Here is a 113,438-nt window from a genome sequence, read left to right on the forward strand (position 1 = left end):
GAGCAAGCTTGGTGCCTGGCTGTGAGTGGGGCTGCCCCCTCGTGCCCTTAGGCTCCAACATTAATACTCTTACAGGAGAGGGAGAAGGAGCAGAGACCTTCTAAGACCTAGGCTGCTCATCGGGGAACTTTAAATTATCACTGACCTCACTGAAGCCAGAATAAAAAGGAAAATGGAATCCGGGGACAACAGGGTGTGTGTGTGTGTGTGTGTGTGTGTGTGTGTGTGTGTGTGCGCAGAGTGGGCACCACTGGAGGAGCCTCACACTTTGGGGCCAGGAAGGAAAACCTGTCTACCTCGGAGAAGCTTACCACACTTGCCTGAGGGGCTCCTAGGCCCCTGTGACCTGTGTCTGGGCCGTGTGTGTGTGTGTGTGTGTGTGTGTGTGTGTGTGTGTGTGTGTGTGTGTGTGTGTGTGTGTGTGTGTGTGTGTGTGTGTTACACCTTCCTGGCTCCTCAGCGTACATGACAGGAACCACATTCCTCCCGTGGGCATAAAGGCCAGAGGAAGCCACACTGGATCCCTCTTAGCTTTGACAGCAGAGTTCCGGCAGCTCTACGGATACTCTTGTTCAGGGTTAGGAAGAGGCAGTGTGAACTGCTGCAGATGTTCATGGAAAAAAGATGTTCTTTGCTCAAGTAAAAAAATATCAAATATAATAAATCTATGAAAGCCTGTTCACAACATGTACAGTGTGTTTTCCATGTCACCTTAGAGGCTGGGACAGAGTTGCTGTTCAGAGCCTGGCCAGGATGGGACAGGCCTCCAGGGACAGGCCTCTACCAATAGGGTTTCCTCTGGCTGCTTCTGGCTTCAACGCAGAGACACAGAACTCTGCCTCGTGGTTTCTCCAAATCAGGCTCATCAGTCACCTCCAAAGCCCAAAGCCAGGAAGGCCTCAGCTGACATTGGTTTTAACAGGGTGTGTCCCGGCCAGCGGTAGCCAGGCTCACACTATCGATTCTCGGTCCCTATCTGGAGAGGGAGGGAAGTCTGCAAGGTCTTCACTGCGGCTATAGTCAGATGCTCGCACTGGGAGGTTATCACTGGTGGCTCTCGTGACACTGTCGTAGGAGGGGGGGAAGGACGTGGAGGAGATAGAGGAGCTGGAGGGTGGACCACTGCGCCGGGAGAAGTTCTCGTTCAGCGTGTAGGCAATGAGGCCCTCTCGCTCAGGGGCCTCCTCATCAGAGAGGCCACTGCCCGCCTGCTGGCGGAAGAGGAAGGACGCATGCTTCACCGACCGCTGCAGCAGGTGTCTCCGGAAGGCCCGCTGGATGACCGTGGCTGACACCTCCTCGTGCTTCCGGCGGAGGGTGGTGGTGATGGGCTCGTAGGAGATCTTGGAAGGGTTGGCCGCCATGAACTTCTCCTCCATCTGGATCTTGAGAGCATCCATCTCCCCAGACTCCCCGAGCACCCTCTTGGTGAAGGCGAAGAGGATGTCCATACAGTGGATACGGTCCCCGCTCACCATGGGCAAGTCCATGTTGATGAGGCTTATCTGGTTGGGCTTGGCGATGCGGAGCGGTTCAGACAAGGCATCTGCAAAGTCGGACAGGGCCAAATACTCAATGAACTGGGTGGCCTCTGGGTCGAACTTCTCCCAGATCTCATAGAACATGTCAAAGTCGTCCTCGCTCAGGGGCTCCGTGCTCTCCTCCGTGGCCACGCTGAAGTTCTCCAGGATGATGGCGATGTACATGTTGACCACGATGAGGAAGGAGATGATGATGTAGGTGGTGAAGAAGAGAATGCCCACCGCGGGGCTCCCACAGTTGCCGCGGGAACCGTTGCTGTTGGGCAGGTTGGGGTCACAGTACGGGGGCCCCGTGTTGAGGATGGGGCTGAGGAGGCCGTCCCAGCCGGCTGATGTGGTGATCTGGAAAAGGCACAGCATGCTGTTGGCGAAGGTCTGGAAGTTGAACATGTCATCAATGCCGGCCTCCCACTTGACATAAGCAAAGTTGGCCATCCCAAAGATGGAGTAGATGAACATGACCAGGAAGAGCAGGAGGCCGATGTTGAAGAGGGCCGGCAGGGACATCATGAGGGCGAAGAGCAGTGTGCGGATCCCCTTGGCTCCTCGGATCAGCCTGAGGATGCGGCCGATTCTGGCCAGACGGATGACCCGGAAGAGCGTCGGGGAGAAGAAGTACTTCTGGATGATGTCAGAGAGGACAGTGCCTGTGGGAAACAAGCAAGACTGTGGCCACCATGGCATCTCCACGCTCCCTCCAGGCCAGGTTGATTAAGGGCAAGAGTGTCTGTGTAGGAGAAGGCCCTTCCAGGAAGACCCGGTCAATGGGACATTCTAGGACTTGGCTTCCTCTCGCTCCCATGACCTAGGAGATGAAGACCTATATTTTGCTAAATGTCTCCTCAGTGCCGTTTTTCTGTTTGTAAGGATGCACCGGTACAATGGAGGCATGCCAGGACGCTGTTACATGGGTTCCAAGACCAGAGGGTACTCACTCAGAACTCCAGCAGTCCTGCAGGAACCAGAGCTCACAGTCTCCAGCTCCTCACTATTCAAAGTATGGTCTGAGGCCCAGCAACCCAGGGCTGTCCTGGAGCCTCACTGGAGACATAAAATCTCAGCTCTACCCCTAGCTCACTTCCTCTTAACAAGTGCAGACATCGCAGGTGCATACAAAGGGCCAGTGCCACTCACAGAGCAAGCTCAGTGTCCCTGTGATGGTTCCTATCACCCTTCAGCGCCAGGACTTTCCCACCCTTTGGATCTCTACTTTAAGGGCACAGGTACATTACAGGAGACAGGGTGAAGTAAGGTTGCCTCTCGGGAGTGGAAGGGAGCCCTCTTGGCTCCACATCGTAATGCTGGTAGCTGGTATGTGTCAGGCACCCTGGGTCATGCACCTTACAGCCGCCCTTTTGTTACACTCTCCAGCACTCTGGGGAAGTGAACCACCAGCACCATCTTCACCCCGGAAGACGGAACCAGAAGAAGGTAACCGAGATGAGCCCCAGTCACCTTGGCTCCACCTTGGCAGCTTCTTAGCCACACCCTGGGTCAGTCCAGCACCAGGACTGGAAGGTGATTAAGGAGCACATGCTGGGCCTTTAGAGCCCCCAAGGGTTCGGGGTCCACTCCACCCGACAGCCCGAGTCCCCTCTACTACCCTCTGAGCCCACGGGGCACACTGCCATCCTGGCCTCCACCTGGGGCCTTGGGGCATTTCTGAGCTCACTTCATGCTCTAAATGCTTGCCCATCACTGCCATGGCAGGAGCTCCTACCTGTCCTAACTCTGTTTAGATTCACCAGAAGTGGGTGACGTTTACGGCAGAGAGGCAAAAGCAGACGTGCACTCATGGGAATGGGAGAGGGGTCAAGTTTTGGGGCTCCGAGCACAGCAACAAAGGGAAATACATAGGGTCAAAAGTAGACTTCATTGAAATTAAAACAAAACACTTGTGCTTCAGTAGACATCACAAAGACAGGAAAACAGAAAGAGAAAGGGGGGGGGGAGTTCTTGATTTGTGTGTTTGATAAAGGACTAGCATCCTGAATAGATAAAGTGCTCTTGCAACTCAACAATAAAAAAGATGAAATACTCTAATTTTTAACACGAACAGAAGTTCTGAACAGCTATTCTCTATGGAAGATGAACAAATGGCTAGTAAGCATGGAAATGACATCCAGTTTCATTAGCCACCAGGGCATGGAAACCCAAACACCAACGAGGTAGCACTCTCACCAGGACGGCTGTAACCATCATAAAAATCCAGCCATGCGAGTTGGTGAGGAGGTGGATTAACGGGAGCCCTGATCACCAATGGTGAGTATGTAAAATGGTGTAACCACTTCGGAAAACCGGTTTGACAATTCTTGAATATTTTAGATTAGCAGTTGCCAGGGGCTGAGGGAAAGGGGACATGGAGAGGGGCTACCAGTGGGTAGAGTCTCTCTGGAGGTTTTCTGGCATCACACAGCAGCAATATTGCCCAGTTTGGTGAAAATCAGTCATGTTCCACAGAACAATCGTCAAGGCAGTGGCAGACCACAGTGTGACAATGGCCCTACAGGGTCACACTGCCCAGTGACCTTGTAGCTGCTTTTGTGTTAAGACAAATTCTGTGACATTCACACAATGATGAAATTGCCTAATGACACATTTTTCATATCACATCCCTGGTGCGAAGCAATGCCTAATGGTAGCGAAATCCAAAGAATGTTCGCTGTCAAGTGAATTTCAAGTTAACCTTCTGTGAGTTTTATAGTACCTGAGTCACATTTCAATAAAGCTGTCGTACAAATTTGGGTTCTGGGGCTCAACAGATATATGGAGGACCTTGTCTGTTATGCTCTTGTCCTGTGTTGTCCCTCAGGTGAATGGCAGGAGGCAGTGACTCCGAAAGGACCTAGTGCACAAGTTGGACTGTAGGATTTTCCCTTCCTAGGGATGCTTTATGTCTTCTACACTATGAGGCAATCTGCCTCTCATTCTTAGGGACTCGACTTGCCTCTTCTTCCTTCAACCTAGGCTATAAGCTTCTGTCTGGAGGGTAGGAGAGTCTCTACAGCGGCCATTCCTTTTCCTAGCCTCAACCTGGAAGTTTTCTGAATAGCCACAGAGCTGTGTTGCAGGGAGGGTAGGGTCAGGAGGGGGTATTGGGCTCTCTTCAGGTTGGCCATTTTGGCTTGAATGGGCCCTTCCAGGCAATTTCCTTTTAGAGTAATGTGTAGGATTGTGTGTGTGTGTGAGAGAGAGAGAGCGGGGGTGGGGCAGGAAGGGGAGGAGAGGGGGGTGAGGAATACAGAGAAGGAGGCTGGGAGAGCCAACAAATTAAGTGGAGAACAGCGGGCTGGGTCAGAAACACGGCCTGGGCAGGCCGTCTCTGTGCAGCCAACTTGCATACCCACCCACGATGGAGAGGATGACAACCACGAAGTCAAAGATATTCCAGCTGTTGGTGAAGTAATAGTGTCGCAGGGCAGCCATCTTGACAATACACTCGCCTGTGAAGATGGCCACGAAGAGCAGGTTGACCTTGGCTAAGATGTTGACCTTCTCAGGGCTCTGGTCATCTGTCTCCACCATCATGGTCACCATGTTTAAACAGATGAGGAACATGATGGTGACGTCGAAGGCCTGCTTGGTCACGATGTCGAAGATGAAGCCCTGGTACTTGTTCTGGAAGAAGAGGCGAGGGGCTCAGTGCAGCGGGGACCCAGGGGACCCTGCGGCCAGTCAGCCCAGACAACTTGCATCCTGCCACCCTCTGGGAGACAGCAGCGCCCCACCCCCAACTATGGCACATACAGACTAGGAAAACATGGAGGTAGGCCAGCTGGCCCTCCTGCCTGGCGCTCCATCTCCTCCAGGCACTGAGGCCCAATCCTGATGGCCGCCACCGGGCCATCCTGAGGGACCTACAGGTCGATCTTTATTTTGGGTTTAAGCACACCAATCACTGTGCTGCTCTTTAGTCTTACAACCTGAATTTAAACTTGTATATGCCTTCAGATTCATCTATTTCCTCCATGCTTTTTATGAAATGGATGCTATTTATTCTAATGAATACAATCATTTTGTATGTTTAAAATTTTTATTTTTAAAATGTGTGTATTTGTGTGCCTGCATGTGGGGATAGGGGTGCAGTTGGGTCTCTGGGGAATACAGAGAGCGTTGCTGGACCCTGGAGCTGGGTTACAGGCAGCGCTGAGCTGCCTGATGTGGGAGCTGGGAACTGAACTCAGGTCCTCTGCAAGAGCAGTACATGGTCTGAAACTGAAACAGTGAGCATCTCTCCAGCTACTCTGTTTCTTCCATTGTTAATGAGCCTAGATTATTTGAAGGAAGAGATGAGATTAAAAATACGTCATCTTCCTCCCTCCCTTCCTTCCCCCCTCTCTCTCTCTCTCACACACACACTCACTCACACACACACTCACATACACACCTAATCTAGGAGAAGACAGGTCAGTAGGGAGAAATCAGAAGAAAGATTGAGAATACTGGCCTGTCCAATTGGCTGGTGGTTTAGGTTCATCTCATCTAATGACCCTGAATATTGTTTGTTTTTAGGACAGGGTCTCAATATGTAGTCCTGGCTGGTATTGATCTCACAGTTCAATACCTGCCTCTGCCTCCCAAGTGCTGGAATTATAACATGACTCAATTCCTCGTCCTGCTCTTGAGAAGAATGGCTTGATGGAGTCAGGAAATCAGGCTAGCAGAGAGTCCAGCACCCACCCTGGCTCTGCTCACAAGGGTGAGGGTTCTCTGATTACCTCCGTTCCAAAGGTGGACGGTAGGGCTAGGAGTGGGGGTAGGGATGTAAAAGCTCACTACCCTCTCTGGGAAGACCTGTACCCCTGAAAGGAAGGAGGGGCTCACTGGACACAGTTGAGTTCCTGTGAGTGTGCAGGGTGCCTGCCTGGGTGTCGCTGCCTCCTCGTGCCCTCCCTGCCATCTGTGTGAGGCTCAGACCTCTGTGTAGGTGAGAACCTGAGGGTGCCCCTCAGCTGGGTTGGAGACCCAAGAGCTCTTGATGGTTGGCTTCAAGGCAGGATCCCAGGACTCCCAAGAAGACCCTCCCTGACTCTGCCAGGGAGCCTAGCTCACCAGGGGCCGTGGGATAGGCTTCTGGGGCTTCTTGGAGCCCAGCTTCTTCATGGCATTGTAGTACTTCTTCTGTTCCTCGGTCATGAAGATGTCCTGGCCCCCTAGGTATAGAAAGACAGCACCAGCATAATTTTGGGGTCCTCAGGATCCTGTCTCCTGAGTGAAGGTGTCAGGCTCAACCATTTCCTTGTCCCATAGGTGTATGGGGAGAGATTTCCCCCCAAATCCGCCTTTCCAGCATCCCTCCCTGTTCCCCGGGAAATCCTTATGGTTTTGTGGCCTGCAGATCCAGTGTCTACTTGACCCTCTCAGCCAGACCTAGGCATCTCTGAGCATCTCGCTTGGTTTGGCTACAGCTTAATCATGGCCTCTCTGCTGTGTCTCCTTGGGCCTCTCCACAGCCCCACCCACGACTCTTGATCACAGATGGGGTTCATAGTCCCAATTCTCACCCCGAATCCCTTAGCTAGATGAGGGAGGGCACAGACCCTCCCAAGTCCCTTCTGTTCCTCATGGCCATGTCCACGCCCTCTCTGCCTTATTTCATCAGAACAGAGAAGAGGCTCATTCCTAAGGCAGCAGGGACGAGGGGGGCCTCTGGCACCCGGTCCTCCCCTGACCCCCCTCACCCAGGCAGAGCCAATACTCTACGTATCTTTTTCTTCTGTTGGTTGAAGTTATCAATGATGACACCAATGAACAGGTTCAGGGTGAAGAAGGAGCCGAAGATGATGAAGACGACGAAGTAGATGTACATGTACAGGTTGTGTTCCCACTGCGGCTGCTCCTCGTACTGCGGGGGAGGGGAAATCAGACAGGGTAGTGTGTGTGTGTGCGTGTGCGCGTGCGTGTGTGTGTGTGTGTGTGTGTGTGTGTGTGTGTGTGTGTTCCCACTGCGGCTGCTCCTCGTACTGCAGTGGGGGTGGGGGGAGATCAGACAGGGGAGTGTGTGCATGTGTGTGTGCGTGTGTGTGTTCCCACTGCGGCTGCTCCTCATACTGCGGGGGGGGGGGGAGAGATCAGACAGGGGAGTGTGTGCGTGCGTGCGTGCGTGTGTGTGTGAGCAAGCGCGGGTGCCCACAGGATTGTCCCCATTCCAGGTGTGATCAGAGTGGAGGTGGCGGAGAGGTGTGGAGATGATGGTGGCAGGCAGGACATCGGGCATGCCACGCTAAGAGATGACCCCATATCAGTGTGTGTCTAGTCGCTGGGCCAGTGGGAGACTGGGTTACACTGGGCGCTCTCTCAGTCATCCCTCAATCATCAGTGTGACTGGGTGAGGCACAAGGACAAGAAGAAACTCATCTACATCTCTGCTGTCCCCCACCCTGCCCTCCTGAGCGAGGACACATAAACCACAGTGGGTTGGATTTGAAACACGTTGGAGAATTTGGGGACTCCATGAAAGATCACATGGCCTTGCTGCAGGGCCAGGCCTCAGCATCCCTGGGAAAGCTGACCTTGAGGCTGACCCAAGCACACCCTGCTCCTCCCTCCACGAGAGCAGAAGCCCCATGTGCTGGTTTTGCTGAGAGAAGCCAGTGACAACCTACCCCTCTGGAGTCCACGGCTGCATACATGATGTCCATCCAGCCTTTGAATGTCGCCTGTGAGGAATAGAGCGTGAAAGTCATCAGAACAGGCACTCTGCTTCAGCTACAGAGAACGCTCATCTCCATGAAGGCTAGAAACAGGCTCCTACAGGAAGCAAGAAGGGCCCTGCCCACCCATTCAGCTGAGGTTCTCAGTTGAGGCCTCGGGAATGGTAAGGCCAGGAGACGGTCCAGTCCTCAAAACCACACACGTCAGGTTCTAACACAGTGCAGGGTCCAGACAGAGGCCGAGCTCTAAGGTTGACCCCAGGCTGACCTGGCCAGCTCTGTCCTGCCGGTCGGAGGACCATGTCCTGCCTGTAACGACGGCATCCTTCCTGCCCCTGCTCTGGCGAGTAGCTAGCAACTTGTTTTCAGGAAGGAAAGAAAAATCCCTAGCATATTTGCCGAACTCTCTGATGTGACTATTCTCACCACGACCTATTCCCACTACCATGGTGTGACCTCTGGGAGGACATTCAAGAGCCACAGTGGCACAGGATGTACACTCTGCAGGCAGGACAGAGGGCAGTGACCTGGACGGTCCTCTCCCTTCTCTACTTCCCCTCTGCTGTGTTTACAGGCACTGGTCACCTCGCCTGGCTTTTGATGTGGGAGCCTGGATCTGGACTCATGTCCTCAAGCTTATGTGGCAAGCACTTTATTGCCCCAGCCATCTCCCCAGCCCTGGGGCTGGTTTTATGGCAGGTGTCATAATCTCTACAGCATCCTGCTCATAAAGTAAACGGACAACCGAGAGAACCTGCACATCCCAGATGGGGGTGGAAAGGGGAATCAGGAATCCAGGGCCTGGCACACACTGGGCAAGCGCTCAGTGAGTTAAGTCCCCATCTCAAATGTATTCTTTTAAACAGCCCAAGACATTTGATAATAGAGGGTGGCCAGTCAAAATTTTACTAACAGTTCAGTCCCTGGGGCATCCATAGTCTTTTCTATCTAGGCTGTACAGCCGAAAGAGGTCCATTTGATTGACAGCTGGGGAGTGGATCCTGTCTAGCGCTGGCTTGACCCTCAATGCCATACACTTTGGACAGCGTAGACTCAATCTAGAACTGAGACTCTGGGGACTTCCCGAGGAGCCACGTCCCTGGGAAATTCTAGCCTCTATAGGCCCTGCCACCCTACTTCAGGGACCCAGTATGACCCCACTGCCCTGCTCCTGCCCACACCAGGGTGAGGGACATGTTTCTGAAGCACCCAGTGGAGAAAGGGGACCCTTACTCTCCCATACTCACCACCTGCAGAAGGGCCAGGTACCCAGCCCCCACGTTGTCAAAGTTGACTTTCACCTTGGTCCAGTACAATTCTCCAGTCACGTTGAAGGACTCACACTCGCTCTTGTTGTTCACGATGGTGTAGTTCAGAGGCAGGTCCCCCTCAGTCTGGTTGATGCACCGACCAAACTTGCCGGCGAAGAGGTTCACGCCCATGATGCTGAAGATGAGCCAGAAGATGAGGCAGACCAGGAGGACGTTCATGATGGAGGGGATGGCGCCCACCAGCGCGTTGACCACCACCTCGTGGACAGAGAGAGGACGCAGTTCTTGAGGTTGCCTACAGCATATACTCTTTTCAAGACTGTCCCCCTCCCCACTGACTAAACCTGCCGGCCACAGGTGGCTGTGGGGGTTGGGAGTGGGGGGTCTTCCACTCATGGAAGAGGCCAACTCCATGGCTAGAGCTCTGGTGGCAAGTGAGGGGAGACAGAGAGAATCCAGAGGCCTTTTAATCTACGGCCTCAACTCGGAGGCAATTCCAGAACACACCAGCCGTTTCCCTTCCAGCCCTCTTTTGCTTTCAGCTATGATCTGCAAAACTCAACTTTCACAACAGTGAGGTCTCTGCTGGTTGGTGCTGCCAGGAGTCCAGTGGGTGGGACAGGCTTAGACACAGCTGAAGGCTTCAGGCCCTGTGTTAACCCTGGTGGTCCCTTATGTTCTCTGTGCTCAACTTACGCTGCTCCTGGGAGAGGATGGTTCCCCCGAATTATTTCCAGGGGACCCCCTGCTATGTCTGTAGAGTGCTGTCTGACTCCATGCCCTCTTCCTGAACCCACAGAAGGTAGCTTCCTGATAGATACATTTGGGAAACTCTGGCCCACTCATGGTACCAGCTGCCCATGAGCCAGGAAACTATGGATCGAACAGATGGGGGTGGAGACAGGGTGGATTCTGAGGTGGCACAGAGGGTCCAAAGTCAAGAGAGGGGATGACGTTCTGAAGCAAACAGCACATCCCTGGAGCAGGTGGGAAACCCAGTTCCCTAGGGCATCAAGCTTTCTGTAGAAACCCCAGGAGCTTGCCCTTGGCTGGCACTGCAGCCAGCAGCCACATCAGAGGCATTCCTGGCACCTAGCATCACTCTGTGTCCCTATGGAATCAAGTGTCCTTGGCTCCCAAAGAGACATTTAACTTTGGTCCGATTACTCCCTTGTGGATGGGTTCCTGCCAGGACTAAGCAGTGTAATGAATTGGTGGTACGGGCAAGGTTCAAAGCCATCAACCAAATGATGAGCTGTGTGACGCTACCTGCTGGGGCAGGGGGATAATAGATTTGTTCTCTGAAGCCACGAAGAACTGTGCATGTTAAAACACACAGACACGGACACACAGAGACACAGACACACACACAGAGACACGGACACAGAGAGACACAGACACAGAGAGACACAGACATACACACACACACACACACACACACACACACACACACACACACACACACACACACACACACACACCTTCCTTCTTGCCGTGCATCATAGCTATTCCTTTTCAGTGCTGGGGGCAGGGAATCAAACCTTGGGCTTTACACATTGAGGCAGATGCTCTGCTAAAGACCCATTTTCCCCGCCCTCATAGTTGTTTTTCTTGGGGGCTTTAAAATTCTTTGTCTCATAAAAATGGATGGAACTAGAAAATATGAAGTGAGGTAACCCAGGCTCAGACAGACAAATACCGTTTGTTCTCTCTCCTATGTGGATCCAGCTTCTAAGTTTTATATATGTGTATCTATGTGGGAGTGAGTGTGGGCAGAGACCTGGAAAGGGCCCATGAGAGGCAGGGGAAAAGCTTTAAAGGAGGGGTGTGGGGAGGGCAACAGGCACACGTGACATGAAGATGGGCAGGGAGCTGGGAGGGGTGGGGGCAGGGAGACGGGAGGTGCCGGGGGAACCAACAGAAACTAAGTATATATAAAAATGTCATGAAGAAATGTGCTACTTTGCATGCTAATTAAAATTATTATTTTAAAAAAGAAATAGGCACACTCCTTTGATCCCAGCACTTGGGAGGCAGAGGCAGGTGGAGCTCTGTGAGTTCGAGGCCAGCCTGGTCTACAGGACAGTGAGTTCCAGTCAGCCAAGGATGTTACACAGAGAAACCCTGTCTCAAAAAACAAAACAAAATAAAAAAAAATAGGGCTGCAGAGATGGTCTAGTCAATAAAGGTGCAAGACTGTTAACCTAAGTTTGATCCCCTGAACCCAGGGTGGAAGGACACAGCCAAGTCCTGAAAGTTGTTCCTCTCATCTCCACATCCATGCCATGCACACAGGCCCCATGCTCGTGAGTGTAACACACACACACACACACACACACACACACACTTTAAAAACATACTAAAATTTGTCTTATATGCTCATATTCTTTGGTAACATGTGCACTCCCCCAAATGTCTGTAGGACCACACTAGGCCAACCCTCATCTAAGATAAGAACATAGCCTACTTCACAGCACCTTCCTTGGCCCTGCTACACTGCCCTTCACCATCACAGAAGGACATGGGAAAGGCAGCCTGTGCCTGCCAGCAAGTGAGGGGCTTCAGGCCAGCCTGGCATACAGGGAGGTGAGCCCCAATGGGCCTGGGTGTGGATGAGACTGTGCTCTGGTGAGTCCTCTTGAAGGGGAGAGCTGGAAGAGCCTTTCACAGAGATGCTCAACCACACTCCTCAAAGTCAGTGGGTGCACCATCCTGGCTTCAGGCCAGGCCTCTTGTCAGGATGCTGGGGGTGTGTCCCCACCCTCTTCCACCTGCTAGGATGGTAGAAGCTCCACTTACCCTCATGCCCTCAAATCGTGACAAGGCCCTCAGAGGTCGCAGTGCACGAAGTGTCCTCAGGGACTTGATGGGACCCATCTCAGCAAAGCCTAAGGTGTTGGCCACAAGGCTGACCAGCGAGACCTATGGAGAAGGGAGTGGGTGGGGAGGCAGGTACAGCCCCAGGGCCAGGTGGCAGGCTCTCGGTTGGCATCAGGCAGGCTGGCTGGTCTTTCTTTACCAGCCTTCGAACTACAAGACCAGTCTCCCTGGAGCCTCGAAGGCCTGGGGCAAGTCAAGACTGTCCTGTCTATAGGCTCTTCAGAGAGCTGGCTGCATGTGTGTCAGAACCACTGACCCCATGACCTGGGACATGTCAATCCCTATGCTGCTGTTTGTGTGGCTGAGTAGAGTTGCAGCTTGCATCTTACAGCCTACTGTCTGTACTTGTAACAGCTGGCCCTCCCTGGCTTCCTCTCTCCATGCCAATTTACCCTCAAACAATACCAAATTGGTGTCTGTCTGTCTGTCTGTCTGTCTGTCTGTCTTTCTCCTTTTTGAGACAAGGTTTTGTTATTTAGCCCTGGCTGGCCTGGAACTCACAGCAGTCCTACTGCCTCGGTCTCCTGAGTGCTGGGATTATAGGCCATGCTCTCACGCCCAGCTAATGTGCTCATTATTCAGAGACACCATCTACATCCACTTATCGTGTGTGTGTGTGTGTGTGTGTGTGTGTGTGTGTGTGTGTGTGTGTGTGTGTGCGCGCGCGAGCGAGTATGTGTATGGCAGAGTACATGGTTAGAGATCAGAGGACAGCTTGTAGGAGTTGGTTCTTCCATCATATAGATTCGGGATGGAACTCAGGACATCACACTTGGCAGCAAGTGCCTTGACCCGCTGAGCCATCTCGACAGCCCCAACAGGCTTCTTTCCATTTACTTTATTGTCTGTTGTCACTTTGCCTCTAGATGTGCTGGGACTTCCAGATTTAGGATAGTCCTTGAACATGGGCCTAGGACCACCTGAGGCTGAGGCCACCTGGAGACCTGGGATCACCTGAGGCCAGGCTACACCTAGCCCATCACCATATATTCAGCATTCTCCAAAAAAAGAAAAAAAAAGAAAGAAAGAAAGAAAAAGAAAAAAGAAAGAAAAAAAAAAGAATAAAAGAAGCCAGGCAGGTGGCACACGCCTTGAATCCCAGCACTCGGGGGGTTGAGGCAGGCAGATCTCTGAAAGAATACATTCAGCATTCTCTTGGCCCCTTGGGGTAATAGAAAAAGGTTAGGCTGGAAACCAAGTACCCGGGTCTCTCTATATTTATTCTCCATCCCAGGGACACACACACCGGGGCTCCTGAATTCTATTCACTCACTGAAAGTAGACTCATGGCTGCTCCTCACCCTGAGCATTGTCCCCAGCTCTGCCTGCCCCGCACCCCCACATCTTGCCCCATCTGGCCTAAACTTATCCTGCAATGCCCTGGAGTTCAGGAAGCTCGGAAGGGGTTGCCCACTCCATCTGCCAACTAAGACCTCAGAGAACATGCTCATTCCTTATGCTCATTCCCCAGGACACGCTCGGGGCAGACGAGGTCTCCCAGTGGTCCGATGGCCCATGCAGCCACAGTTCACACTTCCTCCTGTTCACAGGAGGTGCCCATCTCAGTCTCCCAGTGGTTTCTGTACCTAGCCCGGCCTGACGTCCTCCCACTATCGGAGTGAGCCTGGAGGCTCTCTGCCAGTCTTCAGTCTAGGGAGTCTGAGTCTCTGTGGCCCACCCTTGGGAGGATTTCAACACAGAGGTGCCTGTTCACCCTGACAGCATGTCCTGCTGTTGCTCCTGGCCCAGGACCCTGCCCGAACAGATCTCTGCTCTGGATTGTCTCCCTCAGGTCTTGCTCTCCTTGACCAAGGTCTAGGCTCAGACTCCTGGCTTCCTTCTGTTCGCCTGCCACACAAAACAGGTGAGCACCCCCACTTCCGCACGGTGATTCTGCCTGGCCCTGTCGCTCCATCCCCTGCACGGCCATGAGCCCCTGCCTCTTGTGCCCACACTCACATCCACAATGAGGAAGTCCAGCCAGCACCAGGCGTTGGTGAAGTACTTCTTGAAGCCATAGGCCACCCACTTGAGCAGCATCTCCAACACAAAGACATAGGTGAACATCTTGTCAGCATACTCCAGCAGAACCTTGATGGTCTGCCGCTCCTCCAGGTAGATGTCCTCGAAGGCCTGTGGGCAAGACCGGAGGGAGGGCACAGAGTCCAGATCACTGCCAAGCAGTTCACTCTGCAGGGGACATCATTGCTCGCAACAGCGGCTTGCTAAGGAGCAGGGAAACTGAGGGCAGACACATGTGAAGTGAGGGGTGTCTCCCTTGAGAGCTGTTATTTCCTCCCCACCAACCGTGAGTGGGCTAGGAGACCTCCCAACTCCAGGTGGGCAGCTGAGCAGTGTACTTCCTCCGCACTAAAGAGCAGTTCTGGGCTAGGGTCACATGCCTGGCTGGGCTGGCTTGGGTACCTCAGGTCTGTTATCCCAGCTACTTGGGAGGTTGAGGCAGGAAGACCATAAAACCTGTCTTAGCTGGAGAGAGACAGAGGGGGAGGGGGCAGGGGGCAGGGGAGAAGAGATACCAAGGCTAGCTGGGGAACTTTGTGAGATCCTGCCTCGAAATAAAAAGTAATAAACTGTAAGTAAATAACTAGGCTGGGTTGTGCCTCTCTGGTCAGCCTTGCCTTGGTGTGTGAAGCTCCAGGCTCGATTCCCATCATGGGGGAAAAAGAAATAGTAAGAGTCTGAATTAAATAAATAGACAAGATATAGAAAACAACTAAATTGAGCTTTCCAAAACTTGCCCATTTTAAGCCAGAGAGGGGGATAGGCACGCAGCTCCCAGCTTTCTGCTGGGCACAGTGTGCAAGACTGCCCTGCTTTTCCTTCCATTTTGTATTTATTCCACTTATCTTGTATATTTATCATTTTCCATGGAAATTTACAATTGACTGCATTCTAGCAACGACTGAGATCCCCCCTTATAATGAGTACACTTAAACAAAAACCCAGAAGCACTTGGCCCAAAGCAGAATTTTCTGTCTTTTTAAAATTCAGACATTCCCCAAAGCCACACAGCACTTATTATTTTTAATTGACTAATAGATTGATTGATTTCTTATTTTCAGACAGGTTCTCACTGGTATAACCCTTTCCAGCCTAGAATTTGCTTTATATACCAGGCTGTCCTTGAGCTCACAGAGATCCACCTGCCTCTGCCTCCCAAGTGCTCAGATTAAATGCGTGCACCACCACACCCAGCCAAAGCAGAACTTTCAGTAAACGACTACAAACCCTGTGGACTTTAACATCCAGGACAATTAGTCTCTCCTCAGAATCTAGGAGTCAAATGTGTAGCCTCAGCCCGGAGTTCTTGCCTGTCCCTAGCACACTAAAGATGACAAAAAGATTTCCCCCTCTTTTCCTCATTCCTGCCTCCACCCAGCATCCCTTCTGAGCCACGGGGACCGTGTCACACTGCCGGGGCTTCCGGCTGCCCTTCCTCCTCTGGCCTTCTGGCTGTTCCTTCTCTAGCTACCTCTGCAGCCAGTGTGCTCTGAGGCTCCCTGTCTAGGCAACAAGTCACCAGGGATGCTGGGGAGCTGCGTCCTTCAGTCACCCCTGGGTCCCTGTCTGACTTCAGGGCCTCTGCTGTGGTCCAGGGATGAGTGCGGTTAGCAGTGCCTGGGGACACACAGCTGAGGCCTCTGTGTGGCTAATTGGGCCTGTGTGGGCAGCACAGCGGCACAATGCAGGCCCTCAGATGGACGTGCAGGCTTCAAAATAAAAGTGGAGAGCTATTCATCTAGTCGTGTCTATGTTTTTATTCTTTCCGAAATAAAATAAATTGTGCTTCTTACGAATCAGACAAGGCCTGGGAATGTAGCTCAGTGAGAAGCATGAATAAGACTCTGGGTTCAAGCACAGAGCCCCAAATAAATACACAAATAAAATAAATCCCCAAAATTCTCAAAATCAGCATTTCCAATTTCATGGGCATACAGGAATGGACACTAACATTCAGATATCATTTGTGTGAATCTGCGAATGTGCACGTGTGTCCACACATGTGCACAAAGTGATTCTGTAGGCTATGTTAAACCTTTGCTTTGGGACTACTTTTTAAAAATTTATGTGTGGGTATGTGCACGTCAGTGAAGTGCCCATTGAGGCCAGAAGATGGCATCAAGATTCCTTGGAGATGGAGTTAGAGTTGGTTGTGACCTGCCAGACATGAGAACTGAACTCAGGTCCTCTGTAAGAGCAGTACAAAGCTGGGTGTGGTGGGTGTCACTGTAGCACTTGGGCTGGCTGAGGCAGGAGGCTCACCATTTCCAAACTAAGTTGGGGCTATGTGGTGAGACCCTGCCTCAAAACCCAGCCAAATGGCCTTCCAAAGATGGCCCAGATGATATGGGTGTTTGACATCCTTGGGACCTGCATGGGAGGAGAGAACCAACTCCTGTAAGTTATCCTCTGTCACTCTCTCTCTCTCTCTCTCTCTCTCTCTCTCTCTCTCTCTCCCTCCCTCCCTTCCTCCCTCCCTCCCTCCATGGAATGCGTGCACACAATCTGGTCTGAATTTTTACTCTTTTAGAGCGAACACATTAGCACCTATCAATCTTTTCAAAGGCTGCACTTTGCAGATGTTCCCCACTTTCATCTACCCGGGGCAACACTGAAGCCAACCATGTATCCATTTGCTGAGGATAAATTTCTAGACTCCTGATGTCAGGACGAAGGTGTGGCTTGGGGACAGTGTGAGCAAGCCCCAGAAGAGATCAATTCACACCCCATCCACAGAGCTCTTGCCTCTAGTTTGCTGTGTGCTCTAAATCTTACCACACTCATCATCACAGCATTTAATACAGTTATATCATTGGTTATAATGTTCACTGGGTACAATCTTTGATATTAAGAAAACCATCAGCAGGGGGCTGGAGAGATGGCTCAATGGTTAAGAGCACTGGCTGTATTTCGAGAGGACCTGGGTTCCAGTCCTAGCACCCACATGGTGGCTCACAAACACCTGTAACTCCAGTTGCAGGGGATCCAACATCTTCTTCCAGCCTCTGTGGCAACACACACACACACACACACACACACACACACACACACACACACACACACACACACACACACAGTACATGCATACATGCAAACAACCAGACATGAAAAGGAGAAATCTTTTTAAAAAGTTCTCACCTATTCTGAAACTAGAAAAGAATCCTCCTCCCCGCTTTTTTAAGTTTTGTGGTTTTTTTTTATATTATAATTTCAAAAATCTAATTTGGTCAAGAGAAAATATACATTTTAATAAATTTTTCTCAGTGGTTTGTCAACCACCCCAACATTTTATTAAAAAATCTGCATAAAATCCACTAATCAGAAGTCAGTCTTCCTATGTGTGACATTTCTCTGTTTGCTTAGATCTACCCCAGACCTTCCTGCTGTTAGTTTGTTTTGTCCCTCTCAGTTCTGGGATGGAACCGAGAGCCTGACCTGTTTCTAGACAAGTGTTCTGTCACTGAGCCATATCCTATGTCCTCCCACTGGGACCTTTTTGTGTGAAATTCTGAAGATAAATTTTACTGATATTTTATCAAATCCATTCAGATCTATTGTTGGAATGTAGTACTGTCTTACTCTTTAATAAAAGTACTGTTTTTAAGCCAGGTGGTGGTGGCGCACACCTTTAATCCCAGCACTCGGGAGGCAGAGGCAGGCGGATCTCTGTGAGTTCCAGACCAGCCTGGTCTACAAGAGCTAGTTCCAGGATAGGCTGCAAAGCCACAGAGAAACCCTGTCTCGAAAAACAAAAAAAAAAAAAAAAAAAAAAAAAGAAAAGTACTGTTTTTACTTATTTGTGGGGTGGGGATATTGCATGCCATAGCATGCATGTGGAGGTCAGAGGACACTGTAGGGAGACAGTTGTCTCCTTCTGCCATGTCTGCCTCGGGAGTGAGGGGGACCCTCAGGCTCCCTTACTGAGCTCTCACCAGCCCTGCAGTAACTGGGAACTAGAGCCTTCTTGCCTGAGACCACAGTACTGCAGCTGTTTCCTTTTTCATGCCTTGCAAGATTCCATACTTATTCATCAACCTCTCTTACATTTCTGCTACTTTTGTTACCAGTTATTTTATATTTTTCAACAACAGGGAAAGAAAAAATAGCAGAGAAGTGTTACAGTTACAGTTTCCATCCATAAGAAACAGTATCAACAGCAAAGGCTCTTTGTATCCGGTTTTTACAGTTGGCCATGTTTTTAACGTACAATTTCAAACTCCTTTCTTCCTCTAATTAAAATACTTGTTTGTGTGATTTGTGTGCATGGGTATGTGTGTGATACATGTCTGTGGAGGTCAGGGGCCGTGTCTGTGGAATGGTTTTTCTCTCTGCCTGTGCTTGGGCTCCAGGAACTGAGTTCAAGTCCTCAGGCTTGCTTGCAAGTGATTCATCAGCGGAACCATCTTTTTTTTTTTTTTTTTTTCTTGCCACATTGAGCAGTGAACTCAGGGCCTCCCACAAGAGCTCAATTACTGAGCTGCAGCCTCGACCCCACCTTCTATTATTATGATTACTTTTTATTTTATGTGTAGGACTGTTGTAGTCTTGTTTCGCCAGTGGAGTTGCGATGGTGGCTGCATCCTAGGGGTGTGGCTTCAGGTGTGTGGATGTGACCCCTTATAAGGAAGAGGGGGGCTGGCTCACTCTCTTGGGTTGTGATCAGAGCACCCTGAAGGGCAGAGGCTGCATCTCCAGGGGCAGGGCGACCACGGCGGTTGTTGGCCGTCATTGTGTGAGTGCTCCCTAATAACTATCTGTGAACCATTTGTCTGGGCTTTGTGGACTCCTTTAAACACTGCTTGCTTGCATGCCTGTCTGCGCATTACATGTATGTCTAGTACCCTCAGAGGGGATGTAGGATCTCCTGGAACTGCGGTTATAGATGGTGGGGAAGCCACCACATAGGAGCCGAGAATAAAGAAAAAGGCCTCCAGAAGGACCAGCAAGTACTCTTAGCCATTGAGCCATCTGTCCAGCTCTATCATGACTATTTTTGTATCTTTAGTGTTTGCGTGCTCGAGATGTGTATGTGTATTAGGGTGTGTGCATGTTTGTGTGTGTGAGTGCAGCATACAGAGGGCAGACAGATAACCCTTCGTAGGGAGACACCATAACCACACCTCCTAAAGGCTGGCTACAGGTATGCACGACCACGCCTGTCAGGGTGTGGTCAAGGTGATGTCAGGGTGACGTGGGAAAGGTTTAAAGGGGTAGGGAACACACATGGTAGCTATAGAATTTTATGCCAATTTGCTATTTATTTTCTAATTCATTAATTTATATTTTTGTTTCATCCATCAGATCCTTTGGTTTGCTCAGGATTGTCTTGCTCTTATGTTTTTATTTTTAAACAATTTTATCGATTGATAACTGTATGGGAGAAGGGGTTGGTGAGTGTGCATGCCCTGGTGTGTATGTGGGTCAGAGGACAACCCTAAAGAGTTGGTTCTCTCCTTCCACCTTTGGGTGGTTTTGGGAGAGGAATTCAGGCTGCCAGGCTTGTGTGGCCAGGACCTTTCCCTCCCTTAATCAACTGGTCACTCAAAAAATCTTGAAAAGAAAACCTTGCTGTTGTGGAATATTAGATTGGGTTAACGATGTGTTGCCTTCTTTTATGTTGCATTTGTGTAACTCTGTAAATCTACGTTAATTTTCCTGTCTAAAACACCTGATTGGTCCAATAAAGAGCAGAATGGCCAATAGCTAGGCAGAGAGACTAAATTGAAGGAGAAAAATAGGAGTGAAAAAAGGAGAAGGTGAGAAGGACACTGGGGGCCAGTCACCCAGGCAGCTATGGAGTAAGAATGAAAGTAAGAGATACAGAAGTAAGAAAAGGAAAAAGCCCAGAGGCAAAAGGTAGACAGGAAAATTTAAGAAACGCTGTCTAGAAACAAGACAAGCTAAAACCAGACATAAGAATAAATAAGAATAAATCTCCATGTATTTATTTTTGGGAGCTCAGTTGTGGGCCCCCAAAAGTCAGGGAGCAAAGAGTTAAAAAAAAAAAGCCAACTACACCTTGCCATTAGAATTCAGTAACAGATTTAAAATACTCAATATATCATAGATATATTCTAAAATATCAGAATGGCATCACGTTAGGAAATCTATTTATGTACACAAAACATAGATTTATTTATTGTTTTTTTTTTTGAGACAGGGTTTCTCTGTGTAGTTTGTAGACCAGGCTGGAACTCACGGAGATTCTCCTGCCTCTGCTTCCTGAGTGCTGGGATTAAAGGAGTGTGCCACCACCACCTGGCACCAAAATGAAGATTTTTTAAAAACACATAATTATCACAATGATTGTGAAAAAACTGATAAAAATAGAAAAGATTCTTAATATATTCTTTTCATTTACTGATAATTGCCCTCTGATTACAGCATTGGCTGCATCCCACATATATTCTCCTCATGTTCTATCCAGGTCTTCCCCCAGTCAGTTGTTTCTCTATGTATGTATATATCCATCTGCCTGCCTGCCTGCCTGCGTATGTATGTATGTATGTATGTATGTATGTATGTATGTATGTATGATCCATCTGGCTGCCTGCTTATCTATGTGTCTATCTACATAGTGTGTGTGTGTGTGTGTGTGTGTGTGTGTGTGTGTGTGTGTGTACGTATGTACGTATGTATCTCTCCATCTCTATCTCTGTGCTGGGGACCACAGCAGAGCTTGCATACTCTAGGTAAATGCATCTGCAGCCTCTAGTTTTGGTATTTACAGCAGCTTCTTCATCTGTAGAATTGTTTTAACAGTGGTGTTCATTTCACAGGGATCCTGTGATAATTAACTGAAATTAGTATTTATAAAATATTTAAAACAGTGCCTGGTACATAGTTCTACTTAAGTGTTAACTTGTTTTTTTTTTTTAACTTTTTAAAGAAGGTCTTTCCCTGTCTTATTCTTCCTACTTGATTTTTTGCAAACTCATCACAGGGAGAATTTAGTACCATTACACTTGGTTGCTTTTTCCCATTTTCCCTCAGTGGCTTTTGGCTTTAGTTTTAAGTGCTATGCAATCCCAAGCAGTAATCATAACAGTTGTGTTTTTAACTTTTAAAAGACTATTGTATTTATTTTTCTGTGTGTTAAGTGTTTCACCTGCATGTATGTCCGTGTGCCACTAACATGCTTGATGCCCACATCTCCTGGGGCTAGAGTTCCCGGCGGTTGTGAGCTGCCACATGGGTGTGGGGAATCAAACCCAGGTCCTCTGGAAGAGCAGCCAGTGCTTTTAACTGCTTAGCCGTCTCTCTAGCTCCAAGAATTGAGTTTTTAAATGCATTTATTCACATACCACATGCATTTTTACAACTAAGACAGTTGATGGTGTATTTTATTTTTAACTACATATGTGTGCGTGTCAGTGTGGGGAGAGTTGTGCATGCGAGGGCAGGTGTGCTCAGAGGCTAGAGGTGTTGGGTCCTCTGGAGCTGTTGTTACAGGCAGTGTACGTGCTCTTAACCTCTGAGCCATCTTTCCAGCCCCAGTAGTTGTACTTTAATTGTAGGTTGGGCCTTTATTGTCTTATTTCAAGCTTTTTACCTTGAATTCAACATTGTTTAATATTAACACATCAACAAAATGGCCATGATTTCTGTTGTCATGTCTGTTAGTGAGAGAGAAAATAATTTGTTCTGAGGGAAGAAGATAATTCCATTGCTATTCAAAATATTTTAATGCAGGTGCTGGAGAGACGGCTCACCATTTGCAAGCATGCACTGCTCTTGTAGAGGACCAGAGTTCGGTTCCCAGCACCACACCGGGCAACTCCCAACCACATGTAACTGCAGGAAGATCTGACACCCCCTTCTGCCTCCATGGACAGCTGCACACATACACAGGCACACAGACATGTACAGAGACACACACAGACATGTGCACCACACCCACCCACACACATTCACACACAATCTTCATTGTCAAGTTGGCTGGATCTAAAGTTACCATAGAAACAGCTCTGGCCACATCTGTTGTGCCTATGTTTCCATATAGGGTTAACTGAGCAGTAATTGTCTCCCTCTGAGGTGAGTGGCATTATTCCCACAGATTGGGGGAAAAGAGAGAAGAAAGAAAAGCCAGATGAGGGCCAAAAGTCACCTCTCTCTGCTTCTTATCAGCCCAGGTGTGGGTAAGCTGCCTTGTGCTCCGGCTGCCATTGCCTTCCCAGCCACAATGAACTGGGCTCTCTTACCCTGTGACTCTAAACCAGACTTTCCTTCTTTAGGGTGCTCTTGGTCAGGTAGTTTGTTATAGCAAAGAGAAAAGCAACTAGTATACATCCCTAATGCAAAAAATAAAATAAAATAAAATCTGGAAGTTTATAAGGGTCTATGTGATATCAAATTCCAAATTTCGTGCATTTCTGGAATCTGTGTTATGCAGACAGTCTCAAATGCCCACACCTCCAGCATTTTGGATACAGGATACTCAACTAGCTTAAGTTTTTGTTTCATGTTAAGTATTTCTGAGTCACTTCATTGTACAAGGATGATATTTTTCAAGATCAGAGTCCCTTTCCTTTTAAAATGTGAATTTTATCCAGTTACATTTATTATTAAAACATGCTTGGCTGTACTACTCTCTGTTTTCTACACTTCCTTGTTGCTTTTTTTTCTTGAAAGATCTGTTTTCTTAATTTCTCACTCTCAGCACTCTGGAAGGGATATAGTTTGCTTTCTGTTAAACAAGTTTATAACTTTAAATAACACTTGCAGACTTCTTTTTTCCCAATATATCATTGACACGGTTTTTTAGCAACAGTGCTTGGCTGTCTACCCTGATTAGATTCACCAGATGCTTGCCAAAACTCCTCCTCACTTATGCCAGCCTGAGATTTTCCTGCACAGCCCAGACTAAATGGCTCTGGCTGCCCTTGTTTGTGGCTGTTTAAAAACAAAACTTGTTAACATATTGTCAAATCATACTTCTCTGAGACCTACGGAGACTTGGCTCAGGTTGCCAATGGTAAAACAGCAGGCGGGATGCAAGTCATGGCTCCAGGCCCATGCTAAAGCAGGGAGGGGCGTGCAGAGTGCTCCCTATTCGGGCTCTCATGCTGCCAACAACACAAGTGCTCTTTCCCCACTCCCTCTGGATCACATACATCCCTGATCACCGGCACCTTCCAGAACCGTCTCCAGGGCTAGCCTGTCTTTTTGTAGAAGGCCCACAGGCCCAGAGCAGTGTGCTTGCAAGCCAGATGGAGAACTTTTGGGGTGTCTCACTGCTCCTCCTTGGCCTTCCTCCACTGTGAGCCTCTGAGCTTACTCCAGGGAGTCCTCCCTAACTGCCCCAGCACCACTTGACCCCTCATCACTCAGAGTCCTCCACCCCATTCTTACTCGGTTCTATCTTGTGTTGATCTTGGGTATCTCAAACCTGCTGAGGTATCTGGCAACAGTGTAAGACCCCGAGGTCAGAAACACAGATTACTTAGAAAAAAAGCACCGAATAAATGGAAGGTCAAGACAGCTGGCCGGGGAACCCAGCTGTCTGGGTTCACACACCAGATCGAAGGTTCTGAACCTTGGAGCTTCTGGTGTTTCCATAGACGCTGACCTACCCACACAATGTGACAAGATGTGAACTACATGGCTCAGCCGGTGGCCCGTGGAAGGCATGGATGGTGAGGAGCCAGTACTGCCTCACCAGTCCTGGCTGTAGTCTAATGGCCTCACGGCATGCCTGAGGCAGAGGGCAGGTGGATGAGTTCCAATGTGGGAGGCTGGGGAGCCAGAGAAAATCATTTCCCTTTCGTGGAACAAGGCAGTGGGCTGGACCCAGGGCCGGTGCCAGCCCTTCTGCTCTGGTCTTCTTATGTGCTGTGGGTGTGTTAGGCTTATGAGCTTGTCTGCTCCAGGGGGTGGGGAGCACGTCTCCAACAGAGGCACCACCCCATTTGACCGGATGTTTTAGTGGGAGACCCCCCCTTCCTCCTCTAGTTCTCCCTGCCCAGCCCTACGTCCCCAGGAGGTACCAGGGCTCCGCTGCTGAGCAGGATCATGAAGATGATGAAAGTCTCAAACCAGCTGTGCTCCACAATGCGGTAACAGGTCTTGCGCAGTCTCCACCAGACCTTCCCTGGGGCTTGCGTTGTATCCACTGTGCAGCAGGGACAGCGTCGGACACAGCCTTTGGGGGAGGGGCGACAGGGCCTGTGAACACTTGGGTCGATGGCAGAAGGCTGGCTGAGGGAGTGACTGAGAGAAAGGTTGTAATGGTGGGGTGCATGGCGTGAGGGACCACAGTGAGGGAGGACTACGGGTGCTCCCTACAGAGCCACACACTCAGCAAACGCTCTGTGAAGAGGCTGGCTGGCCTGGGCTGTTGTAGGGCTGGGGATGGAGTGGGTGCCAGCCTGCTCCCCTCAGGAGATGGATTCTGGAAACACTTATCTCCCATGATCCACCTCACCTTTGCAGCGTCTGAGCCCTGGGAGTGGTGGGGCCCTAACGCTAACAGTAGCACGTGACAGGAAACCCACAGCTGCTCCAGATGCTCCCGTTCACAAGCTCAGATGCCAGTCACCAACTTGGCCATCTACCACACCCACATGGGTAGACGGGGAAAGACTCCTAGGTGCCGGGCGAGGTGGACCTGGGTTAGACCGGCACACCGAAAACATGGTGCTACCTGTCGTCCCTTAGTTTTGCTGCTCAGGCCTACACCACGGGCAGGCCCACCATGACCCCACACTGCAGACGAATGGTAAAGGAAGGCAGATGCCAGCTCAGGGTGAGTCATGGCGCGCACATGCAAGTCCCCTCTGGGTGTGGCTGAGGCTAAGGGCCCCAAGGTACCTTCAGTGAAGCAGTCTTCTGGGTCCTTGACGTCCTCACCCAGGTCTGGGATTTGCTCCAGGAGGTCGGCGGTGTTGGTCACATCAGCAGTGCTCCCCTCTGAGTAACTGTCCTCAGGGGCCTGTGGGGGAGGGGGAAAGGGAGGGGGAGGGGGTGGGGTGACCGCTGGCCAGCATGAGCCTCAGTTCCAGCCTAGCATCTGGGGGGGGGGCCTAGGGTGAGTCCAGATGGCCCCCTCTTTGCACACCCTGGGAATCTGAGGTGGCAGTGGGCGGACGCCTGCCACAGAGCCACTCAGTGAGGGCAGAGTGAGGACCTGGCTTCAGGACACATGGGACTCCTGAGTTTAGGGCTGGGTTGTGGGCCGGTGAGGAGCTTCAGGAGAATCAAGGAGGAGAAACGCCATCTAGCTTGGACAAGGCAAACACAGTAGGGGAGACAACGGGACGACCACTGGTGCACAGACACACATCCTGAACAGAATCAAAACCAAGACACGGGCACACGGCAGCAGGTCAGACATGCAGAGAACAGGTCAACAACAGCCCATATTCCCCGCCCAGCTCGGAGGGGTGTTGGGGTGGGGGCAGAGCACCAGGTGAGGCTGAGAAAATGCTGGAATCTTCCCTTCTTGGCCCTAGACCTTGATAAGTGGCTTGGTTCCTAGGGGGGCTCTAGGTGGGTAGTTCTCTACCTGTGGGTCGTGACCCCTTTGGAGTTGAACCTCCCTTTCACGGGGGTCACCTGAGGCCATCAGAAAACATGGATATTTACATGTGGTTCATGACAGCAGCAAGACTACAGTTACGAAGTAGCAACAAACGTAATAATAATTTTAAAATAATGAACACAATGATGGTCGGAGGCCACCACAGCATGAGGAACAGGGTGGCAGTGTGAGGAAGGTTGAGAGCCACTGTTATCCGACAGCCTGTGATGTCTGTGCCACTGTGGCTGTAGCTGATGCCGGGATCTGCGGGTAGGTAGATGACCCTGTCTGACCACTGTGAGTCCCGTGGCATAGCTGGCCCCCACAAAACCGTCTAGCTGGTGACTAGCCAGCCCGGGTGGTTACCACAGGCCTTACGGAGGGACAGCATAGGGGTCAGACTCAATGCTCTCAGTTTCCCACTGACCCCTGCTGAACTGTTCCAGAGAGCCTACCTTGGCCTTGGTCTAGCTTCTCCCTTCTCCTCTCCTGGCCTTTCCGGGGAGCACTGTCCCCATGAGTCATTTACACAGAGTACTCGTCCCTCCCTGTTTCTGGGGAACAGAACTTTAAGACGGAAGACTCAGAAGGCCTTCCGTGGAGAAAGGAATGCCCCATCTGCTTCTGTCCAGTCTCACTCCTACCTCAGCTGGCTGCCTAAGGCCCGCCTAGGCTCGGGCTCCTGACTGGATGCTGGAATCTGGCTGTGTGGCTACCGCTGGACGAGTCACTGTGCCCATATCTGTTTTTTTTTTTTTTTTCTTCTTCTTCTGAGGTTTGTGGCAGAAAAGGTCTAAGTCTCAGGGGAGGGGAGAGTGTGCTGGTTGGAGTAGTCAGAGGGTTGGGGCTCTGTCTTGTGTCCCCATGCTCTTGAGGTTACACTAGGCAGGGCCTTACGGACACACAGCTGTCAGTCAAGAGAGCGAGTTCTCAGGAGGGAACTCCTCCCTCTTCTCTTTCTGAGAAGGGTCTCATGCAGCTCAGGGGGCCTCTCATGCACAGCTGTTGTTGACTGCGACCTTCTTATCCTCCTGCCTCCAGTTGTGGTCACCACACCCTGTTTGTGCAGTGCTGAGGGTCAAACCCAGGGCTTTGCAAGTGTTAGGTGAGCATTCTCCCAATCCAGCTACATCCCAGTCTGGAAAAAGTCCTTCCCCTGGGGACACCCTGGCATTTCTCTCTTCCTCTTCTAGGACCCTACATGTCAGAAGGGAAGAAGTCACAAAGCTCCGTGTCCTCTCACACTCCCTCCTGAGGCTTTACGCTCTGAATCGTCCCACTCCACCTGATGTCAAGTGTTAGATCATCCAGGGAGGGGACTGTGACCTGCAGTCAGGACACAGTCAGTGTCCTAGGGCTTTTCTTACAGGACCAAAGTTACAATCACTGGGCTTCAGAGTGAGGTCAGATGCAGGAAAATAAATGGCACCCACTACTCTCTGAACACATGAATTCCCTTCTACATGCTTGAAGCAAGTGACGCTGAGTAGTGTGGCTGGCCATGATACAGGCCCCTGGGCGTGGGGGGCTTAAAACCCAGATGTGCAGAGGGTCCAGGCAGGTCACACATTCAATCAGGAGGGTGGTATTACAGCAAACCCGAGGCTGGGAAATGGCTACCACCTGTCTACAGCATGGTAACACCACTCTCAAGTTTTCAAGTTAAACAAGATATGTAAATTTTATTTATTTTTTAAACAGAAAAGCTCCCAAATGTGTTGTGGAATATCAGCTTAAAATGTATAACATTCACTTAGGCTGTGGGACGTTTGTTTAATGATGCAAAGATGTGCTGCGTTCTTTTATGTTGCCTTTGTTTAATTCTGTAAAGCTGTGTTACTTTGCCTGTCTAAAACACATAATTGGTCTAATAAAGAGCTGAGTGGCCAATAGCCAGGCAGGAGAGGGACAGGTGGGGCTGCCAGGCAGAGAGGATACATAGGCGGAGAAATCTAGGGAAGGGAGCAAGGAGGGAGAAGAGGAGAGGAGGACGCCAGGGGCCAGCCACCCAGCCACCCAGCCACCCAGCCCCAATCACACAGCCAGCCACGGAGTAAGAAGAAAAGAAAGATACAGAGCATAAAGAAAGTTAAAAAGCCCAGAGGCAAAATGTAGTTAAAGAGAAACAGGATGATATTTTTTTAAGTTAGAAAAGCTGGCTAGAAACAAGCCAAGCTAAGGTCAGGCACTCATAAGTAATAATCAGTCTCTGTGTATTTATTTGGAAGCTGGGTGGCGGGCCCCCAAGAGTGAAAAAATCCCCGCAACAACACAAATGGGTGGTAGTTAATTCAGAGAAGCATTTTTTTGTGTGTGACAAGAGTAAATCCTGATGACAGCCTCCCCCAACCCCTTAACTTTTGCAGGAAAGAGGCAGCAGGTGACCAATATAGCCAGGACTGTTCAGAGAGATCGACTAAGTCTTCTTTGGATTGGGGAGTCACAGGACAAACGCTTGCCAAATGGTACAAGGACACAAGAACAGAGCGTGAGGGGACGGCAAACACACGGAATGAAGGGCTTAGTCCTGCCTCAGAGTCCTGAGCTGGTTGGGCTCACAGTTTACTTGTGGCCTTGGGGTGGGTACCATCTCTCTCTGTCAGGACACTGGTTTCCCTCCCTCCTCTGCAGTGGGTCTCCATGTTGTCCGTGGCACTGGTTGTGGTTCCCCTTAGCAAATGCTGGGCTTGTGCTGTGGCCTCTCACAGCCCAGCTCTGGCCCCAGCAGCAGACAACACCCACTGTTACCTCACTGCACCCCGGGGCCCGGGGATCCGCTTTCCGCTCTTGCTGCCAGTCTGCCTGAGACGTACTGGCCTCAGCTTCAGAGGATGCCGTCTCTGACACCTGGCTCCAGGCCCTGGGCTCCCCAGAGGGCTTTTGGCCACCAGACACAACCTGGGATTCCTGCTGAAAAGACCCCATGAGCAGAGTCTAAACACCCAGGTAGAGGTCTCCAGGGCCCTGGCTTTGTGGGTTTCAGCCTCTGCCCACTGCTTCCTGGCATCTTCATGGGCCTCCATCTACTAAAGACCCCTTCATCAGCTGACTTGGGTCAGTGAGTGAGAGGCTCCTGGTAAGTGTGGGGCAAGGACTGGTAGTCAAAGCTCAGCATACACCTCTCCTCTTCAGACTCCCTGAATGGGTATAGTTGGCCCACGATGCCCTGTGAGTGCAATCACCTCTACTTAGAGGGGCGTGCTGACTTCCCCATTGCCTAAATTCCCATTTTTTGCTTTTGACTAGCATTTCAGCCTTCTTGGGTCCCCAACTTTGTCCCAAAGTCAGCAGGAAGTAGCATGGGAAAGAATACGTCACCCATTTTCCCTGGTTGAAATGCTTAGTCAGAAGGAACTCCCTTGCATGGGGATGCCAATATCTCTCACTCCCTGATGGGGACGCTGGAGAGACAGCAATTCCATGATTGGAATTTCCAAAAAAAAAAAAAATGAGGGAATGAAGGGACCAGTTCCCCATTTCCCCAAGCACCTGTTACGCGTGCTTGCCACGACCTTGCCTTGGTCACTAGGAGGTTAGGTGCCTGCCTTGTGGCAAGGAATCAATCAGAAGTTAGCTGGTGACGCTATGCTTTACGGCTCTTGGTGTGCTTTACGGACAAGTGCACAGCAATGACGTGCAGAGCATAGCAACCATCCTGGGAGGGCCTATGGGCCATAACAACCAGTTGACCAATCAACACAGGGCAAGCCCTCCAAGCCTGGAGGCACACCAATCCTGAGCCTGTGCGTACCCCTAGACACTCCCCTTACGCTGCCCTACAAGATTTCTATGCAGACTCTTCGAGCTGTCTTTTCTAGCCATCCGCCATGGCAGGTGGATGAAAGACCTGAGCTAACATGGGGTTAGCTCGTTAAACAAATTATAATAAAGCCTTGTGCTGTTTGCATAAAAAAAAAGGGCGTGCTAATTCTCAAGTCCCCTAAGACAACACTTCGGGTTGCTTGCCCTGATTTCCACAAGTCACATATAGACATGTGTGCAAGCACTCACACGTACACACACACACACACACACACACACACACACACACACACACTCACACACACACTTGTGCTGGTCCCAGAGCAAAGGGAAAGGAAGGAGCTGCTAGAATTCTGCTCTTGTCTCCTGTGCAGGAGACACTGGAAGCTGTGGTCCCAGGATCTCCCATCCTCCCGCACTATGGTTGCAGCCCTACAATTTGGCTAAAATGGTCAAGGACGGACTCTGAGGCCATCTGAGGCAGGAGGAGGTAGAACCACACCTTGTTTTCTTGGGCCAGGCCCACCTAGTGCCTGCTGAGGAGTTAGCCACCAACATGGAAGGGTACCTCTGGGTATGCTTGACCTAGGGACCTAAGGCGCAGCCAGAGAGCCCAGCTCAGGTCAAGGGAAACCTGAGGGGCAGACGCTCTGTTTTAGCCAGACTCTGGTCCCAAGTGTTAAAAATAACAGGTTAGGAGATAAGATAGTGCCGTGCCTGACACCCTCCATTTCAGGGATACTTATTTTTAAATCTCAGAATTAGCCTCAGGCATGGGAGGAAGGGAAGGGACAGTTGTGAGGTCACCCAGCCATAACCCTCTCTCACCCAGACATTTGTCCCTGATGCTCCTGGTGCCACACAACAGTTAGAGTTGGGGGTGGGGGAGACAGAGGCAGCCACGAAGAACGCCTGTCCATGCTTCGCTTTCCCTGCCTGTACCATTAACCAGGGGTGAGTGCTAACAGGATGGATGGACAACAGCTGGACTTGGCGCCTTTCTGAGAGACCAGATGTTGCGGGGTTGGCCTGTCTTCTCTCCACCGTGCCACTGCTGATGTAGTCTGGTTGAGGCTAGATAGAGGCTGTGCTCTGGACCCTGTCCAAGCAAGTGGCTTCCCTGTCAGGACAATGGCGTACCTGTTTGCTGGATTCTTCCTCGGTGCCAAGGCTGTCCTCTCCATCCTCCTCCTCCTGGTCGTCAGTGTCTGACTCAGCCACGGCGATGGGCACACACACGGGCTCCGTATCCCCGGGGGTGCCCTGGCCGGGCCGCTCGTCCTCCTCAAATCGTGTTTCCTTGCGGGCTGGGGGCACTTTCTCCACCTCTGGGGGTGGTGGGGACCTGGGGGTGGTGATACAGCTGGGCAGCTGGCTGTGGGTGGCGAGAGCCACAGGCTTTTTAGGTTGCCTCCGCAGGAGCCCACAGCAGAAGTCCCAGGTGGTCCTCTTGACGAAGCGCAGGCCCCGCTGGATGCGGGCCAGGGCCAGCTGGAGGTTGTTCATCTCTCCATCCTCATCAGGGGCCGTGAGGTTGTCTGCACTGAAGGAGCTGAGCAGCAAGGCCAGGAAGAGGTTCAGGACCTGTCGAGCAAGGCAACTGGTCAAGTTCACCCAGGCACTGCTAGACCACGGAGGGGAACCTGAAGCCTGAGACGCTAAGACCCCGAATACTCCTGATGAGAAACCAGCACAGATCCTGGGCTCCCCCTACCCCTCTTCTCCTCTTGCATATGGAAGCTTCATCTACAAAACAGAAATGAATTCAAAATCTTTCCGCAAAAGGCTCAGACAACCAGAGTTGTCAGATCCAGGTCCCTTGTATTTAGCCAAGGGTCAAGGAGAGAGCCACAGATGGGGACAGTGAGGGGCTTGCAGGGGGTCATGCAAAGAGACCAGAAAGAGCCCTAACCAGGCACTAGTAGCCTCGACAAGGGCCTCCCTCTCCCTCCCTCTTCCCCTCTGGCCTTTGCATTAATGGATGGAGCACAGTGGGCAGTGGGGGCCCAGGGATCCCTCCTGGAAGTTGGGGAGTCAGAGACAAGGCAGAGGGCCCCCAAAGAAACTACTCCCATCCCTGAGGGCTTTGGAAGGGCTGCTGAGTCTGAGGGTAAAAGGGAAGCCATTAGCTTTGTCTCCCCACAGAGTGGGCTACCTGCTCGGCATGTGTGGCTGGTGACAGAGCATTCTGCCTGTGACTTAGCACCTTTCCATGTGTGGGTAGCAGAGAGGGGATGACAGCAGGGAAGGAGACAAAGAAGGCAGGAGCACTCAGATGTCTCAGACCGACTGTGTGGTGTGTGACACGCCCCCCGATGGGTGTCGTGGGATGAGGTGTACTGCCTAGCCCCACAGAGGGAAAATGAGGATGGCAGAGGGCCTGGAACATTCCCTGGCCCTTCCTTTCTGTCCCCAGGAAGGAGTTCAGCTGAAGTGGCCCTTGTAGCAGGGTGGCCAGAGGCATCTCTGAGCCTTGCTCCTACTTCTCTCAAACTCCCCAGGGATACACCTGGCCACAGGGACTCTGCATCTGCCAGAAAACTGGGGTGAGCATTCAGACAAAGGTGGTGGTGAAGGTGAGGTCTGGGCCTCTGTGAGAAGCCACTGCTTAAAAAAGCAGCATATAATTCCCATGGCCAGCAACAGCTAGAGGTGCTCCTGTGCCAACTCTATAGAGAAGTGACCACTTCTGACACCTGGCTGCCTTTTCCATGCCCTCACTAGGGATGAGGGATTCAGTATTAATCAAAACTGCTGTCAAGGCTGACCTCAAGCCTGGCCCCTGGGTCCTCCCTGTGGCCTGCATCCCTTACCCATGCCTGGTCCCACAAACCCTGACTCCCTAAGAGTCCTGGGTTCAAGCTCCAGGCAAGGCAGGAGGCTTGTCCACCCACTCAGGACCTGAGGGCCTCCCGTCTCCAGCTTCCGAAATTTGTTCTTCCAGGGCTTCCCCGTCAATCATGGGTGGCCCCAGCCTTGCCTGATCACTCCCCATTTCAGCAGCAAGCTTGCTTCCACCCACGCGGCTGGCCCCAGCAGCGGCCCAGTTCCTGAGGCGGCAGTGGCAGCGTGGGCTGGCAGTAGCTTCCCTCCTCCAGAGCCTCTAATCTTCCTGTCCCCAGGCAGATCCGCTCAGAAATGGCAGGGCTCTGGTGAGGGGAGGCTCAGCCAGGCATCAAGGCCGAGGGCTGACATCAGCTGAGTGCTGGGTACATTTGTTTCCCTTTTGGAGCAGAGTCTGGCGGTCTCTGGAGCCAGGTAGGGACTAGGTGAGGCTCCACCCCAAGGGGAGGCTGCTTCGAGGGGACCGAGAGGGGGGCTGCTGACACTGTGCAGGATGCTCTGACCCCCGTTGGGGCTCCAAGCTTCAGTCTGGGGACTGAGGAGTGGACAATCTGTTGGGTTCTAGCCTGGCTTGGCCATGAATAGTGAAACAGGCAGGTTTGGGGAGTGGCTCTGCAATCCATAGTTTTCATCCCACGGCAGGCTGGGAAGTGGATCTAAACCTATGTGCTGGCTTGACACTCTGAGCCCATGAGGGGCAAGGTATTATTCACAGCGGGGCCTGACCATGCAAGTGTTGGCCCTGTGTTGGTCACCTATGTCTAACAAGGCAGTTCCTGTCCTGAGCCACTTTAACTGTGTCCCTTCTGGGCGGGAAACCTTCCTTAATTTCCCTATTTGGGGGGGGGATGTCACTCATGGCCTCTCACTGATCAGTTATTTCTGTCGGGGGGTTATTTCTCCACATCTCTCAAGTCCATGAGCGCCACCATGTATCTGGGCTAGGCCATGCTTCCTCTGCATACCCACCAACAACCGGCATAATGTTTGGTATGTAAGAAATGCTTAGCGAGTCTCTGTTACTCTGAGCACAAAACCAGGTAGTAATTCACTGGTAACGGGGGACAGGTCAATAAAGGAATGAATTGAAAACTAAGCAAGTCATGAACACACATGAGGATGAGTGCAGACGGATGAATGAATGAGCCAAATGCAGAGAAGCGGGGGGTGGGGAGGGGGACGATGGCTCCTCAAAAGGCTTGTTGGACGGACACATTAGATGGATATGGGAATGGAGAATGTGGGGTGCGGGGGTAGGTTGATGGGTGGAAGAATGAGCGGAGGGTAAAGAGGAGAGCAGAGAGATGAGTGAGGGGTGAATGGGTGGGCAGGCACAGGAACAGGCACGAGTGTGAGTGTGTGTGTGTGTGAGTGAGTGTGTGTGAGAGTGTGTGAGAGTGTGTGAGTGTGTGTGAGAGTGTGTGTGAGTGTGGTGTGTATGAGTGTGTATGAGTGTGTGTGTGTGAGTGTGTGAGAGTGTGAGTGTGTGACTGTGTGTGTGAGAGTGTGAATGTGTGTGAGTGTGTGTGTGAGTGTATGTATGTGAGTGTATGTGTGTGAGTGTGTGACTGTGTGTGTGAGAGTGTGAATGTGTGTGTGTGTGTGAGTGTGAGTGTATGTATGTGAGTGTATGTGTGTGTGTGTGAGTGTGAATGTGTGTGAGTGTGAATGTGTGTGTGAGTGTGTGAGAGTGAGTGTGAGTGAGTGTGTGAGTGTGAATGTGTGTGAGTGTGTGAGTGTGTGAGAGTGTGAGTGTATGTGTGTGAGTGTGAGTGTGTGAGTGTGTGTGGTGTGAATGGGAAGGTAGTAGACAGATGAGTGAATGGATGTAGGGATGAGCGGATGAGAAGATGAGACTAACGAATGAGTGAGTGAACAAACGGAGGGGAGGGCTGGTAACTAAGTGGACAGACTGGTGAACAGGTGGGTGGCGAGTGGACGGCCAGCATATTGATGAGTAGATAGAGGAGAGAGCCAACGGGTGAATGAATAGGAGTGCTTACGATAACCGCAGGGGTGGATGGGTATGCGTGTGCACAGGCCCATGCGTAGGTAGGAGAGTCCAAAGGGAAAGACGGGAAAACGAGCACACGAGCGAGTGAATTCATGGGAAGGAAGATGGTTTGACAGACAGCTCGGTGGCTGGCTAGAGAGAGGCAAACGGAGGTGTCTGGGTGCACGGGTGGGCGGGTCAGGGTGCATTACGAGGCCCCGGCTGACTCACCACGAGGTTGCCAATGACCATGACGAGCAGGAAGACCAGCAAACACAGGGACTGCCCAGACACCTCCATGCAGTCCCACATGGTCTCGATCCACTCTCCACAGAGGATGCGGAAGATGATGAGGAAGGCATGGAAGAAATCCATCATATGCCAGCGAGGCAGCCGGCCGCAGTCGCTGACGCGGTGCCTCAGCTCCGAGTAGTTCCTGCCAAAGAGCTGCATGCCCACCACCGCGAAGATGAAGACGATGATGGCCAGGACCAGTGTCAGGTTGCCCAGGGCCCCCACTGAGTTCCCAATGATCTTGATGAGCGTGTTCAGGGTGGGCCAGGACTTGGCCAGCTTGAAGACTCGCAGCTAAGGAAGTGGGAGAGGAGGCGCCTTTGTGACCAGTCTGGGTCAAGGGCTCTGTTATGTCCCCAGCTCCTGCCTGAAAGCCCTGGGGACTTCTTCCTACAGCACACACCGACTAGTTTCTCTTAGAGAGTCACTGCTGATATGTGCCACAGTCTTTGGAAAGCCTCTTGGGCCCCAGTCTGTCTCTTGGCCTGAGCCCTTGTCTGCCGCCACGGTAATGCCCTACTTTCCCCACACCTCGTTTCTAGGGGCTGCCTAGTGGATTGTCCCAGCCTGGGGTGCCCTTCCTCTATTGGACCCAGATAGCCCAGGCCATCTCAAGCCATCCGACTTGCCCAATCTCTGCCATCTTTCTTTCCTTTCAGTTACCACGGAGAAAGATGGGGGGCACTCCTATTTATTGGGCACCCACTGTGTCCCAGGTCTGTGCTTAGGAGGGATTGACTTATCTGAATTTCTGATAATCACACAAGGTTGGCATGGTTACCATGGTTCTTAAAGGTGAAGTGACTTCTGTAAGTTCCTTGGCTTACAGGAATGGAGTCGGAATCAGAACCTAATAGACGGGACTTTCTTGCTGCTCCTGTATCTCCCACCGGAGCTGCACGTTCCTCCTCCAGAAAGCCTTCCCTGGCCACTTCACCAGCCCCAGAAGGACGTCAGTTACCCTAAACTCCCAATGTGGTCCACACACAGAAGATTCAGGGACATCTGAAACCCCCCGGGTCTGCCTCTGCAGTTTAGCAAGATCCAAAGTAATTTAAGCACTTCTCAGTTTTGTTGTTGTTGTTGTTGTTTCTTTTTTAATGCCATTTTGGTAGTCAAGGCCCTGAGTGAGCCACCCACAGACCTGGCCATGCCTATTAACTTGCCATATGACCCTACTCGTGGGTCCTGTTAGGGCTCAAAGAGATTCATGGAAAGCTGCATGACTGTCAGTTGTTCCCCTGAGGAATGGCTCCTATGTTCCCTAACTCTGCCTGACACCCCTGCCCTGGGCCAGACACCCAGCAGGCACCTGACAAATGTCTTGCCATTGCAGTCAGAGCAGGACAGAGAGTGTTCGGACAGCGGCTGTGGAGAGGGTATTCCCAGCCCCCCTCCACCCCTCCTCCCTTCCACACAGCAGTGGGTCCAGGCAAGTACCAGGCGGAAGGAACGCAGCACAGACAGGTTGCCCATGCGGGACAGGCCCAACTCCATGAGGCTGAGGATGACGATAATGCTGTCGAAGATGTTCCAGCCCTGCTGGAAGTAGTAGTAGGGGTCAAGGGCGATGATTTTGAAGGTCATCTCTGCAGTGAAAATCCCTGTGAAGACCTGAAGAGAGCGGGAGTCAGTGTCCTTAGTGTGGGCCAGCAAGCACCCCGCTTCCTGACTCTTGTCCTGCCAGAGTCTTCTCCCCAGGCCTCTGGGCTACCCGCCAGGCTCATCAGCTCAGAAACAGCCCGCATTCATCATGGGCTCTGTAGACATGACATCTAACGGCCACCTGCAGGGGAAGCTGGGCCAGCTACAGCATCCTCACGAGGCTCCAGGAGCTCAGGCCCTTTGCATCTGCCTTTCGTCATATTTCCTGTGCTCTTTCTCCTCACCTGCAAGCCAACTGCCTCCCTGTAGTAGCAAGCAGCTGCTGCTGCTGCTTTAGAACACTTGTAGGATTTTGTTTTTAGTGTATGTGTGTGTGTGTGTGTGTGTGTGTTATACACACATGTGGAGGCCAGAGAAGGACATCAGGTACCCTAATCTATCACCCTCACTCCCTTGAGACAGGGTCTCTCACTGAACCTAGAGCTAGGTTGGCTCTTAACAAGTCTCAGCCACCCCGGTCTCTGCCACCCACATCAATGGGTGTGTATGGTCACACCTGGCTTAAAAAAATTATTTTTCAGACAAGATCCTCACTATGTAGCCGTGGTGGCCCAGAACTCTATGTGGGCTGGCCTTGTGCTCGTAGAGATATGCCTGCCTCTGCCTCTGGAGTGCTAGGATTAAAGACGTGCACTGCTTTGCCAGGCTATGCCTGGATTTCCATCCTAGGGATTTGAACTCAAATCCTTATGAATGCATAGCAAGCGCTCTTACCCACAGTGCCATCTCCCCAACCCATGCATACTAAAAAAAAAACTCATCCAAAAACATGACCAACGGCCTGAAGCCCATATGTGGCTGAGGTCCAACACTAAAGTAAACTTCAAACTTTTGAGCTTGCTGGGCATTGGTGGCACGCACCTTTAGTCCCCACACTCGGGAGGCAGAGGATCTCTGTGAGTTCGAGGCCAGTCTGGTCTACAGAGCAAATGCCAGGACAGGCTCCAAAGTAATACAGAGACACCCTGTCTCGAAAAACAAACAAACAAACAAAAAACCAAAAAAAAACCAAAAACCAAAACAAACAGAAAACAAAAAAAATTCTTTTGAGCTTAATTTTTTTTTTTTAATTTCTTAGTTCTTGACTGTGAACTCTCTAGACAACAGTATCACGGTGCAATGCCCAAGGCTGGACACGTCCTCCCAGAGGCATTCCTGAGGGACCCAGGATGGCTTCCCTGGGCTTGTTGACTTCATATCCAAACTGCCTGACATTGGTTTATGCTATATGGGAGCCTGTGGTGTTGGTGGGCAGCCATAACACAACCCAAGACCCTGAAGGATGCCAGACTGGCGGGGTATGGTCCCCAGAGAAAGGTGTGTCTGCTGAGGTTATAGCTGCAAAGTCAGGGGTCCATAGGAGCTAGCCTGGCCATGGTGAGGAGATAGTGTCTGGCCTGAGGAGACACTCAGGAGGGTGGTAGTCAGAGTGTCCTGGGAACTGTACCAGGCCCGCAGCAGGCATGAAGCCATGGGAGCTGAAGGCACACCACTGGGGTCAGCTATCAGCAGGGAGGTTGTCTGGTCTGGGTACCCTCGGGGGACTCTGCCAAAAGCAGATACTGGCATGGCTTCCCTCTCTGTTCAGATGGAGTTCTGAGAAGGTGGCTGGGGGGACCTCACCACACACCAGCCCCATCCTCACTGCCCAGAAAGAACCATTTCCCAGAGGGGACCTCAAAATCCTCCAGGTTCCACCCAAATATACAGGCTGTCCTCTGCTCCTCCCGCAGCACGCAAGCCTGTTCCAACGGTTTCTCCATGTCACAGGCCCCAACTCCACGCGGCTGCCCTATCTCTCTACTCCACCCACAAGATTCTCTCCCTTCAGGCCTGTTCAAAAGTCACTGAGTCCATGGTTACCTGTGTAATAGGCCCCTTCAAGCACATTCCTTGCCTGTCCCCATCACAGCCTAAGAACCATCTGGGCATATGTAGCGAGTCTTCTCTCTTTTGAATAAGCAGCAGTTAGATTTTTGACCTGCAGGCCACATGTCCTCCATCTGGTACCACTATGCTCATTTCTGGGCCTTGTGGGAGCTTTATATGCCCAGACTTAGTCCTTGTACAGCTGTGCTCAGGCCCCCCCACACCCCAAAGCACTCAGCTGCCCTGAGAGCCCCTAAGAGGGGTCACTGGCTTCCCCTTCCTTCAGCACACAGGCTTGGACTCCCTAGAACCTGCCTGGGCACAGGAGAGTCGGTTTGTAACTAAGGCCTGTCCGATGCGCCCCTGAGTGTTCTTCCTCAGTTCAGGGAGCAGGCCCAGCAAAGGCTCCTGCTCTCCACTTTAACCAGGTTCCCAGCTGTTTGTCTAGCAAGATAACTGATAAGAAAAAGACCAAAGAGATGCTTGAGACAAAACCCACACGGTCCTTTGGGATCAGCAACATCTGTTGAACCTTGTTAAATACTGAGTCTGGGGAACCATAGATCTACTGAACCTTCATTCTGACTAGATGCTGTTCTGGAGCACAGGGTGGCTGTCCTTCGTATATCCTGGGAACACCTAGAAAGCCTTGAAATAGGAGAGCCCCGACCCTGCCCTAGAGACCTGGGTAGCTCAGATACAGGGACTTTAATTATGTGTCTATAGGTGGGTATGTGCACATGAGTGCAGGTGCATATGGAGGCCAGAAGAGGGCACCAGCTCCTCCAGAGCTGTAGTTACAGGCTATTGTGAGTTACAGGATATTGTGCTGTAGCCCCATACAGGGGCTTTTTAATACTTGACTCTGGCTAAACTCGAGAAGTGGCTGAAATCTGGCTCCAGACCTTCTCCTCTTTGGCTAGGATCACACCACGCATGCTAAAGTCACAAAGAGTACAGCTGACGGTGATGATGCGTAAGGAATGGCAACCAGACGTGTGGGACAAAGAAAGCTCTGGTGCCTCGTGGTCTTAGCCCAGCTTCTCCACCTGAATGGGCACATATACGAGACGGGAAACCCAGGAGTTAGGGTTAGGGAGTGTGAAGTGGACTCTCCATGTGGAGCGCGGGGAGAGTGCCGTCAGCACATGTACTGTAACTCCCGAGTGGAGCTGAGAGCGCCAGGCCGAAGGAAGGGCCGCTTCAGATTTGAAAAGCACAGGTGTTTGGTGGGCTCTCAGCATGGCTTCCTACTTTCCAACTCCTCAGCAGGAGGAGATGGTGGAGACTTCCCAGTAAGTGGGAGACTTCCAGGGAACCTCAAGTGTGGGGTTTGGGGCTTGAGAGATGATTCTACTGTTAAAAGCACAGACTGCTCTTCTAGAGTATCAAGTTCAATTCCCAGTGCCCAAATGGCAGCTCATAACTGGATGTGATACCAGGTCAGGGGAATCTGACGCCCTCTTGTGGCCTCATTGGGAACTGCACACATGAGGTGCACATACAGGCAAAACACTCAAACACAAACAATTAAAAAAAAAAAACACTTTTTTTTTTTTAAAAAAGGGGGTTCTTTTGAGTTAGGGTTTCACATAGGCCAGGCCAGTCTTGAACTTGAACTCTTTCCTGAGACTACACAATTCACACTGTAAACCTGAGCTTACCATGCGACACTCTGGCTCCTTTCCATGCTAATTAAACACAATTTACAGAGTCCCTCTGTTTTCTATTGTTGTTGTAGCATCTGTGGCACATTCTACGGCAGAGATACACCGTTATAGTTTAACCAATTCTCCAAGATAGACAGTTTTCTCTGTTAGAAAGACTGTCACAATAAATACCATTTTGCAGACATACTGTTCAATTCTTTTCATTGGATAGAATTTTAAAAATGGAATGGTGTCAATGACCATCATTAGGGATTCTGATGTGGCTAACTGATCCTTAGAGACAGGTTTTAACCAACTACATGAGCAGCGTGTGATAAGTATCTCCCTCTAACTGCTAATCCGGTGTTTCTGTTCCCAGCACACAGCTGTTTTATCAGCCATTCCTTTATTTTTGTATTTCTTTCTTTGCCAAACTGCTGCTCATTGCCTTTGATAATTGTCCTATTACATTGTTTGCTTATGTTTTAGATTAGAGATGTTACCTTCCAGTCTGCTATATGTATTGCTGTAATTTTCCTGGCTTGTCATTCACTTTCATTTTTATTTTTTTTTAAGTTAAGAAATAATTTAAGAGCTGGGCATGATGGTGCATGCCTATAAACCTAGAACTGAGGGGTGGGGCTGAAGGATCAGGAGTTCAAGGTCATTCTCAGCTAATATTGTGAGTTCAAGGCCCACCCCAGGATACATTACCTATGCTCACTGGAGACATGCCTGGAGAGTCTGTCCCAATCAAGATTACCATCCTACTTTATTTTAGTGGTTTTGTCTCTTTACAATAATATTTAAGCCACTTGGACTCTATTAAATTCAAGAAAACCAAAGCCTTTCATAGTAGCAATAAAGCTATCCAAACAGCACAATGCACAACTGTTACCAATAACCGAGTGACAGGTTTAGCACAACTGTCATTCACTCACAAGCTGACGGTTCAGCACAGCCACCAAGATTCTTCATCACACACAACTGCTGCCAAGTCCTACCCAGGAAGTCTGCGATCCGATTAAATCCCACAATGACCACCCGATGACCTCTTAACACCTGCAGGTGCGCCGTGGGATCCAAATGCTGAGGTGTACCAAGGACCACTCAACACCCACGGCTGCACCACGAGATCCCCATGCTGAGGTGTACCTCTCCCTAAACTTGCAAGAAGGAAAGTACAAGAACAGCCAAATGGGCTCAAATGATTGGGAAAACGTTGAAAAAAAATCTGCAAATTACCACTTAAAGTTGTGGGTTTGTGAATCAAGTGTGGAAGCAAATAGCCACAGGTTGCAATGTGTGTGAGGTCTACCTGCCGGTGTGAAGCACCTGGGCAGCTGGGCCACGTCTGCTGTGAGACAGACCTGAGACCCAGCTAGGGGCCTCTCCACCGGCTGGACTCTGGCCAGTCCTTCTGAGGACCTCTGGAGAGGAGCTGGCTATCTCCCTGTGCCAGGACATAGAAGATGCATGCCTGGTTTTACTCCACATACCCCCTCCTGCCTCATTGTGTCCATCTGTGCAGTGAAGAGGCTGAATTTGCAGAGCTTGATGTAGTCTCAGGAAAATCACCTGAAGGAAGCCAGGTATCTTGACTTCTGGGGTCAGTGTCTTCAATAATAACAACAGCCACCACCACAACCGTCACCCATGCTGAGGGCTTGTTGTTCAGCAAGGGAGGACAGCATGTTATAGTCAGCCTCATTAGCTGCCGATGAGGTCCATATTGTCTGATTCTTGCATTTACTAAATTCAGCAAATACTTATTGTGCCAATTACCAGGACTAAGTACTTTGCTTGAGGTCTCTAGTTAGTAAGGGCTGAGTCAGAAATCAAATCTGGTTCTGTGCATTCTCAATTAGACTCACTACATTCAGTCATCCATCTGTCCATCTACCCACTGACCCAGACATCATCCATCTGTCCACCCACTGACCCAGACATCATCTATCTACCCACCCACCCACTGACCCAGACATCATCTATCTATCTACCCATCCACTGACCCAGACATCATCTATCTACCCATCCACTGACCCAGACATCATCTATCTCCCTACCCACTGACCCAGACATCATCCATCTACCATCCACTAAACCAGCCATCATCCATCTACCCATTCACTAACCCAGACATCATCCATCTACCCACCCACTGACCCAGACATCATCTATCTACCCACCCACTGACCCAGACATCATCCATCTACCCACCCACTGACCCAGACATCATCTATCTACCCACCCACTGACCCAGACATCATCCATCTACCCACCCACTGACCCAGACATCATCTATCTACCCACCCACTGACCCAGACATCATCTATCTATCTACCCATCCACTGACCCAGACATCATCTATCTATCTACCCATCCACTGACCCAGACATCATCTATCTCCCTACCCACTGACCCAGACATCATCCATCTACCCACCCACTAACCCAGACATCATCTATCTACCCATCCACTAAACCAGACATCATCTATCTACCCACCCACTAAACCAGACATCATCTATCTACCCACCCACTGACCCAGACATCATCCATCTACCCACCCACTGACTCAGACATCATCCATCTACCCACCCACCCACTGACCCAGACATCATCCATCTACCCACCCACTAACCCAGACATCATCTATCTACCCATCCACTAAACCAGACATCATCTATCTACCCACCCACTAAACCAGACATCATCTATCTACCCACCCACTGACCCAGACATCATCCATCTACCCACCCACCCACTGACCCAGACATCATCCATCTCCCCATCCACTGACCCAGACATCATCTACCCACCCACTGACCCAGACATCATCTATCTACCCACCCACTGACCCAGACATCATCCATCTACCCACCCACTGACCCAGACATCATCCATCTACCCACCCACTGACCCAGACATCATCTATCTACCCACCCACTGACCCAGACATCATCCATCTACCCACCCACTGACCCAGACATCATCCATCTACCTACCCACTGACCCAGACATCATCCATCTACCCACCCACCCACTGACCCAGACATCATCTATCTACCCACCCACTGACCCAGACATCATCTATCTACCCACCCACGCTTTCCCTCCTTTTCTTTAAATACCATCCACCCACCTGTCTCCTGCTCTCTGATCATCCACTATATACCCAACTATCTTTCTCTACCTTTTCCTACTTAACATCCATTCCCGTCCTCTCGTTCCCCCATCTCTAGTCATCTGTCCACCCCTTTGTCTCCCTTTCCTCTCTCCCTATTTAATTATCCCATCTGGTCTTCCTTTCAGCCTTACTTCTCTCTACTCTTCCCTCCCCCTCCCCAGTCACTCGCCCTTGCTTCCCCATTCAATAATGTCCACCTGTCCAGTCCCCTGCTGCACAAGGACAACCCCATCCTTCCTGCCCTTCCTCCTCTGTTCAGTCACCATTAATCTCACGTCTCCACACGTTTCCGATGCCCGCACTCACTGCTGCTTTGCAGCATTGGAGCACACCCATAAGCTCAAGCCCTGGTCTCCCACTGCAAATTTACACACCTTTGCTCCCCCAAACCTGACTTTGTCATTTCCTCCTCCAAGATGTCTTCTATGACTCACACCTTCACAAAGCCCCTGTGATGTTCAGAGTCCCCTCCCCCGTGAAAGCCTCGCTCTTCAGGGATGCCCAGTTAAGAGTCGACGGCGCGTGGTCCTTACCAGGTTTCCGACCTGCAGCATCTCCTCAAACTCGGCTGTCATGTTGTAGTGCTCCAGAGCCATGAAGAGCGTGTTCAGCACAATGCACATGGTGATAGTGAGGTCAGCAAACGGGTCCATGACCAAGAACTTCACTTTCTGCTTGATGGACATCCAGAGTGGGCAGCACTCCCAGATTAGGTAGCGCTGGGCAAAGCGGTTCCAGCATGGTGGACACTTACGGTGGGACTCCTCCAACTCTGAGGACAGCCAGGGAGTTAGTTAACCGGGCTTGCTGAGCAAGTTGGCTGCACCTGGTGGCATTCTAGAAAGGTCTTGGGACTTGCATGGGGGAGATGGCAGGGTGGCAAAGTGACACTGGGGGATGGCTGGGGAAAGGGTGGCCTGCGTCTCAGCTCTTTCCTCTGGAACTGTGGGAGGAAACAGCTGCATGGATAGGGAACTAAGATGGATATGGGGAAAGTAAGATAGGACAGATTAGAATTAATGCAGGTTCATGTCAGATTGCTGTCTCCCATAGACACGAGACGGCTCAGAGCAGGACAGGCTGCAAATGAGGGCGGGAAGTGGAGCAGCCAAGTTCTGATATGAGGGTACACAGGACAGCCTGGGGTGGGGTTCTGGGATAGCGGTAAAACACAAGCATCTGTACCTGGGACACGGTGGCACCAAGAAGGTGCCCAGTTTGGCTCAGAAGTTGTGTGGAGTTGCGTAGGGCGGGACCAGCTGAGACGGATGCAGAATGGGGAGGACACAGGAAGGACATGCAGGAGACAGGGTAGCTCTAGACGGACTGGGGGATGTTCGGGAGAGGGCTGGGTGAGATGGAGAGGGGCCTGGGATGGTCCAGGACAGAGGTGGGAAACCTAGGAAAGAGGTCCAGAACCACAGAGCCCAAAGAACAGGAGAGAACATTCACAGACGGAAGAGAGGAAGAGACGTCTGGGGACGGTACGGAGGCCCGAGGGCAGCGGCAGGCAGAAGACACGGAGGAGGCTGGAATGGAGGTGGGGGGGGCGGGGAATGTGGGGGAGGTTTAGAGGACACTGGGGCACTGACCTTCCAGGGCGCTAGTGAGGACACTGACAGCACTGAGAGCCCGCTGCCGTGCTCCAGGCTCCTCAAAGCCATCTGCACATGGAGCCTGTGGGGTCAGCATCTGGGGCCCACCTGGGTCCTCTGATGGCGTGGTCTGCATGCAACCAGGAGACATACATTAGCCTGGGAGGGGGCCCAGGCTGGGGAGGACTGAGAAGGCAGAGTTGTCTTCCTTTTGTGCTGTGTTCTTTCAATTTTAAAACTGCATTTATTGACTGTTGACGGTTTACATGTGTGTTTGCACATGCGGAGGTCAGAGCACAGACAAGTAGCGGGAGTCAGGTCTCTGCTTTGGCCAGTGGGTCTCGGGGACTGAACTCAGGCTGCAGAGGTCGGCAGCTACTGCCTTTACTCAGTCAGCCATCTCTCTGCCCATTTGTCTCCTTTTGGGGACAGGGTCTCATGTAGCCCAGGCTGGCCTTGAACTTTTGACACGTAGCTGAGGATATCCATGACTCCCAATCCTTCTGCCCTTACCTCCCAAGTGCTGCTGGCGGTATAGGTGTACACCACCATGTCTAGTTCGTGCTGTGCCGGGGAGCAAACCCAGGACTACAAGCTAAGCACGCTCTCTAGCCACTGTCATTGGAGTCCCAAGGAGGGTGGTCTTGATGGGATACTGGATGCTGGACCTGGAGAACCAGCCCCACGCCCGCTGCCAATTCCCCATCTGTGTTCCTCCTGCCCGCCGTCATCTCCTTCCTTCTGTGTCAGTGTGCATATGCCATCTGGGCCCTTCCAGGGCCAGAGGCTGCCACACGCATCAGTACACGCAAACACGATCATGTGATCAGTACACGCTAACACGATCATGTGATCAGTACATGCTAACATGATCGTATGCATCACTACATACAAACATGATCATGTGATCAGTACACGCTAACATGGTCATGTGCATGCAAACACGATCTTAACTAAAGCTCTTTCTAGTTAAAGGCAGAAAGAGGCTGAACAAAACCTAGCATACCCTAGGACAGTGTTCACAGAAACAGAAAGAACACAGAGCTTAGTTGAGGCTGGTGGCAGGCCATGTCACTCAGAGGAAGTGTGGCTTCCTTCTCCCTTCTCAGAGGAAGCTACTCAGAAAATTTCAATTTTTAATGATTGTTTTATTTTTCACGTAAGTGTTTTGCCTGAATGTATATGCCTGTGCACTATCTGTGTTTCTGGTGCCCACGGACACTAGAAAAGGACAGTGGATGCCCTGGAACTGGAGTTACAGAGAATTATGAGTCTCCACACGGTTGCTGGGAATCGAACGCTGGTCCTCTGGAAGAGCAGCTCAGGCTCATAACCACGGAGCCTCTTAAGCCGCTACCTAGAAATCTGTAAATGGTCCCGAGAAGCCTTGTCTTGTAATCTATCTTCATGATTTCTTTCACACACACACCAAACCTGCAGAGAGATGGTGTTGGCTGCAGCGCCATCCCTGATACCGAAGCAAAACGACCAGCCAATAGGAAGGTTACTACCATCGATCATGGCGACAGCCCAGCCCTGAACTCTGATACAGACAACAATGAGAAGCTGACCTGGGCACACTCCCATGGGAACACCTCCAGGACAAAAAAGCAAGACAAGGATCTGAAGGATAAATGCTCAACTGTTAAAGTGCTGACACTGCTCAGAGTGGAAAGGGACAGGCAGGTCCCTGTTCACGTCATGAACTTTTGAATCACGGGGCGGGGGGGGGGGCGCTTCCAACAATCACTTGCAAGCAGAGAGACCCTGGCAGCAGAGTTGCGGGCTGTCTGACGGCAGCAGCTGGTGGGCAGGCACTCTGTGGGCTCTCTCAGAGCCAACCTGAACCAGACAGGGCTCCTCCTGCCTCCCCATGCCGACTGGAGCACTGTGTACCCAACACAGGGCTCTGTTTGCAGACTAGAAATGGGTTCGCCCGGGACCAGCCAGGAGTGGGGAAGGCATTCCCAGGGGCTTCTGCCTGCTAATCTCTTTGACTTTTCAAATGTCTCCATCTTGGTCGCTAATTCCTTTAACCTTACAGACGACTCCATCTTGGCCCGCTAATCCCTTTAAAGTTACAAATGGGCCCCGCAGAAGTGAGAATGGGTGAAGTCAGAGTTCCCGGTAATGAAGTGTGTGAACTCGGATTCCTCCCGACATGTGCAGCACAATGAGATGATTTTCTCCCTAATGGGATTAGGAAATTCTATTAGCGCTCCTGGCTGCTGAGCTCTGCCTGCCAGAGGCTGGGGCTCCAGAGCGGGGCCTGTGAGCTCAGGGCTCCTGGAAGCCACATACCCCACCCTCCAGGTAAAGGGTCCCGAGGGACACAGATGACTCTGCAACCCCTCTGGGTCTTTAGGTTTCCAGCCTTAACTTCCTGTATAGGACCCGGACATTGCCAGTGCATCCCAGAAGCCTTTGCTCACTCTCGCCAACAACACATAGTAACGGTAACATGCCCTGGACCTGTTTCAACACTCTTGGTCCAACCACCTGCTGACGTACACGTTAAATCTGATTTCCACTTTGCAGGAAATGGAGGCCTCAGATGATTAACGGCATAAAGTCCTACAGCTAGTGGCCACGCGCCCCTCCCACCTCCCCACCCCTCCTCTTCACACCCCTCCCCTTCACACCCAATCCACCTCCCCACCCCTCCCCTTCACACCCCTCCCCCTCAACCCCCTCCCTCCCTTCACACCCTCCCCCTCACACCCCCCTCCCCTTCACACCCCTCCCCCTCACACCCCCTCCCTCCCCTTCCACCCCCTCCACCCTCCCACCCCTCCCCCTTCACACCCCTCCCCCTCAACCCTCCCCCTCACACCCCCTCCCTCCCTTCACACCCCCTCCACCTCCCCACCCCCTCCCCTTCACACCCCTCACACCCCTCCCCCTTCCTGATCAAGATTCTATCATCAGTGGTTTCCTCAGATAGTCCCTCTCCTCTGTCCTGCACATGTGTGAGCACACTTCACTTTCCTGAACAGTCTGTCCAGGCACTGTCTGTGGAGTCGCAGGGGCCAGCACAACACCTGTGGCCAACTGGGTAGTCACCAGCGTGCCACTGACAGGCCTCTCATGACTAGCACCTTGCTGACAATGGCTCTAACACTGGCTTCCTCTGTCTCAGCCACACTGACCGCATGGTGCCACAAGGAAGACAGGCTCTCCTCTAGGCTGTCTGCGCTTTTGCTGTCTGTGACACACTTGGTACTGATAGCATAGGACTATGACATTTTAACAGTGCCAGCCACGTCCTGTATGCCTTTAGTCCTGTCCACATCAACCACTTTCATGTCCCCAGTGGTCCCAGGATGGGTATTGTTTGCCCACTATACAGACTCGAGGTGCAGAGGGTTAAAAAAAACTTGCCAACAGCCATCCAGCCGGTAAGCTGCAATCTGGAATCCAAACCTAGGTTAATGTCAAGAGTTTAGGTATCAACTACTCAGCACACCAGCCCCTCCCCCCTGTAGAAGGCAACCTGGCTCCTCTTCTTGTGGTCACTGCTTAAATGCCTCCTAGCAAGTGTGTTGGGGGTTCCTCTCTCCTTTCCGCAGTCCCTACTCCCAACACTTACTACCTTGGCTGGCATCGAGTTACAAGTTAGTGACTATTTCTTACTCACTGAGTAACTGTTGTCTAGAATCCCGAGTGTCCCTTTGCCACCTAGCCTGGATTGCTTGTTCCAGACCCACTGATCCAGAAGACACCAATACAGCAATGCCCTCTGGGACACTGGGCATCTTGGCACTGATACTTCATCAAGTGTGAAATACCGGATTCCCTTATTCCTACATTGCCCTACGTGTTCACACATACATTTTCTTCCCTCCCTCTCCCCTCCCCGACTGTCTGCCCAGTTGACAGCAGGGGAGGGGGAGATGTTCTGGGGGTGGGGCACACAGTAGGTGTTTGATCAACAGAAACTATGGCGGGGAGAGATATTCTGGGAGTAGTGCACACAGTAGGTGTTTGATCAACATTTGGTGAGTAGTTTTGAACCTAATACTCAGCATTAGTTTGGGAGACAGATCTGGGCTGATGCCTATAGGCCAGGGGCAGGCTCACCGTGTCTGGGGGTCGTTCCAGCACCATAGGGCGGAGAAGGTGGCTCCCTGGGGAGGTGGCCTCTGCATCGCCTGCCCCCAACAAGGAAACTACCCCATTGCAGTCCACAGTGCTGTTTCTTTTGCCATTGAGGACATGACCAGGAGCAGAGGTTCCAGGGCTGTGCTGTCCTTGGGCACTGGGATGGCGCAGGGGCCAGGGCACCAGCAGCGACGTGCGGTGGCTCTCACTCTCCCCTGCAGTGCTGTTCTCGTCATCTGCAAAATCCGCCTCAGAGCCCTGGTCCCGTCTTCGAAAGGTGAAAATGCTCCCTCGGCTGGAGCGGGGCTTCATCGATGTCCGGCTAAGTCCATGGGTAAGGCTGAGTCGATTCTGAGGGCATAGGGATGGTGTTGTAATCCACAAGCCCATGCTTCTGCCTAATAACTCTCACGGTGTCAGCCTCCTAACTCACATTGTCAGCCACCTAACTCACAGTGCCAGCCTCCTAACTGTCATGGTGTCAGCCTCCTAACTCACGGTGTCAGCCTCCTAACTCACGGTGTCAGCCTCCTAACTCACGGTGTCAGTCACCTAACTGTCATGGTGTCAGCCATACTCAGTTTCTTAGCGCACTGAGGCTTTTGCTGGCCGCAGGGGAGCTGGGTGGGCTGAGGTAGGTGCTTGGGAGAGGTGGGGTATCTGCTGTTTCAACACTTCATGTCTGTATCTCTGAGCCTGAAGGTGGGACCAGGCTCGGCAGCAAGAGGTAGGACCAACACTAGGGCCCTCTGACCCCACAGCACAGCCCGGCCCCCAGTCCTGGCCTCCATACTTGAGGACTAGCTCCAGGTATGAGCCGTCTCCTCCACTTTTAAGAATGGATATGGGACACTGGAAGGGCTGCGAGGGGTTCAAGGATGCCTTTCTTAGAGACCAAGCTTGGGGCTGTGGCCATGCCAGGGGCCCACCATGATTGGCTGATGGGGAATGTACTGTGTTGGCGGAAAGATTTATCGTAACAACTGGCTCTGCAAGCCAAAGCCACACGGGGATTACCAGTGCTCTGGGACCATCTTCCGAGTCGGACTTGGGGAGCCTGTCATCCCCACCATCCTCTGTCCCTGAAGACAGTCGCTTCCTCCTCTTGCTCCTTCTGTCATGGTTGGTGACTGGGGCCAATGGGGACATCTCTAAGGAGCTACGGGACACAGTGTCCACACCCCTGATGGTGAGAGCCTGAGAAAAGATGGAAGAAGAGTGATTTGGTTCTGCAGAGGCCTAGCGTAGTCACAGGCTTAGACAAGCCATGTGTCTCTCAGTGCTTTGGTGGTCCTGTCACTGAGCAGGCTCCCACACTTGACTCAGACCCCAGGCAGACCCACAATGCCTTGAGAAAGATCAGAACCTGGAACAGGGAGCAAGCAGCTAAGCAGGGATGTGGAACAGTTGAGCTGATGGTGTTGGTGAACAGAGGAAACAGCAGAATAAAATGACAGGTGATCTTCTTGAAGGTGCACCTGGCCAGGAGGACCCTGGGGGGAGCACCATGGAGAACCTGGCCAGGAGGACCCTGGGGGGAGCACCATGGAGGACCTGGCCAGGAGGGCCCTGGAGGGAGCACCATGGAGGACCTGGTCAGGAGGGCCCTGGGGGTAGCACCATGGAGAACCTGGTCAGGAGGACCCTGGGGGGAGCACCATGGAGGACCTGGCCAGGAGGGCCCTGGGGGGAGCACCATGGAGGACCTGGCCAGGAGGACCCTGGAGGGAGCACCATGGAGGACCTGGTCAGGAGGGCCCTGGGGGTAGCACCATGGAGAACCTGGTCAGGAGGACCCTGGGGGGAGCACCATGGAGGACCTGGCCAGGAGGGCCCTGGGGGGAGCACCATGGAGGACCTGGCCAGGAGGGCCCTGGGGGGAGTACCATGGAGGACCTGGCAAGGAGGACCCTGGAGGGAGAACCATGGAGGACCTGGCCAGGAGGACCCTGGAGGGAGCACCATGGAGGACCTGGCCAGGAGGACCCTGGAGGGAGCACCAGGAGGCAGTAAACACACACAGATTCCTCCAAACTGGTTCCGTTTTCTAATTCCTTTCCGTGTGTGTACAGATCAGAAGTTAGCCTCAGGTGCTCTTCCTCGCGGACATCCACCTCTGTTTTTGAGACCTTTCTTGTTGGGACCTGGCACTGACTGATTTAGTGTAGGCTGGCTGCCAGCGAGCCCCGGGGTCTGTTTGTGTCCACCTCCCCAGCAGGATCTGGCACACTGCTTTTGGATGAGGTTTCAGGTTCTGAATTCAGATCCCCACGCTTGTGTGGCAAGCACCTGCACAACTGACTTTTCCCCATCCCCTTCATCTTGGTTTCCAACAGCTTCTGAGAGCTACCCCAGGGGAGCTGCCAAGGATTCACGCTTAAGTCTCCAACCTTGGACTTCATTCACTAACCCACCAGGAAGAATCCCTTGGCTAGAGTAAGCTATCCATAGGCATGGACCTGGTACCAGGCATGTGCAGTGTCCACAGAGGCCTTATTTACTGAGAAGCCGTCATGTGCACCCAGTTTGTACTACCTAGAAAACAAGGTGGTCATAGGGAACAATTTTACCGGACTACCACCTTGCCCAGTAAAAGTACGCCTTCTACCCAGCATGCACCATTGACTGGCCTTACCCAGCATGCACCATTGACTGGCCTTACCCAGCATGCACCACAGCCCCAGGCACTGCTCACCCACCTCGTGCTCCTTCTTGAGCATCTCCATGGCCTCCTGGAAGCGCTTCTCCTTCTCCTCCGTCTCAGCGATGGTGGCTTGGTTTTGCTCCTCATAGGCCATGGCCACCACAGCCAGGATCAAGTTCACCAGGTAGAAGGATCCCAGGAAGATGACAAGCATGAAGAAGACCATGTAGATCTTCCCGGCGGACCTCAGGGTCTGGAGGAGAAATCGGCCAGAAGTTACCCTTGCGGGAATTTCTAAGTCACCGTCTGGCTATGCCAGGGACTCAGTGTCCTAAAGCCTGGAGGTGGATGGAGAGAAGCATGTTCCACCTGTAACAGGTCATGTGCTAGGGTACAGGAGAAAGCCCCACTCAAGGGAGGCAGATATCTCGCCCAGTGGGGAGAAGGGTGTATCTAAGAGAACGTCAGTCACATAGGGTGGAGGAATACCTCACCCACAGAGCAGGGTATCCTCCACAAAGGGACTTAACTTCGCCACCTTTCCCCTGCCTCCTCTGTAACTCTCACCAGTGTAAAGCTACTGGGGACATTTCTGGCTAGCCCTTTGTGCAGCCTGACCTGGAGCCCATGCCTAGCACCCCTCTGGCGGCCCAGGGCACCCATGCACCTGCTGGTATAGACGTTCCCAGCAGTCCTGTGTCATCAGGCGGAAGAGCGCAAGGAAAGCCCAGGCGAAGGAGTCGAAGCTGGTGTAGCCATGGTCTGGGTTCTCACCTGCCTTCAGGCACCGGTAGCCCTCAGGACATGTCCTGTAGCCAGACATACACACTCTGTCACATGCTGTGAGGGGCCCTGGCTTGTTTCTCTGGGCAGTCCAGCCTGGGCCCAACTGCTTTGAGGCTGTGTCACCAACACAGTGCCAGGCTTCTGGGTCCTGTCCTCATGATCTTTCTCTTGCCACATTCATCATGGGCCATGCCTCTCTCCTAGACCTACCTGGACTCTCTAAGGCCCACATCCAGTTTCCTTCCGCCCACATAGCACGCCCTTCCGGGCAGTTGCTGTTTCTGCTATTGCCTCCTCCCAGGGAGGAAGCACAGGCCCACTCCTGGAGGACTGAACATAGTGGGAGACCCAGAGGGAGAGGAGGACCCACAAGGCTTGGTCAAGTGTAGGCAGAGGCAGAGTCACTGGGTGAAGGGCTGGACTGGGCTGCATTTGGAAAAATGCCTGTTTAACACACACGCGCACACACACACACACACACACACACACACACACACACACACACACACACACTCACACACACTCACGCACACTCACGCACGCACACGAGCACAGGAACAGAACTGTGGTGGGAGAAATTTGGCAAGTGCCAGGATACTCCTAGGAGCAGCTGTGCCTCACACCAAGACGCCCCAAACATCTCTCCAACAGTGGAAGGAGACAGCAAACATGAGCCCAGAGCCTCACTTCAGAAGCAGTCCCTCACGTGGTGAGTCTGTGAACCTTTAGCCTATCCCAGACTACTGTGCACACAGAGCCCTGGAAACTACCCAGACACAGGAAATGTCAAGACACCATAATCAGGCTGCAGGTTCGTGTTCTGCTTGGCCTTGAACACAGTCCAGCTGCCAGAATGAGGCCACACTCACCCATGAAGGGCAGGGCAGCGGAGTTGGAGGCAAGGTCTAGAAATCTGCAAGGTACCCTGGGTGGTCTCCTTATCCCAGCCCATCTTTAGGGCTCTCCTGCTCCTCGTTTCAGCTCTGTCCCTGGCTTTTCTTAACCAGTTGTCTCCTGTGACTGGGGATGGGTATGGAAGCTTCCAGGGCTCTGGCCAGTAAAGAAGACTAGGGAAGGTGTCACTGTCTTAGGATGGGGGTGTCAACAGTAGAGGCATCTGGGAAAGTGCCAAAAGCCGCTGGGAGGAGCATCCCACCTACCCGGCGTCAGAGCTGTTCCCACACAGTAACACATCGGTGGTGCCATTCTTGAGCAGGTAATTGTCTGCAAGGAAAAACCTGGATGTGAGGGGCATGGGTAACGCAGCCTCTGGGTGCCCACCTCACACTGGGTTTGGAAAGATGTCATGGCCAGTCACTTTCCTTCCTCTTTTGCTCCTGCTCTGATCCTTTGCCTGATGCCCGGCCAGGACTCAGTGGCCCTGCTGCTTCTCTGGACCCATCCAGCTCTCTCTGCCAGTGTGTCACACTCTTGAAAACACAGGAAGCCCTGGGCAGGGCTCAGCTGTCCCTATAGGCAGCTTCCACACCCTGCTCCAAACCACTCAGGGGGTAGCCAGGGCTGAGAGAGGCCCTGAACCAGGAGGCAAGGGTCTGGGCAGAGCTCCAACTTGGCTGCCTTGTCACGGTGTGGCCCACTGCCACAACACAAACTGTTAGAAGAGATGCCTGCCCATCACCATGGCAACACTGCATTCAGATGGGGCTGGGTCCAGACCAGGTGAGACATGGGCCACCTGTCCTGCCATCTCCCCATCAGTCACCACCACCCACCTTTGTCTTGGGAAGCGTTTCTCTAAGTGCGGGCCTGACCAGTAACATTAGTGTCTGAGAATTGGCTGAACTGTAGCTTCCTGAACGCCAGCTACACTTGACTCAGAAGCAGGGCAGGGCCTCTAGTCTGCGCTTTCTGGAACCTTCCAGGTGGCTCCTCTGGCGTATGGTGAGGCTTGGAGCCATCCATTTCTGTGAGGCCACAGTAGAATCATAGCCACATTCACTCACTGGCTCTTTTGTCTGCTTGTTTTGCAGTAGGGCCCTCGCGCTCGTATGTAAGAGGCCCTAACTGCAGGAGAGCCCTGTGCATACTCGTGGCCCAGCACCTCTGGTCTAGATGAACGGTGCGCTTACTGAAGGAGTTGGTGCCCTGCAGCCTGGAGAGGCCATGAGAGGAAGGGCGTGTACAACCACACAAGGCAGTTTGTCGAGACCTTCTTGAAGGACCCTAGGGTGTGTGTACACTGGAGCAGCAGCATGGAACTCAGCAAGGGCACTGCGTCAAAAGATCTTAACCAAGCATGGTGACACTCACAAGGGACCAGGGAGCTGGTCTCCTCACCATTGCCAGCACTCTGGACTGGGCCTGTCCCCAAACCATATAGGGTGTGTGTGTGTGGTGTATAGTGTGTGTTGTGTGTGTGTGTAGTGTGTGTGTGTGTGTGTGTAGTGTGTGTGTGTGTGTGTGTGTGTGTGTGTGTGTGTGTGTGTAGTGTAGTGTGTGTGTGTCTTGTATAGTGTGTGTGCGTGTATGTACTTGCTCTCTCAAGTGTCAGGTGTCTTCCTTAACTGTTTTCCGTTTTTCTCATTTTGGGATGTGGCTTTTCTGTGAACCTGGAGCTTGCTGATTTGGATGGTCTGGCTGGCCATTGAGTCTCAGTTACTCTCCCATCCCCACCTCCCAGCGCTGGGATTACAGGTGAATGTTAACACATGCGGCTTTTTAATTCAGATGGTGAGAGTCAAACTCAGGTCTTCATACGGTGGTGAGCACTTCACTGGCTGAAACCATGTCTCTACCCTCAACCCTATCCTTCAAACACCATTTCTCCAGCTAGCCTGAGAGCCCAGGAGGATACACTCCAGGCCTGCTTCTGGCCTCCAGCTGGCTTTTGAGTCTTGGGTGGCTCTGATGGTCTCCCTGCCCACTGGTGAGGCCTGGGCAGAAGATGCCCACTTTGGATGGTCTCCCGCCACCCTCTCCAGTCCATACCTGGGTCATTGAGGTAGAGGTCCAGAGAGTCCCAGACCAGGCCATCGGACTCCACAGAACCATTGGTGCCGTTGAGCTCAGTAAAGTTACGCACACACTTGTGCCTCAGGTTGCCCATGAAGAGCTGAAGGCCAATGAGGGCAAAGACGCTGAGGCAGAAGACGGTGAGGACCATCACGTCGGCCAGCTTCTTCACAGACTGGATCAGGGCTCCCACTATTGTCTTCAGGCCTGGGACAGTGAGACAAGGTTACCCACAGACACTCTGCTCGACAATCCTCTAGATGGAGGCTGGGCCTGTACAAGGGGACCAAGCTGCCTGCATCCTGCACTGAACCGGGCCGGAGCAGGGACAGCATCACAGCCAGCGACACAGTGAAGGAGGCTTTCTGGGCCTTGAAGACCACTGATTACTTTTTTTAAATCTGGGTTCCTCCTGGCTGCCCAGGGCAAGCATCCCAGTCAGCTTTGTATTTTCAGACGGGCTTGAAACTATTCTCCACCAGCCCAGGATATGAAATAGTGTGGCAGGTGTCTTCAGGACCCAGTATAGCTGGGCCTGAGGTGTACCAGGTCTGGCCCTTTTAACATGGCCCACACCAAAGGAGTCCAGGCCCATTTTGAGCCAATGCAGTGGCCTCAGTGTGATCTGGAAAGGGTAGACACAGCTGCTCCTGGTGGGGGGTCTTCCTGCTCTACTGCTGGGGCCAGCTGTCTTGGAGACACAGGGAATTTCTATGATTTGAAGGGAACTAGGAAAGGCAGGGTCTTGGGCTAGGGCTGATTAGGGCTCTGGCGGAAGGTTTGGCAGGGTGGGGTGGTGTCCTAAGTGGGTGGGGTGGTGGAGTAATGCTCTGGGTTAGGAACCATCTTTGGGGAAGGTCACAGGCAGGGGCTAGGGTGAGCTGTACCCCCTCTTCCTCGTTTGTCCTGACCCTCAGGGTCCTCCCATCGCTCCCATCCCCCCTACGTGGAGTGGCTGTGATCTGTTAGTTGCTCAGTCCAACTCCCTGCAGAAGCCAGTGCCATACAGCAGAATGACAAAAAAGCATGTGTACACACATCCCCTCTGACCCTCAGCTACTGTCCTTGTGCGAGCAGAGAACCAGGGGCAAGGGGCTCCCCTGCCAGCAGCAGGGCCCCGCCCCACCCCCACCCTCAAAGCAGCCAGATCTCAGGTTAAGCTCCATCCATTGTCCAGCCTGTTAAAGTGTTAAGAGCATTGGTGACTATTGTGTCCACGGCCCAGAGACAGAGAAGCAGTGATGGGCAGACAAGAGAGGGAAGGCGACAGCCTCCCCACAGTGACACCATCCCTGCTGCCTGCCCAGGGCTCTGGCACTTGGCACTCTATGGAAATCATCCTGGCACATGCTGGCAACTGCCCAGTGGGTGGGGGAGGGATCCACGTGACCTCTACGGTTCAGAATTGAGTACCTACTGGGAGACACATGTGTGGGTCTGGTCTGACAGCTTAGAGACTGCTTCATTTTAGGGGTACATGACAGGGATGGTGGTTGTAGCTTCAGTGCCCACCTTGGACTGTACCTCAACAGTCAGGCTAAAGGATCTTGGGAACGAAATAATCTATTCAAGGCTGGCAAAGCAATCCTGTTCTGGCCTGTGGAGACACCAGCAAAGGTCACCTACACCTTAAAACCTTCCCTCATAACAAAGACACAGTTCATTTATGTCAAGAAAGGTTTCAAACACATTGCAGGAGCTTGGAGTCTGCCCACTCTGACTTGACTCCTGTGTTAGGAGAGAAGACAAAGGTCCAGAGACCTCTGAGGTCTTTAGGATGCAGCCCTGGGGATTCCTCCTGCAGGTAGCGTTCCATCAGGCTGTGGCACCGCCTTCTACAGCCACTTTGGGGACTGATTTGTGCTGCCTCACTTTGGGACTGGTGGCTTCAAAAGGCTTGTTAAAACCTCTCTCTACTGTGTGTCTTTCTGTAGTGCTAGGGAATTGAACTCGGGTCTTTGATACCCTAAGCAAGCATTCTATAACCATCTGCATCCCTAGTTCTTTTATTTATTTTAAAACTTGAGACAAGTTCCTGGTCTGGCCTTGAACTCATTCTGTAGCTAAGGCAGTCTTTGTCTCCCATCTCAGTCTCCTGGGCAGCTGAAATTGCAGACTTTAATTCAGCTGGTGACACTTGCTTTCATGGGAGCTCCTGAGGGGTTGCCTAGCCACGGCAGGAACCTGGGATACTAGTGCAGACACTGGGAAGACATGGTTTTCCCTGCGTACGTACTAAGTGGCTTCAGAGGCCAGGAGAGACATTTGGAGATTCAGCCTAAACACAAAATGGTCAGGAGTTCCGCTTATAAAATCACTAACCCATGACCAGGGGTCTCTGGTTTTCTGATGTGAGCTCAGAGCTGGCCTCCTTATGCCTTGAGGGTAGCAACAGGCCTGGAAGTCACCAACATTGTCCTCTGGGAGTAGAGCCAATCATTAGTCCAGGAAGTTCTTCAACTCTGAGGCAGTCCGGTGTCCTCTAACTCCACACCTTATTGTGTCAGGGTCTCTTATGGAGCCTAAAGTTTACCATTTCTGCTAGACCTGCTGGCTAGTGAGTCCCCAAGATCTACCTACCTTGCCCCCCTGGCCTGAGATCACAGGCACATGGTACAACTACCAGCTTTTTAATGTGGCTTCTGGGGATCGAAACTCAGGTCCTCAAGGTTGTGCAATATGCTTCTCACCCCCCTGAGCCAATTCCCCAACTACCTTCTTAAAAAGTTCTTGCCCAGTTTTGAGGACAGTGTACTCTCAGGGCCTCCTAGGTTCTGGTCACTGCTCCTCTAGAACAAGTCCATACAAGCAGTTTGAGCTCATGCCAACCTGGGAAGAGTGAACTAGAAGGTGAGTAAGAGGTTTCAGGGGTCAGGGTGAGTGGTGGCACCTTTAGCACCAACTCTGTACACACATGGGCCTCTGAGTACTTTCCTGTGTGGATAAGCGGAATGGTGACTGCCGACGCTGTCTGGACCTACATATATATCCTGGGGATAGTTGCCAACATCTGTCAAGGAGGATTTCTTCCCGAGGCTACCATGCACGGTTTGCTAACCCTCTACTGCGCCATGCAGCGAGGGCTGGTAGACGCCAAGGCCCTATCATGCCTGTCCACAGAGTACGCTTCATGTCATAAGATGGTGGGGGGGGGGGGGAGAGGCTTTCACGTGTCACCATAGGGGACAGCAGGCTGGGATCTGGCACTCAGGCCCAAAAGACTGCTAGGGGTGAGCCAAGTTCCCTCACACACCATTCTTTTTGGCTGCGCATGACGTGCGTCCAGCTTATCACTAGGAAAGCAGCAGAATTCAGTTTGGAGAAACAATTGGGTATTTTGGGAAGAACTGGGGATCAGCCCCGTCTTGTCCTGGGCTGTTCTGTGCTCCTGGTGTCTGAGAGTGGGCTTGGCTGGGGTGGACAGCCCAGAGCCCACTCTGAGGTTCCAGGGCCATTCTTCCACCGCCCCGGCCTCTGGGAAAGGTATTCTGGTGACAGGCACATCTGAAGCGCCTTCTGGGGGGCAGCCGTGGCTCCCAGGTGGCTGGAAAGGCCCAGGCGTGTCCCTCAGCCTTGGCGTTTAACCTGCTTTTTCACCTGAAATGACTGATATAGTTTTCAGGGCCCGGAGGACTCGGAAGGTGCGTAAGGCAGAGACATTGCCCAGGTCCACAAATTCAGTTGTGTATCTGTAACAAGGGAGATTCACACACGACACAGTGACAGCAGACCAACAGGAGACAGCCAGAGGAGGAGGGGCGGGAAACAAAGAGAGAGTCACTTGTGGCTGAGGTTGGTAGGCAACCCTGCTCTTACCTGGGATGACCGAAATAGTTTTCAGGGCTCTCAGGACTCTGAAAGTTCGAAGAGCCGACAAATTGCCTAGCTTTATATTTTCTGATACATACCTGTGGGACCAAACCACAGTTACCGCAAGTTACGAAGCGGAGAGCAGCGTGCCCACCCCTCTCCCTCTCCCCCCTTTTCCTGCAGTGTGCCCACCCCTCCCCACTCCTGGTCCTACTGTGGGGTGAGGTGGCAGACTTGGGTCCTCCCCTGGCCTTTCCTCTTGACCCATGATCTCAGACTAGGAGCCTTAAGGACGCTCACAGAAAGCTCCCAGACAGCCTTCTCCATGGTGGTCCTGAGATCAGCTGGTGCTGGGAGGCAACTACTCTGGGGATCAAGGGTGGGGATGCATTGGTGTGTGGTGGGGAAAGCCCCAGGAGGCAATGCTGGAAGTATGTGGGCTTCTGGGCTTACTGGTGTTTCTTTGCACTGTCCAAACTCTCATCATTCATCACTTGACTGACTCTGAAGCCCCGGCTGAGGCCACTTGCTCTTCCTAGCCACAGATCTGTGCAGGGAATGATTAGGAACTGTGATGTCACAAGACATGGCATGGGAATTCATGGAGGAAACCATTCCTGTGATGGGAGGTGCTGTCTCCGTAGGCTCTGTCTTGCATGGGTCTGAGGGATGTTTGACAGGGCTGAGTGGCTATGAGACTCTCATCTTGAATGTGGACAGTAGACCATTTGTGGCCTCCAGTTGCACAGAAGGCACCTGCCCAAGCAGAACATGTGACCATGCGTGCACTGGGCAGGCCACGTGATCACAAAGATATTGGAGAGGTGACTGTACGGTATGTGACCAAGGCCCTAGGGCCAGTGGCAAATGACCTGTGATATTTAACCAAAGGCCTCACATTCAGGGTATGTGACATTTAACTGAAGGTGTCTGGTGTTTAACAAAGGATGTCAAACTCGGGGTGTCTGATGTTGAACCAAGTGTGTCTGGCCCAGGTGTCTGGGTGGTGTCAGGTCAGGTCACCAGCCCTGCAGTACTTGAAGAGTGTCCAGGCCTGCAGAATTCACACTTCCGAATCCTTCCCGGAGCTGTTGGTGTCTACACCAACTGGTAAGGCTGTCCAGCTTGGCCTAGCTCTGTTCACTCTTGGGATCCATCCGTCTACACAGGCTCCCTTCTTAGGCATGCATTATTCCTGACGCCTTCCTTCTTCTGGCCACCCAAGGTGTTTCCTGTGACATCATTTCCATTCCATTCTCCAGCCTTGTTTCAGTTTACAGACTCCATCACAGCAGTCAGAAACACCCCACCATCCACTGGGGAGCAGAAATCACCTCCCTTGTTCTGGCCGCTCCCTATACAATGGTTAACTTGATACACACTCTCCTCTTGTATCTTTAGACTTCCTCCCTTCTCCTGGATGGCTCAGGTCCCCCAGACCTCTGTCCTTAGTTCCCTCTCCCAGTCTCTGTCCAGACTGCCACAGGGCTTTGAAGTTGAGTCTGAAATGTTGGTGACATTGCCATTCCACGGAAGACATGGCTCATGTTCAAGAAACCAATCCCCATTGTTGGTCTCCTGGGGGTGGTCTGTGCTGCTAGCTCCTCTCCTGCACCTTGGTGTTTTCAAGGCTACCTCTCCTGGTTACAGGGAGTGAGGAGAGCAAGTGTACAAGAAAAGGAGGGGACAGGCCATCTTGCTTCCCCCCTCCTGTCCCTGAAAGGCCTGGTTTGTCTGCTGATGTCTCAGAGAAGGTCCTGCTTAACCCTGCCTCCAAGGATCCAGGAAGCCAGTGCTGCCTGTTCAGGAGTGAGTACTGAGTGCAAAGGAGCCGGGACCCCTGGGTGATATGGACAGGCTGCTGGCAGCTATTCCCTGGTGGGCTTGCCACCATCATATGGCTGGAAATGAGACATAACTGCTGGTGATATTTGTCTGGAAGGCCAGCCTGGGGTTAGAGGAAGTCCCGCAGGAGCAACCAGAGCTGAGGGAGGAGGGCAGGTGTGTCTGGGACCACCATGTGACCGGGTGGCTACTGGCTGTTTTCACTCTACCTAAACAGAACTTGGCCACCTCCCACCAAAGGAATACTGGGTTTCCACTGAGGCCTCTCTTGGAGCTTCCAACTGTGGCAGAACAAGGGAGACCTTTTCATAGCAGACAGCCTGTTTTATAAGTGATGTCAACAGAATGTGTGAGGGGTGAGCAACACTCTCCCCCAAGCCAGTCTACCTCTTGGCTGGCTGAGTGGCTGGCCAGTGGTAGGCAACTGGGTAAGATGATGGGCCTGATACGGAAAGAGGGTAATGGGTGAGAGTTCTGCACAGTCACACCACCGCCAGCACACTGCGGGCTTTCTGGGGGCTGAGAATCTCCAAGGAACAGCACATGCTGGACTTCCCCTGCTCCACCCTCACCCTGAGACAGTGCAGCCCACGCTGTTAGCTCCTGTGGCGACTGGCCCCCTCCTCTGTGCCCTCCCTCCTTTCCCTCCAGGTTTGGTTTCCATAACAACCCCAGAAGGTGGGAGGCTATTAACTGGCAGGTAATGCCCAGCTTGGGGGGGGGCAGGAAAATCTCTGGATGCTGGACAGGGATCTGAGCCTGACAAGGTTCCCAGCACCCCCTGCACCAGCTTCTAAACTGGATGGGGTGTCAGAGGGAAACCTGGCAAGGAGAGTGCGCTGGGATGGGTGGCTCTCTCATCCATCCCCGGCAAGGAGCTGGGACACCCAGGGTAGCTGCTGACTCTATCATTATGGGCAGGAAGATTGCCTCTGAGCCTCAGTTTCCCCAAAGGGAGGGCTGGATGTTGTTTCACTTCATTCAATTCTGCCCCACCCAAGACTCCTCTGAAGGTCCTGTGCGCTCATTTCATTATAGCAGTATATATCTCAGAGGTGGGGACTGCCGGCTTTCATGAGGCACAGTGGGCATGCGCCAAAGCTTTGGTGCAGGGTCGACTAGTGACAGAGAGCTGGCATTCCAGCAGTCCGTGCAGTCCTGGCACAAGTGGGTAGGCTATTTCTCTAGATGCCCAGAAATGTGCCTATGCAAGAATCAAGTCCAGATCCCCTGTCCTGCCTGTTCTCAGCACAGGTATGACTGGATTCATTGGGAAACACATCACATTTTCTTCATGGTTCCCAGAAGAAGGAGTGGTTGGCCATGGAATTCCACGGGGGAAGGGGTCAGGGACTCTCTCGAGACAGGGTCCTGTAGGACTTGCCAGTGATGTGAAGCCACACAGAGACAGCACCTCTAGACGCCAGGGCTGATCTCCGGGCGAGCTGGCCTGGGTGACGGCTTTCCCTGGAGTACATATAGCTGCCTCTCCACGGTAATTCCGCAGGCTCCAGGATGGGGAAGTAGGAGGCAGATGTTGAACACTTTCTTGCCTGACATTCTCTATGCTCTGTGGATTCCTGGTCACCCCCACATCCTTCAGAGACCCCAGAACCAGAGCCCAGCCTGCCACCACTCCAAACACCAGGACAGTGAAGCCTTGGGTCTGACAAGTTCCCCTCTCAAACCCCAGACTCGCCCCCCGCAACTCCCTTCGCACTGATCATCACTTCACAGAGAAAATAGAGGCAATCAGAGGAGAGATGCCTTCTCCTCTCCTCATCAGCCCTGCCAATCTGCCTCCACCTCCAGCCAGAATTCTGCCTCCCGGCTGAAGGTCAATGCCCCTCCTCAGCACCCGAGTCCCTCTGGCTCAGGGCGCCCTCACCCCCGGCCTTCACCAGAGGTCCCCTCTCTCTGGGATCACTTCCATTAGTTGCTCCTCTTTCCCAGTCCTTCCCGTTTCCCTCTGGACACCATGCCATTTTCTGTCTTGTTTCACAGACACTCCATGAGTTAGAGACCCTCATTTCACGCTTCCTTCCCCACCCCAGACCCTGTCTACCCAGGTGCAGAGCCTCCCACCCCACTCACAGGCCCACAGGCCCTCTGCGGTTGCATCTGCCCATCTGTCACGACCGTCGGCGGCATCTTCCTGGTATGCTCTCATTGAATGTCCTTCCTTCTTGGCTTTTGGGTACCACTCTCCTGGGTGTCCTCCCCACAGCTGGCCAGTTCTCTCTGGGTCCCACTTTGTGCACCATCCCCTCCTTTACATTATATATGTGAGTGTGTGGCTTACATTACATTACATTATATATGTGAGTGTATGTCTGTATGCCACGTGCATGCCTCATACTCCCACACAGGCCAGAAGAGGGCATCGGATCCTCTGGAACTGGAGTTACAGAGAGCCACTATGAGTGCTGGGAATTGAACCCAGGCCTTCTGGAAGAACAACCAGTGTTCTTAATCATTAAGCTCTCTCACCAATTCCTCTGCTCTCCCCCTTTAAAAAAAGTATTTGCTTATTTGTGTGTGTGTGTGTGTGTGTGTGTGTGTGTGTGTGTGTGTGTGTGTGTGTATGTGTGTATGTGTGTGTGTGTGCACGCGCACAAGCATGTGCCTGGGTGTGTGAATGTGCACCCTGTGTGTGCAGTGCCTGTGGACAACAGGACAGGGCATCGGGTCCCCTGGAACTGGAGCTGCAGGTGGTTGTGAGCCACTCAAAATGTGTGAACTGAACCTGTTCCTCCTTTTGAAGAGCAGAAAGCCCTCTTGATGACTGAACAATTTCTCTGGCACTCCCCACCCCAGTTTCTTGACCTACAGATGTTGGTGCTTTTCACAGAACCAGCTACAGCCATGCTCCGACCTAGGTTATCTTGTCTGGCTTTCAATGTCTTCAGTCCCCAGTGGCTCCCAATTGATTCCTCCCCTTGGATCACTCTCCCAAACTCCAGGCTGGAAGATCCTATTGTATCTTCCACAACTAAGATATCCCCAACTGTACTCCTGACTCCCTCCTTCCTTCAGCTGGCTCCTCCCTCAGAGTCTCCATTTCCACAAGTAGCATTGCCAGCCAACCATCTGTTACAAGCAAAACCCACCAGTCACACCTTCAAAAGGCCCACCACTGACCAGGCTCCTCCATGCTGCTCAGACGATGGTCTCAGCCACTCCTCTCACTCCTGGCTATGACAGGAGACTACTAGCTGTTGTCTGTTTCTGCCCATTTCCAGCTCATCTGTGGTCCACACAGTAGCTCTGTCATCTCACAGCCCTGCAGCTCTCTTCCCCTAGTGGTTCTCATCCTGCCTGGCTCTTACCTGACCCTGGAGGACAGACAGTATGCTCTACCCCCAACACACCACTCTCCAACTTCATGTCCTACTATTTTTCCCTTTGCTCATTCAGCTCCATCCAGGCGTGAAGCAACACTTTGGGGAGGTGGTATATTGTCTCTGAGCCTGCTTCCCTATCTGTAAAATGGGAGACCTGGAGTCAGTTTACATATACCTAGAAATAGCCTCAGATAAAATGTCTACCCACCAGGCTCTCCATCTAGCCCGAGAGTGTCCCAAAACACCCCAAGAGCCCAGCTCCTCTTTTAGCTCACTGTCCCCTACAGCATAGCTCAGGTGCATTCAAGAGTCCAAGACAGTGGGAACTAAAGTGAGCTCTGATCCCACCAACCTCTTCCGTTCCAGGGGAATCCAGGACTTGCACTGGCATGGGGTACAACTCCCTGTGCATGCTCTTTGCTGAGGTACAGAGCTCAGTCTGTCACACACCAGGCCCTCAGCTCCCATGAAGGGTCTGCCGGCTCAGTTCTTGACCAGGACTTCAACATAGCAGCCCTGTCCTGACCAGCTGCCTCACTAGAGCCAGGTATGTGGACCGGGAGGACGCCTCAACCCTGATCTCTCTGCAAGTGTCCCCGAGGGAAGGAAATGAGGCTGTAGCTGGGGTTACAGTAGGTCTGGGGTCACGATCACCTTTGTGGTGGGCTCCCTGTGTGTCCTGTTCCAGGCACTAGTTTTCTTGCTGGTAAAACGTGACTAAGAGAGACATCACACCTGCATCCAGAGGCTGCACAGAGCCATGGGGCTGGATGATGAATGGGGCTCAACAGAAAACTGTAAACTTGTTTAAAATATCAATTTGGTGTGGTTTGGAGTGTGTACTTTAGAGATGATTATATCATCTTGCAATGTCAAAAGACTGAACGTGGCTGGCTCCCTCTAGCATGCCTCCGTGGCTGTTGTGAGGAGGACTCTTGGAGCTGGGTCAGTGGCTTTGAGAAAGGCCAAACAGGCAATCTCCTGGCACAGGTTCTAGGGGAAGCTGGCTGCTTCCCCAGGCTTCTCTACTGCAATTTCACTATTAATTACCTTGGACTCCAGGTCACTGGTCACAGTGGGATCTGGGGCTGGATTTCTTGTTGGACAGCATAAAGGATGCTAGAGCAGAATCAACTCCCCCACCCCATCTTCTGAGGTAAAGTCTTGCTAAAACAAGCTCACCTCAAACTCACTATGCAGCCTGTGCTGGTCTCAAACTCATGGCAGTCTTTCAGCTTTAGTCTCCTGAATGTCTAGAGCAGACTCTTCACTTGACCTTAGTCCAAACACCAAGACATGGAATATTAACATCAGTGATGTCTCTTTAACACAGGGCTGTTGTGGTTCCCAGATGAGCCCAGTACTCAAGCACTTTGAGTCCCTGATGGACCTGCCTTGCCCCACTAGAACAAGCAGCTAAGTCTCCATCTTGTCTTCAAATTGCTGTAGAGCAAGGCAGGGGCTCGGCTATGGCATATATAACTCATGTGAACCTCAGCAGAGAAGCCCAGAAAGCCCAGGACACAGCGCACAAAACCCTACTCCCAGCCCACATAGCTGGTGTGACGCACCCTGGTACACTGAGTGGATACTTACGCCATGACTATCACGCTGAAGTCTAGCCAGTTCCATGGGTCCCGGAGGAAGGTGAAGGCATGCAGGCAGAAGCCTCGAGCTAGAATCTTGACCAGGGACTCAAAGGTGTAGATGGCAGTGAAGGTATACCTGGGGAGGAGAGGCCAGCAAGGGCTCTCAGGGGGACTGGAGCCCAGGGGCTGGGGTCTTAAGCTTCCCACATGGTGTAAGCCCCGGGGAAGCTCCTCATACCAGAGTCATCACAACAGGCTGTGCCCGAGATAGAGCTCTAGTAAGGGCTGCAGTCTAGCCAACAAGTCCCCCGACCATTTGCTTCACAGAGACTCTCATGTGTCTAGGGAACTCTGCACTTTGTCGCTTGCTGCAAGTGCTCCTCACTCCACCTTGGGGAGGGGGTCACGTTCACAGGCATATGGTGACTGCCAGGTCGACATCATGGATAGGAAAGTCACTGAACCTTCCCCATGTCTGTGGAGTCTCTACAACTAGTGATGGGAACCAGGGGTACCCTCAAGTACCTTCAGGGCCAGGGCTCTAGCTGCCTACTCTGGGCTGAAGGGAACACAGGTCTTCTAGTGTACAATGCAGCTGGGTGCTTTCTGCCTTCTGCAGCCCGAGCTATCCAAAATGCCTGTGGGCTGGGAGAGGGTGGCATCTTAGGCTTCAGAGCAGCTAGACACAGCCACAACAGCCCTGAATGATCCTTTGTGTAAGCCACTCTTGTAAGAGAGGCTGTTGCACCTTCTAGAGAGTTCCAGAAACCGGGAGCTAAGTGTGGTAAGGGCCTGCCAAGTCTGCTTAGACCTGGAGGAGTTGGACATTTCTTCAGGAAGGGAAGACTCCAAAGCAGTCTTCTAATGCTGCAAAAGACTGCAGGAGGCAGGACCCGGACACGGGCCAAGGCGACAGTACCAGAGCGGGAACAGCCCTCGCCTTCCTGCCACCATGTCCCCAGATGTATGTCAGGTCAGCTGGACTCCAATTCTCAGTGTGCCCATCTTCCAAATGGGACAGGGGCTGTGCTGACCCCCTTGTCAGGGGGTTAATGGAGAGGATGCTTACGGATCTTGTGACAGTGCCTGGCATGTCCCTCTTTAGGGGTGACAAAACTCCCCACATTGCCAGTTTGCCGAGTTCCTGCCTCTGAGGCCCCAAACTTAGAACAAGCATGCGATGAGGCTGAGAGTGCAAGAGCGCAGAGGCTGGGCAAAGGCCACCCTCCATAGCTCGGCAACCCCAGGGCCCATGGCATGAGACAGAAAAGGGAGGAATGGGGCAGGAGGAGGGCCCTCGGAGATACTCACTCAACATATTTGGTCCAAGGTGGAGGGTCATGCTGGGCCATGAACACACAGTTGGTCAGGATGGTACACATGATGAACATGCTGAAGAGCGTGGCACGGAGTTAAGGAGGGCACAGAGGGCCTACCCACAAATCCTCACTAGGGACCCACAGAGAAACCTTCACCTACAAACAGCCACGGACGGTACCACAAGAACCCATGGGGAAAACTCTACCCATAAAGCTACAGAAAGCCATGGAGGGGCTGCAGGAAGCCACAGAAGTTCCATTCACAAATCCAGAGTGGGCCCAAAGAAAGCCTCAGAAGAGGCCTCACAGAAAGCCATGAGAAGGGACAGCCAAGCTGCCATAGCCATAACTGCTGACAGGCTGGCCTGGTGTTGTCACTGGCAGGCAGGTGCTGGGTTCTTTTGCACCACACCCTCCCTTCAGAGAAGTCTGATCTCAGTCCCCTCCAGCGCGCTTGCTGTCAGAGCCTGCCCTTTTCCATAGCTCTTAGTAAGCATCAGACAAGCTGGACACTGCATCTTTCACAGAGCTCTCTGTGGGACCCAGTGTGGAGTGAAGAGGCACCCCAGACCTGAGGGTTGACTCCTGCCCTGAGTCACATGGGGGGGAGACAAGCTTTATAAACTGATCTTCAGTTTAAGGAATGCCAGGAGGACAGGCAGGGTCCCAGGTTTCCCTCTCCTCAGGGTTTAGCTTCGAAGCACATATCTGGAGGTGACCTGCTAGGTGTGTGTGTGTGTGGGGGGGTGAGTATTTCCTGTGTGCTTCTGGTCACTGCCCCTGCCTCTCACTCTGGTCATAGCTATGCCCTGCACTTCTTGCTCTTTAAAAGTTCCCTTAGCAGAAAGCTCGCAGCCCTCACAGACCACCCCAACACCCAGAGGCCGGACATCCCCATTTTAGCCTGTGGCTCCTTCCCAAGAAGGGGGCTCTGCAAACACTATCATTGTGTCCTGGTGATCTTTGTGGGACCCCAGGTATTCTCTACTCCCCACCCCCTGCTCCAACTCTGGCTGTGTGTCCTAGCTGTTGCTTTAGGCTGGACAAAACTCTGCCTGACTTCCTTCACTCTATCCCTTGCCTCTGCAAGACAGAGGAGCAAGGATCAGACCCTGGGCCTCAGAGGGGCAGGTACCCCAGGAGCCTGGCTGCACCGACCACTCCTATGGCCACCTCCAGGCTTGGCACACCACAGCCCAGCCCTCAGCCCTGAGCACACAGCTGCCAAACAGAGACTCCAGGGCAGCCCCAGCCTGGTCCCAGGCTAGCACTTAGTGATGCCTGCGCTAACTGCAGTGTGTATGCGTGGGGATCCCGCCAGGTGAATACCCCTTCTGCCTCTAGGATTTCAGAAAACCTAGTTAATGAGAAAAGCAGCCTCCCATCTACAATTAATTCTCCAGTTTCTCATAAAAATGAGAGGTAATCGGGCCCCCTTATGAACTCAGGGCTTGCCTACAGGTCTGTTTATCCAGGGAGAGCAACTCTCCAGGCCCCGGGTTCCTACCTCAGTGCAATACTCAGCTGTGGTAAGGCCATTGCCATGGGTAGCTTTAACTGCCAACTTGGCGCAGCCAAGCCATAAGAGAAAAGCCTCAATTGAGGAACTGCTGAGATCAGACTGACCTATGGGCATGTCTGTGGAGGGCTGTCTTGATGGATCAGAGATGCAAGAGGGACCAGTCCATCCCATGGGCATCCTATGGGCAGACGGTGGTCCTGGGTTATATAAGGAAGCTAGCTAAGCCGAAGTCTACCTGCAAGGCAGCAGGCAGCGGCCTCCATGGTTTCTGCCTTTAAGTTCCTGCCCTGGCTTCCCTCGGCAGTGGACTGTAATGCATAAGCTGAGACAAACCTTGCCCTCTCCTATGTTGCTTTAGGCCAGTGTTTTATCACTGCAACAGAAATCACATCAGAACAGTCACCACGGCCAGGCCTGTCCTCCTGTCTGTCTCTCAGGGTTCAGACACTCATCTTAACATCCCATCTCTGTCTCTGACAAGCCTCCACACCAGGCTCTGTGACGTGATTTAACTTCTCTCACTGGGCGAACCACTTACAAACCCTCAACCAGCCTCCTCAGTTTCCAAGGGTTCACTGCTGAAGTGCAGAGAATCTCAGAATGTTTCTGCAGTACCTATGGGATGGTGGCCATGGCAGATATTCCCTGAGCCCCTCCTAGGAGCCAGGCTCGCCCATGAACCAATCTGACCCCTAATAACCCTAGGAGGCGTGAACTTTGCCCCCATCTGAAGAGACAAGAAAACTGATACATGGACCGCTCAGGTTGAAGGTCGCTGCAGCAGGCAGGACCTGCCCCAGAGATGTCCGCTCCTGATCCTGGTACCATCACTCTGTTTAGATGCAATAAGGCAGATGTGATTCAGGTAAGAACTTGAGGTGGGAAGCACAGTTTTCCAGGTTTACCCAGTTAGGGTCAATGCCAACACAGGGAGGGTCTTTATGACAAAGAGGGGCAGGCAGGAGAGTCTGAGGCCCCTGACTGGCCAGTGCCATGAGCTCGGGAATGTGAAACAGTCCTGAAACTAGAAAACTACTTCTCCCTTAGAGCCCCCAAAAGGGAATGAAGCCCGGTTGATACCTTGATTTTCACCCGGAGAGAAGCCCCCAGAGCTGTAAAATGATAGATGTGTGCTCTGTGATGCTAGTGTTTATGACAACGAATCTCTGTCCCCAGGACCTACCACAGGGACACTGATGGAGGATGGCCCCATCAAACCATGCCCTAGGTTCAGGAGTCACCTCCAACACTGACTTTCTGCAGGAATTTGGCTGCCCTCTGGTCCACTCTCCTGTCTCCAGAACGGAGGACTTTGTGTTAGTTACAGCACCTCGACCCTCACCTGACAACAAGTCCCTTACCTGTTATTCATGGAGCTGCATGAAAATCAAACCAGGTGACAGGCTCTGTTAGGTGGCAGGAGAGTGCCACACAGGAGGGACAGGGAAATGATGTCATTTTGTGTGTGGTGTATACATGTACACGGGCATTAATGCAGGTGTGGACTCGGGGACAATCTTGCGTGCCATTCCTCAGGTACTATTTGCCTTTTCTTGTTGAGAATGAATCTCCCACTAGCCTGGAGCTTGCCAAATAGACCAGGCAGGATGACCAGAGTGCCAGTGAATCTCCTGAGTCTGCCTCCCGAGTGCTGGGATTACAAGTGTGTGCCCAGCCTTTTTACACAGATCCCGAAGATTCAGCTCAGGTTCCCATGCTTGAGAGGCAACTACTTTACTGACTCTGCCATCTCTGCAGCCTCTATGTGTCATTTAAAGAGCAGATTCACCTGGCCATGAGTAAGTGGCAGCAGAGCCATGTCCTGAAATACTACAAAATAGGATATATGCCTCCAATGGGGCTGAGCAGGTGGGCTTCCAGGAGGACCTTTCTCTGTAGAGTCAGGATTTTTCCACTCTTGGTGGACCACTCACAACTCCCCAGAATGGGAAGAAGGCATCTCTACATAGAGTGGCTGTGTGGACAGGCTGATGTGGACATCCTCAAGGAAGTAGCTAAGCAGATGAGCACAAACTTGGACATTAAGATGAGGGGACACTGTCTAGGTTTTCCAGAACTGGTGATGACCTGGGTGGGGTGAAGCAGGCCCCTGTCCTTCCATTTGACATCTGGAAAGTGTCACCTGGCTTCTTTGGCTTTGGGGATGGCTCTGACGCTGCTCTAAGTTTGTTGTGTGTGACAACAGGCATCTCTTCCTACCTATAAGATCCTAGTCTTCAGGCCTCCTCCCTAAGCACCCAGGGTCCCAAGGAGCCCAGCATGGGCCAGTGCCAGACTCACAAGTCACCCAAATCCCCAGACAGGACACATCGACTTTCCAGCTTCAGGCCAGTATCAAGCTGGCCCTTTGTGTGGGCAGCGGCAAAGGCCAGCTCCATAGGCCTGTGCACAGCAGAGCATCTTCAGTCCTGTGTGTCATTGTCCCAAACACCCACTCCCAGCCTCACAATTAAAATGCCAGCAAGGGCTGCCTGTTCAACAACACAGAACGCCTGACACTTGGGCCACTTAAGTCTTCATCTCCAGGAGTCAAATCTCCCAAAGAGGAGCGAATTAATCATGGGTGGATACTGTCATGGGTTTGTGCTATTCAATGAACATGCACACATGTACGTGTACACACACACACACACACACACACACACACACACACACCTCTCTCTCTCTCTCTCTCTCTCTCTCTCTCTCTCCCTCTCCCTCTCTCTCTCTCAATTTGATTGCCCATTTGAATCTGGTAGAGAAACGTGGGAGGGTTTTGTGAGCAGATCCCGGGCACCGAGAAAGACAAAATGCTCCTTGGCATGAACATGAGGTCCCTCTGAATGTGACCGTGGTGGCATTCATAGTTCCATTAGCTTCTTTTATTTCATTATGGCAGGGACACATTCTGCAGGATTATAACAAAAACACATAGAACAAACCAATTCTACATGCCCATGTTTACTTTTCCAGCAATTTCCCAGGGATGCACCATGAGCTCAGAACAAAGACCAGAGCCAAACAGAACGATGGCACTGGCCTGCCACACCCCAAGCCTTCACCGTCACGGGAGACCAGGATGTATCTGCGCCTCTCTGTAAGTCGGTCTTTGCCCAGCCCATGCAGAGTATCCCATACAGTTTAGTTCACGTATAGACGTGGTGGGCAGTTGAATGGTGTGAAAATTTAAGCACAGTGCAGTCTCACAGCTGGGAGCATGAACTCAGACTGTTCACTGTGAGGCAGGCACAGTGGCCCATGACTTCCTGGCACTCCAGATGTGGAGGTTGGAGGGTTCTGAGTTCTAGGTCAACCTGGAACAGATAGTGAAACCCTCTGCAAAAAGCTAAAAACCCCAACGGAACTGCTTTGTGTTCTGGGGCATGGTGGCGCACACCTTTAATCCCAGCACTCGAGAGGCAGAGGCAGGTGGATCTCAATGAGTTTGAGGCCAGCCTGGTCTACAGAGTGAGCCTCAAAAAGATCTGCACTGTGATTGCTAATGCGAACAGGCTCAGCCCAATGGGGGGGTGGTGGTGACAGAATCTTCTAGAAGTAGATAATGGTGACGATTGTGCAGCCTTATAAATACATCAAAAAAAATCACTGGATCACACACTTTAAGTATTATGGGCTGGTGAGACAGCTCAGCGGTTAAAAGTGCGTACTGTTCTTGCAAAGGACCTGAGTTTGATTCTCACCACTCACATTGGGCAGCTCACAACCTTCTGTAACTCCAGGTCCTGGGGATCTGATGTCCATAAGCACACACACACAGACACACACACTTACACACACACACACCACACACTCATACACACATACACACACACACACACAGACACACACTCTCACACACACACTCACACACACACTCATACACACACTCTCTCTCTCTCTCTCTCTCTCTCTCACACACACACACACAAACGAGAGACCCAGAGACAGAATTAAAATTAATAACAATAAATCTAAACTGTTTTATGATATGTAAAGTAAACCCCGACTTTTCAGAAGGTGTCAGTGAAGAGCTTGTGGGTCCCTGGGTCTTTAGCTGATGATTCTGATCTAGAAAGGTCCCAAAAATCTGCCTTTTAAACAAACTTCCTGGGTGTCACGAAGTGGAATAATTAAATGCAAGTTCAGAGGTGGTACCCAGGGCTCTGCAGCTTCACCAAAATCCTAGTGATTGGGGGGGGAGGGGCTGGTGGACACACCATCACTCTGAGGGGACTGAGGTGGGCTTCCAAACACCACAGATCTCAGCCCCTCCTTCCATTAGGTGGCGCTGTCAGAGATTATTGTCCCAGCCCCGGGGTAATGGATTAATGGAACACTACAGCAGCCACAGAGCCCCCCCCCCTTCTCTCTCTCTCTCACACACACACACACACACACACACACACACACACACACACACACACACTGTTTCCCTGGGGTGGCTGTCGTGGGGAAGGCAGGCAGGCAGGTAGCTCAGGGCTCTTAAAGGCTGGTCTTGCCAGACAGAACCAGCAACTCACAGCCTCAGAGCCACCACTCAGCGTACCCTCTGGCTGGGCTGAGGACACCAATGTCCCTACTGTCTTCCTCATCCATCTGCTTTCAGGCCTCCCATCTGCCCTAGCAAGTCCCAGCCCAGTGCCTGGAGAGAGCCATGGGACTTAGGCTGCATCCTTGGAGATTCTTGTGGCTGCCAAACACTGTTGGGTTGGTTAGCTACCTGGAGAAGCAGCCCCGAGTGAGCTTGGAGGATGCTTTGGGGTGGCCACACCCCTAGGGCAGGCTGGAGACCAGCTCCGAGCACTAAGGAAACTGTTTTTTCCTCCTCCTTCAGCTCTGTTCTTCCTACAAAGCTGCGACCACACTCTGGAGGGAACGACAACTTGGTAGCTGTCTTACCACTCTTAGGGAACTCTCTGAAAGGCAAATGCTCAGGGTTGAGGTAGAGGTGGCTGGGAGGATTTGAGGACCTCTGCCCAGCCGGTTCACTATACCCACACCTGACATCATTGGGAGCTCAGCAGTATAACTGAGATTCCCAACGGCACTTGAGGGCTTGGAGTTGGTTCAGTGGTAAGAGCGCTTGCAAGTCTCACAGCCTGGGTTCCATCTCCCACCTCCACACAGTGGAAAGACCCCGACCACATACACACCACGATGTCTCCCCCAACACCACAAGCAAATAAATACACGCAATAATTAACAACAACAGAAAGCCCAAACCAGCCAAACAAACAACAGCACTGACTACAGGCATGCCCTCGCCAGGTCACAGTGGCCACGGAAAGGGCTTCCCAAGTCCTCACAGTAAAATGTGGAGGTCTCTGCCTTGGTGGACAGCACCATCCCTCTCTGAGACTCCTCAAGTCCCTTCTCTGAAATCTAGAGACGAGACGAGTGGACCAGTGAGTCAGTTCAGTGGCAAAGGCACTTGCTGTTTAAGCTTGACCACCCATGTTTGATCCCGGGAACCCACATGGTGAAAGGGGACAACTGTCCCGTGCAGTTTGTCCTCTGACCTCCACATTCCCCCCACCCCCCCACAAGAACACAGTAAGTAAATAAGCATGTCTTAACAATGAAATGCGGAGAAGGACTGGTCCCCCTTCGGACGCTGCCTGAACTGGGCCCCCGGAGCTGGTTTGGCACTCTTTGCCCCACTGCTTCACTCCAATAGCTCTGTCAGCAGGCAGGAAGCATTTTTAGGCTGCGGTTTATGTAATTGGACGCTAACCAGAGTTCTTTGAGAAGCTCTCAAACTGCAAACATTTTGTCAACACCTAGTTCAGATGCAAGCGCTGTCTCCTTCAAAAGATGCCCACATGAGAAAAAACTAGAGGCCTTTTTACCAAGGCCTGGCTTTTCCTTGGCTGAGCCTCTGCAAGGGGCAGCGGGAAGTGTGGGGGGAACCTCCAGGTGGTGGTGGGTGGGGACATTTGGAGCCACCAGAAACAGGACAACGCTGAGGACATCATTTCTTCTGGAATCCTACTGCTGGTTTCAAGGCTGTTTTTCCTCTTGAAGAAGCAGAGGGGATGTCATGGCTTTCTCAAAGTCTCCTCCACCCCAAATACCCCCTAGGGATCTTGTTAATGAGCAGGCACTATCTAGGGTGGAGTTTGGGGTTCTATTTTTCTAATCAGTTGCTTGCCCCAGGAGCAGTAAGGGGTCTTGCCCAGCACCCATCGTGTATCAGCCCAGGACAGAGGCGGACCACAGGGATTAACAGCAAAGGATATGAATGTACCAGGATCTTCACTGCCGCTCTGCGTACGGGGTGGAAGGGGCTAAGGACGTACAAGGCATTGGTGGCGCTGAATCGGAAGATGGTTTTGCCCTTATTCAGCACGATGAAGGTCTGTAGACAGAGGGAGACAGCTGTCATCTCAGAGCCCCAGGTCGAGGCTAAGGGGCAGGGAAGCAGGAAAGGAAGTGAGACCCCATGCCTGGGCCGTGAGTGAAGAGGGGGAAGGTGGAGTCTGGGTGATGTCAGGTTGGTTGAGATTTTCTTTAGTTTCAGAATTACCATCTCAGCCAGGACCCTTTCAGGGGGTGTGGTGGCACACACCTATAATCACGGGAGAAGAGGCCTGAAGCCCACCCAGCCTGGACTCCATCCTTAGGCTCACCTACTGCCTGTCCCTCTACTGGTCTCATCTGACTCCAACCTAATCCTCTCTATTCCTCTCATGGTGACCTAGACTCTCTCAGCCATGTCCCTAACCCCAATCCCAATCCAGTCATCTCTGACCGTCCATGACCTAAGTCCACCTACCCACTCACCCAATTCACCTCTGGCCTAATAACTCTCACACTCATGCCCAACCCTGACTGACTCTAGTCACTTGAACCGGGAGTTCTGGAAGCTTCACAGTAGCCCCAGGCCAGCTTTCCTGACAGCGGGGACTGAGTGTGTGGGTCTCCACATCCATAGCTGATCACACACGCAGCCCTGTATGTGCACACACATACACACACAGATACACACACAGAGAGACACACGCTACACACACACACACACACACACACACACACACACACACACACACACAGGCTCCTAGTCTCCCAAAAGTTGTCTCTGACCATGCTGACAGACACACTGACACTCGTTACATGAACCCTCACACTGACTACGGTTGTCTTTCGCTCTGCTCTTAGCTTGGAGCTGACCATAGCTCTGGTGCCTGGCCTTCAGGGAAGTACTTTCTCCAGATTCCAGCCAGTTGTCCCACTACCAACCCCCCCCCCCAATTAGGCTCAGAAGTGAGGATAGTCGGGTGGCCTGAAGAGGAGGCCAGGGCAGGGTCTTGGAGAAACAACACCCCCTTCCCTCTCCGGGGGAGCCATGATGACAGAACAGGTCTTTCCCACAATTCCATGCCTCAGCAGTCGCGGCCTCTTCTCCCCTCTCAGCCTTTCATGGCCTCTGTGGTTCAGGGGAGGCCATACGGCCCAGGAATCTGAGACCACTGTGGCTCAGCTTGAGCCAGCTGGCTCTCTGAGCTGCCAGAAGGATGGGAGGAGCACACACCACTTTTATTTAGAAGGGAGACCACACAGGGCTTTACTCCAAGTGCTCACCCGTCTAGGAACAGGAAGGAGTACCCTAGAGGTACACACCAAAGCACTACATGAGAAGGAAAGACTTCTGTGGTCTTCCTGCCCCCAAGTTAGGGCCCCAAACACCACTATTTATGTCTTCACCCCAGAACTCCAAATTTAAGGTGACTGGAATATAGATCAGTGGTAAGTCACTCCCCCAAAGCCCAGGGGAGCCAGCCCCACACAGAACCCCACATGAGCAGAGCCCCATCTGCCTGCTGTCTTCCTAGGAGCTACCTAGAAGGGTGAGGAGGGTGTTGAGGGGGTGGCAGTCACCTTCTGGGTACTATAGAAAGGGTCCAGATCTTCCAGGGGCTCCCCGATGAGCTCTCGGGGTGGGTTGCCATAGAGATCTGGCAGCTTTTTAGAGGCCTGCAGGTCCAGCTGGGGCTGGGGAGCTTCCTCCTCTGGCAGGCCCTCACGACTCTCCTGTGACGTGGCCGAACCTCGGGCCTGCTTTTCCGCCATGCGCTTCTCGATGGCCGCCAGAGACTCCCGGGTGAACCTACGGAAGCTGCTGGTGCCCCGAGGTAACAGGAAGTTTGCCATCTTCTCATCCTGCTTCTGGGGGCACAGGATCTCCTCAGGCTGCCTGGGGGGAAGCTGGAAGACACAGACATGTGTGTGAGGGGGTGCCCCAGGCAGAGGGCAGGGCGGTCGGCCAGCTATGCTGGAGCAGGAAAGGACAAAATTTGCAAAGTGTACAGGGTTCCCAGCTGCCAATCACTGGTCAGGCACACATGATTGACAGTGGCTGGGGTACACACGTATGCTCTCCACTGTGGTGTGTGTGTGTGTGTGTGAGAGAGAGAGAGAGAGAGAGAGAGAGAGAGAGAGAGAGAGAGAGAGAGAGAGAGACAGACAGACAGAGAGACAGAGAGACAGAGAGAGACAGAGAGAGAGAGAGAGAGAGAGAAAGAGAGAGAGAGAGAGAGAGAGGGAGGGAGAGGGAGGAGATGTCACTGAACTGGCAATGTGTGTGTCTGAAAACCAGCGGTCAAGGGAAAATGTTCCATCATGAGTTTACCCTGCCCACTTCCCACACAAGAAACATCTCAACTGTCCTCTTTCAAGACTCTCCCATCCCCAACTGGCTCCCTGGGCTCCATGGGACAGGATGGACAGAGGCCATTTGTTTTATCCCAGACCCTGACAGAATGGATCTTCTGCTCCCGCATGAAAGGTGAAACACATGCAAATGTCGGGGGTCCTACCCTTCCTCACCAGGGAATATTCCCAGCCTGAGGGGTGTCCAGTTCTCACAGTCACCATGCCCACCCATGAGGTGGCACACACCATGCCCGCCCATGAGGTGTTACACACCAAACCTGGGCACAAGAGGCAGCAACTGAGAGGACATCAGCGTTCACCCCAAGGGACCCAGGAAAACCCTGCGGATTTTCAGAAACATCTGGGCAGCAGCAGAGGAGTCGGCATCCAAATGTTGGCACACTGGTGTGCACAGCTGTGCAGACCTCCTGATGAGGATCCCATGGGATCCCCTGGGGACAGCGCCATCCCTAACTAGACTGATTCTAAAGATGGGGAATGGGGGGGGGGCTGTGGCTCATCACACTGCCCCACTTCCCCCACAAGAGAGGACAAACAAATGCCAATCCCAAGGAGACCGGAAGACAGTGACCACTACTGAAGAGGACGTCCAACAGACACGTGTGTGATGTCAAACCGGGAGAATGTGGCCCCTGGCGGCCTCAAAAGATTCAGGACCTGGTGCAAACACACTCTGTCTATGACAGCAAGGCAGAAGAATGCATTCTGACTGGCTCACCAAAACAGGATGTGGCCAGAGGGCTCCTGACTATGACACGAAGCCAGGGGGCTGCACCTCTAATTACCACATCAAACCCGGGAATGGCTGGGCACCGGCTCAAGAGGGCAGACTGGACACCTGCTGGAGATCTCTGCCAGGGACACACTCCCTTCCTGTCAGCCAAGGGCTATGCCCTGATCTCACTCCTGTGGGGCATGTCAGGAATGGCTCCTGTAAGCTGCCGTGGCGCCCACCCCAGCTCACGGCCAATAAGGACCCAGACTCAGGGTGCTCTGAGCACCAAGGATTGCAGACATTCAACCAGGTGGCAGGTAAAAAGTGAGCATACTCAAGGGCCTCAAGGGGCACTTCTGGGGCTCTGAGGTGGTTCGGCGGGTAAAGGCCCTCACTGCCAAGCCCGACGACCTGAGTTCCACCCTTGGATCCCCACAAGATTGGTGGAAACAGAGAACTGACTCCTGGTGGTTGTTCTTTGACCTCCATGTTTGTTGTGGCAATATAAGCACACATGAGGGGGAGAAGAAGGGGCAGGGAACAGGGAAGGGGTTAAGAGAGAGGGATGGAAGAGGGAGAGCACACATGAGAATATAAATGTAATAAAATTAAAAAAAAAAAAAACACAGAGAGAGGGCACCTCTAGGGACTGGGTAGTATTTGCCATAAAAGTTTGAAGATCTGTTTGGTCCCTGGTTTCCAAATGAAAAGCTGTGTGAGAGTGCCTGCCTGAGATTTTAGTGCTAGGGAGGCATAGACAGGAAGACCCTGGAGCTGGCTGGGCCATCAGCCCAGACCAGGTCCTAGTGAGACACCCCAGTTCAGAAAACAAGTCGGACACCTCTTGAGGAATGACACCCCAAGCTGACCATTGGCCTCCACATGATAGCATATATGTGCTATCTGTACTGGGACACACACACACACACACACACACACACACACACACACACGCACGCACGCACGCACGCACGCACGCACGCACGCACGCACGCATGCACGCACACGCGCGCGCGCACACGCGCACACACACGTACCAATGTACTCCCCCCTGCCCCCCCCCCGTGTGTGTGTGTGTGTCTGTGTGTCTGTGTGTGTCTGTGTGACCATGTATGTGTGTGTGACCATGTGTGGACCCCTGGGCAAGCACAGCATGAGACCAATGTTGCAGAAGCAGGAAGACATTGGTTCCTCTTACAGCTTCCCATCTGACTGCAGCATCTTGTTCGATTCACGTGAAGTTAAAGGACCATCTGTGTTAAAAATAGCAGGTGAGAGAGTAGGTCCCCACTTCATAAGATCCTCTCCCTGTCTAGCCTGCACCTCAAACCCAGCAGAAGGCCTCTGTCTGCCGCCCTCACCATCAAACATGAATGATGACTTTTCCTCCCGTAGCATAGAATTTGGGTCACCCTAAACTTCCTTTGCACCTTCCCCCATTGCTGGAACCACTATGATGAGCTTGCAAAAACAATAAAGTCATTATTCATCTCATGTTAGAGACAAACAGCCTATCTGGGAGGACAGCAGGGCAGCCCTCTCCACGGTGAGCAATTGCTCCCTCTGTAAACGGGGAAGCCACCCCTTAGCTTGGGATTATTTGCTAAAAATAGTGTCCTCTGGATCACGGTATCCATCTGGGTCCACACGCCTGCAAGGGTTCTGGAGACACGTGGATGCCCAGGGATGTGCGCACGCCGGCAGAAGCGTGTGTGTACAAGCCTGCACCTGCACCTGCATCTGTCTCAGTGAAGATGGGTTTGCAATTTGTATTGAAATAAAGGATCTGTGCAAACAGATGCCGGGGAGTGCACAGGTGGGAGAATTCTCACACTCGGAACCTCTGTGGTACCCAGCACCCACATGGAGAAAACAGTCCACATCACCGTCATTGTGCCCCCGCCCCCAGACACCAGCATCACGCGTAGCCACCGGCTCCCTGACCAGGGTGTGAGTTCTGTCTGTTTGTAGAGTTTGGGGAAATGATTTGGGGGAGGAGAGATGGCATCTCCTCATGAACTCCATGAAATATTTCCTTCATCCGTGAAGGTAACATTAACAGCCATGACCCAAGGACTCTGTCTCCACAGCCCTGTCCCATCACAGGGGATGTGGATACCTCAAGTATTATTACTGCCCACAATTTCAATGTCATAGCACTTCCAATTCCTGCTTGGTCCCACTTAGAACATCAGAGAGGCCCACACACTAGTGAAAATTGGTTTTAAGTGTCCCAACAGCTATATTCAGTACAACGGATTTCCCTTTTAATGACTCGTATTTTGTCCTGAAAACTGTGATTTCCAAGATGGGCCTCTCTCAGTGGGCAGAGAACTCAGTCCCTGTTTAGTTACTGACCCACCCTGGGGTCCATCATCCTTAACTGTGGGCGGGTGGAACCTCTGAGTGCTCCCTGGCATTCCTTGATGCCCTTCCCATGGTCCCCCATGGCTGATGTCCGTCTCCCTCTGGCTCCCTGGGACTTTGGGGCATCCCTGGGCAGGGCTGGAGACCGCACTGCTGACTCTTCAAGAGAGAAGCCCAGCCTGGGGACTCCAGCCTGCCTTGTCCTTGAATCTGACAGATTCATTCTGAGTCCTGCTGGGTTCAAGAGTGAGGCAGTGCTTTTGGGGACCAGAGACCCTCAAGAGCACCCCGAGATTAGAGGACCATAGGTTACTGTGTCCAAGCACGGCCACACCCTCTTGCCCCCTCTACCCAAGTGACAGGTTTTGGGGTCTCAAAGAAATTAGCATCCATATCCTAGGGGAGGCCCTGGCATCAGAGGCCTGTCTGAAACTATATTCCAGATGAAGCTTCGCTGCCTCCCAGCAGCGGGGCAGCCTCAGGTTCCAAAGTAAACCTGCCAAGAGGGGCCTTTGTGTCTGGGCTACTCCCGATGGGCGGGCAGGATCCGTTTTCTCTCTTGTTCTCCTGCCTGCACCTGGCCCTGGCCCCGCCCTTCCTTCAGCAGCTCAGAGCCTACACCCTGTGATGCTTGGTGTAGCCCAGCTGCAGGATTACAGGCTGCCAGGATGAGGTGGGCTCCAGGGTGGTCTGAGTGTGCCGAGGGTGTGGGGGACATCTGTGGCTGTGGAAGGCAGGGAAAAAAAGACACAGCTGAGCAAGTCTCTATCTTCCAGCTTCCTAAGTTGGGAGGCTATGGCAGGTTTGGCTCCAAGATGACAGTCCTCATCACAGGCACTGCAGGCAGGGTCAGCATGCCACTCTCCTGCCCCAGTGCAGCTTCCCCTCTGTTGGTACCTCTCTCAGCATTGACCCTCCAGCTGCTCTGGGGCCTGGATAGCTTCTTCTAGCTGACCCCTCTGCCCGGGGCACTGTCCCCTGTCCTGGCAGCCCTCTCTCAGGCATTCATGCCATCCTAATTACATCCCTCTCCCTCAGGTCACTGGGCACTTGTCTCCCTATGTCTGGCCAGCTGTGGAGTTATTGGGAACAAATGGTTTGGCCTCCTTCAAACTAACTCATACTGTCACTCTTTCTAGCCACACGCTATCCACCTTCACCCCGTTTCCTCCTCCATTTCCAAAAGCCCAGGACAGGCTCCCAACCACTGCTTGGATCATTTTTGTGATGGTGAATAGCGCCAACTAGACAGCGTTCAGAATCACCTAGGAGACATGTCTCTGAGCGTACTGGTGGGGGATTTTCTAGCCCGAGTGCACTGCGGTGGGAAGACCCACCCTGCATGATGGTGGCATCGTTCTGTGGGATGAAGAAAAAGGAGAAAGTGGGCTGAGCACCGGCGTTCATCTCTCTGTTTCCTGACTGCGGATGCAACGTGACCGGTGACCTTGCTTTTGTTACCATGCCTTCCCCTCTGTAATGGGCCCTATCCCTTGAACTGTGAGCCAAAATAATCCCTCCCTTCCTCACACTGCTTCTCGTCAGGCGCTGATCACAACAGCAGGCATATTGTAGTGACAATGACCATGTCCCCACAGTGGCCACACTCCTCTCCTTCCCAGTCTACGTCCTGTCTGTGTCCTGTGTGACAGCCCTTCCTCTTCTGCACCCCCAGCTGGCTCTTTTCCCTTCTAGACTTCCCTGGCCACTAACAGTCTCTGGGGACAAATCCATTTACCCGAGTTGGCCTGGATGCCTCAGCTTAGGGCAGGAAAGGATCTACTCTAACCTACTGGACAGGACGGGGGAGATACTCTGGGGGAACAAATACCATGCCTGCTTGGAGCATGCTCCCACTGCATGGGCCTTCCTGAGGCTTCCTGAATATATGTGGTTCATGCCAGTGGCCAAAGGTGTCACCAAAATGAACACACATCCTAGCAAACCTAGAATACAGCTGTGGGTACTGTCTCCTGTCCTTAGCGTAGGGGACCAATGCTAGGCTGCTTGTCCAGGTTTGCACAGGGCTTTGTGGGCTTTAACAGTGAACTCGCAGGATGCAGGATGCCCACCATGGGGTGGGGTCGGAAGTAACTCCATGCAGCCCCTCCCTGCCTACTTCAATCCCAGAGCCTGAAGGCAGGTTCGCTCCAGCCTCCTGCCTGAGTCATGTCTGGCATTTTGGTCGCTGTGGAATCAGAGTCTCTGGAACCCAGCATGCAAAGACTATTCTTTGCCATGTAAATTTATGCACAGCCCTCTGTGGAAGTGACTCCCAGGCTTCCTAGGAAACCTCTGCCGGTTTCCTCAGCTCTGCACTCTTTTCTCCTGCTTGGCAGTCCCGTGACCTCTGGCCGGATAACCCACCACCCTGGTACCCATCCTACCTACCCAGGCCCATCTTCCCTGGTCTGGTGTTCCCCTTCTGCCTGCTCCTGGGTGCTAAAGAAGAGGTCTATGGAAAAGATGCCTGTCACCTCAGAGTGGGGACTCTCTGAACATGTCCCTTGTCTTCCACTCAAGTTGATGGTGCCTGCCAAGTGGGATGTTTTCTTGCCCACTGGGTGTCACCCCGTGACAGCTCCACACCCAAGACTTGTGGCCCACTCATGCAACTTTGTTTTTCCCTTCAGGAGGACATACTAATTAACACCCCAGCTCACTCATTTTGTAAATTGATTCTATGAGCAGGCGTTGAGTGCCCACTGTGTGCATGGTCCTACAATGGTTTCAAGGGGCACTTCTCCAGATGACAGTCCTCAAGTCATCTTGGTGGTGATCAGACAGGAAAAGGCCACCAGCAGCAGACTCCACGATGACCCAAAAGGACATTTCCTATCCAGACTTGCTGAGACTGGTAATGAGGAAATGACAGTGCCTAGAGACCCCCGCCCCCTGCCCTATATGCATCTCCACCTCCTCTTCCATGGCTCCTCTCCCCCCATTTCCCTCTCTTTGGAGAGCTCCCGTTCCTGTATGGGATGATGAAGTGATCAGGGCCATGGCTTGGAAGCCAGCCTGTGCAGGTGAACCTGGGCCCCAGTCACTAGCTTGCCACATGTCCTAGGATGAGTTCATCTGTTTCCCCATGACTCAACAGTTCCCCATGGAGTCAGGAACTGTTCCTGGAGATGGGAATCCTCATCCCAGCACTTGGGAGCAGAGAGAGGCAGATCTCTGCGAGTTTGAGGACAGCCTGGTCTACATAGGGAGTTCCAGGACAGCCAGGGCTACAAAGTGACATAGTGAGACCATATCTCAAACAATGGTCAGTCAGACAGACAGACAGGCAGACAGAGAGCACTCCTTTTCACAGGGCTGTTCTGAAGTTTCTGAGGCCTTCTCAGGCTCGGCCACTGTACAAATGCAGTGGTCACTAGCTGTGGCCATCACTGTGACCTTTGCTGTCATTACCGTGTGTCATAAGAATGACATCATTAGGCAGTCTGTGAACATCAGCATGTATTTACACATACCAGGATGATGCAAATCAGTCACTTGATGTGGCCACTTTGTTTTTCCATGCTAAGTGCATGCTCTCCCACATAACAGTTCCTGGAACAGAACACTCCTAAACTCAATGCAAGAAGTGACACATGTGGACCATGGGAGGCAGCTGCCTGCTTTCCCTAAGCAGGCGTGCACAGCACCAAGCACACAGGCGCTTCCACGGTTGAGGGCACGCACTGCTCTTGCAGAGGGACCCAAGTTTGGTTTCCAGCACCTATGTTGGGTAGCTCACAACTGTCTCTAACCCCAGCTCTAGGGGATTCCACGATGCCCTCTTCTGGTCTCCATGGGCTCCTGCACGCATGTGTGAACATAACCTCACACAGGCTCATACCTATACACACAAATAATAATAAAAAATCTTAAAAGTACACAAGCTAGTAACATAGTTGCTTAATGTTGCCAAATATCACACACTGTACGTAACTGCACATATACTTCATGTCTGCAGTATAGATTTCCTTCCACAGCCACACACAGCCACACACACAGCCACACAAAGACACACAGACACAAACACACACACAAACACACACACAGAGACACACAGACACAGACACACAGACACAGACACACAGACACAGACACAGACACACACAGACACACACACACACACACACACACACACACACACACACACACACACGAGGACAGCAGTGCACTGTGATTCTAGGATGACTACAGCATCACTAGATGGTAGGTATTTTTCAGCTCCTTCAGAATCTCCAGAGACCATGGTCCTCTGTGTGGCCCGTTGTTGTTGGGAACACCATTACACACATGTAACTGCACTATTGTTCTCACGGAGATCCAGTTCAGTGGGCCTCCTCCCATACCAGACCTTCTTGTCTGTCTGTCTGTCTGTCTGTCTGTCTGTCTGTCTGTCTGTCTGTCTGTCTGTCTCTTTCTAAGTCCCTGGTACACCTAAATCCCCATATCACCTGGCAGAGAATTGATTTCCACATATACTTTGGCCCCAGCATTCCACTGGAGCTCTCTGAGCAGAGCGGAATGAAGCAGATGTGTTAAGGAATGAATGCACAGTCACAAAGCCACACTCTGACTCTGGCCCCTTTGCGGGGTGGGCACGGGGCTAAGAGCCATGCCAGCATTGTCTCATGTTCTCTACGAGCCTGGCACTGCAAGTGTGTGTGTGTGTGTGTGTGTGTGTGTGTGTGTGTGTGTGTGTGTGCGTTCATGCACCCGTGCAGTCGTATCTGCAAGTGCTGTTTTAGATCGCAGTATTTTATCTTTGCTACGATCCCAGAAAGGGAGGAAGATATTATGCTTTCTTTCTAGGTGAGAAATCTGACACTCGGAGATTAGGAAGCTCCTAACCATTGTACTACCTGTCTCACACCTCTGTGGCCAGAGCTGAGAGGAAGAGACACAGCTGGCTTTCGAACCCCCATCTGTACTGAGAGTGTGTCAAGGGGGACTGGTCACCCCTAGGAGGCTGGTCTATGCCCACACCTGGGGAGACTCTGTCGTCGTTGGCATTTTTTTTTTCTGTCAGCTCTGGCACTGCCCAACACAGTAGCCACTCACTTGCCGTGTGCAGCTGGAAGGACCGAGGACAGAGCTACAGGGGACGGACAAGTTGTGTGTGACCCCACGGTGCAGGGCCAGTAGGAGATAAAGAATGCCTGTTCATCGTAAATGCATAATATTTAACTTGATAAAAATACCTGATCAAAAGAAACATGTTAAAAGAAACTATTTTTAAGTGACTGGCATTCGGGGATCCTGTTCTATTCTGTTGGACATCACTGCTCAGCAACTAGGATCTAGAAGGCCCTACCTGCTGAGGGTGGCCTCTGGAGGTGGGGGTGGGGCCACAGGAGGGATTGAAAAAAGACTTGTCCTGGTAGACCAGAAAGTGGCCATCTGGTTTCCGCAGTGGTCATTGGTGGCCATTGACGCTAAAGCCACAGGTTGGGATGGTGGGGGACCAAAGGGGAGGGGTCGACAGCATGTTCACACCATCCCTCCCGCCCAGGCAATTATCTGTACAGCCTCAGCTCTCTGGGGAAACTGCGTGGACAAAGGCTCCATGGGGGTGCCAGCTGGTGCCCCGGCCTCTGCTTTCAGAGGAGCCTGCTCCCGGATCAAAGGCACATTGACAGGTCCTTGCACCCGAGCCTCTGCTAACCTGCTCCCTGCTGGCTCCACTCCTTTGAGGCTGCTGCAGAGGCATTAACCCTGCCCAGTCCAACACACAATGAGGAACAGGGCAAGTCTGAGAACTCCCCACATCCAGAAATCTCGGGGAAGTCCTGGCCAATCACCCCCATTCCTCCCGAGGCAAACACACCCACCCCGGCTTCTGGGGATGCCCTCATTAAACACATTTGCATCACATTTATTCCAACACCAGGCTGAGTCTGCTGACAGGAAAACCCTATCAGCTTCAGGCAGGGGCAGAACCCAGCTCCTCTCCAAGACAGGGCTCTGTCCAGGGCTGGGCGCTGGGTGGGGGGTCTGCATTATCTGGTCCTACCTTGGATTCACCCATCTGCCAAAGTCAAACCAAGACTTTCCCTCCTAACCCGGCCTTTTTCTCTGCCCCCCTCCCCCACAGCAAGCCTGGGGCAAGCATGGCTCCTCCATTCCACCAAATGCTTGGCAGTGTCTAGATGCTAGGTCTGGGGAACACGGAATCCCCAGGAATGCCCCTAAATACTCTCTCTCTCTCTCTCTCTCTCTCTCTCTCTCTCTCTCTCTCTCTCACACACACACACACACACACACACACAGTGCACAGTGAACACAGCGCCCTTCCCCATGCCCGACCTCCCTCCTCACCCCTTCAAAGGCCTTTGCACACAGGGTCTCTAATATGACAGCTGTGATATTCTCCAAGAGCCCACTGTCCAGGACAGGGACATGGATGATCCAATGCCCCATGACCACAAAGGGGTGTGCACATATCCCAGACTCTGAACAGACACCCCCCCACAGTGGCCCTGACCAGGCTCCCGAAGACCCTCACAGTACATGAGACAAGAAGACAGCCACCAGCACCCTGATTCTGCCTAGTTCACTGGCTTCCAGCTCCTCTTTCTGATACCTTAGCTGAGAAAGCCTTCGCAGGGGAACTGTGTACGGATGCCATGGCAACCAAGGCATTTATGGGGCACCTACTGTGTGCATTGAAGGAGCTATACATGCCCCCCCGGGGAAACCTGGGAGGTTTTTCCCTCTGAGGTCTCTTGTTGCCCAGAGGGAGACGAACTAACCCAGAGAGAATAATCTATGCCACAAAGGTGTCCAGGACATACTATAACCAAACATGTGACTCTCTTCCTTAATGTACCTTTCACCTGAAGTACAATTTAAACTCAAGGAAACACACTCATAAGTGTGTACAGCCAGGTTAGTATTGACAACTGCACACACATGGGTCAAGTGGCACCCTGACTGAGACCACAAACGCTCCCCTCATCCTCTACAGCCTGTCCCTTCTCTCCCTGTCAGTCAACTGCTTAATGCCTACCAGGTAGATTCATTTAGCCTCTTGTAGAGCATCTCAGATGCACACGGCTGTTTTAGGCAAGCTGGCTGGCTGTCATTTGTGGGTGAGTATACTTTAAGCTGCCCCTGCCCAGTGGGTAGAAGTGACCCATGTGGGCACAAATCCTTAATTCCATTAGAAAGACGAGGCCTGGAAGGTGCCCGGTGTCTGCTCTCTCTGGAGATGGTAGGCTGCAGAGGCTTCTTAGGAGGATTTTTTTTTTTTTTTTTTTTTTTTTTTTTTTTTTTTTGTCTCTTCGCCTCGGACAGATTCTGAAACGGAAGCTCAGCAATTATACATCTAATCGGCACTCGGGCTCAGTGAGCGAGTGGGGGCTTTCCCTGGGTTTCCAGCGCTGTTGGCAACTAGCTGTCGCTTTATTTAACTGGCAGTCTGTGCTGCATCCGACCCAAGTGCAGTGGCGGGGTGGGCGCTGGGCGCCTGCGCCTTCTGTTCAGGTCTGACTATGTGGGTAGGCCTCTGTCCCTCAGCCTCCTTGCACTCCCATGCCGACTGGTGACCCTGGGTGGGGCCCTGGAAAGGAATAGGCTAGGCTTCTTCTCATAGCTGGGCAGTCGGAGGGTCTGTCTGGGTCCCATGCCAGGACCAGTGAGATTGGGCTTTAATGCCAAGCAAGAAGGACTGACTGTTGAGCCTGGTCCCTCCCAGAGCAGGGTACTCTGCCCCAAGATCGGCTCTCCCGCCCAGTCTGCCTCAGGTGCAGCCTACAAACTGCTCTAGTGCCTAAGCTGTCTGGCTGCCTCTCTCTGCCCTATGATTGCTTTGAAAACCTCCAAAGCCAGTCCTGCATCTTCCTGGGACTTCTAAGAATCCATACTCGCCAGAGAGGCGTTTTCTGCCTTGCCCATCCAATATGAGCCTCCACTGTTTGAAAGCACCATTCAGGACCTAGGTGCTGACTGGCTAAGGCCTGCTGTGTCCCTGGGTGACCTTGAGACCCCAGTGCTGTCTCTGGCTCCAGGGGTGTGAGAGTGCTGTTGGTCCTCTGTGCAGGGGGCTCTCTGAGTGGGCAAGAGAGCAACCCAGGGCCACACAGACACTGTAAGAGCAGCTCCATCCCTGCCACCAGCAAACACCCCTGGGGAGACTCCACTTTCCACTGCCTCCCTGGGAGACTAAACCAGAAGGCACAGAAGAGGAGAGAAAGGACTCAGGCCTAAAGCATAAACACTCCCTACCGACCAACCCTGGCCGACTACAGACAGGAGACCCAAGCCCAGCCCTCCCCTGTATCCTCTGCCAGGCCCTTCTCCTGCAGACAGGCTTCCTGTTGGCCCATACTGAACAACCCCGGAGAGGGGAGACTGGACCTCCATACCAAGCTTGTCTTCTGCCTGTGCTGGGTAGGTCTTTCTGGCCCTGGGGGTGATGCTGGGAGGCTCCAGAATCCTTAGTGCCTCTGTCTGCCCCTTGAGAGTAGAACACAGACTGAGGAGTGGATCCAAAAGGCCGTGTCAGTGCCCCTCAGGTTTTACTGTGATGCCTGTCCCCCAGAGGTCTGGGGTCCCAGAACTTGACATGGGGTCTCTATAAATAGTGCCAGCACATATTGATCATCTTCAAAAGACACGGTATGTTCTAGGCCCACAGGAGAGGAGAGGCGCATCTAAAAATAGCTTCATTCCCAGGAATTGCTGCCAGCCCAGCCCAGCCCAAGGAGAGTGGCGTGGGCACACAGAAGGGGCAGTCCACTGATGGGGTGGGGTTAGAACGGAGGCCTGGTGTCTTTCCAGCCCCATCCCATCCCCTCTGCTCCGGGCATGGCGGACATTCATGGAGCTAGTTTCTGCCTCAGGGCCTTTGCACAGGCAGCGTCCTCTTCGGTGTTATCTCCCTACATCACTCTCACCATTCAGGTCCTAGATCAGCCGCCTCTTTCAGGTGGTCCTGGACCAGCTAGGCCACACCGACTCACTGTCTCTCATTAGGAATCCCGTGTCACCCTCTCATGGCCCTTGCCACTCCCTAAAACATTCCTCTCTGTGTTTCATGACATAGCCTGTCTCCCGGCTACTATGCAAACTTCACAGGGCAGTTATCACACACGTCTTCGATACCGAGGAACTTCCATGGCACAAAGTAGACACTGAGTGCTCTTTCCAGACTCTCCACCCCCCTCCAGGCTGGACGCCCCCACCTCTGGACTCCGTGTGAGCCTAGCCTGGCCATCAGACCTAGGCCACTCCCACAGCCGCCCTGTTCCCTCAGCGCCCAGCCTCTGCCTTCTCTTCTCTCTGCCTCGCTGTGGTGTAGCCATGGGACTTTGACTGCAGCCCCTCTTCTTCAAATTCTGTCACCATGGACACCTGCTCTAGGCAAGCCCATCCTGTCCCCGTCTCTCAAGACAGCTTTCTGTGCACACTTTCCTCCCCAGAGAAAGGCCCCAGACTGCATGCCAAGGCAGGCATTAGGTCTAGCCATCACTCTCCTCGCAGACGCCATCTTACCCTCACCTGTCTGCTGCCCCAGTGGGCAAACTGTGATTGTGCACCTCCGAGGCGTGGCTCAAAGCCACAGACTTCTGGCCCTTTACTTCAGATTGTTCCATAAGCCCTTGCTTGCCAGGTGTGCACCGCAGGACTGCCCAGCCTACAGTATCAGGTCTACCTAAAGCCAAACTGGGCATCACTCCTCATGTGCTCCCCGGACCCTCTCCTACTTCTCCAGCCATCAAACCCTTGACAGCGCTGTCTGCCCATGCCCCCCATGTCATCACTTCCTGCTCACTCCTCAACCCACTCCAAACCAGCTTGCACCCCCATGTGTTCATTCAGCAGAATCCATCGCGCAGGGCACCACGTCCCAAGGGCTCAGACTATCCTTTCTCTTGCGGAGGTCACTGGCACCCTCGTTGTGGCTCAGTCTAATGGGCACTTCTCTCTAAATTATTCATTCTCGTTCATCTGTCCATGGACGGTGCTGAAGGTACCTTCAAAAATACCTCTCAGCAGAAGTGGGGGATTTCCCTTTCCTGGGGGAGGGGCCCTTTCTGCCTCCGGCTAGTGCCACCTACTCTCCTGCCTTCCCTCCTGCCTTGGCCGTCCAATGACTCTGAGCATGTGGTCCAGACTTGCCCTCCAACACTATCATCAGAATCACCAGTTTTCAGAAGGATTGCTGCCTGCTCCACCCCAGAACTCAGTGAAGCTCCTGGGGGCGGAGCTTCAGAGCTGCCCTCTTTATGTAAAGCTTCTGAAGTGATGTTCTGGTGCCTGGCCAGGCAGCCCTGGCTCCAGGACCAGCTGCTCTTCTGGGGCGCCTACCTCCAGTCCAGGTCTCCTTCTGGAAGCTTCCTTCCTGGGTCTTTCCCTCTAGTTCCCAATTGAAGTCGTATTGCTCAGGTGAAGTCTGTCCACCTATGTCCCACACTGTGCACACAGGGTAAAGGTGAGTACCTGGAAGGCAGGATGGCACAGTGGCAGATTCCTCCATGGAGGACACTAGGGTGTCACCAGTGGCCTGCCCGGTGACACTCTCTCAGCTGAAGGACTTTCTAAGTCTGCTCAGGCCCTGTCTACACTGGGGAGATGGCACAGCAGACACCGCCGTCTACTTGGGAGAGGTGTGGCAGTGATCCAGCTGCTGTTCCCTTCCAGGTCTTTGGCTTCATTGTGGGCACAATGCTTGTGACTTTGGTCCCCACCTCTGGGCTGATGTGGGGCACTCTGGATGAGCGCTATGAGTGCCTGGTGTGGTCTGGTCCACTGAAGCACTCAGAACCAGTTAGCTATTTTTAGAACCATCACTGAGGATAAATTCCCAATTCCTGAGCAGAGGTTGCAAACACCCCGACTGTGACCTCCGCTTTTCCTCACATCAGGGAACCCAACAGATCACTCAACTAACCGCTGGCTGTCCTATCCCTCTGTGTTTGTATCGGTTGGTCAATGATGACAGGACTGCACTATTCTCACCTGGAAAACTCCTGTTTGTGCTTCAAAACCCAGGTGGAAGTTATCTATGCTACAACAATACTCCCAACTCTCCATCAAAATCATGACCTCTTGTGTGTTTCTGGGGTGACAGTTCTGTCATTGCTTACTGTTCCAAAAGCACCCTCCAGGACTGACAGGAATGGGTCTCCTGTGAAGGACACTGCCACTTTCCACTGCTCCAGGCTGCCCCTAGGATCCCCTGCTTTGTGGATTGCCTGGGCACCAGCCTCCCAGACTCCCCCATTCCCAGCTGTCTCTGGTGCTCCCCTCCATGCTCACTCTTCATGCCAAGTGAGTCAACTGTGGAATTCTTCCAGAGGCACTCTGATCACCACCACACACAGGGGGGACAGCTGCCCATGCCACACTGGGCTTTGAAAACAGGTTCTTAGCACCTGAGGGACACTCGCTTCTTTCTTTCTTTCTTTCTTTCTTTCTTTCTTTCTTTCTTTCTTTCTTTCTTTCTTTCTTTCTTTCTTTCTTTTTTCAAGACAGGGTTTCTCTGTGTAGCCCTGGCTGTCCTGGAACTCACTCTGTAGACCAGGCTGGCCTCAAACTCACAGAGAGGCACCTGCCTCCACCTCCCAAGTGCTGGGATTAAAGGGCCACTCCTCTTTCTATTCAGACCCTCTTTGGTCAGTTCTAGGCCAATTTGGTCACTGGGAAATAGATTCCAAGGGATTTTACCATGAGTGTCCTCCCCAGTCCAACGACTCTGTGTGACCTTGGATAAGTCCTTGACCCCTCTGGGTCTCAGCACTTGTGGTGGAAAGTTAATCCAGGTTCTTTTCAGAACCTTGGGTTTTCTAGCAAAGAACTGTTGTCCCAGGTCCCAGCTGCCCCTTAACTTCTGCTCCTGAGGCAGCAGCCTGTCCACCTTCCGTTCATCCTCCTGTGTATACGGCCATCATTTGTGTGCATCTGCTCAGTTCTGACCCGGAGGGGAGGACAGGGGCTCGGCTCTGGGTGGCTAAGGCCTATGCTGCAAAGGGCTTAGTTATTAATGGTAGTGAATCTACAGAAGGCCTGGGGGTCCTGTTCTGCGCTTCTCTACACGGTGCTTGGCGTCACTGCTGGAAGAGGCAGCTCAGGACCCCAAGGCCACGCTGATCCCAAGGCCCAACTAGACTGAAGTCGCTAAGGGGACAAGAGTGAGTTCTGTGGTTGGTCGGTGTGCACTGCCCTCCAACAGGTGTTTGGAAGGCCTGCCTACAGACAGGGCCTCGTCCCTGGCATTTCCCGCATCATGATCGCCACTGCCACCAGTCCCCACGACATCGCTGTCCCCACCAGGACTCAGACAAGGCTAAGCTTAAGCACATCCACTGCCTCGCAGGGCATCTCCAAAGACGATCAAATAACACAGAGGTCCGGAGCCGCCTCCCTCTCCCGTCAGGGTGCGCGAGTCTGTCCAGGTCAAAGCAAGGAGAGCGAGGAATTCTCCCCAATTTCCTTGTCCAGAGATACCTCCCCTCTCAGAGCCCACAGAGACAAGAGGAGACGCGACTGCTTCAAGGCAACAGCAGGGCACCGAGATCTCGGCTTGGTGGGAGCGCCCAGAGACAGGACACACTCGTAGATCTGACCCCCCGATAGCGCGCACAGATCCCTTCCTGGGGTGCAGAGATCTCTTCTAAGCCAGGGCATAGCCTGGGTGCCGGGTCCCCCCACCCCCCCTCCCGGGCCCAGGGAAAGCGAGCGCTCGGCCTGCTCCTGGTCCTGGTCGGTGTCCGCTCAGCCCTTTCACCCCCAGCTCTCGAGAGGCACATTCTCCGCGCGCCTTGTCGCCGCTCTGACCTTGGGGTCTCCGGCCTCGGGAATCCGGGTCCCAATCCCAGCCCCTGGGCGAGCCTGCGCCAGCGACGGCCCGGGAGTCGGGGCCGAAGCTCCCCATCCCCCGGCCCTCGACAGCGCACGGGAAACCCGGAAGGAGAGGGGACGGGAGGAGACCCGCGGCGAGCAGAGACGCCCCAGGGAACCCCCGGCCCGGGCCACCTGCGCCTCTCCCGCCCCTCCCCCCTCGGGGACAGCGGCTGCCGGGGGCTGGGGACCGGGCCGGGCGGCTCCGGGCCATCGGGGAGGAAAGTTGGGCGGCGGCGGACGCAGGGGCGCGGGGGTCTGCGGGACACGGGGGGCGCTCGCTCACCTGCTGGTCCCCGACCCGCGCCCCGGGGTGGGCGGCTGCAGCGCGACGCCGGCTCGGCTCGGCGCAGGGCTCGGGGCAGCGGGCGCAGGCTCAGCGGCCCCGGGGGCGCGATCCCCGCATCCCACGGCGCGGCGCTGCCGCTGCCGCTGCCGCGCCGTCTCGGCTCCGCCGCTCGGCTCGGGCTGCCGGGCTCGGCGGGCGGCGCGGGCTCGGGCTGGGGGCGGGGTCGGGGGCGGGCCCCGCCTGGGCTCGGCCTGGGGCTCCGGGGCCCCGGGCTGGCTCCGCCCCAGAGCGACGCGTCCGGGGCTCGGCACGTGGCGCTGCGCCCGCCCGGCTCGCGGGGAGAGCCACCCAGCCCCGGCGGGGCGCACGCCCACCGCCCTGACCCCGGGCGCGCCCTGTCGGAGACCGCCGCCCACGCGGACGCGGACAGACAGACGCGCGGACGCACACCGACCTGCGGACGCCTCGCCACAGAGAGCCACCCACGCAGACCTGGACAGGCACACACCGACAAACATTGGCACACACGCTGCCCGAGCCAGAGTACACAGACACACCCCTGCTCGCTGCCTTGGGGACCCTGCCCCAGACACCCACCCCACTTATGCACGTGTACACGGGCATGGCCTGGCACCCATGCTGAGACAGTGACACACGTATACCTACATTGACATACATGCACATGGATACAGATACCGACGCACAGATACACACATGGACACAGACACCATTGGCACACGCTGGCGTTGGGGGACACACACTGATAAATTTAATGACTTAGAGACACACATCCACGGCCACATTGACATGGGGCTCTTAGAGCTACATTTCTAGAGACACAGCGACAGTAAAGAAACTGTTCATCGTAGATATCTATGTGGACAGGCTGGCACACAGGTGCAGAAAGAAACAAAATACACAGCCGGACGGACCCAGTATCAAATACCCAATCACCAAACACCAGGACACCCACGGACACCTCCACACACCCTCTCGAACCCTGTTTACCCTTCTCCTTGACACACACAGGGATACCAAGTCACATGCTGACACAAGCACTGACTGTACCACAAGAATATTGCCACGGGTACACATACACCCGGACAGACAGCTGTGCACTGCTAGACACAGATTCACACATTTGCTCATACGGCAGGTGGACTCACAGGAAAGGCGTGGGACTGTGGGAGTACATCCCCCACATTTAACAGCGCAGGCCACTACCATAGTCCGTTGCAAAGGACAGTACCCTTCTCCCTTTGCAGTGGCACTGCCCAGGCCTATCACAGAGTACAGGGGTGCACACCCATACACAGCACTCACACAAACACACACTCTGTCTTTGCCCCAACAGTTTTTTTCTCCACAGTATTGTCAAGGCTCCTGGGAAACAAGTGCTCTTGGAAGGCAAAAGTGGTGCTGGGCTTCAAGGAGTACTGAAGTTCTGTGTTTGGGAGCCAGAAAGCGCACATGCATGCATGCACACGCGCGCGCGCGCGCGCGCACACACACACACACACACACACACACACACACACACACACATTTAAGCACACGCACTCACCCTCACAGGCACACATGCCAGGGGCAAGCTGGAACTAGCGACTTGTTTGTTTTCTTTTGAGACAGGATCTCGTTATGTATCTCTGGCTTGCCCGGAATTTGCAATATGAACCAGGCTGGTCTTGAACTCACAGTGGTTTGCCTGTCTTTGCCTCCCAAGTGCTGAGATTAAAGGCTTGTACCATCGCACCTTGTCCAGGAACTTCTTTACAGGAATTTTGCAGAGACAGCTGTGGGCCAGTGGTGTCTCCAGGAGTTTCTGGAGGACACATAAGAAAGTCAATATACAGTGATGTTCAGGACACAGGACGCTCTGGCTCCGAATGGGATGGGGTGTCTGGAGGGTCTGACTGATGGATTACAGATCAATCTGCCTCCGTTGGCCTCTAGCTCCTGCCAGGCCTGAGGTTGGCCAGCAGCTCCCACTAGTGGTCAAAGTGAGAAGTGCATCCAATGTCCCCTTAGCGGATCCCACTGTGGGACCCGCCTTCCGAGCGCTGGAGCCCACACCCATCAGGCAGGAGGCAAATGAACTGACCGGAAGGTCCCTCCCTCCCGGAGATCTTTAACCACCAGCCTCTGGATCCAGAATTCAGATTCAGACTTCCAAACGGAATTGCAGAGAGGAAAGAGGCTGAACTAAAGATGCTGGTGATGAGAGGGGAGACTCCCGTACTCCTAATCCTTTCTCCTCAGTGCTGGGCCAGGAGAGATGGGCTACACGCTGATCAATACCCTAGGCTTAAACCGTGTGTGTGTGTGTGTGTGTGTGTGTGTGTGTGTGTGAGTGAGTGTGTGAGTGTGTGAGTGTGTGTGTGCGTGAGTGTGTGAGTGTGTGAGTGTGAGTGTTCGTGAGTGTGAGTGTGTGAGTGTGTGAGTGTGTGAGTGTTCGTGAGTGTGAGTGTGTGAGTGTGTGCATGAGTGAGTGTGTGTGCATGAGTGTGTGAGTGTGAGTGTGTGTGTGTGAGTGTGAGTGTGTGTGAGTGAGTGTGTGTCAGTGAGTGTGTGGCTTGTGGGAAGGGGAAATGAAAATCTACGCAGTGCAGATTCCATCATGAGCACACATCTGGGCCCTGTGACAGGAGGCAGAGCACAAGAAAGGGCAGCAGACGTCTGGAGTATTCAGGTCCCACCCCCACTGAGCAACCCTGCAAAATCCAGGCTATTCCCTTCTCCTCGCCAGACCGTGTTTAGTGGATGAGGACTGCGTAGTGAGAAGTTGGAGTCAGCAAAGCTTTTTCTTTGCCCCTTTATCCCACCCTTCCCTCCCCAGGTTCAAAGCTGGAATAAGCATCCTGGCTTTAAGACTCATCTGTTGCATGACTGTGTCAGTTTCTTTTCTCATGGCTGAGGAAGGGTTATTTGGCTGACGGTTAGAGGACGTATTCCATCATGATGGGGGAGGCACGGGAGGGGCATCAGGTGGCTGATTACGTTACACCTGCAGTCAGGAGGCAGAGGCTCCTGGGTGCTGGTGGTCAGTTCTCTTCCTCTTGTTTTTTAGTCTAAGACCACAGCCTGTGGAATGACGCTGCCCACAGTTAGGGCGTGTCTTCCTGCCTCAGTTAATGTAACCCAGGATCTCTGTCAGACATGCCCAGAAGTGTGGCTCCTGGGGGACTCCAGATCCTGTCAAATGAATATTAACCATCACAAGAGCTTTCTTTCTTTCCCCTGTTGCCGCTACCCCGCTGCTGTCTTCACACCAAGCAACCCTTCCTAACCTAAGGGAGTTCCCAAGGAAGCTCACACCCCTGTAGGAAGATGGTAGCGCCCTGTACATGCTACGGTCTTCTGGTTTTGTTTGTTTGTTTGTTTGTTTGTTTGTTTTTTAAAGATTTTATTTATTTAGTATACAGTGTTCTGCCTGCATGTATGCCTGCAAGGCAGAAGAGGGCACCAGATCTTATAACGGATGGTTGTGAGCCACCATGTGGTTGCTGGGAATTGAACTCAGGACCTCAGGACTTAGAGCAGTCAGTGCTCCTAACCTCTGAGCAATCTCTCCAGACCTACGGGCTTCTGTTTTAACTCTCCCTGCCCCAGGCTCTAGTTTTTTATGGTCCTTCTACTAAACCTACACATAGAAAAGTACACTTGCTTAAATGTTTAATGTCAGGTCTTCCTCCAAATACATCTTTAAAACCAGAACACAGAGACCAAACACTACCACACCCCAGGAATCCCTTTACAGTCTGTGTCACCGCTTCCACCTACTCCTACTCCCTTAGTTAGCTGGCCCATTTTTTTCTCTTTTTTTACATTTTTACTTATTTGTTTTGTGTATGTGTGTGCCTGGGCACATGTGGCATGGTTTTGTGTGAATGTGTGAATGTCAATTAGAGGACAGTTTGCAACAGGTCTGTCTTGAACTTCTATGCCACAGAACATTGCTTTAACTGTGTAAAGGTGTGTTACTTTTGTTTAGTCTGCCTTTGTTTAATGAAGTAAGGATGTGTGTTTAATTATGTAAATATGTGTTGCATGTGTTTCACTTTTCCTGCCTAAGGCAGCTGATTGGTCTAAGGAAAAAAAAAAAACCTGAATGACCAATAACTAGGCAGGAAAAGGAGAGGCAGGCTGTTATCGAGAGAGAATAAATCGGAGGGGAAATCTAGGCTCAAGAAGAACCAGAGGAGGAGGGGATGAGGGACAGGCCTGGGGCAAGAAGCCAGGCAGAGGCAGCCAGCCAGACACTGAGGAGCAGTGAAAGTAAGATACACAGAAGGAAAGGGAAAGTAAAAAGCTCCGAGACAAAAGGTAGATAAAGAAAAACAGGTTAGTGTCAGTTAAAAGAGCCAGCCAGAAATGAGCCTAAGCTAGGCCGAACATTCAAAACTAATAATAAGGCTCTGTGTCATGATTTGGGAGCTGGATGGTGGCCCCAGAGAAAAAGCCTGGTACAAACTTGGGTCGTTAGTCTCGGTGGCAGGTGCCTTTACACACTGAGTGGTGTTGCTGGCTTTGCCAGCTGTAAAAACTCTTGACAACGACAATGACGATGATGATGACGATGATGATGAAGACTACACTGATAGTGAGGTTTGTGTGGGTGTCTATGGCGTGACCACTTGTACAGCTCAGAAGCCTGCCTTGTGGGCTTGGTTCTCTCCTCCCACCTTTGTGTGACTGGGTGGAGTCAGACTCAGATTGTAGCCTATGCTGCAAGCCCTTTACCCACTGACCACAGGTATGCTTACTTTGAATAGGTGTTTTAAAAGGAAACACAACGAGCAGATTCTTTTATGCTTTATTTTGTTGAAGTTAGTTCTATATTTGTCAATCCATCCAAATTACTGCTCTGTCTTTGTTCTAGTCGGTTGGCCCTGCTTCGAATATGCACTCCTGGAGTTACTTGCCCACTGCTCTGCAGATGGACACTTGAGTGGTTTCTAGTTTAGGGTTAGCGTGAGCAGCACACTGTGAATATTCTGGAACATGAACTTGGGGGAACATATGTGCCCCTGAACCTGAGAAACAGTCATGTAGACATTGACCGTTCTCCAAACTGGCCCTACCAGCATTCTCGGGCCCCCACGGCGAACACTCCGGTTCATCTCCGTTCTCTAGCACTGGGTATTTTTGTCATTTTTGCTTTAGTCACTTGAGTGGGTGTGCAGAGGTTTCGCATTGTGGTTTAATTGACATTTCCCTGGTGACTAATGAAACTGAGCCACTTTTTCATGGTTTATTGGCCATTTGTGTGTTTGCACTTTTCATTTATATAAATGAGCATTGTTCAAGATTCCATTCTTTTCTTAGCTCTCTCTCTCTCTCTCTCTCTCTCTCTGTGTGTGTGTGTGTGTGTGTGTGTGTGCATGTGGGTGTGCGCATGTGTTTGTGCACACATGTGTGCTCTACCTTTGAGCTCAATCTACAGCATTATGTGTAGGTAGCCAGCTCTTTGCTTCGCTCAGCTACAGTGTGTCCAGTGTGAAGCCTCTATGTCTTTTTCTCTCTCGGTTCCCATGGAGGTGAGGCTTGGGGCTGCCTTGTAGATGGAAGAGCAGTAATTGTCTTGTGCCTCTGTTTTCTTCACCTTGCTGATTCAAGCAGTGGAAAGGGCTAAGAAGAGAACCGGAAAACACTGCTGCAGGAGATGCTTCAGAAGATGGGTCCAATGCAAAATCTTTACAGATGCCACACAGAGACACAGCCCTGCTGCCTCCCTCCTGGTTCTGCTTCCCCCAGTTGAAACCGCTGGACTTGAGCTCTGTAAGGGCTATCTGCCTCTTAGAGGCAGAAGATGTCCTGGGATGAAGAGGTGTTAGTAAGACCCCTGAATGACATAATTCTCTTGCATGCAAGAGGTCTCTCCTCAAACTCCTCCTTGGAATGTGTGTGTGTGTGTGTGTGTGTGTGTGTGTGTGCGTGCGCGCACAACCTCAGTTGTTCCTCATAAGCCATCTGCCTTTTTAAATTGTTGTTGCTTTGAGACAGTCTCTGGCTGGCCTGGAACTCACCCTTTAGATGATGCTGGTGATCCCAGGGATCCACCCACCTTGCCTGCCCAGCCTTGGGATTTCAGATACAAACCACTATTCCGGCTTTTTTTTTTTTTTTAAACATGGGTTCTGGGGATCAAACCCAGGTCCCCATGCTTGCACCGCACACTCTTTGTCATCACCCAGCCCCAGAACCCTGGTTCTTAACTCTCACTTCACACTCACACTGAGAGTTCAGCTGCCACACTGGCTGCCGTCTGTCTGGAAGCTCAGTCCTGCCCCTCCCCACCATCACCCTTTCTTCTCTGCTGGTGTCCCTCATGAAGGCTGCAGCATTTGGAGTTTGGCTCTCAGACTCCCTGGATGCAGTGTGGATACGGAACTTGAAGATGGCCAAGAGTCCTAAGCTCGCCTTGGCAGCGAAGGAGACTTTCCTCAGAAGAGCCCTTGAACTGTGGGGCTGGTTGCCGTCCCTCTGCCCGTCCTGGCTGCCTCCAGCACCGGTGGAGTGCTGACAAAGCCTCTCTACCAGGAAGGTCCTGCCAGGAGCTCGGAAGAGACCTTGATTCCGCTGATGGCGAGCATGGAGCAAATGCCTGGACACTTCTCCCTCTCTCTTCACTCCAGAGACACCAGCTCTTCTCTCTCTCCAGGAGTTTTTGAATCCCACTCAAACCTCCAGAAAGTTCTTCTCCCCTCTGCTCGATTGATCTTCCACTCTTTTCTTCATTGGTGCTTATACACAATGGAGTTTTAAAGTTATTTACTATTTGTGTGTGTGAGTGTGTGTGTGTGAGAGTGTGTGTGTGAGTGTGTGTGAGTGTGTGAGTGTGAGTGAGTGTATGAGTGTGTGAGTGTGTGAGTGTGTGTGAGTGTGTGTGCGTGCGTGTGTGTGTGTGTGTGTGTGTGTGTGTGCGCGCGCACTACAGTGCATGTGTGGAGGTCGGAGGACAACTCTGGAGTCAGTTCTGTACGGCCACTCTCACCCAGGTTTCCCTGGGGTAGGACTGATTTCTGTAGCAAGCACTTTTTGTTCCCAGCCACCTCACTGGCCCCTCCTCTGCTCCTTTTTCTGCCCCATGGGTTTGTGTGTGGCTGACACACCTCACTGTCATCTCAGAGAAGTTTCAGGAGGTGTCGTTGATTTTGAAGATTGCCTCTCCCATCTCAGTTTCTAGTCCAGATAATGGTGATCACACTCACTTCTTCTCCAGTGCCCTGTCAGCCGAGACCCTCTATCTTAGAGTCAGGAGAGGGGCAGGGAGAGAGGGGCAGGGACCCATGGCCAAGGGCAGGAACCTCCTTCCAGAGGGAGATGGTGATTTGATCCCCCCTTTATGCCTAGTTCTCAGACACAGGGATGCTTTTATCTGAGGGACCGTTGCCAAGCAGGCAGCATGTACTGTTTCCTGTAGATACCCAAGTCAGACACCTGTGTCCAAAGATGCCCATCTGTCCCAGAGAGGTCTCTTCCTCAAGACATTCCAAGGCCACCAGCTGGAAACCCAAGAGAAAACACAGAACCCCTGACTTCAGAAGTGAGCCACTCAGCGTAGTGGGCCCTGACTCATGCCTCAGTTTACCTGCCTAATGTGCTGTCCATCACCCATCAGCTGTGGCTATTGCAGTAAGCAGAGTGCAGAGCTCGGGGGCGGGCAGAAGTTAGGCCAGTTCATCTCATGCAGGATGAGAGCCTGTGTCAGACACACGATCTTTCTGCATCTTCTACTCCCTTAAGAGATGGGGAAATTGTCTCCCTGCCTCACGAGTTATTAAGGAGAGAAAATGGGGTAACACGGTGAAGTATTTTTAAGGTGGAATATATGTTTTCCAGATTGAATTGGGCCATCCTGGTAACCTAGAGCCTGTTCACTCAATACACAAACACACAAACTTCCAGGGACATCTTTGCTTTAAGTTTTCTTCTTTCTTTCCTCCTCCCCCCTTTACTTCTTTTTCCTTTCTTTTTTTTTTTTTTTTGTCAGGGTCTCGTGTAGCCTTAGCTGGTCTTGAACTCCCTATGTGAGGAAGGGTGACCTTGAACTTCTGGTTCTCCTGCTTCCTCCTTTCAAGTCCTGGGATTACAGGCCCGTACAACCATGCTAGTTTATGTGGTAGTTAGACTCAAACCCAGAGCCTTATGTCTGCTAGGCAAGCACTCTACCAAGCAAACTATGTCCCCCAGCCCGTTACACATAGGAGATTTCCACTGAGCCCACTTGGAAGCATTACCCTCAAGGCTGAGAAGGTAGCAGGACTGGGAGGTGGGGGGAGGAGTGGAACAGGAATGCTGTGTCTTACCAGAGGTCCAGTGGCTAAGGCTCCAGGAAGCCCCTGAGCTGAGCTGACCCCTCAGTGTAGTGTGTTGAGGCCAAAGAGAGATAGGACAGCCTTGCTACCTCTCCTGCAGCCAGGCATAGGTAGTGTGGGCTGCTCTACCTCTGATGAGGGCGGTAACATTGGGTGAGATGCCTTGTGCTGGGCAAGGGCAAGGGCGGAAAGAGGTCGGCTGTAAGCCAGCAGCTGCAGACTGGAGGATCCACAGCACTCGGATCCCAGCAAGCCTTCTGAGAATCTCCCCACAGGCCGCCCTCTGCCCTTGTTTGTGGTAGACTGAGCTGCTCTCGGTGGCCGCAATCTGAAGAAACAAGATGAGCCAGGAAGTGGTTCTGCACAGAATGAGTGCCTCCACGTCTGACTTTGTGGGTGAGAAGCACTGGATTGCTGGGACGGGTGGCCAGCATGTCCCAGGGTCCCCTCCCCCAGTCATCATGGCCCTCAGAAGCCCACACTCGGCACCTGTGTCCCCATGATCCTCCACATTCCACTGGGGACGTACGGCCGCCGTGAGTTCCGCCACCCCCATGAAATTCTGTCACCTTGCGGTTCTGCCCCGATTCACTTTAATGCTGCATTTTACGGAGTGAGAGGGTCAGGGTGAGAGGTCAGACTGCAGATGGAGCCCTGGCGCCGGGATTCAGCCCACAGACCTACTGGCAGTGGGGGGGGGGGATCAGGTATGTTGTGTCATCACGTGACGGATGTGAACTGCAACAAGCATTCTTCACATGGAATTTGCTTGTTAGTGGGACCTAACAATGGCTGTGGAGGCTCCCGCCCCCCCCGCCCGCTGCATTAGGGTCAGCTACCTGCAGGGACTCTGGAGCGCGTAGGATGGCCGTGTGAAGTGGGCTCAGAACAGGTAGGTCCCAGGAGAGAGGATGAGGCGGTCGGAGGGTTTGGGGCTCTGGGTAGGCTATGTGCAATTACAGCTAGAAGACCGGGGACAGAAGCCAGCCTGAAGAGAGGTGGACGGTGGAAGGAGTCAGGGGAAGTCAGAGACTGGAAATTCTGAGTTCCCACTGGGGTTTTATTTTGTTCCTTTAAGAAGCTTTTTCATTGTGTTGGGGGGAGGCTGGGGAGATGGTTTAGCCCGTAAATGCTTGCTTTGCAAGGACTTGAGTTTGACACCCCCAGAACCCACATAAGTCAGCCTGACATGGTGACTCCGGCACTAGTGAGGTAGGGACAGGAAGGTCCTTGAAGTTTGCTGGCTAGTTAGCATAACCTGCTCAGTGAGCTCCAAGCTAGTGAGAAATGGCGTCTCAGGGTAAAAAAGAAAGAAGGCAAAAGACCGACTTCTGTCCTACACATGCAGAGACAGCCAGGCAGCCATCCAGGGAGACAGACACTCAGAGATGGAGGCACACACATATTCACACGCCCTCGTGTACCTGTCCAAACACAAACACAAACGTGTGCACATACACAGAAGCATTTTCTGTGTGTGCAGAACATACAGGAGTCTTTAATATGTTAGTCTAGGTAAAAGAAGCCAGCATGGAGTGTGTGTGTGTGTGTGTGTGTGTGTGTGTGTGTGTGTGTGTGTGTGTGTGTGTGTGTGTGTGTGACTTCAGGCCTGCAGCATTCAGGAGATGCAGAACAGGAAGTAGTTCTGTGGTTGCCAGGGATTGAGGCGCAGGGAGGCGGGACCACCGGCCTGAGGGAGGCGGGACCACCGGCCTGAGGGAGGCGGGACCACCGGCCTGAGGGAGGCGGGACCACCGGCCTGAGGGAGGCGGGACCACCGGTCGTCTGAGGGAGGCCGCATCTCACGGGGCTGGAGTTTGACTGGTGTTGAGTGCACCACTGTGCATTTGTCAAAACTCAGATGCATATGCCAAAAATGAATTTGCCCGAGTGCCAATTAAAATATAAATAAATAAAAATGAAAACATGTAAACACGAAGGCTTTTTTGCTTCTTTGAATGGTAACGGTACTTCCGTTCAGAGTGTGTGGGTGTGTGGGTGATGAATGGCCTGTGGGTGTCAGGGAGGTGTCAGAGCCCCTCTCTCTAGGGGACGTTCCGATGGCAGCTGTATGGTGTGGTATCTGGTCCTCACAGGTGCCTCAGAGTTTTGGCGTTCCCAGATCCCACAGCTCCGTAAAACATAGACACCATGGCTGGCAGTAAAGGACCAATGGCACAGGCAAGCCAAGCCTTCACCTCCCGTCCAGTCCCAGACTCACTGGAAGGCTGCTCTGAGTCTGTGTTCCCATGCCTACTACAAAGGCAAACTGATCATGAGATCCGATGGTGGGCTGTTCTCAGCTGATGCTGAGCAAGAGTGTCTGTCGCCTTATCGCAGAAAGGAAGCTCTCGGGGTACCTGCTCCAGGACCGATTCCTTCAACCCTTCAGTCTCTGCTGACAAGAGTCTCGAGCATCCCCTCCTACCCCTGGAACCTGCGTGCTCCTCGCTCAAAGAAGTGAATGGAGCCAGGTGCCAGATCTGACAAATGAATTCAGGAGACTTTGCCCCCCATCCCCGGAAGTCATGCTCAGAGCCAGAAAACACTCCAAACTGGCATCGGATGACAAAAGCCGCCTCTTGTCTCGAGCACATCAGAGGCAGAGACTGGAGTGCAGGCTTCTCAACTGAACAGTGACAGAGAATAGAGACACTGCCTCCCACTCTCTGGATATCATCCCAGCCAGGCTCACATGGCTGCCACTGGAGCCCCCACCCGGATACAAGGACCTACCCAGGGCCTGTCAAGGACAGTGCTGTGGCGGGGATCCTACGGGAGGGCCTGGAGGGGGCAGTTGTCATGACATGTGTGGGGTAGGAACATGGAGCTCCTTGGACCACTCCATCAAATTTGGGTAGCCTTGTCACTTTGGACAGCAGCGGAGCAAAGGACCAACTAAGGGTCCCTTTCTGGTAGAGCAATGTCAGGGCCCAGTTGAGTCACGTTTCTCACCTGCAGGGACACGCCCTATGCACCTGCCTCTCCAGGGGACTCTCGTGCAACCCTGCCCTTGACTTTTGCTCTTTCAGAAGTGCCTACTGAATAGCTCTCTCCCACCCCAGGGTTAAATTCCTTTTCTCTAAGGCCTGGGGCCCTGTCTGGGGTGCCCCTCCAGGCAGATGAACACCAGCAGGTTTCTGAATGAACATGTGCCTGTCCTTTCTCTTGGCTGAGTACCCGCAAGTGAAGTGGCTGACTTGGTGGGAGATGCATGGTTAGCCTTTAAAGACGTGGTCCAATTGAACAGGGTGTGGCGGTTCTCGTCTCTGTACCAGTATTAGGAAGACGGGACAGGAAGATTGCCTTGACCAGCCTGCTTGGCCTAAATAGTGGGCTATTGCAAGAGCCTGTCTCAAAAAATGTGGATGCCATAATACATGTTGTAGTTGTTTAGGTTTTTTTTTCCTCTTTGCTCTTTGGGGGCCTGCCATCCAGATCACAGATAAATACATGGAGACTTATTCTTACTTATGAGAACGCAGCCTTCCCTTGGCTTGTTCCTAGCCAGCTTTGCTAACTTAAATTATCCCATCTACCCTTTGCCTCTGGGCTTTTACTTTTCTTTATTCTACAGCTCTTGTTTTCCCCCTTCTTACGCTGTTGCTTGTGGGGTGGCTGGCTGGCTCCTGGCGTCCTCCTCTCCTCTCACTCCTCCATCTTGTCTTCCCAGATTTCTCCTCCTATTTATTCTCTCTGCCAGCCCTGCCCATCTTTTCTCCTGCCTAGCTATTGGCTGTTCAGCTCTTTATTAGATCAATCAGCAAAGCAACACAGATTTTTAAAATTTTTTTATTTTTTATATATTTGAATTACAAACAAGATTGAATTACATGACAATCCCAGTTCCCTTCTCCCTCCCTTCCTCCTCTACCACCCCCCAACTAAAATCCTCCCTGTCAGATGTCCTTTCTTCTAATCTACACCTGACTCAAAATTTCTGCTCCCTCATGACCTCTGCATCCTTCCTTTTCTTCCCTTCTCACTCTCGTAGCTTCCTCCCCCCTCTTCCCGTGTTCTCAGTTTGCTCAGGGGATGGTGACCCTTTCCCCTTTTCCAGGGGACAAAGTTTGTCTCTTGTAGGGTCCTCCTTGTTTACTAGTTTCTCTGGCAGTGTGGATTGTAGGATGGTAATCCCTTACTCTATGTCTAAAATCCATATATGAGTGAGTACATATCATGTTTGTCTTTTTGTGATTGGGTTACCTTGCTCAGAATGGGTTCTTGGAGTTCCATCCATTTTCCTGCAAATTTCAAGATTCCATTGTTTTTTTTCTGCTGAGTAGTACTCCATTGTGTAAATGTACCATGTTTTCTCCATCCATTCTTCATTTGAGGGGCATCTAGACTGCTTCCAGTTTCTGGATATTACAGATAGTGCAAAGCAACACAGACAGATTTAACAAATGCTACATGAAAGAATGCAACACACCTTTGCATCATTAAACATTCCAGAACATAAACAAATGTAACATATCTTCAGCTGAGATTTCACAACAGCATGCTTTTAATCTCAGTACTTGGGAAGCAGAGGCAGGTGGATCTCTGTGAGTTCCAGGCCAGCCTGGGCTACTAAGCAGGACCCTATACCAAATAAAAACAGTCAACATGTTTGAAAGTGGCCGCATCACTCCCATTATCAGAGAGAATTCCCTTTATTGCTCCCAACACCCACTGTGGCCAGCAAATAAAGATTTGAGCTATATATGATATGGTCCAGTAGGTTGGTTAATGTGCAGCCATTAGCTCTGTTTGTAGCTTTTGCTTTCAGCATATGGAATGTTCAGATCCTTTGCCCACTTATTCAATTAGATCTTTATATTTATCACTGAGCTTTGAGAATCTTTGTGTTTTCTATGTCAGAGTGCTTTGTATGCAGCTTGCCTTTTTGTTTTCTCTCCTCCTTCCTTTCCCCTCTCCATCCCTCCCTTCCTCCATCCATCTCTCTTTCTTACTCAGTCCCATGCTTGCTCATTGACAGAGTCAGAAGCTGTCCCTCACCAAGCAGGTCTTGAATAGACTATATGGTTCAGGCAGGCTTCAAACTCTTGATTCCCCCACCCCAGCTTCCCAAGCTCTGGAATTACAGGTGTGCACCGCCACATTCAATTCTTATCTTTGCATTTTCTGCAAACAAAAGATAGGGTTTCTCTGTGTAGCTTTGGAGCCTATCCTGGCACTCACTCTGTAGACCAGGCTGGCCTCGAACTCACAGAGATCCGCCTGCCTCTGCCTCCCGAGTGCTGGGATTAAAGGCGTGGGCCATCAATGCCCGGCCAGAAACTTCTTTTATTATGTTGTTTTTAAGACAGGGTGTAGCTGCGCCTGGAATTGAAGTAGTCATTCTCCTGCTTCGGCCTCTTAAGTGCTATGTGTTACCATGCCTGGCACTTGGATTTTTAATGAAGGACAATATATATTTTTAAAATTTTCTTTTAGATTTATTTATATTATATTATACATATGAGTATTTTGCCTGAATGTATGCAAGTGTCCACAGAGGCCAGAAGAAGGCATTAGATTCCCTGGAAGGAGTTACAGATAATTGTGCCATCATGAGGGTGATGGAAACAGAACCCAGGTGCTCTGCAAAAGCAAGTGCTAGCAGCAACCGAGCCACCTCTCCAGCACTCACGTGGTGTTTCAATGAGCTTTTTTAAAAAATGATGAATCTAAAAGACCTTTACCTAATCTAAGATTAAAAGCTGTGTTCTCCCGGGAGGCTTGCAAATTTAGGTTTTACAGTTATGACACACATAGTCCCCTTCAAGTAGACCTCTGCCAATTAAACAAACAAACAAAAAACCCAAAATGTCCTGCTACGATTCTGACGGGAGTTTGTTGAATCTACAGGTTATTTCCGAAGAATTGACTTCTTAGTTGTGTTGAGTCTTTAGATTCATGATTACATGTCTGCATTTACTTAGATCTTTTCTTCTGGTGTATGTGTGCTTATGGGTGTCCACGTGTGCACACACATGTGTGCTCGTCTGTCTGTCTGTATGTCTGTCTGTCTGTCTGTCTGTCTGTCTGTCTGTCTGTCACCTTATGTATTGAGGCAAGGGCTCTCAATATCTCTGTCTCTCTGTCTCTGTCTTTCTGCCTCTCTCTCTCTCTCTCTCTCTCTCTCTCTCTCTCTCTCTCTTTCTCTCTCTCACTTTATGTATTGAAGCAAGGGCTCTCAATCAAACCCAGAGATATCTGGTTTGACTAGTATCCCTAGCCAGCTTGTTCCAGGATCCTGTCTCTGTCTTCTGAGGCTAGACTTGCAGGCTAGACTCCCTGTCCACCAGGCATTTCCTGGGTTCTCTCCTTGTAACTATGTGACCAGTGCTTTCTCCACTGAGCCATCTCTCCAGTCCTTATTTCACATTTTACATCTGCGCTTTAGACATGGTTCAATATGTATGTGTATGCATATATGTCTATATGTCTATATATATATATATATATATATATATATATATATGAAATTTATAGGCATGTCTATACATATGAAATGCACCAAACATTTGATCACTTTGGGACCTTTAAAAAATTTCTACTAGCATGTCACCATGGAGGGAATATGCTAAAATGCTCAAATAAACAAAACCCTAAATCTACTAAGCTACGCACCCTTGCATTCTAATGGGGTCTGTCAGTTATACAATTCATTTTTGGGGTACATATTTGTATTACTGAGGCAACCAGCGTGTCTGCTGAATCTTTATCATCAGACCCAAATCACCATAATACAGAGAGTGACACCACGTTGATGGGTGTCCTAGAATTCATAGACTTGGTAAGATCAATATTTCTTACATTGCATCAGTGTAGAAGGGTTGGTTTATACCGCATGGAGGCAAGCCATTCAGGTATATTGCTGGTCACACCAGGTAAGAACAAGACACTTCTGGTGACCTGGGCACATTGGTTGGAAGGTAAAAGCATGTTTTAGTGTCCAGGTGCCAGGGGCGGTGTTGGATTGTACCAGTGAGGCTGTGCCCTTGGACACAGCTGCATCTGGACACACTACCTGATTAGACACACAATAGTCCACAGCAGCCTGAGATCCTTCTCCACAGGGAATGAGATGGGCTGTGGTTCATATTGCAACCTCAGCAAGTTTGAAGTTTTGCTGGTGGCACCCACCTGTGACATTTTCCTAGGCACATGAAACCATTGTTACTACAGTCCTGATCCAGAGAGCCAGCTCGGGGGGACTACCTCTGGGCTGTTTCTGCAATAACAGCTCTGGCATTAAGTATGAAAGAACCAACTTGGGGATTCTGCCTCTTGCCAAATCTGCCCATTCCGGGTGTCAGGAGACCTCGAACTGATCCTTCTGCCTCCACTTCCTGAGTGCCGGAGTGCTGGGGTTACAGGTGTGCACCACCACACTGTTTATGTGGCGCCAGGGATGGAGGTCAGGGCTTTTGCATCCTTGTCAAATGCTCAACTGCCGAACTGCGTCCCCAGCTCCACCCTCACTTTAACTCTGTAAGGAGGAAGAACTCCTTGACACCAGGTTGCTGACAAAGTGCTGTCAGAGGCCAGATTTGCCATGCTACCATCTGCCAATCCCTGAACAGATGCAATATAAATAAACACAGCTTTCAGCGCTTATGGAAACTTCCATTTAAATAGTTGAATGTTGCTGGTGGCCAATCTGGATCCAGGAGGTGGGCAGGCTGACTGATGCATGTGCTCCATTTCCACCCTGCCCCCACAAGGCCTCACTTTTCTACTTAGACTATAGCGGCAGTTTGAGTCCTGTGCTGTTTAGCAGAGCCATGGTAGCAATATGTTTTTAGTCCCAGCACTTAGCAGGCAGAGCTCTAAGTTCGAGTCCAGCCTGATCTACAGAACTGGTTCTAGGATAGCCAGGGCTGCACAGAGAAATCTTCTTAAAAACAAAAAAAGATCAGAGTCTATGGCTTTTAATCGCTGAAGGGTCCTTCCTTCTTTCAGTGCACAGTCACTAGAGTCAATGGTCGCAAGGCCTTTAAGAGAAAGACTGGTGGAATAGTTAGTGTATATACCCGTTTCCCCTCCAGTCAAAGAAATCTCAGTCTGGGAAGTTGATGCCTTTAGAAAATGGATGAGAGGGTTATTGCAGCAACTCTAGGCATGTTTCTAGCTACTAGATCTGGAGTTTTCCTTTTGGTTCCCAGGACCCACATTGGACAGCTTGCAATGACCTGTAACTTCAGCTCCAGGGGTTCTGATGTCCTCTTCTGGCCCATATGAGCACCCACAGACAAGTCACACACACACACACACACACACACACACACACACACACACACAGAACACATACACACAAAACGTACTTTTAGACTATGTAAGTTTTCATAGACTTGGGTGAGCCTATCCTAAATATTACACAGAAAGGCTCAGAATTACAATAACTGAGCTAATTCTGAAAAAGAAAGACTTGGGAGGAATCACTCTGCCCAACAGTAAGATTTACTGTACAGGGCTGTGGTTTTCAGATCATGAAGCTCCAGGGAGGGAGAAACCACGCAACACATGGAACATAGCAAAGGACCAGAACAGAGCCTCACCAACGGGCCCAGCTGAGTTCTTACAAAGGTGGCAAAGCAATTCAATGGACAAAGGGAGAGCTTCAAGCTGAGGATAAACGGACTTGCAATGGCACAAATAGGAGTCCCAGCCTCAAACTTCTATAAATGAACTCAAAAGGGCTGGGCATATAGTTCTATAGTAGAGCACTAGGCTAGCATGCAGAGGCTCTGGTTCAATCTCTAGCCCCATCAAAACCAAAAAGGAGCTCAAAGCACCACACGAGTAAATGTAAAATGAGAAACCCTGAGACTTGCAGAAAATCACAGGCAAGAAACTTTAGGACTTGGCCTTAGGCATTACACCCAAAACACTCCACAGAAGGAAAATGTGGGCAGTGGCTCCCACCACTGTGAGACCGTGGAAGGCTCCGCTTCGAGGCAGAAAAGACAAACCGAAGACTGGCAGAAGTTTATTGCTGGTCACATACTCAGAGAAAGGCAACTATCTGTCGTATTTAAAGCACTGTCAACAACAGTGAGCATCCTCAGCCAGGTGGTGGCGCACATGCCTTTCATCCCAGAACTAGGGAGGCAGAGGCAGGAAGATCTCTGTGAGTTCAAAGCCAGCCTGATACATAGAGTGAGTTGCAGGACAGCCAGGGCTACACAGAGAAACCCTTTCTCAAAAAACCAAGCAAGCAAACAAACAAAACCCAAACAAACAAACAAAACCCAAACAAACCAGTGAGCATCCTCAGAAAGGATCAGATGAGGAAATGGGTAATGGGTTTACTGACTGCTGTCGAGCCCACAAAAACAGTCTTTTTGTTTTAAAGACTTTATTTTTTATTCAGGTGTGTGTGAATGTGGGTGTGCAAGTGTGTGTGTGTGTGTGTGTGTGTGTGTGTGTGTGTGTGTGTGTGTGTGCCCATGGACACCAGAAGAGGACATCAGATCTCCTGGAGCTGGAGTCATAGGCAGTCGTGAGCAGGGCAAAAGTTGGGATCTAGGAACTGAATCTGGGTTCTCTGGAAGAGCAGGAAGTACTCTCAAGTGTCAAGACATCTCTCCAGCCCAGAAAATAGGTTTCCTGCTGACAGCTAGGGAAATGCAGTCTTACACTGTAATGTGCAAGATTGATGGGTGTGAAGGAGCCCAATGTGTACTGGATGAATGACACCTTGATGGGAAATATGGATAGCAAGTTGGAGGCCATGGCCTTGATGAACATGCTGGCAATCCACAGAGTTTATTATCGGGTTAGCACCTGAGGTCATGGGGTCCAGGACAAAGATGAAGCACTCAAGGTGCCATGGTGCTAAATCTGAGGCATGACAAGTGCCTGATGTAGAGACACATGCAGGCAAAACATCCACAACGAAATGTAAAAAACAAAATAAAAAAGAATGAGCATCCCTTACATTTTGTGTCCAGGTCTGTGTAGATGGTGAGTGTTTTACCAGAGGGGCCATTCCAGCCTCACTCCTCCCCGCCACACTCATAAAGCACTTTTAGTGCTCTTGAATCTCTTTGGTAGGCTGGCAGGCATGTCAGTTTTTCAGGGACTTGATACAAGCCAGGGTCACTTGATGAAAAATAACCCCGACTGAGGAATTGCCCCCATCAGAGTGGCCTGGAGGAAAGTCTGTGGGAGCATTTCTTGATTAATGATTGAGGTGAGAGAGCCCAGCTCATTGAAGATGGTGCCACCCCAGGACTACTGGTCCTGGGTGCTACAAGAAAGCAGGCTGGGCAAGCCGTGAGGAACAAGCCAGTAAGCAGTATCCCTTTGTGGCCTCTGCATCAGTTCCTGCCTCCAGGTTTCTGCTTGAGGCCCTGCTTTTGCTGATGGGCTGATGGGCTGATGGGCTGATGGGCTCTAAGCTGTAAGATTAATAAAACCTGTCCTCTCCCAAGTTGCTTTTGATCAGTGTTGCATCACAGCAACAGAGAAGCAAATTATCACAGAAACTTAAGACTTCAGAGTGGGACCTCTTACTCGCATTGTGCAGCCAGTGAAAGTCAAGGTTATGATCGAAGCAACAGAAGAGCTAGATTCAAACTGGGTCCCTCTTCCCTCTCATCCAGAGCGAGTCCAGGACACCACAGTGCTTAGACAATGTGCTGAGTACGGGCATCTTCAGCTGCCAAGTGTTTCTCAGGCTCCCTGTTCCAAACACACACACACACACACACACACACACACACACACACACACACACACACCTCACAAACACATGCATGCACACACACGTACACACACACACACCTCACAAACACATGCATGCACACACACGTACACACACACACACCTCACAAACACATGCATGCACACACACGTGTACACACACACACACACACACCTCACAAACACATGCATGCACACACACGTACACATGCACACACGTACACACACACACACACCTCACAAACACATTCATGCACACACACGTACACACACACATCACAAACACATGCATGCACACACACGTACACACACACACACCTCACAAACACATGCATGCACACACATGTACACACACACACACCTCACAAACACATGCATGCACACACACGTACACACACACACACACACACACCTCACAAACACATGCATGCACACACACGTACACATGCACACACGTACACACACACACACCTCACAAACACATTCATGCACACACACGTACACACACACACACCTCACAAACACATGTATGCACACACACGTACACACACACACACCTCACAAACACATGCATGCACACACACGTACACACACACACACACACACACACACACACACACCTCACAAACACATGCATGCACACACACGTACACACACACACACACACACCTCACAAACACATGCATGCACACACACGTACACATGCACACACACGTACACATGCACACACACACACACACACCACTCCCTCTACTTTACCTTATAATACAATTACATTTGGAAGCAGGAAACACAAGCAGCCAGGTTTTTAATCACCAATTAACTGAGTCTTGACTCTAGAAAATGAGCTTTCTGCCCAC

The 113,438-nt window shown here is 52.0% G+C and overlaps 1 protein-coding gene across 10 annotated transcripts; it reads right to left on the reverse strand.

Annotated features, from left to right (window-relative positions):
• Positions 1–950: 950 nt before the first annotated feature.
• Positions 951–76,829, reverse strand: Scn5a (sodium voltage-gated channel alpha subunit 5). Of its 10 annotated transcripts, none has more exons than XM_035444057.1 (27): positions 76,557–76,829; positions 74,918–75,036; positions 67,149–67,238; positions 65,845–65,973; positions 58,847–58,938; positions 55,226–55,456; positions 53,437–53,500; positions 52,158–52,299; positions 51,546–51,743; positions 49,864–50,043; positions 48,826–49,197; positions 44,743–44,875; positions 43,684–43,922; positions 36,219–36,392; positions 34,716–35,072; positions 30,788–31,231; positions 28,634–28,792; positions 25,177–25,297; positions 24,354–24,508; positions 14,305–14,478; positions 12,265–12,387; positions 9,442–9,723; positions 8,147–8,200; positions 7,249–7,386; positions 6,594–6,698; positions 4,889–5,159; positions 951–2,188 (listed from the first exon to the last, which is right to left on the reverse strand). In XM_035444057.1, the coding sequence occupies exons 1-27, from the start codon at positions 76,827–76,829 to the stop codon at positions 951–953; spliced, it is 6,057 nt and encodes a 2,018-aa protein (XP_035299948.1). The 10 variants fall into 10 exon arrangements, with proteins under 10 accessions (XP_035299948.1, XP_035299946.1, XP_035299945.1 ...); XM_035444055.1 differs by having other exon boundaries at positions 28,634–28,795; XM_035444054.1 differs by having other exon boundaries at positions 6,594–6,694; positions 7,245–7,386; positions 28,634–28,795.
• Positions 76,830–113,438: the final 36,609 nt, after the last annotated feature.

The sequence above is a fragment of the Cricetulus griseus genome, chromosome 4 (genome assembly GCF_003668045.3).
Source record: "Cricetulus griseus strain 17A/GY chromosome 4, alternate assembly CriGri-PICRH-1.0, whole genome shotgun sequence".
NCBI classification, from domain to species: domain Eukaryota; kingdom Metazoa; phylum Chordata; class Mammalia; order Rodentia; family Cricetidae; genus Cricetulus; species Cricetulus griseus.

Excerpts from the sequence above, each read along its gene's own strand:
- Scn5a (XM_035444055.1), bottom strand. The coding sequence starts at position 76,829 with ATGGCAAACTTCCTGTTACCTCGGGGCACCAGCAGCTTCCGTAGGTTC. Across the intron at positions 75,037-76,556 it reads CTTTCTATAGTACCCAGAAG|ACCTTCATCGTGCTGAATAA; the intron begins GTGACTGCCACC and ends CTCTGTCTACAG. Across the intron at positions 9,724-12,264 it reads CACGATTTGAGGGCATGAGG|GTGGTGGTCAACGCGCTGGT; the intron begins GTAAGTGGAGCT and ends TCTGTCCACGAG.